The sequence below is a fragment of the Vanacampus margaritifer genome, chromosome 19 (genome assembly GCF_051991255.1).
Source record: "Vanacampus margaritifer isolate UIUO_Vmar chromosome 19, RoL_Vmar_1.0, whole genome shotgun sequence".
NCBI lineage: Eukaryota > Metazoa > Chordata > Actinopteri > Syngnathiformes > Syngnathidae > Vanacampus > Vanacampus margaritifer.
Window position 1 is genome coordinate 4,826,785 of NC_135450.1, and position 144,179 is coordinate 4,970,963.

At 37.6% G+C, this 144,179-nt stretch overlaps 6 protein-coding genes and 1 long non-coding RNA gene across 8 annotated transcripts; 3 read left to right on the plus strand and 4 right to left on the minus strand.

Moving 5' to 3' along the window:
• Positions 1-12,082: 12,082 nt before the first annotated feature.
• On the plus strand, positions 12,083-42,440 carry pnocb (prepronociceptin b). The gene is made up of 3 exons (XM_077553235.1): positions 12,083-12,177; positions 31,673-31,919; positions 39,570-42,440. Exons 2-3 carry the CDS (start codon positions 31,779-31,781, stop codon positions 40,203-40,205), a joined length of 777 nt encoding a protein of 258 aa, XP_077409361.1. The 5' UTR covers positions 12,083-12,177; positions 31,673-31,778; the 3' UTR covers positions 40,206-42,440.
• Positions 42,441-42,478: 38 nt separating this feature from the next.
• On the minus strand, positions 42,479-58,395 carry znf395b (zinc finger protein 395b). 2 transcript variants are annotated; one of them, XM_077553233.1, is made up of 10 exons: positions 58,205-58,395; positions 53,046-53,224; positions 50,636-50,814; positions 50,443-50,555; positions 48,127-48,326; positions 47,895-47,995; positions 47,310-47,595; positions 46,326-46,421; positions 44,179-44,285; positions 42,479-43,499 (listed from the first exon to the last, which is right to left on the minus strand). In XM_077553233.1, exons 2-10 carry the CDS (start codon positions 53,166-53,168, stop codon positions 43,388-43,390), a joined length of 1,317 nt encoding a protein of 438 aa, XP_077409359.1. In that variant the 5' UTR covers positions 53,169-53,224; positions 58,205-58,395; the 3' UTR covers positions 42,479-43,387. The 2 variants fall into 2 exon arrangements, with proteins under 2 accessions (XP_077409359.1, XP_077409358.1); XM_077553232.1 differs by having other exon boundaries at positions 47,310-47,598; positions 58,205-58,393.
• A 9,238-nt stretch (positions 58,396-67,633) lies between these two features.
• Positions 67,634-74,067, minus strand: LOC144039832 (uncharacterized). Its single transcript, XR_013289543.1, has 5 exons — positions 73,918-74,067; positions 73,687-73,823; positions 72,119-72,161; positions 69,625-69,637; positions 67,634-69,533 (listed from the first exon to the last, which is right to left on the minus strand). It is a non-coding gene; the product is annotated as an uncharacterized LOC144039832 (long non-coding RNA).
• A 3,271-nt stretch (positions 74,068-77,338) lies between these two features.
• Positions 77,339-79,417, minus strand: paqr8 (progestin and adipoQ receptor family member VIII). Its single transcript, XM_077552754.1, has 2 exons — positions 79,234-79,417; positions 77,339-78,518 (listed from the first exon to the last, which is right to left on the minus strand). Exons 1-2 carry the CDS (start codon positions 79,359-79,361, stop codon positions 77,417-77,419), a joined length of 1,230 nt encoding a protein of 409 aa, XP_077408880.1. The 5' UTR covers positions 79,362-79,417; the 3' UTR covers positions 77,339-77,416.
• A 762-nt stretch (positions 79,418-80,179) lies between these two features.
• Positions 80,180-97,775, plus strand: mcm3 (minichromosome maintenance complex component 3). The gene is made up of 17 exons (XM_077552705.1): positions 80,180-80,360; positions 80,788-80,900; positions 82,084-82,292; positions 83,229-83,359; positions 83,424-83,662; positions 86,121-86,229; positions 86,393-86,546; positions 89,087-89,218; positions 89,291-89,499; positions 91,016-91,190; positions 91,267-91,393; positions 93,183-93,333; positions 94,511-94,651; positions 94,713-94,819; positions 94,893-94,966; positions 97,100-97,199; positions 97,282-97,775. The coding sequence occupies exons 1-17, from the start codon at positions 80,286-80,288 to the stop codon at positions 97,478-97,480; spliced, it is 2,445 nt and encodes an 814-aa protein (XP_077408831.1). The 5' UTR covers positions 80,180-80,285; the 3' UTR covers positions 97,481-97,775.
• A 3,687-nt stretch (positions 97,776-101,462) lies between these two features.
• il17a/f3 (interleukin 17a/f3) lies at positions 101,463-103,819 on the plus strand. Its single transcript, XM_077553410.1, has 4 exons — positions 101,463-101,590; positions 101,701-101,912; positions 102,621-102,764; positions 103,501-103,819. Exons 1-4 carry the CDS (start codon positions 101,582-101,584, stop codon positions 103,610-103,612), a joined length of 477 nt encoding a protein of 158 aa, XP_077409536.1. The 5' UTR covers positions 101,463-101,581; the 3' UTR covers positions 103,613-103,819.
• A 1,149-nt stretch (positions 103,820-104,968) lies between these two features.
• stmn4 (stathmin-like 4) lies at positions 104,969-115,106 on the minus strand. Its single transcript, XM_077553409.1, has 6 exons — positions 114,987-115,106; positions 111,991-112,053; positions 111,451-111,546; positions 111,170-111,375; positions 107,531-107,722; positions 104,969-106,218 (listed from the first exon to the last, which is right to left on the minus strand). Exons 2-6 carry the CDS (start codon positions 112,001-112,003, stop codon positions 106,159-106,161), a joined length of 567 nt encoding a protein of 188 aa, XP_077409535.1. The 5' UTR covers positions 112,004-112,053; positions 114,987-115,106; the 3' UTR covers positions 104,969-106,158.
• Positions 115,107-144,179: the final 29,073 nt, after the last annotated feature.

Here is a 144,179-nt window from a genome sequence, read left to right on the forward strand (position 1 = left end):
TATATATATATATATATATATAGTAATTGGGCTTTTATACATAAAAAAAAAAATCCCGATAGACTGATTTGGTTTTACAATCCAGATTGTTCCACAAACTGACACCTTGAATTCATCGTTATTTTTGTTTTCTGTGTTTAGGTTTGTAAAAAAAAACAACTTAATTTATACTCACTTTCCCTTTTATTAAATCTGATTTGCATGTTATTTGGTAAAATTTCATCAATTGATTCATTGATTCTCCCTATTACATTCCTGGTGTGTTTAGTGTAAAACTGCTGCAATGCATTCCCAGTTTGAATATTTCCTTTAGCAAGAAATGCTTTCCTGAATGTCTACACTTTATTAAGGTTTTTTTTTGGTGGTTGTTGCAGTGCATTTACATGAGAAAGGTGTATGTTTCCACTATAAAGTAAACGCCATTGTCTTTATAGGCATTAGACACTGCAGTGATGCTCCCGAGTCACAGACCAATGGGTCTAATTGTGGAACTGGCCACTAAATCACCTCAGACAAGAAGGAGAGCACACAAAGCCCTCACCTTGAAATGACAGAAGATGTCCACTGGTCAGTATTAACTTTGACTTTTTCGGAAGTGTGGTTGTTTTTTCCCCCCATTCTCAAATAACATTCTAATCCAGCTCCAACAATGAAAACAGAAACATACAGTACACCGCGGATGAAGCCAAGTAATCAGAAAAGTACACAGAAAAGAAATACTTCTATCCATCCAATCTGTTTTCTTTACTGCTTATCCTGTTCATGGCCACAGGGAAGCTGAGTGGTGGTGTATACACTGGCCTGATCGTTAGGAGTAACACATGGAAACAGACATTTACACTCTTAGTCAGATATGCAATTTGTAACAATAAAGAACTGTATTAGCCCACGCTTTGAATGGCATATAAGATTCATGAATGGCCAACCAACCACGAGTTAATCAGGAATGTTAAATGAATCAATTGATTCTAAAAATAGATCTGCCATGATATACAGACAGCAAAACAGCAACACTGTACATACAGTATTAACTTTCAATCAGTCATACAAAGACAAGCAATTGTAAAATCTTAACCAGTGTATTTGAATTCAGAGAGAGCATTCCAAGTGTCTCTGAGTCGATGGTTAAAGGATGATGACGTTAATTTAGATGATATCATGATTATTATTATTTTTATTCAAATGTAGGGACCTATTTTCGTGCCCAGCTCAAGTCTAGTGCACCTGGGCCACTTAGACCTGGTTTTACCCGGTCTAAAATCTAGACTACTTTTTTTCAAAATTGCCAGATGTGGCGGCGGGGTGGCACGGCAACCCCAATAAGACGTAGCACATCTATCAAATTTATAAACACGCTAAACTAGATTCAATTTTGAGTGCATAATGTTTTCAAATCATTATGTTGCCAGTTATTACCAATGAATGATTTCAGACTGATTTTTGTGGGATTTCATGCAAAAAGTTATGTAACATAATTTGTAGGAAAAAAGCAATAGAAGTCACTCTTAACTTGAATAATGAATGGCAATCATATGAATGCAAGATGTGGAATTTATTTAACATTCTTTATTGTAACTCTAGCGTAAAAAGATCTTAAACACAAGTAAGAGTAAAACATGAAAACAATATAAAAAAATATTTTAACTTTTATAACAATGACGTATATGCTGGAGTATTTCTATTACTCTTCTCATGTTTTTCTCTCAACATACCTTGTGACTGTTTGGCATATGTCTCGCAAAAAGCCGAAGAAAAATCAAATTGTGCATGGTTAATATTCCCTGAACTGAGGTCACATGAATTAGTCTGAGATGTTATATATACTGTATATATCTGAAGTTTTGAGTAACTTTAGATGTGTATTTTTTTAAAATTTAATCCCGAGTTTTACAACAAAGATGTACATTCCTTTTATGATGTAAGTAGTCTTAACTTTTCATATGCTTTCTTACTAAATTTACCGTTTTTTAATTAGCAAATGCACAAACTCCTAATAATAACCCGTGAACACATCATCGTATCATTTACTGTGCTACTTTCTGGAGGTTTAATGTGGTAACATGCCAGCCTGCAAAGCAATTACACATTTCGATTCAAGGCTATTTGTGTTTCTAATCCGTGTATATAATTACCATATCATGACAGCTCTGGTTTGTATGCAACATGTTTGGAACTGCTTGGGATGCCTGCCCAAATAAACATATTTTTTAATCATTATGATGTCTAAAAGAAATCGTATTAGTTGTCATTGTGTCAAACCCTCAACAGCAATAACAAAACAGTAGTGTTATGAAACCTGCAGATTTATGAGTTGAAACTATTTTTGTTTTTTTACAAGATCTTATTGCCGTCATGCTTGTGACGCGGCCAAGAGGCTAGACTGAGACGGTCTTAGTGTGGCACAGTGCCAAGCTCCACTTCACCCTTACCGTTGTCAAGCTAATCACTGTCTTGTCCAAAAAGAGGAAGCGTCGAGGAGCCGGGCCGTGGACACCGGCGATATCAATGACAGGCAGACCTATAAACGGCCGCTTGCTCCTCTTTGGTCCTTATCTGAGCAGCAGTGGGGGCTCTTGTCTATAAGCGATTCAGCCATCACTATCAACCACCAACAGGTACACAAGAAGCATTCACACTTTTACTGGGCGCTAACGTCAGCTCAAGTTAAAAAGGGAGTTGACGTGTGGTGTTTTGGTAACACAACTGAAGTCTGAATTGTTGATTCTGCCGGCGGTATTGATGATGAGGAGGATGATTACCGTATTCCCTTTCATTTACTTTACTCCAAATCGTACCACACATTTATGTAAAGCAGTGTTTTTCAACCTTTTTTGGGCCAAGGAACACTATTTTCTTCGAAAAAATCTCAAGGCACACCACCAGCTGACAATGTTAAAAATTAAAACTCTGTTGCCTATATTAACAATATAAAGCCATTCTTGTCAAAGTTACCTCAATATGAATCAAATAAACAAAAAGAAAAAAGTGTTTTGTCATCTTTTTTATGTTTACTCACTCAGTGTGAAACCTGGGCCTGTTTGGATGAACACAGAGAAGATATTCTGGCAGGAATCGACGAGAGGCACACACGAAGCTCTTCCTCAACAGCTCTCAGTCTCTCTCTGTTCTTTGTTTTTATGGCAGTCAGACTTGAAAAGCTCACCTCGCACAGATATGTCGTGGAAAATGGGAGCAATGTCAAAATAGCTTTGTTTGCCAGAATGGGGTATTCCTTGGCAGTAGCCAACCAAAAACTGTCCAAAGGCAGATCAGCAAAGCTTAGCTTTAAACCACGATTTTGTCTCAGTTCAGTTAGTTGCTCATGCTCCTGTAAAGTCATGTCCTTTCCAACTGATACTGAACTGTATGGGTCCCTGACCCAGTCAAGGCTTTCAGTTGAGGTTGAAGAGAAATAAAATGACATCTTTTCCTCAAGCATTTTCAAATGTTTAACTATTATCTCACACGATGCAGCAGTGTTAAAATCTTGCAGTTTCTTGGTAAGTGGGAACATGTCGAGGTTGCCACGTTCCACATATTGTTGCCAGAGGTGCAACTTTGAACGAAATCCATTTATTTTATCTTTACTTGTAAGGAAGTTTTCATTTCGACCTTGCATTCGTGTGTTCAGATCATTCAGATGATGAAAAATATCTGCCAGGTATGCCAGCTTTGCACACCACTCATCACTTGCAAGCAGCTTTGCGTAATCGGACTTCTCATTTGTCAGAAACAGCCCACATCCTTGTTTTGGAGAGAAGGGTGTTTCGTTTGGAGATGGCGTTTAAGCTTACTTGGCACCATAGCACTGTTTGATAGCCTTTCACCACACACCAGGCACAACGGTATCGGTTTCGTCTCATCCCCGGTAAAGGTAAATCCAAGTGAAAGATAGCTTTCGTTGTACTGTCGCGCGCTAGAGGCCTTGGTCGAGCTCGCCGTCTTTGCTGTCTTTTGACCACCACTCATACAAGGGCCTTCATCTGGGTCCGAATTCTGTCCAGGGTCCGGTTCGGAGTTAGCATTTTTCCTTTTCAAAAACTTTTGCATCACTGTCACCGTTTTGTTTTGCTAGGCACCTGCCGCCATCCATGCATCACTAATCCTTGTTTCAAAGTAGAGGGCAATCAACAACTAGCGACGTGCTGCCACCTACAGGCGAAGATTTATGATTACTGCCACTCTTCCGCCACACTGCTCTCACAGCCGACAACAACACGTTATTGGCAGATAATAATTAATTTGTTTCTAAAAAATGTTTTTAGACCAATTAAGTGAAATTGGATAATTTCCCATGGCACACCTGACTATATCTCACGGAACACTAGTGTGCCGCGGCACAGTGGTTGAAAAACACTGATGTAAAGGACCGACAGTAAATTTCATGGTTGTAGTCAGTCGTCAGTCCGTCAACGTTAATTTCCGTCATGCTAAATTACATTTTGTCGCAACTATTTTCCGCTTGACATTGTCTATGTTACTATCCTTTTCCTCACTAATGTCGCCATATATAGTACGTGAACAAGGTCAAAATTGAAGGAAATACTGTAGCGTATGGCCAAGACACCCCCTGGTTAGGACCCCTTTAGCTTGCCTGATGCAAAATGGTGCACTGAAGGACTACTTAGCGGTCTAAACAACGTGCCTGATGTCAAATAAACAAACCGAGAAAAAAGTTGCAAATTTGCGACTTTAGAAAGTTGTAGATTTGCGAGAAAAAAACCTCAGAAACTTATGACAAATACATGTAGTGTAGCTATAGTCTAATGTGAGGATTCGTTGGTGGTTAATGGGACACTTTACTCGTCATACTTGGCAGCTAGAGCGACAACACTTCTTGATCCCCTATCAGCTGATTAACACTAACCAATCAGAAGCTAGCATACTTTTTTCCCCAATTTTATTTCAAACATATATATAAAGAAAAAACAAACTGATTATTAAAGTGCATGTGTAAAGACAAAATATAAAAATCATATGAACAAAACAACAAACACAACATTCAAGCAACAAAAGCAACATAAGAAAGTTTCACAGTGTTTCACCCAGCCATGAGCTACACATTTACACATACATGTTTGAAAAGGAGTAAGAAGAAGCATAAACTTATCAGGTCCTACCCGTTTTGACATACGTTTCACAATAAATAGTAGGTTTGTATAGTAAACAAAAAAAACTGCTAGTATACAGCTAATATATCTTGATTATTAATAACAAAGGTTATTATAGTAATTATTAATAGTGAACACATTCAACAGTGTACCTTATGCATACAGTATATTGTCATACTTTTACATATACATATATATGTTTTCCTTTTCAATAGCAACAATACTAATAATAATACAATAATAATAATAACATCAACCAATGTTATTTTTCATTGAAAAGCACTTCGCTATACTTTTAAAAAATGTTGATTTGAGGTACTTTATAAAGTCGCAAATTTGCGAGTTGCAAGTTTTTGTCTTGGAATATTGCCCCCACCCACTAAAAAAATATATATTTATACATGGCCCTATCACACCGTCGTACAATTCAGATTTTCATCACATTTTTATTGATTATTCTTTTGTGTTTTTCAAGTTGTTTCTGTGATCTTCAAAGATCTTCAATGTGTGTAAATGGACTGCTTGGGGCTATGGTAAAGGTAATTACAGCCTGTGAAACACCTGTTTTTTCCCCTAAGGAGGAAATGAATGAGTTTATTTGGGGGGGAGATATTTATTTGGTCCAGTCATACTTGCCAAGTCTCCTGTTTTCCTAAGAGACTCCTTTATTTTAATGCCCTCTACCAGTGTCCTCCCGACATCACATTTCTCCCTTTTTTCGCCCATATTTGGGATTTGCTTCTTGTTTGGATTAAAAGTGTAATTGTGGGTGTTTTGTTTTCACCTGTGAAGTTGCACCAGTTGACAGTTGCGCCAGATTTGTCACAAGATCCAGAAAGAAAAAAGCACTCTGATTTTGACCGTCAGATGAGAAAAAACGAGGGTGTAGAAGCGAAAGCAAGGGGCGGGCATGTCTATATTGCAAGATTTGCTCTGGCGACTTCTCTGTTGAGCATTGGGGGGGCATACTAATGTCATGTAGCGAGCGCAAAGTGGAGATGAGAAACAAGCTGATGTAGTGGACATGCTTTCAGAAGGAACATCAAGTGCTGTTTTATGTTCTGAAACGAAGAGCAAAACAATTTGCATTCTGTGATGTAGTAAATTAGTCTGTAAACAACATATGAATCATAAACTACATCATTGATCAGTGGCGTAATGTCACGGAACATAAAATTATTTTTTTAACTTAAATTTCCTGTGTTATTGTGAACAATTTTGAAAGTAATTAGTGATATTTGAAGTTGTATAACATGTTCTGTTTGTGTAAAAATAATAGGGCTTGGTATCGATTTGAATTTCCTCAATTGATTCGATTTCAATTCACAATAGTTCAGTTCGATTCTATTTGCGAGTCGATTCACTTCAATTCAATCTGATTTTGATTAATTATGAACATCAATTCTTCTTAAATGTCAAGGACATATTTAAAAACTCCACAAACATTAAATTCCAACTTAAATTTTGCGGAGGCAGTAACTGCTTAAATGATTTAGTTTATTAATGAAAGTAACACTTAATTGTTAATATAAATTAAAAAGATTCTGAATTGTCTTAAAGTGCTATAAAACAGGTCTTTCATAAATGTAAGAAAGTACTTTTAAATAAAAATTTTAAAAAAACAGTAAAATCCCCCCAAAATGGCCTTTCAAATTAAATTTTCTTATGAATTTATGGCAAAAAGGGATATTAAAATAATCAATTCATGGTTTTATGACTCGATATCAGGCTCGAAAAGGAAAATCAATACGATATCAATTATTAATTTTTTTAAAACCCACCCCTAAAAAATAATAAGAAAAGATTATTGCTAAATATTAGCCTTTGAAAAACTGACACACCGATGAAAGTGGATTTTTATCCGTCATCAGAATCATCATTAACTGGGTTAATACAGATAGACCTTGAGAGTCCATCACTGATGGACTTCTGTTTCTCTGATGACTAATACTATGTTCAGTCTGAACATGAAATATCGTGTGTGTTTGTTCAGAGGAGTGACAAAGGGGGGCATGGCTCAGTGGTAGAGTGGTTGTCTCCCAACCCAGTGGTTGTGGGTTTGATCCCCAACCATTGTGACAATGTGGAAGTGTCCTTGAAGAAGATACTAAACCCCCGGGTGTGCTTGTGCTGCCCCATCAGTAGGTGAAGCGCTTTGAGTGTCTTAACAGGTGAAAAAGCACTTTCCAAGTGAAAGACCATTTACCATTTACACTGTGATTGCTTTGAGTGGAGAAGAGGAGGGGCTCCTCCACCTCTGACAGAAAAAAAAGCTTCAATATCGCTAGCCAATGTGGTAGCAGGTGGTTGTGTTATGACTTTGGATGCTAAATGCTATCTTGGTTGAAAGTTCAGCAGCTGAACAAGTCACTGCACTCACCAGTTACCCCAACTTGCTCAGACCCAGACTGGTGTGTTTCAGTGATTTGTTTGCGCTGCATTTAATCATTACCTGTACGAACAGGTTACAATAATATTTTTTTTCATTTTGCGTGTGTGTTTTTTGTGTGCTTTTGTGTTCTTTCTTGCATAATTGTCCCAGTTACGATATAAAGGATTTCTTTATTGAAACATGTGACAGTGAAATTGAACTTTGTTTGACAAACGTTATGCTTTAGACAACGAACAAGAGAGCGGCAGTTACTTTTCACATAAGGGCAGATTTTGTATTTACTTAAATAAAATTTGAATTAAGGAATACACCTTGTATTTATACCTGGTTTGTCATAGTGAGATTATGAGATATTAAAAATAGCCTAATCTGAAACATCTAATTACGACGGTGTATTAGGGCCACGTATAATTGAAAAAAAAAAGTGGCAAATTTGCGAGTTTATAAAGTGGCGGATTTGCGAGAAAAAAACTCCTACAAGAAATACACGTAGCGTAGCTCGGTGGTTAATGGGACACTGTTTATAAAATGAAAAGGCAGGACGGAGACAGATTCATTCTTAAATATAAACTTTACTCGTCATTCACAGCAGCTAGAGCGACAACACTTCCTGATCCCCTATCAGCTGACTAACATTAACCAATCAGATGCTAGCATACTTTAGGTAAATGCTAGTGAATGACGGAGTGCACCAGATTTTATACATCAACTTAGATACTTGTACAAAAAAAATGTATGAACATGTAAATAATAATTCTGGAATCATACATTTTAACAAATTAACTTAAATGCTTGATCGTCCAGATGTGGACCTTCGCAAAGCGAGGCGTCTTTTGTCGCTGGCAGTACCCAACACTTCAAATATCTTATGGTTAATCTCTGCTAAAGCAATTACTATCTCCTTATTTGGAAACCCGACCAATAAGTATCGGCACAAACAGTCAAGTAGTACGCTACATGCAGTTCTCAAGTTTTTTTCTGGCAAATTTGCGACTTAGTTTTTTTCTCTGAATATTTCCCCTGCCCTCTATAAAAAATATATTTATACGTGGCTCTTATACGCCGTCGTATCTAACTGTGATGAATATGCGAAAAGAAAAAAAAATAGGCGCATACTCTTTCGCACCTCAGCATATTAATTTTGCATTTTATCAGAGTGGGGGTAATATTTCAGGTATCAGGTTATGCCGTCTCACTATGCCGAGTCTTAAGCATTTGTCTCCAAACCACGTATGCTACTGTATATTGCACCAGATTTCAGTTTTGTTTTTTTTCGTGATGGCAAAATGGAAAAATGTGATGTAGACTATAGCAGTGTTTCTCAACACTGGTCCTCGGGGCACACTATCCATTCTATTTTCCATGTCTCCCAATTGCAACGCAGGTGAGGATCATTATCGAGCTTCTCCAGAGCTTGCTGATGAGCTGTCATTGGAATCACCTGCGCTGGGAATTGGGAGACATGGAAAACTGGATAGTGTACCCCGAGAACCAGAGTTGAGAAACACTTGACTATAGCACTAGAATAGATTGGTACAACACAGTACAACAGTACAGTACAACACAAAGTCTGCTGTTTGGTAACTCACTCGGTAAAAGATCAACATAATCCTACTTTTACATGTTTACCACTGCACCACTCAATTTACCAAGCAGCAAGTTACAGTCAATTTGTTTTACTTATTTACTTTTGGTCTTTATATGATGAATGTCTTGCTCACATTTTCAAGAATGACTTGATTTTGGATTATGCACTCCAGAGACCCAACTATTTGTATACAATAATTTTCTATAATAGATTCCCTTTGGAGTAAAAAGAAAACAATATCAGTCATTTATTGTCACCTCCCATTATGTTTGAGCTAAACCAGGAAGCGTCTGCCTTTCCTAACATTATACACAACTCTAATTAATGTCATGGCTAAATATATCCGTCCTACAATCACACCCATCGCCATTGGTTGGTCATAGGGGTCCGTGCCCCGCCCACCAAGATAACTGTGCATTTGAGGCATGAATCTCTAAAAATAAACTTTTTATTATTATATTTTTCATAGTAGCTAATTTTGAGTTTTAAAATACTAATGTTGAGTTAATCACTAAGATATTAAAAATATGAAGAAAAAGTGGTGTGATTTTGTTTGACTGATGGACCGTCTTATCCGCAACTGAAGATAATGTTAGGTACGCTGGTTTATACGTGACGAGTACGTCAATGTTGGCAGGCAAGGGTCATGTACATTTTTCGAAGTGAAGCTGCAAGTTTTTTTGTTTGATATTGGGTACTGCGGCAACATGTACGTATATTGTAAATAAAGAGTTCCGAGGACTCTGGCGCTGCACACACGACGAGCGTACGGCAAGCGAGAAAGGACATGATAAACTAAAGAAACTAAACTAATGAACTAAAGAGCCACTTGAAGTAAGAAACCACGGTAGCCACATATTGTTTGTACAACGGCGTATTAGGGCCATATATAAATATGTATTTTTTAGAGGGCGGGGGCAATATTCAGAGAAAAAAAAACTCTCAAATTTGCCACTTTATAAAATATTTAGAAAATCTCGTAAATTTGCGAATTTATAAAGTGGCAAGTTTGAGACTTTATAAAGTGGCAGATTTGCGAGAGAAAAAAACTCTGAAACATACGAGAAATACATGTAGCGTACTACTCGGATGCTTGTGCCAATACTTTTCAAATAAGGAGATAGTAATGGCTTTAACCATATCATGTTCAGCATTTGCACTTTGAAGCGTTGGGTACTGCTAGCGACAAAGACGCCTCGTTTTGCGAAGGTCCGCTATTTAAATAAAAATGCATTGACTTGACATCCTGAGGATCAAAGCATTTAAGTTAATTTGTTCAAATAAATATTTACCTGTATATTTGTTTCCAGAATTATTATTTGCACATTCATACATTTTGGTATTTTTTTGTACAATAGCTAAGTTGATGTGTCAAATCTGCTGCTCTCCGTCATTCGCTTGCATTTACCTAAAGTATGCTAGCTTCTACTTGGTTAGTGTTATTCAGCTGATCAAGGGATCAGGAAGTGTTGTCGTTCTAGCTGCCGTGTATGATGAGTGCAGTTTAAATTAAAAATGAATCCGTCTCCATCCTGCCTTTTCATTTTACAAACCGTGTCCCATTAATTACCAACGAATCCTCACATTAGACGATAGCTATGCTACGTGTATTTCTCGTAAGTTTTTTCTTGAAAATTTGCCACTTTAGAAAATGTCAAATTTATAAAGTGGCAAATATGCAAGGTCTTTTCTCAGAATATTGCCCCCGTCCACTAAAAATATATATATTTATACGTGCATCTAATACGCCGTCGTACGTTTGAGCATCTAAAATGCGGTTGGATTTTGCTTTCCTTTTTTCTTTATAATTCGTGGCCCGTTCGAAGCGATATGTCAGCGCATCCGCCATATTGGATGTGGCAATTGTATTTGCCATTAAATCGGCAAATAATTATTAAGATTGAGTTAGAATGGGATAATATAAATTAAAGGTAATGCTTTCTTATTAATCTAATGAGTTGTGGTTTGATGATACATCTCCAAGGAGAAAGTGAACGAAGCATCGTTTCAAATACAAATTGTCAAATATGTCTACTGTGTGTATGTACTGTAAATGCTCTCTACGATAATACTTGTCAGCGGGCGCCATTCAATGGATGGATGCACGGCAGTTGAATTTATCCAAATATATGGGGTAAGTTAATGTTGTCTATAGGATATTCATAATAATTGGGCACCCCCATGCATTTCATGTGCCCCCCCTTAAGCCTGGGCTCTGACGATGGGTTCACCATTTTGTTATGTTAAAATGGCTGCTATGAAAAAGCTTATGAAAGGAAGCGGTGGCCTAATAGTTTTTCACATTGTTGTGTCACAGCACAACCAAATGAGCAACATTGAGGGGAAAAGAGCACGACAGAGCTCATATAACATTATGTACCAGGGGTAACTAATATAATATGATTCTTAATAGCCTCCATTCAAAGTTCTCGTGGCAGTGCACTTGGTTTCCTAAATGTCCTTCATGAGTCACCTGCCATCTTCAGATCTGGGCTGGCTGCTTATGCGCTACCCATTGACTCTGCTCCATTAACTGCCATTCATAAAACCCACAATTGCCATATGTAGTGTGCCATTAGCACCAACAAATTGGCTTCCATGCTTTGTCCAATCTCTTTATATTTTACATCTGTTTTTGTTGTAATGATGTGACTGTGAAGTAGCATTGTTTCCCTCAACTTTGTTGCCGGGCTGGTGTCTGTCTACATTGCGGGTTTTATAGACACCTTGGCATATTTTTAGAGTTCCATTAGTTGCTCAATGAAGACGAAAACCGATGGCGTAGGCACTGCTGACTACGTCAGCACGGGCCATGCCGGGTGTGAGTTTATGTGTGTGTGTGTGTGTCTACCCGGTTCGTACGTAACAGATTGGGGGAATCACCCCACTCTCACTATGATGATGTTTGAGGGGGAGGAGGTTTGATGCTGAGCCAGGAGGGAAGGGGTGTGCCTTTATAAGAAGCCTCAGAGGAGGTATGTGTTCAGTTGTTGAAACCCTTAGCCTAAGGATACAAGCTGAGATTACAAACTCCCTTGTAGCCACTGAAGAAGCACGCTGAGAATATCGCGACGCCACAGATAAAGGTAGGGAAGTTTTTTTCCCCCCATTTGTTGTAAGACTTTATATATTGTAGACCTAAAGATGGTGCTTGTCCCCCTCCCACCCAAAAAAAAAAACTTTTTACAGCTTGATGTCTCCTGCTTGTAATTGTGGATAATCGATCTCAGGGGAATGTTGTTGCCAACAGATAATCATCTTTAATGTGTTTTTTTCTGCTTCTTTGGTATAAAGCTTTTTTGGATTTTGTCCTCAGAGGTGATTTTTTTAAATAACCATCTGCACCTGAGTATCATTCCATTTCGGGGAGTGTTGTTTTTCTCCACTACTTCATTTGTCTCCCTGTTGCGCTTATGGTGCCGTCTTCACCCCCAGCAGCACCCACACCACAACTGATTACTACGTAATTAACAAGATAGTCCCACGCTGTGCTGAAATGGCACTTAGCAGCACTTTGTACTGGGCTCAGGCGTAGATGACTTGGATCCAACTGTAGTAACTGTTACACAAAGAAAGTGAAGGAGGTAGTGACTACATTTGCTTGATCAGTTATAGGAAATATTAACATATCTTATATATATAGACACATATTTTAAAGAAATCATTATATTTAGGATTGTATCAAAGGAAAGTGTTTTTCTATTTAGAAACTGAGACCGGCTCAACAGCGCCTCTGCTGGTTACAGCAAATAGTGCACTCTATTTTGCCTCTGCTTGAATACGAGATTAATCAACAATCAGTTCAACAACAGAATTCTTAATGAGCAATTAATCTGCACATTGATTATTTTGCTCAAGGAGTATGTATGATAGAAACAGAAATGAATTATGATGGGCTAATTATGGTAATATAAAACTACACTTTGGAAACATTTTATCAACAAGCACTTTTTGCAATAATGAAATCCTGCTAGAGTCCTGTGTTTGCAATATGTTAACAGTCATAGGGATTCATGAAGAATTGCCAATTATTATGATATAAAAACACATTTCAGAAAATCCACAGAGCGTATATATGCAATATCTAACACAGGGATTATTGCAGAATTACCAGTTATAGTCATATTGCACTATATTTTGGCAACATTCCTCTAGTAAGTAGTGTGTAGTGACACACAGAAAGTAATAAAGAAATTCCAATTATGATAATACAAAATTACATTTTGGAAACATTTCTCCGATATGCAGTTTTTACAATTTAAGATACATTTTCGGTAAGCGGCTTTGCTCTTTTGACTGATGCTTAAGTATTACGTGGAATACTTAACAACATAAGACAAAGGAAACCTTCCAACATATAGGAAGGAAGCTCAAGAAGGGAATCACTCAAATGCTGTTATTATGCTAAGCGCATGGCAATGATGATTTTAATGATAATGGTAATGAATGTGCATAATCTTGGGCCATTATCAGCGAAGACGTTAGTCGCACAGACGAGGGAGAAAATGGGTGGTTAATGTGGCATTCACAGATAAATGACTCTGCAGCGAGGAATTGTTTCATGAGGGATCAAGCGTGTTTACAGGACGTAGTGGATATGAAGCAGCCTTTTGGACATATGCAAGATGTATCTGTGTTGTCAAGCTTGTGCTGTGAAAATAACTATGCTCTGGGATCTTAAATGGGAAGTCAACCCCAAAAAGATTTCTTGACAATAATATGTTCTATGCAGCCCCACTAGTCTAAAGATTGTATTCTGGTTAATATTGCAATAGTGGAATATGAGTTAGGCAGCAAAATCCAGCCGTTTTTTTTATCCATCTCAGGGGGTGGCCATTTTGCCGCTTGCTGTCGACCTAAGATGACATCAGGCAACGACCAATCACTGCTCACCTGTTTTCTCAAGCTGCGCTGTAATTGGCTGTTAGCAACATTGATGTCATCTTGAGCAACATTCATGTCTTCTTGGGTCGACAGCAAGTGGCAAAATGGCCTCCTCCCCTGAGATGGATAAAAATAAATGGATTTTGCTTAATAACTAATATTTCACAAATGTAATATTAATCAGAATGTCATGTTTAGACTAGTGAGGTCACATATAACATATTATTGTCAAGAAATGTTTAAGGTTGACTTTCACTTGAAGCAGCAGTTTTTATTAGGCGTCCATTTTGCCACTTGCTGTCGCGTGAAAATGACATCACAGTTGCGCAGGGCTCAGATAACAACCAATCACAAATCAGCTTCAGAAAACAGGTGAACTGTGATTGGTCATTGCCTGAGCCCTGAGCAACTGTGATGTCATCTTCACACGACAGCAAGTGGCAAAATGGCCGCCCCCCTGAGATGAATAAAAGATGAGTTAGAGTTAGATTTTAATGCTAATTGAAACAAAAATTGACATGCTAATTTCAAAATTGCAGTCATTTTTTTCTTGCACATCAAGTTTTTATACCCTTAGATAAGAAAAGATTTCACTGATTAAATGTAGTAAGACGAGCTGATTATACAATTTGGGTCATCTACAGCTACGTGGCCACTTGTTTGTGCTAAATGTGTTTCTGTGTTAAATAAACATTGCAGTCATGCCTGTTTCTGTCATATTTCATTGTATGACAATATTTGAACATAGAACAAGCACATATACTGTAGGTCAAATACAGTATTTGTCATATTTTCTAAGAAAACAGGGATCTATAGTTCAAAAACTTGACGTGATAGAGAAAAACTGAGATCTTTTTTGGACTCCGCAGCCACAAATTAGTTCAAAGGAGCGGTCAGATCTTACTCTCCAAAAATATGTTCCCCTGTGTAATCTTTTTACCGTAATTTGCCACATCTACTGTAATTGTCAGAAATGACATTCTGATTAATATTACATTTGTGGAATATGAGTTATGAAGCAAAATCCAGCCGTTTTTTATCCATCTTAGGAGGTGGCCAACTTGCCACTTGCTGTCGACTGAAGATGACATCGTAGTTGCTCACCTGTTTTCTGAAGCTGAGCTGTAATGAGTGTTACCTGAGACCTGAGCAACTGTGATGTCATTTTTAGCAAGTGGCTAAATGGCCGCCTTCTGATATTGATAAAAACTGCTGGATTTTACTGCTTAACTCATATTCCACTAACGCAATATTAATCAGATGACCATATTTAGACAAATTTTTTAGGTTGACTTTCATCTTTAGGAAATCTGATGTATTGGACTCCGAGATCTGCAGACAAATCAATATTATAAGTGAAAATCTGTTCTCAATTGCTTACCTGGTTAAAGGAAAATAAAATAAAATAAATGTGAAAAATACTAGGAATGAGCGAGGGTATCGGGCCGATACCCGGCTTTCTTTCAAGTATCAGTACATGGTATGGCGCCCTCTTGTGACCGTTTTACAACCAGGAACTTAAGTCACTCACATCTGTCAGATGGCCATTATCAATTAATTAATTTGTTTATTTAAATTAATTTTATTGTGAGTTCTACACAAAAAATGTATTCTATAAAGAAATGGAAAAAAAGCTGAGAGTACATTTCATTTCATTTCATGCAAAATGCTATATTGGGATGTTTAGGTCTTTCTTTAAAAATTATCCTTGTTTTTTGGGGAAATTTTATGCATCAAAATTCAAAAGTATTAGAGCTATCGTACTTAATATAGGTATCGCTGACTACTCAAGAGGTGAGTACTTGTACTGGTATCGTTCTGAAAAGAGTTACATAAAAGTCTCTGTCTTGGCTGCTCGGTACAGTACGACTCAGTCGATAAAAAGTCGAGATAACCTCCTTAAGCACAAAGCAAATGAAGTTGTTTTTGTTTTTTACATGTTTGTAACAATGACCTATATTTATTTACAGGAATATTGAATTATTGAATTGAATATTGAATTCACATTACCAGCACACTTGGCTTATACAGTTGATAATGGATTCATGATAGAGACAGGTTGACTCAAGCAAAACTGATTATTTAAATGTCTTTAATGTTTTCCTAGGGGAAAACATCAAATTTCAAACAAATTAGAGGTCGATTAACCTCATGGAAAGTGGAAAAAATGGGTGATTTGCTGACGATTTCTAAAAATTTCATTACAGTATACACTCCTTGCCCGCTACCTGTTTGCTGAAGCATTTGGCAGTCCATCTTTTTCAGCCTGATTCCTCACCATTGTTAAAGTCCAAAGTGGTCGATTGCTTTCCTGTGGCTGCATGTCCAATGGATTCGTGCAAGTGTCAACGCAGCTTAACAGCAAACGAATCAATGGTGAAACCGTGTCAGCTGCCTAACGCTCTGCAGGATTTCTGCAATACGCTGTGCCGGAAAATCACACTGCGGACATTGGAGTATTGTCACTGGCACATTGTCACGTATTTGCAAACCTGCTTGCCTTGTCATAGCTTAATGTTTTGCACTTGACAGAAGTCGGACATGAAATCCAACTCACATCCCCCACACACGTCTAAGACAACTCAATGCGACGTCAATGCATTTTGTTCCCTCCTGGTCATAGCAGCATATTATTTTGAGGCCATTAGCACGGCGTCATGGGGGGCTAAACGAGACAAGTGTTATTAGTGTGTGACTTCCTGTGTGTCCCCAACTATGAAGGACATATGTACTGCTGGGAATTAGATATCAACCAGTTATTCAGCAAGGTGAAGCTAGACTCTCATTTGGGACAATTGAGTACAATACTAATGATATGCTCAATTGATCTAATGGGAGCGCCAAACACAAAACAAGTCGGAATATACTATCTCCGCTTTAATTTAGTGCCGTTGAGTGTTCGTGTGTTATCGCCTATTTATCTAAAGCTGTCGTTTATTGTATTTCAGCTCAATTTGTTTCTTCTGTGATTAGCACAGGAGATAAGATGTTGCGGCGGCCAGTACTGTGATCCTTCCTGCTGATATGGAGTCACATAAATTAAAATACGACAAAGGGAATTTAGAAGATGGTGTCTCTAGTATAGAGGACCAAGACTGCCAAAATTAAAAATAAATAAATTACTAAATAAATAAACGAATGAATAAATGTGAAAATGAAAACGTATGTAGAAAATATAATTAAAAATTTTGATAAATAAAATAAAATATAATAATAAAAATGCTCTGATATTTAAAATAAATATATAAATATAATTAAATATTAATCAATCAATAAAAATTCTCGGATATTTAATTAAATTTATATATTTATTTTTGTATTTATTTCAAAATTTTGGTAAATTTTTATTTTTATTTTTTGAATCTCGTTTTTTAATGTACTTTTATTGAGTTATTTAGGGATATATATATAATTTTGTTGTTTTTATTTCCATTTATATTTAATTTGTGAATTATATTTTATATACCATTTTTATTTTCACTTTTATTCACTTATTTATTTATTTATTTAGTCATTTATTTATTTTTAATCTTGGCAATTTTGGGCCTCGATACTATACTGTATATCTAAAGCTGTGGTTTATTGTATTTCAGCTCAATTTTTTTCATCTGTGATTGGCACAGGAGATAAGATGTTGCGGCGGCCAGTACTGTGATCCTTCCTGCGGATCTGGAGTCACATAAATTAAAATACGACAAAGGGAATTTTGTAAAATGGTGTCTCTATTGCATAACATTGCACTTTATCACACATTTCTTAATGGGTGGCTATTAATAGTTTGCTCATGACGCCAGCTCTTTCTTTCCCCTTTCCTGTCATGGTCTTCATAATTAGTTCTGCATCTGAGTGACAAAAAGATGATGTGAGCGCTGCAACAGGCCAGGTAAGTACAAATAATTGTGTGGCGCACACATCTAAATTGGCTTAAGAGCATTCTTTCAGATTAAGCATTTCAGCATCCTTCCTGAGAGGAAGGTCAATTATAAGTGCACGTTTTCCGCTGTCGCACACTGTTTATCTTTGGCTGCACAGGCTGGATTACGGTGCTATGTGAGGTCATCCTGTAGTTTGATGGCTACGTGTGTGTCTTTTTGATCAGTTTGTACAGGGCCACACTGTTTATACTGCATGATAGTTGCTTTAACAGAATAATTTTAATGAGAAATATGTCATTGGCAAAATTGTCCTTTTCTGCTCTGGCACTGTCAACACCGTTATCACTGTTCACAGGTGAATCATGGATTATTCTTCAAGTGCTTTGAGTACTTTGAAGGTCAAAAAGTAACATAGCCATTATTGCATTATTGCAATGTTGACCAAAAAAAGAAAGTGGTCAGACGAATGTGAGCAGTATGTTTGATGGAACGTATGGTGTTCCACAGGGTTCAATTCTGGGGTCTCTGCTGTTTTCGTTGTATCTGCTGGCCCTGGGTTTCATCTTAAGAAAAAATAAAACAGCGGTTGTTGTTGTTTTAAAGTGCTTTATAAATATAGATGAGTGATGGGAGTCAGTGTTCTAACTGCATGATTTGCAACGCAAAGTTGAGTAAATCCACTCCAGCACAACTATCTATCTAGCAAAACTAAAAGAACACTACTTTAAGCTACATGGAGATGAATTCATGGTGAAGAGAGCCAAATTCAAGGAAAAGGCCTCCCTGTTCATTTTGTTCTCCAGTAAACCCTAAACCTATGTCTTGAATTTGAAAAACATCCGATATTATTTTTCAATAAACAAGGGTTCGGTGAATGCGCGTAGGAAACTGGTGGGGTTCAGTACCTCCAACAAGGTTAAGAATTCTACTCTAAGTTATACTGTTAGTTATAGGCTGGCAAGAATGCTCAATTATGCCAAAATAATGCTTTTTAATCTTATAAAAATAGGATTTTTTCCCCAGCCTGATACAAGTACTGTACTCAATGCTTGGCTATTCAACGATACCAAGCACCGATACTACTAATTAGTACTTTTAAACCATAACATTTCTAAACAAACAAACAATGACAAATGATTAAAAAAAAAGACCTATATACTCTATCCCAATTTAGCATTTTTCCTTAAAATGGCATGAAATTAATGTATATTTTCTTGTTAAAGTTTTTGTACTTCTATACATACACTTACAGAAATGGCATCTTAATGAGCATCTGTCAGACATGTATGCCTTTAGTTCCTGATTGTAAAATGGCCACAAGAGGGTGGCAGCTGTAGCAAGTACCGATACCTTGACATAAGACCGGGTATCAGCCCGATACTGATGCCTGTATCGCTACTTGTCCATCTCTATACAAAAACACAATTTTCTATACGGGGTCAATACATTTTTATCATGATAAGTGCATGCTACTTTTTATGCATTTATTTTTTGCTGATAGACTAGATTAGTTAGGTCCAGATTGCAGACTAGGGGTCTCGAGCCACACGTGGCTCTTTCAACCATCTGTCGTGACTTTAGAAAATATTTCATTTTAAATGACTTTGTTCATTTTTCAAATGTAATTCCAAAATTGTAGAATGCTTTTTTTGCATTGCTCAAATAAAAAGCTAATCGGGCCCTGGTAGGCAAACCATAAATAAATCCCAGAAGAAACGTTACTGAAGAAAATAGTTTCATGCTAGTCTACGCGCGACCTGAACTATATTTAAAACAAACACCGTTCACGTCTTACAGATGACAGCTTAAAATAGTATGTGAAAATAATGACGATATCTAAATTAATGATGGAGCATAAATAAAATGTTGTGTTCCCTGTAGCAGTTTTTTTGATTTCCTAAATACAACACTGTTTTTTAATACATACAGGTTACAAAAAAATATACATATACTATGTACAATTTTATCCTCACGGCCATTGTTGTTGTTTTATTTTATTTATTGATTTATTTTATGATAGATGGCCAGTTGCTGACCCCTGGTCTAGAAGTATTTTGACAATGACTGAGTTTCCATGATTTCCCTCTTTATACACTACCATAAGATATAGAAAATACAACAATGAAGATTAAATTGAAATGTAGATTTTAAGATGTAATCCAGAGGTTTTACAAAAATATATGGTATTACTTAACCTAGTGGGAGTAGTGCATTCAGGACCGAAATTTTAAATTGAAGTCTTTTCAAGCAAGCAATAATTGAGTTGTGATTGAAAGAGAGCATGTGTCAGGACCGATGAATCATCACAGTGCAAGCTCATAACAAACACTTCAAGTAGAAAGATTAGCAGTACAGCAAAGAAGGTGAAGTATTGCAACGCCCCAAAATTTCAGAATAGATATTGGCCATTTGCCAGGGTTTGGCATGGTTTTGATAAACTGTCAAAACTTTGAATGAGACGTCCATCCATCCATCCATCCACTTTCTATACCACTTATCTTCACTGGCATCTAATCACACCTGACTTTCGACATACACTCTGGACCTGGATGGAGTAAAATGAAAATAAGAGAGATTCAAAAAGAAAAGACAGCATGAAACTGGACCCTAACTCAGCCCAAGGTTAACGGTCACCATAATGGAAAAGGATGAAACAACAAGTCACCAACATGGCTTTCCATGATGGCCCTGTAATGAGCACCAGAATCACATCGAACTTGTGTGTCAAAACTGTCTCGAGGTGTTTTACAGAGAATGTTGCAGCTGCTCGAATAGATATGGTGTGATCAGATGGCAAACTGGTGAGAACTATTTTTCCTTTGAGGACAATACGTTTTATATCCCACAGAGATAATAGAGCGATTTGGCACTGTGGGACATCTCTCATGCAGTTTTCCAACAAATTTAAATTAGTTTTTTCTATTATTATTTTTTTATATACAACTTGTCGTCATTGGGTTGAGGGGTGAGCTAGACCCGCTGACTTTGGGTGAAAGGCGGACCTGGAAACACATGGCACATTTAGACTATTCGCTCTCACTTATTCATCTTTGGATAATTCAGTCTTCAATGAGGCTAACATGTATTTTTTTTTTTTTAACTCATTCACTCCCAGTCATTTTCACTGAAGCAACCCCCTTCGCTCCCGGCTGTTTTACTGGATGTTGACTGATTTTGCAAGGCCCACAGAATATTGTGTTCTATTGCTATAAAAACATGGAACCAAAAGAAAGATTAGAGTCTCTTCTTTCGTTGGGAAAAAGAAGTATGTTTGTATCTGTTTCTGTTTTGCAGCAATTGGCATTAGCATATAGCTATGTTTTTAATCATTATTCACAAACCTGTTGAAAACACTGGCAAAAAGAGCTTGTTGCAACCTGACCCTGGTTGATCTCTTATACTCTGCTGTCACCCGCTGGCCATTTTTGTAATTACTACCATTGCTTTAAGCGACCCCTTCAGGTCAGAAGCATTTAAGCCTTCTGCATGCTCTAGTATAAATATGCTTTTGGGAGTGAGGGACAAAGTATTAAAAAACATATTCATACGTTTTTGGGTTTGAATTAGTTAAATATGGGAGGAAGTCAATATACTTGGAGAAAAATCTAGAGGTAGGCAAAGTAGCCAGAATTTTAACTCAAGCATATTGTTACTTGAGAATATTATGACTCAAGTACAAATAAAAAGTAGTCCTCTAAATAATTGCCTGAGTCAGAGAATGTATTCAATAAAAAAATACTCAAGTACTGAGTAACTGGTGAATAAATTGTGATTTGTTTTTCACAGACTGCATGAATGTCAAATTGACAAAAATATTGCTCAACAGTTTCACTGTAAAACATTTATAAAAAATAAAGCATCATAAACAAAGGCAAATTCAGCTTGGTTAGTTTTTGTAGGCTGACATTTTTAGCTAGACACAAATTAGCGCATGACAAAGCTGTTTTTTCTTTTTGTAGTCCTACCATCTATTTTAATAGAGCTTATCCTCACTTGGGTCACAGGTAAGCAAAATTTTACCAAGGAAGCCACTTCTGTGTGGGGTCATGTGGAAATTGCGCATTCATGTGACAGACTGGTTTCGTTTGATTGGTCGAACTGAGTCAACTGTCACTAGATTTAGATTACTTTATTTGTCCCTAAAAGAGCAATCCCCCCAAGCAACAACCGTCCATGAAACATGAAAACAACAATGACCAAGAGGGGGAGAAATAATGGGAAGCCTGGTGGGTTGCCTTTCAGCGCACAGAATTTCGAAGGTGTAAAAAAATAAAAAATAAAAAAAATTAATAAAAACATTAGGAAGGAGGAGGAAAAACAAGGCTCAAGTGCTGTCCCTATAAAGGGGGGCACAGTGTGAACCTGGAAAAATCCTCATGAGAACAAATTTATTAAATTATGAGGAGAAAAAAAGTAATTTAATAAAATGAACACGTTTTAGAAATTAAGTTGTAATTATAGATTTCTTCAGGTGGGTCTGAACCAGAGTGGAGAAAAACTAAAAAAAGAAGGAAAAAAAGGGGAGGAAAAAAGAGTCATGAATCAGTATTATGATTGCAGTCTTTGTCTTTCTCTTGTCTCCTTTCACACATTAAACCAATCTTCACCCAGCGTATTATCTCAGATCAACGCATTTTGATCAAGCGGCTACAGAATGTACGGCGATAAAACACTAATGAATCTCCTCGGGTTATAAGGAATTAATCAAGTAACGTTTATGACCCGTGGGATGTAATAAGCAGAACGGGAATTCTACTAAAAAAGTAACCACATCTTCTAGAAATGGCAGAGAACCTTCGCAATATGTCAATAGAGATGAGCGATCCCGGCCATTAAATCATAGGTGCAGGAATGGAGAAGAGAAAAGTAGTTTTCAGGTAGAAGTGGTGCAACATGAGCTTCTAAGTAGATGCAAACTAGTGAGCAAGAAGGAAACAAAGAAAGAGACACGAAGAGACCTCTAGCTTATCTGTGCATTAGCAGACTTCTTTGTGCCTTTCAGTTGCATGCTGGCGACTAATGGACGAGATAGAGTGAGTCACAGCCCCAAGCTTTTTCTTCTCCTGTCCCCTTTCTCCCATTCATGTCACCTTGCACACCCTCCACCCATTCTCACCCTTCATCACAGCTGCTGATGCTAATTTCAATCACTATTAGCTTTATTAATAACTTGTACAGCCCTGCTCAGACCCGACTCTTGAAAAGTTCCACATGCAAACAGATCCCATTATGCTCCCTTTTAAACAAGTGCTTGGAACATAATTTGTAAGATACTTGTGTATTTTTAGTCTTAGACAAGGGGTGTACTCAGAAAAAGCAAAGTAAAAGCACCACACCGGTGGTCCTTGTATGAATGCTCTGATTGATTTTTGTTTTCAAAGGTAAAACAACAATTTCAGGGTCTTCGTTAACACTAATGGAGGCGCAAAACAAGCATGGATGTTGTTGTGTGCTGTTTTGAGTCGGGGTAAAAGCATTAAGGTGATGGAAGGACTATTTTGGAGAGCAGAAGGACATCCGCTTATTTGCTGTGGTCCATTTTCATTTTTTTTTTCCTGTGCCTTTCATTTAGAAGGAAAAGCTTGCCTTATTAGTGAGTGTTGATCTTTTTTCTTTTTCCTTTTTACTTCCCTAATGCATCTATGCCCGTAATGAGCTCCTCGGCTCTTGGCAAGCAAGACACAGTACTTGGTCTTGGAGCCTTTAGAGAAAATTATTGTCTAGTGCAGTGGTCCCCAACCACCGGGCCGCAGCCCGGTACCGGGCCGTGGGTCATTTGGTACCAAAAGGAAAAAAAATGCATTATTTTTATTTTTTTCGAAAATGATTTTTTATTTTGAAAAGTGGCCGGAAAACCAAATTATGGAGCAGACTGGACCTAAGTAGCACACTTCGGGTATCATTGTCTCCCATAACCCCAAGATGGGACCGTCTCGTTGCAGCAAAACAAGCTCAGGGCTCCCACTGATTCACTGCTGCTGTGATTAGCGAGTATTTTCATGCACTTTGTTTTTGTGTTGTGTCTTATTTTGAAAGTATGTTTAAACGCTACCATAGCGACCAGAGTGTGTTGCATTGTTTTGGAGCAGAAACGATGTTGCTCATGTGATGTTCTGTTGTTGGTGCGACGTTACCGACACCGTTAATAAAGTTGCACATGGTTACACAGTAGGTTTACGTTCATTATTATTATAGAGAAAATACCACAGTTTTTTTCTTGTCATTTTATTTTGTTTTTATCAGCTAAACCTTTAGATTGGGCCGTGAAAATATTGTCAGACATTAAACCGGTCCGTGGTACAGAAAAGGTTGGGGACCACTGGTCTAGTGGACAATGAGGGGGTGTCTCAATTTGAAGTACAGTGCAGCTACAGGAAATGTTACAAGTTATGGAACAGCTGTCACAGTTTCACAAAAAGTGAAGAGTTTGCTGATAAACACCAAGACAAAAGCTTGGGGGGGGGGGGGGGGGGGCTCAATTTGAAGTACAGTGCAGCTATAGGAAATATTACAAGTTATGGAACAGCTGTCACAGTTTCACAAAAAGTGAAGAGTTTGCTGATAAACACCAAGACTAAAGCTTGCGTCTAAAGAATTGCTGTTTTGCTGTCATTTCTGCTGCAAAGAGGCTTTTTGTCATAACAACTATTTATGATATGTTGCTATTCATTTAATGGGCTTGTCCAAAGTTATGCATGAGCTCTGAAGAATTGCATAGCAAGCATCTTGTAAATGACACGCCATGACTAATTTGGATGGGAGGAAACTGTCTTGTGATGTGACAAATTTCTAACCCCACCTGGGAAAATAATCATATTTGGTAACCTAAGTGGGTGTTCAAATTGGATCCTCCACAGTACACAATACTGTAGATAAAAATAATGACACTGTCAACACATACTTAAAAAAAAAACACATCTTATACAATTTTGAAATGAATATTAATAATTATTATTAATAAAACACACTATGACACAAATTGTCTCAGTCAGATGATAAATTCAAAATTGATAGATTGATGATGGATATCATATTACTGTAGTTGTTTTTTTATGACATTGAACATAAAAAAGTATTAAACCAGACAAGGGTTCGGGTTAGTCGTGGTTCCAAGTCTCATGTCAATGTACTACAATAGCACATGTCAAATGGTTCACTGACTGACCGAGTTATAAACAGTTATACAGTGACTTCCTCCTCATGTAAACTGCTCAAGTGGCACCATGCAGCTCACTTGCAAACCTTATAAAGACGTGCCAAGCAATGATGGAGGTAAGATGTTCTTTTATTTATTTCCCGCAGTAGTTAGAAATTCTGCATTTACTCCAGGGGAAGGTCATTTACTTCGTCAAGGATGCTATTGATTGACTCCTTAATGGACTTCCTCTTTACAAGAATGCTGTAAAATTAAAACAGGGGTCCTTTCTTCTCTTAGAGACTTTATTTCTTGGTTATAACAGAGTAGATGGTGGTTTAATGTACAATAAGATGTAAGTGTTTGTTACTGACGTGTGATTTTTCAGGCAGGCTTCAGGCTTTTTATTAGATTTTTTTGGGCTTGCTGTATTTTGATGTTCTGAAATTTGGGATTAATGAGCAAGATCTATTTTTTTATTAGACATTAGAGATTTTTTTTCACAGATGGGACACAGTTGAATGAATTATTATAAAATCATTTAAAAAAATTGTTAAATGATTAGTCTTGATTTATTATAAAGGACTTATCACTACAATAATATCACATTGGTTTGTTACATTTAAGGCCCCGTCCACACAAAAGCCCGATTCAATGTATTCGCACAAATTTCTTACTGTTTGGGTAATTCGTCTACTATGCGGCGCCGTTTCGGAACTTGAAACCGATCACTTTTGGAACTAAGCATCAGAATGGAAAGATTAGCCCGGTACGTTCCAATTTGGACACCAAATGCGGGCTACTCCTCCAGTTTGATGACATATGCTCCAATTCTCGCGTGACTGCGCGCGAACCGCCAGTCTGTCAACAATGGCGGATAGCCGCTTTGTAGTCGCAACCTCCTTAGCTTTTACAGCAAAATATTTTGTGTGATGTTGTACTGGAATCATCCGCCACTGTCACTTCTCACTGGCCATCTTACATACATATATATATATATACTGTAAATGTATAGGATTGTCGTACGTTTCTTGGGAGGAGTAAAAAGTCTTGGCCTATTGGCTATTCAGATCAGTGATTTGTCTTCTTTGCCGATTCTTCTTCTGCGCATTGCGTTAACTCCCTTTGGCTGCGCTACAGCGCCTCTCCAGATTTGGAATATACATTACAGCTATTAACCGTCCTCAGCATCTTCTTTTGGACACACGTATGTCTCGAAACGTTTCTGTGTGTGCAAGATTCTTTTGAGCCGGCTTTGCTTCCGTGTGAACAGGGCCTTAGGCTGCGTTCACACTGCAGCTCAATTCCGAGTATCAGATTTTTTCATGCAGTGTGAACGGTACAATTCCGAATTTTTCACACCCGACCCAGGCCTCTTTCCTTTTTTATTTTTATTTTATTTTTTTATTTTATTTTTTTTCTCTTTTATCAGGAAAGCTCAGTAATGTTCATTCGATTTGACATCATCATTGCTCTCCTTTTTTTTTTTTTTATTAAAAAAAAAATTATAATAAAAAAAAAATATTTTTTTTTTATATATATTATATATATATATATATATATATATATATATATATATATATATATACCCAGGCCTCTTTCCTATGTGGATATAAATCTGATATGTATGCAATGCGTCTGCATTGTGAACACTCATCCGCACGCGCACGCATCCTATTCATACGTCATCAAAAGCCTGGTATGTGCTCTGCGCGGGCGGGAGAGAGTGCTTGGAAAGGCGACTACTGAAACGTCTGTGAATATATACAAAGCTGTTTTGAATAACAGCATTACATTTGGATTTGTGTTTAATTTAATCACACTTGAAACATGAAGCATAAAGTTGATATGTGTGGCGATAGTAGAAATTCAGCCCTGCAGACGGTTAATCACGAACGGCGATGACCCAATGACATCTCAATGAAATGACGAGGTTTAGGAGTGTCGTCTCGTTTCCCCTAAATTACCTCTTTCAACCTCGTTACTCTGGCGACAAGAGATGAAAAAAATAAGTCAAAACTGACGCACGAGGAAGCCGAGAATAGCAGCCAACCGGGAGCAAGCGTGAAAACAGTCCACCAACCAGGAGCGCGGGCGTTCGCACAGCTGAATTTGCATAATGTATGCAGACAAGACATATGAATTGAACTCTTAACACGTCCGCGAAACGAGTCCACCAGTCCACAGCGTGCGTTGACACAGCTAAAGCATATGATTCTGATAAAAGTCGCTTGCCGCAGTGACTTGGCTGGCGGTAAAACGTTGCGAGTCAAGACAATAGTTACTTCCGTGAACACCGTTACGTGACGTCGTTGTTTTGGGTGTACGTCACTCGACGTGTACTCTTTGCGCATGCGAGTCGCATCACGGGCGTGTTACATTACTGTAGATGTAACATTTGTTTTTGTAATGTGAACGGTACATAAAAAGATCGGATTTAACAAAAAATCCGAATTGGGCATCACGCCCTGCAGTGTGAACGTAGCCTTAGTTGTGTTTTCCATGTGTGGGCTTTTGTCAATCTCTGTGTCGTTAAGTTTTAATTGTGTCCACCTGTGCTTGATAACCTGGTCCCTTGTGTCATCCAATCAGCTCTCTCAGCCATGTGTGTCTTGTCCAGGTGGCTCTCGTTTGTTTGTGTTTAGTTCTTTGCTTTCTTTCAGTCCTGTGTTTCACTGTTCTTGTCACATCTTGTAGCTGTTGCTGTTTCTTTAGTGTCTTTTATCTTGTTTTGGTACTTGTTATTTTGGGTTTTTATTTAGTTTTTTTTTTTTCAATAACTGTAGTATTTTGTTTGTGTTTTTGTTCTTGTTAAATTAAATTACCTTTTTCGAGATCACACTTGCCTTGCAGCCTTGTTTTCCTGCATTTGGGCCCACATCCATACAGACTTGTGACAGGCACGTCCTTTCAAATATCTGGGTATCTAGTATTCGCTATATTTAATTTCAATGGAAGGATTAACCATTCCAGTTTACTAATACAGCTCTGTATTCATTTACTGTGAGGGGAAATCTCAGCACACAGACAGACCACCATTAAATCTCATATTCATAGTTATTGATTTACAGTCTTCATTCAATTTACCCAATATGTATGTTTTTGAAGTGTAACAGGAAAGCTTGCACAAAACCAACATACTGTAAGCGGAGAAGGGAAAACTACAAACTCCACACGGAGATTGAAATCTAGAATCTTTCATTGTGAGGCAGACCAAACTAAAACCCATAAAGAAAAAGTCCTCCGCCCCAGTTGATAAAATAAGCAACCCACTCTTAACTTTCTATTACATTCGAGCACAACCCTAATTAACTGAAATACAAATAATAAATAAATAAGTACACAGTACAGTAAAAACAACAACAATGAAGACAGTGCACGGCTTTGTTTATTGATAATGTGGACGAGTATATAAAAGCTGTCTTTGTATTGCGAAACGCATTCAAGCTCGGCACCAGCATGAATACCGAGCCGGCCGGGTCACCGATTTGCTCATTAACTCGATCAGAGAGGACCACTTAAGGGATAACGCGGCAATATAAAATGGACTTAGTCAGCAGGCAGGTAACGAACATTCCAAATATTTCAGTAGGCCAAACAGACATCTCCCTGACGATTTCCCATAAAGCCTTGCATGTGTATTTCTAAATGGACCACAGCCTCTTTCACATACTATTGACGACATGTAATGTGACTACATGAAAACGGTCACAGTGAGCTATTCGCTATTCTTTTCTTTTCTTTTTTGAATATGTGCCCCAGTGAATCCATCAATATTCCGCCCACTCAGTTGCTTGTCAAAGATTTTCTCTCGCTCTCGATATGATGTACTGAGTGCAATATTATTGAGCCATTCCATCTCACTTCTCTGTCTTCACAGGAGTTTTTAAGACATTTGCAAGTGGCAATTTAACTACTACTCATTTTTCTTCTTAGTAAACTACTAATAATCGGCATGCACTCATATTAGATTTTGACAGTATGATAACTGCAAACCGCAGTAAAATTTAATTAAATTTGGGTAAATAAAAACAGCACTTTCCCCCATCGAACACAATCTATTTTATTTTAAAACAAAATATTAAACCATTACAAAAGAAACTAATATCAATGGTGAGCTACTTTTACAACAGACCCATAGGCTACTCATGTTGTCCTTGGGGCAAACTAGTGCCTGTTGGCACTTTAAAAAACAAAGAAGACAAAGAGAATGCACACAGCAAAAAGCATCTGTTTGCAGTGTCTCGTATTGCGGCCTCACTCCTCCTCCGTTATGCGTTGAGAAGATGGGGGGGGGGGAGTCAAACGAAGGTGTTTAAATTCAAAGAGGTGGCTCGTTTACTCAACTCCAGCCATCATATTGTTCTGCTTAGGCATCCCCTCAAATAAGAAAATAAGAGCTCATTACAGGTGAGAGCCAGTATTTGCTATTATTGAAACTTTGACTTTTTAAAACCAGAGTAAACTGTCAAGCTGGTTATCAACCCGTGCCTAATTTATAAATGAATGAATGAATGTGTGCCCTGGAGGAGAATATTCTTTGTGGAAATTAGTTTTAAGGGAATTAATTAAATGTTCTAAATTAATAGTTGATTACAACAAGAGAAATAATGCTCAAAGTTACAAAAATCGAAGCGTTAAAATTTTGGTGTTAATTTTTTCAGACTTGATTGCAACCCCCAAAGTGTATTTTTAACACTGTCTGATTTAAATGGAGGTCAGTGTTGGAGTTATTTGACAGAGTTGATTTAAGTTAACTTTCAGATGAGGCGGTACAACATCCAGTCATATTCATATTTTTGTTGTCATTTGTTAAAATCAAAAGATATTGAAGCTAATTTATTTAATGGGTGTGGGTGTCCTTGCAATTGATAAAAACAAGTATAACTAATTGAATTATAATTTTAACACTCCTGGGGGTGAAACTAACACTAACCAGGTTGTTAAATATATCTCAGCATTGTTGCCTCTCTACTCCCATGGTGTTGTTAAGTAACTCTAGCACAGTCTAGTCTAAAATGGTTAACTATTTAAAAAAAAAAAAAAGTTAATTCAATAAAGGGGAGTGTGGGAGTCATCCTGGTATACCAGGATCCTTCATGAAAATGCTAAAGATTATGTTTCATCAAAAGATTAATGGTATTAATAATTTTCAAAATTGAAGTGGTTCTGATAATGGATGGAGGGAAAAAATTGAATTGTAACATTATTATTATTATTATTTTAATAAAAACCTGCAACCTGTCTTCTGTGCACACAAGTGTGTGGGGGATGCAGCAGACATAAATTCAATATATCCTAATGTAAGTGCATGGCTGTGCATACTGTAAGTGGCATTTCACAAAACTGGAAGGAACAGAAAATGAAAATATTCGAAAAACCAAACGTATTGAAGCACTATACAGTTAAATATGTCACTTCCCTCAGGACTGGTTAACAATGGTTGAGCATTTAGCATCTGTTTGATTAAAACACGCTCATAGGCATAATAAAATGAAAAAACTACTGTGCTTACAGACAAAAGCACCCAAAGCTCAACATTTGCTGAGCATAGCAGGCGCATGTGGTTTATCTTGTTTGTGATCCATAAACCAACAAGCCAGGCAGCTGTGTATGAGCAAAAGCAATTTAGAATGATCTGAGTGGCTTTTTTCCCCCCTGTAACCTGTTATATTAGAAGGTATGGGGGCCACCCATATGATAGATGGGGTCTGAGGCCAGTGTTACCATTCTTTCATATACTGTATATATATATATATATACAGTATATATATATATATATATATATATATATATATATAGTGTTGTCAAAGTTAAAGCGATAACTGATTAATTAATCACAAAAAATTACCACATTAATCATAAATTAACGTAGATTAATCACACTATTAATTTTGACCATAGATTATCTTTTAGCGTGACAGCGGATGGCTACGTTTAAGGTAACGCAGGTTGTGTTTGAGCGATAAATATGACTACATTCATTAAAGTAAAGCATTTAATCAATGTTTGCGTATCACATTTAGAATATTTGTTCATGTCAAAAATATTGGGGTCATTTTTTTTCCATTTTAAATTATGCAAGTAATTAACTGATTAGAAAAAGAGGCGGATGAGCGTGTGCAGTGGATCAAAAAATGTTGAAGATGTCCTCATAACATTGAATGTCAAAAGAATTAACACGTAAACGGTGCTCTTCAAATTTGGCCGGACAAAAATGTTGATAAAAAAAGCCTTTTTTATTAAGCGATTAATTGTGACTAATCAGAATTCCAAGATGTGATTAATCTAATTAAAAATATTATATATATATATATATATATATATATATATATATATATATATATATATATATATATATATATATATATATATATATATATATAACCCATCTTATAGTTTGTGAAGTTACTAGTTTTTTGACCAATTTTTGCTGCACAAATCCACTTATAGAAATGTATGACTTCCATTCAAGCATGTTGGTTCATGTGCGCTTAAAAAAAAAAAAAAAATTCATTGCCTCGGGTTGCTCTCTCTGTTTATCATCCCAACACTATCCAATTCCTGGTGTTGGCTGGACATTCTCCCACCACCAACGCTTGGACATAACAAAAAAAAAAAATAATGCTAATAATCCCTTGAACCAGGAACTGATGCAATCCTGTGTAACTGCTTTATTTTTCATAGGCTGGACTTCCTTCCCCGACCCTATCGAGCGGTTCTTGGCCCCTCTTCTTGACTCCCCTGCCTGTCGGGCTCCTGTTTGTTCCTTCCTATTTGGGTGTGCAGAGCCATGAAGATCTCTCTGTGGTGCCTGCTCGTTCTGCTTTCATGTTTCTCCACCCCTGGACACAGTGACTGCCAGGGGGAGTGTGTGGCCTGTGGTCTGCTCCTGCAGCAACAGCAGCAACTGCATCAAGCCTTCGATACTATGGTATGTACGTGTTCTGCGTGTGTATGCGTGAAAGTTATTTGAGTTCACAAAAACATTTTGAGAAGAAGAAATTCTAATGAACATGCTTTCAAAAAATGAATATAACTGAAACGACATTAAAAGTTTACAAAACTAACATCAACTATGATTAAGTGAAAATGTCCTCTGTTTTCATCCTTAGTAATTAAATTTAATACATGAGATTTTACGGTTGATTTTAAAAATATTTATTTCGGTTTTACAGCAGGTTATTAGCCGGAAGAAGGAAGGCCAAACAGTCATTTTATACTGTGTAGTACACTGTCCAGCCGGGTTTAAAACTGTTCAACAGGAATTTGAGCCACAAATCCACTTCAGAAGTTTGCAAATTTGCAAACAAGGAAATGAAAGCGAGACTATCCTCATGGTGATGTTTTTTTTTATATCTTGCACACAAAAATTACAAAAATAAAAAAAATAATTTAAATGAAGTCATTGTGAAAAAACTAAAACTAATAAAAACCAGGGCTGTTGTACTCAAAGTCCTGACACTTTTTTTTTTGGTCCCAGACACGATTCGATTCAGAATCGATTTTCGATTAAGAACGATTTCCATCCATCCATCCATCCATCCATCCATTTTCTTGACTGCTTTTCCTCACAAGGGTCGCGGGGGTGCTGGAGCCTATCCCAGCTGGCTTCGGGCAGTAGGCAGGGTACACCCTGAACTGGTTGCCAGCCAATCACAGGGCACACAGAGACAAACAACCATACTCACAATCACACCTATGGACAATTTGGAGTGTTCGATTAACCTGCCATGCATGTCTTTGGAATGTGGGAGGAAACCGGAGTACCCGGTGAAAACCCACGCAAGCACGGGGAGAACATGCAAACTACACCCAGGAAGGCCGAAGCCCGGACTCGATCTCACGTCCTCAGCACTGGGAGGCGGACGTGCTAACCAGTCAGCCACCGTGCTGCCCTTAAGAACGATTTTTGCTTCAAAATTATTTGATTGACAATGATTTTTGCTTCAATCTATAGATGTGCAAGGAATTCTAATAATCTACTCCAGTCTGACTCGCTAATGCTAGTTAGCGCGCTACACATGCCACTTTTATCACTCAAAAGAACGGCTCCACGCTGGAAAAAAAAACTTTTATTGGAATAACTTGATCGTGACTTTTTCCTTCTACTCTCTAATGTGGCTACAACTTAACAGTGTATTAGACCGCGTGGAACCACACTGCCCCTCAGTGGCCAAACCGGGTACAACATGAACAGCGCTCCAAATAAAGGCACACACCGACAAAGGCCAGACAGTATAAAATAATTAAAATAAAATCGATTTTGGGACAGTTAAAATCGATTCTGAATCGTACTAAATGAGAATCGTAATTGAAAAAAAAAAGGGTCATTTTGTATAAAACAACCCAGAAAGATGAGTCAAATTGACTCATGAAATGGATCAGTCCATTTTTGATCCATAATTGAGTTACTTTTGACCCAACTGTTTTTAGAGTATTGAATACTGAAGCAATACTTATTTGATGCGGAAACCGTCGATTCTACACCAACGTGAGCAGACCACAGTAGGGTCGTAGGTAGTGTAAAGTGGGCAATTAGTTACTCGAGCATACCGGTATGCTCATTTCTCATATCAATGCGTCTGTGTTGGTTTTTGTGGCCCACGAATGTGTGTTTCCTGATATCACAAAACTCCCGCCGGCCTCACTCATGTCTGGAGTGAGGAACAATGAATAGCTCAGGGGATTCCATCTTTGGCTCGACGTGAAGGCGACTAACACAATGAGGAGCTGATAAAATGTGTCAGTCAGCGGTTGCAAGCCCGGCCCGATGAGACTAAGCAGCAGTCAATTACATAGTTCTATTACATCTTCCATAAAGGTCCCAGCTGTCTTCCTCAGCATCATTATTGGCTAAATTAGCCAATCCAACCACAATTCAAGGTTGCCCACCGGCTGTTTTTGCTCAGTGGCATTTCTCTCTGGCTGTTCGGAAATTAGATTGTGTACACGGCTAGTTTTGGTGGAGTTGAGGGTGGAATTACACAGCTGCGGCAAAATACACTCTCAGCGTGACGCTGGACTCGTTATAGGATTTTGTTATAATGCAACTAAATTGCTTTGCTATTAAAAGTCAGTACTATTAACATGCATTAGGTATCACAGCAGTTTTTTTGTACCATTGTGAATTTCCTCCCCCTGTAGTGAAAAGTAATGTATTTTTATTCCTTTATTGTGATAGGAACCATATTTGGTGCCCTCGGTAGACGTTGAAAATGCACCCAGCGCGTCTCACTGTGAGGCTGTAGTGATTTGATCCACTCAATCAGAAACGCACAATAATGATAATAATGAAACATAATGATGTTATAATGGTACATTATTGGAAACTTAAAGCCTTTAAGGGTCTGTAACACTCACTATGTAGTGCTTTATTTTTTTCATGTCGAGCATGATCTTTCCACAGGCACCGTTTGTAGCTGTACTTTGCCACCACCTGTACAGTCAGGGACAAATCGTTTTTGACCAAAAAGCTGAAGATATCTATGGATATATGTTTATGAGGTGTAGACAACTCATGTGTGCCTCTTTTAATTCAGCTGCCACATCCACACTGAAGGAGTGAGGCAGAATATGCCTCACCTTCCCTTTTATCTGCAGTTTTATCAGCATAACATTAACTCTTTGACTGCCAGACGTTTTCAGAAAAGGGATGCCGCCAGTGCCAGCCGATTTAAGCATTTTGTCTGATCTTTCAAGGTCCACAGAAAATGTTGTGTTGGACTATGGAAACACAAATACTACCAAATGAAAGATTGAACTCTCATCTTTCATCAGATGTTTCTACCTTATTCCGTTTTTCAGTAATCAACAATAGAAAATGGTTAGTTTCACCGAAATGCTCTAATTTGAAACAAAAAACGGAGAAAACAAGCTTTTTGTGAAACGATGTTATTTCATGCACTCTAGTGAATTGTACACTTCTTTTTGTCCATGAATGATGCCACAAACACCTAAATAGTGCTTTACTTCTGTAAAACGCTATCACCAACAATGAAAAAGTGTTTTTTAGTTGCAAAATACGTTTATTTCCATTCAACAGTGTAACAATTTGACAAAACAATTTCGCAAACTATTTACAAATGTGTGCAACTGTGGTACTATTTACAATTATGTGGATGTTTCAAATACAGTTTTTCTTTTTGTAACGCTCCCATGCATGCAAGGAGACGCAGCAGGATTTGCACAACAGATTAGTTTCACTTCGATTGTCCGTTTCGCGTGCAGACATTACACTTTCTTGACGGCCTTTTTTTCCGGGGAATAGCAAGTAGCAGACTGTACCCACTCCTCCGATGAATATGCATTGGACTCGGGTACTCTTCGTCGTCCGATTGAACGTCCGCCTGAGCGTGCTCGGTTGTGCTCCGCGTTTTCCGGTGTTAGCATCGCTAGCCGGTGAGGCTTTATGACGTGGTCATAGCCGCCGCGTCAACGCTTCCAACTTCGGCGTCAACGCTTCCAACTTCGGCGTCCACCTCGGAGCCACCATCATCATCATCGTCGTCATCACTGTGCTCTTTAGCATTGGTCGATGAGCTGCTTGCAACCGGTCGCCATTGTTCGCTTCCTCAGCCATCTAGCTCCGCCTCACGTCTTCTACTGCCGCGTCAACGCTTCCAACCTCGGAGTCACCATCATCATCATCGATGATGATGATCATCGTCGTCATCAATGTGCTCTTTAGCACTGGTCGATGCTTTTCGTCTTTGAAAAAAATGCTCAAGCGTGAGCTGCTTGCAACCGGTCGCCATTTTCGCTTCCCATCCCCAGCCATTGTCCCCTCTAGCTCCGCCTCACGTCTTCTACTGACGCCTACCCAATCTTGTCAAAAGAGAGTCATCGCTGCCATCTAGGGGCCAAAAATAGTCATTAGGCTAACTAGATCTGCTTGAAACTTTTACCACAGCTGGCCAAGGCTTTCCTCCACCCGTTTCCCCCCAAAAAAATAAAAAAATTGGAGAACGTCTTTTAACGTCCTTGGCGGCCCTCCGTAGGTTTTTACTAAACGTCATTTAACGTTCTCGGCAGTAAAAGAGTTAATGTTAAATGCATTAGGCTGACTAAAGAAAATCAGAATGCATCACATGTGTGTGAAAACTTTGTATTGGGGATGTGAAGCAAGACAGAAGAGGCACTTGCCTACAGCCTCCTCTGTAGCTCTCATTTTGGCAGTTGATGGTGCGAGCATGGATGCCAATATGGAGTAAACATTTTTTGACTGGCAAACGAGTTTGGCTGTATTTGCAAATTTGTTAGAACGTATTTAAATACAGTACATTCGAAGGTATTTGCAAATACATTCAAACATACTTGTAGATTAAATGCTAAAAACATAGCATTTTCCCCATAATGAAATGTGGCATTGACTTGGACATGCGCAAGTAAAAAAAAAAACCCTCCAAAAACATTTTTTTTTCAGCACCAATACTTCCTAAGCTTCAGAAAGTAAACATTGTTTATTAGTCAGTTTTATTGTTTTATAATTATGTCTGCAGTGCATGATTTCTGTGCATGCACTTGCGCAAGTCAATTCCCCGTGGCTTTATGTTTTTACAAGTACGTTTGAAAGTATTTGCAAATACATTCAAAATGTACTTGAAAATACGCTCAAATGTACTGCCCGTTCAAACATATTTGCAAATACGTTTGAATACATTCGAACGAGGTTGCCAGTCAAAAATGTTTTTTTTTCCCAAATTGGTTAGTTCCATGCTTCAGTATGTTGCTCTGTGCTGCTTAGCGAGTTATTGCGCAATCTGAAGTGAGGCTGATGGCTCACTGCTGTAATCTCTGCCTCGCCATGGCCTTTTAATAGGAAAGACGCTGACTCAGCAATTTTGACAGTCAATAAGTGGATATTATTGAATACAAAAAGAAAATCAATATAAAGCACCCACCAGATAACTAAAATGGAAAAGAATATAACGTAATTATTTGGTGGGAGGAGGGGGTTGGGGTATTGTCATATACTGGTGAGGCTCTGCCTCGCCTGCCTCCCCTGACTCCACATCTCCACCCCATAGACACATTGGGCCACTTTGAGTGTCCAGATTGGCAATGAGTTTTACTGGACAAACAAATTAGCATTAGCTAACAGCGTTAGCTTCTGATAAGGCTTACATACTTGATTGCACAGTGAAGTTGTCGACATGATGGGAGTATCTGTGATTGGTAAAAACAACTGGGAATGGGAATGTAATACTAGAAGGTATTAATCAGAAGCATCTTTATTTGCCAAGTGTCTTATAAACATACAAGGAAGTTGTCTGTTTTTTTAGCCACTCTAGTATAACAGCAACAAGCAGCTACGAAAAAATGAACAATTAAAACTTAACACATACATATAGAGTTATAGATATATATTTTAAAAAAATAACACTTTTCAAATCAAATAGTGAAGGATGTCCTCAACCTTTTGTTGTTTTTTTCTATCCTCTGGTCCTCACAAGATGATGAAAATATGACCCATACACACGTTGCATCTCAGTCATAAACTCCTTTAGATTGTTTCATTGATCTGACGTGGAGAATCCCCCAGTGTGCTCATTTCATTTAGGACGGATAATTAATTCCCGTTGATAGATTCACAGCGGAACTCCCTCCGCGCTCATCTCCTTTCATGTCTGCAGGCGTCCAATAGCAATTCACCTCATTTAAGATTTGATAAGTAAATGAACTTTGCTTCTCACTGCATTTTCAAGTCAAGGGGCTGTGGGATGGAAGTTGTCGTGCACAAATTTCAGGAAGATATAAGTGGCTGTCTTTAGATTTTGACCATGAACTTCCCATCCATGTCTCATAATTCACCTGTGAGATATTAGGCATGTTACCAAGGACACTGTATAAAGGTCACTAAAATTAAAATGACACAGAGAAAGTTCTCTCTATCTAAAAATTGTATTCATTCCTCAAATATTTTCTCAAGTTCAAGAGCCTGTCTAAAAAATGACATCAAAATGATTTGTATTTTCTGTTAATTTACTTCTGTCAATCATCGTGCTCACGTAGATGTCGCATTTATCACATGATGGACGCCTTCTATTAGTTCATGACTTTTCTAATGCTGTGAACGCGGCGTGAGAGAGAGCCCCATTAACTTCCTGACAAGTCAGCCACCCAGATCAAGTCCTTCTCAACTTGCTGAAGTTTTACATGAATGATGAATCACTTTCTATTAATGGCACTGAATTTCCATATACACATTTTACCTTCTTATTGACAATAAATAAATGTGCTGTAAAACCAATCTTTATCGCCAGGCCAGTAATGTTAGCTTCATGTGCAATTATTCCATATTGTTGGCATATCGTCCAAATAGCTGTAATTACTTATAATGAAGAATTATTGATTTGAATCCCATTTACCCTAATAGAGCGCATGGTCTCTTTCAGACCATGATTTAACATTTTTGTTTGATGTGTATAAGATGCTTCAATAGGACGTGCCAAAAAGCGCAAATTTGGATCAACCTGTATTAAATTTTGCACTCTGTACTACATAATATGGCAAAAATCGGGAATTTTGTAAATATAAATTTTACATTGCTGTGTGTGCAACCCCAAAAAGTAATAATAACAAAAATAATAAATTGTATTTGTAAAACACTATAAATAAGATAAAACAATCAAAAAGGTCACAATTGAGTCATGCCTTTTCTGCAAACCCTCTTAAGAAAAGTGTCCAATTTTTGGCTTTTTGCTTTTTATTAATATTTATAAATTTATTAGTATTAATATCAAATATAAAGCACATAAAAAAAATCACAGCGTGAGCTAAAATTGCACCCAATTGTCCAAAACATGTTCATGTTCAAGTTCAAAATGGCACCATCAAAAATTTCTAAATTATTATTGTCATTATCATATGTGGGAAACAAATTTTTATAGTACACGTGAGATGTCCAAATTTTGGCCCATTGACTCCCATTAGAAATCATAATTTTTTGATGCACTGTACACCTGGTGTATTATAGTGCATTTTCCGCGATTACCCAAATTATCCCTTCACTGGGGCATCAACTAAACGTAGATTTTAAATTTTTTTTTACTTTAGAGTCATAAAAGCCACAATACATCAGATGCCGCTAGAGAGCTAATTATCATTTTTGGTTGAGCCAAATGTGCTTCCTATGTCCCCATTCTTATACCAAAACAAGAAAGCACAGTTGGTATCGAGAGCTGTGTACCTGTGTGGACGCAGTAACAGTGACGTGCACACGCGTATGGGTGATGTGCGTGCGTGAATATTCCAATTTTAATGTGTTTAAAAAATATATACAGTATATATATATATATATATATATATATATATATATATATATATATATATATATATATATATACAGATGATAGAGAGCATCAAAAACAAAACAAAAAATAAAAACTATATATGTATGGATAGGTCTGATGCCACTGAACATTTTGAGTGGTCGCAAGTAAAAAAAATATTCAGAAATGACTTCTCTTTTCTGATAATCACACTTCAAATAGTGAGCCAAATTTTGGCTCATTTTACTTATGTGTCATAAAAAAAATTACCTTACGAGGGTTTTTAATACGCCGCTTCCTTCTATCTACAGGTGTGCTTGCTAGAGTGCAAGGGTCAGGTCTCCTCCTCGCTCACCTGGGAGTTGTGTCAGGGCGCCCTGAAGCTCGCCATCTATCCTCCATTTGCCGAGGAAGGCGCCCTGCTCAAAAGCACGGCGGGAGAGCTTCAGATGACCTCTCTGGATCTGACCTCCGATAGTGGACTGCAATCAGCGGCCGCGCAACCTTTCCAAGAGGATGATGAGGACCTGAATGGGGCCCCCTTTGAGCAGCGCAGTGTCCATTATGACTCATCACTGCGAGAATCCTCAGAGGCGGGGGAGGACGTGCAGAGTCTGGCTCTCCATCTGGATGACGGAGACGGCGAGCAGAGGGAAGGTGGGAATGTCAGCGAGCAGGATGAAAGCTCAGAGGCCATTAGCTTATCCAAACGCTTTGGCGGCTTTCAGCGGGGCCGCCACGGTTACAGGAAGTTGATTGGCTCCCCCGCGAGACACCTTCAAAAGCGCTACGGAGGCTTCATAGGCGTCCGCAAATCTGCCCGAAAGTGGAACAGTCAGAAACGGGTCAACCAGCTGCTCAGGCAGTACCTCGGTATGAGGAGCAGCCGTAGCGGCCGCTTCAACTTCTCCCCGGTGACAAGAGTCTGGAGGCAAAACAAACTGTAAACACGTTGCCCAAAATCCTGCTCCGCATACCTCAACCAATCATCTTTTCAACAGTCTGAACTGTGACTTCCTCCATCGTCGTCGGCTCTTTGTGTCCAACAAGTAAAACAAGGAATGCTTTGACCATGATCAATATTTAACATGCCGTCCTGTGAAATAAAAGAATTTAGAGAAGTGCAATTGAATATATTTTTGTGTGTCGGTGCAACCAGCGATACAGGCCAAATGAGATTGGAAAAACAAGGTGTGACTTTTGACTGCACTTTCATGAATGGTACTTAAAAGTCATTTGCACTTTAGTTTGGGAACCCTGACAGCCCAGCCAGCTCTCATTAGTTGTGTTGAAACAATTGAAATGTCTAGACTTGGAAGTTTAAAATTCTGGTGTTTCTCTTGAATCAGACTTAATGCTATCCCCAAACTCAGACGAGTGGAGTCAATCAGTAATTCAGGAGTGTTCAACTTGTTTTTACCAAGGGCAACGTCGTACTTAAAGTTGCCCTCAGTGCGTCGGTTCCGATTATAACTATGAAACCACATTAATATATTATTGCTAGGGATTACGCTAAAAAACATGTTTCAGTCCGATCAGTACCTTGATTTTAAGTTCATGGTTCGGGTCACATTTGGTACAGTAATGAAAAAGCAAAACAAGTTGCATTGATGCACACAAGTGCAACCATAACAGTTTGAACATCATGACCGAAAAAAACCCAAAAGGCATTTGCAATTGCTTTTAAATTGCGTTTGTACAGTAAAACATGTGGCTAACAATGATAGCTGTGTCTAAATGCCCACCCTCACCCCTCGTTTACTATGGACAATTCCAAACATCCGGAAATTTCCGCAATGCAACGCAACTTACACGGTAAAAACAAACGGCGTATTGTATTGCTTTTGCCTGTGACTAGCATACAAACTTTTTTGTTACAGTAAACAATTAATTACATTTTGAAATTAAAATAATACTCACAAATCAAATGAGAACTATTAAAAGAAAAGGAAGAAGAAAAAGAGCCCCCAAAAATGTATAAAGTGATCATTTAAAAACAAAAACAAAAAAAACACTAACTGGTCCTTGCCGCATATCACGTGACGCGCCGGCGCATTAAAATCTCCGACTATTTATTGTGGATAAAAAAAACAATTAAAAATATATTTATTTTTAACTTCATTTCATTTCTTGTACATATTTCATATTTTTTAGTTAAATAAAACGAACAATTTCTTTCCGTGGTGTGTAGTTACTGTATCGCTTTGATGTTCGCGTCATAGAAGACCGGCTGGCTTGCGCCATTTTGTTTTCCTGCTCGCCATTGAGCTCACTACTTTTTCTAGTGCGGTATGGGTAGTTTTGAAAATAAAAAGCTGCTTTATGGTACCGGGGAGTTGAAGCTGAAGTAATACTGCCCTCTAGTGTCTAAGAAAGATGCATGCTATCAACAACATGCAATAAACTGGATTTATTTTCTTTTCGTTTTTTACTGCAATCACGATGAAATTAGAAAAACAAACCATTGGCTCGAAACTCTCTTATCTGTGTAATTAGACCTAATTACACAGTTATCCCCTGGAACTTTGTTTTCCCCCTCAGAAATTATTAAGACATGTTCTACCAAAATGACCTTCTAATGTTTGCAGCTATTGAATTCCCTCAGAGAAAAACAACAAAGTTAGTAAATTTGGCCTGACTGCTAGTAATTGCAAAACTCTCACTGTGATGTTACAGAAATGAAGTCACAGGTCCAACATACTGTTGTGTGGAACGCCCAAGAAAGGAGAGACTCATTTGTACGGAGGTCAATGGAGCTGGAAATGGCCTGGGCCTGTCATTGGGTGTGTGGCACACCGTGGAAAGCAAAGGAGTTTTAAATGACACCATCTTAATGTATCGTTTAAAAGCAGAGGGGAGGAATTAACAGTGCATGGTCATTATTGTATGAAAAAAAAAGTGCGGTGTGGGGGGTTATTTTCCTTTTCTCGCAGCTACACTCATTGTTTTACATCTTAATAGTGTATTTTGAGATGTAATGATGTCTGTACAGTGTATGTGTGTGCCTGTATGTGTGCAGAGCGTGCTTGAGAAACAGTGCACCTGCATGTGTGCATGTTTCTCTGCACCCGCATCACATAATGACATTTGTGGATACAATGTAAATCTCAACAATTTTTAACATTAAATCATTGTTGTAAGACTTGTGTATAGAAAATCAAGAATAAAATAGTTTGCTATTTCTTTTTGTGGATTGTCATGCAGAAAAGAAAATGTCTCATTCTCAGTGTGTTTATTTTTTTATTTGTGTGACAATATACTGCATTTCCTTTTTTGTTGGTGCCGTTATTGCTTTTACAAACTCTTATCGCCGTGAACACTCCAAACAACCATCAACATTGGTTGTTTGCTAACATATAGGCAGGAAGAGAATCCATTTTTATGGAATCTGATTAAATGAAACCAAATGTACTGTAGCTTATTCCTGTGATTTTTATGTCATCAAAGTGCCATAAACATGGGGGTGGGGAAAAAAAAACGCAAAACATTTAGGCTTAACGAGACTTAAAAAAGGTACAAAATACTCGTACATAGCTCAAAGCACACAATATAACACACATCATAAACCACTGGAAGAGGACTGGATTAAACAAACAAGCAATCTAAGAAGTCTAATACTGTATAGAAGGGTCACAAGGACTGTAATTACTGTATATGAACTTTGGATAAAGTAGTAGAGTATGGTACTTCACATGATCAACATCAGTCAACAGTTAGCACCATGAGAGACCGACAGGTAGAAACATACACAAACTTTCATTAGCCAAGGGAATGATAAACATAATAAAAATGGCCGGAGAAATCTGAATCCTTAAACTCGACCAAGAAGAGATTCAAACTTTAATTTTTCTTCGTTTATTACGTTACTTGCCCTTTCCTAAGCAACTTCTAGTCTGTCTTTCCCATGTAGATTTGTGGAATTCAACAGTCATATAACAAATTATCGGGTGTCATGTCATGAAAGAGGCTGTATGTACAACAAAAAAAAGACACAAAGGTAAAGTAACAAACATTTTCTCAATGGCTGGTATATACACTATGTCCTCTTTTTTGATAAAATTATATTTTATCATCCATCCATCCATCCATCCATCCATCCAGGCATCCATCCATCCGTCCGTTGTGCTCTTCAGTCGGGGAAACGCTGGCAGGCTTTTTTCCAGCGGCAGGCCGTGCACCACTGATCCTTTCGTTCCACTCCGTAGACCTTGCGACATTTCTTGGCCTCACCGCGACCTTTCCTGTAAATGAAACAATACATGAAAACATAGATAATTACTGGGTTGAAAAAGAAAATCAATGTAAAGTGTGGAATTTTTGGGGTCATTTTTCTGCCGCGAGATGGCATAAATGCATTTGTAAGACACTGGTGACAGCTAAGTGCATTTTTCTTTTCATATTAAGAACTCGTTTACCTGCTCTTTATCGTCAACATCAGGGGCTAAAGCCAAAATGTGGCAGGGTTTTTACTTTCATGTGCTAGCTAGCAAGCTCCTTAGCTAGCTCCTATTGTGCTCGTTTACCTGCTAGGGAGCTAGTTAGCATAAGGGGCTAAAGCCAAACTGTGGCAGGGTTTTTACTTTCTGAACCTGGATTTGCCACCTCGGGGCCTTTTTTGAATCCGATTATATCAGTTCTGCCATTTGTTGACTGCTAACACTTTTTTAAACATCACAATGACTCTTAATACAAATGTATACAACCTTGCAGTTTGAACAACACATTTCAAATTTGATACACATCGATCCCCCTCGAGCGCAATGGCCATCTCATAAACTGACAAAGCTAAATATATACCTTGTGGCTACCGAAAAGTAAATGGGTATTGACTTTTTTGAAGCGTCTATATGGTGTATGTTGTCAGTTGCCATTTAAATCTTAATGGCAAGCGGCTGCAAACGGAGAAATGTGGCGTCTCACCTGAAGGAGCAGTGAGTGCGCGAGGGTGACGCGCTCATTGTCTGGAGCCTGTTCTGTTGCAGCCATTGCTCCCCAACGCTGACAGACCGACAGCGAGGTTTCACCATCTGGACGGAGAATGAAGATGATGATGATGATGAGGCAAGACCCCAGACTCACACTTTTCAGCGGCAAAGAAAAACAAACAACTATACAGATTATGGACTGTCACAGTTGAACTGTGGACCGGCTACACACCACAAAAACAACATTATTCTTTCATGGTCTTGAGAAATTCGAACATTCTTCTGATTTCTCTTCCAAATGCTATTTAGTAAATAACAGAGACAAATAGACTAGTTTATCAATGACTTAAGATAATGGAGCTGGGCTGAACTTAAAAGGCAACATTCTAACATTATAGTAAATTTAGTTTGAAAACATTTCTAGGCGATAAATGAAGAGCAAAAAAACTCCGCTTTTCTGCCGCTGTGCAAGCTAGCTCCTTGCGCACCGTGCTTAACCTCAAAATGCCGCACGTATGGAGTGTAAACAACTCTTCCCCATAATTGTGGTTCATTGTAATGTTCACACCATGTTGATTTTCAATTTTTTTAACAGGTTTTTACAGTGTTAAAGCAAGTCTGAATATAGAATTAATTATCATAACATTGCAATTAGCTGTCAGCATTAGGCTAGCGGACTTTAGTTAGATGAAATGGCATGGTTTGGTTGCACATTCTGGTGTTTAAATATACAATGTAGGGCTGTGCAATTAATTGAAATTCAATTACAATTTCAATGATTACACTCCACAATTACAAAATCAGCATAATCGTAAAAAAAAGGGATTATTATTACAAATTTTTTAGTTGTTTGAATTTATACATTTGCACCTTTAAAAAAAAGTTTAAAAAAAAAACAATTGAAAAAAAATGTTTCATTCAAAAGGAACTTGCATAATCAGTGTTAAAAAAAAAAGTTGTCTTAATATTTTTTATATTTAAACATTTTCTTGTTTTGTACCAAAAATAAATTAGCGTCCTACTGCAGTGCACATGCTGCACTCCAACTTCAAGTCCAACATAAATAAATAAATATTATTATAAATATATATTATTATAAATTCAGTTTGGTCCAAATGGAATTTACATAATTATAGTGTTTCTATTTTTTTTTATTGGTCTTAATATTTTTTAAATGCTTAAAAATTATTATTATATTGATAATTGTTTGAATAATCGTGATTTCGATTGCTACCAAAAACAATCTTGATTATTATTTTTTCCATAATCAAGCAGCCCTAATACAATGTTTGATTCTCTCGTCAGTTTCACAGTAAACTGGACTGGGAGTGACCAATAAACAGGTTGATGTGTGTGTTTTAATGAGTTTTAACTGAGCTCAACACAACTTCAGTGTTCTGGAATGTATTCCCGTATGAATATTTAGACTGAGCAAAGTAGATCAACACAATCTGAGAATCTAAAAGGGGAGGTCAATCTCTACAATAATATGTTCCCCCAACTAGTCTAAACACAGTATTCTGATTAATATTACGTTTTGTGGAATAGCAGCAAAATGGAACATGGGTGTTTTTTATCAATCTCAGGGTGGGGAGGGGGCAGTCATTTTGTCACTTGCTGTCACCTGAAAATGACATCACAGTTGCTCAGGGCTCAGATGGTAACAAGCTCACCTGTTTTCTGAGTTTGGTCATGTGACATTTCCAAGCTGAGCAGTTCTTGATTGTTACCTATGCCCTGAGCAACTGTGATGTCATTTTCAGGCGACAGCAAGTAAAACCACCCATTTGCCATTTTGCTACTTAACTCATATTCCACAAATGCAATATTACTTAGAATGCCGTGTTTAGACGAGTTTAGAAGAGTTTTGGGTTGACTTCCGTTTTAATCATGGCCATGTCCCATATCTGCCACTTGTTGCAAGGCAGAATTTGTGGAGCACATACGTTTGTGATCCTGGTCTAAACTTTTGAATGGCAAAGTACTCGTTAGCTGGATTAAATACAACATGACGTGTTGAATGATGTCATGTTAAATTATTAAAAACACGCACAGGCCACACACATAAAAATATGTTGTTTTCAGCTCGATGACAGAATGAGAAAAACGACAGACGGACAGATTCAAGCTGCCAAGACCCACCTGAGTGTTATTGTGGGCAGAGGCCGTGGTGGGCGTGGTCAAAGTGTGGCAACCTGGACTTCTTGGGGCCACAGGTGCCTGGGCGGGGCTACAGGCCTATAGAGAAGACACCACCACAAGCACCACCCATTATTTACTGTAAGTCATTTAGGTGGAATGTACTACATGGCTGCATCTTGGTTGTAGCCACAAAAAAGGCAACAATTTTACAGACTGTCAGAGTGGAATGAACTATAAACCAAGCTGCCTTCATCCTTAAATTATGTAGGACCACATGCCTGAAACCTCTTTTTTTTTCACAAAATGAATGACCAAATTTGAATAGCTTACATTTGTTTAATTTTGAGGAACAGATTTTTCATATATCTAATATCATGCTTTGATTTGGAAAAAAAAGTGCTGTCCACATTGCTATTATGAATAATACATATTTGCTAGAATTAAGATGTCGTTTTTTGTTTGTTTGTTTTTTATTGTGTTAAAAAAAAAGTTTTTTTATTTTTTCATTTAGTTTTACTTATTTTGTTGAATATAATAACCAGCCGGAATAGTCCCCTGCTCGCTTGTATTGTCGTGTATAGTATATAGTGTATATATATATATATATATATATATATATATATATATATATATATATATAGTATAAGGACGGAAACTGCCAAAATTAATAATGAATAAATAATATTTAAAAAATATGAGAGCAGAGCATTTTTATTATTATTGACATTTAATTCTATTTATAATATAAATAGAATTAAACGGTGGTGACTGGTTAGCACGTTCGCCTCCCAGTGCTATATATATATATATATAGTTTTTATTTCCATTTATATGTATTTTTTGTGTGTATTGTTTTAATATTTGTTATTATTTTCACATTTATTTATTAATTCATTAATTTATCTATTTTTAATTTTGGCAATTTTGTGTCCTCCGCATAGACTATGCATGGGTGAATGTCTAACATTGCTTCTCCAAACTGACCTGATAGAGATGCTCCGAGTGGATCTGCCAGAAGCTGCTGGGGGCTGACTGACTGAGCGGACTGGGCCTGCTTGTGCCCAGGCCGGAGCTGGAGTTGGACCTTGGCCTGTGCGCGGGCGGGATCTGAACAGCCAAACCAGTTGGTGAGCTGCACGAGGCCCAGCTGAGAGGCGATGCTTGGCCCAGAGCCTGCTGTGCAGGAAGTAGTGCAGCGCTGGTGTCCACCGCCTCACAGGATATCTTCATGTAGTAGAAGTCCTCTTCTCTCTGCGACTGATCTGACCCACTGCTGAAAGCAAAAAATAAAAAAATCACCATTGTGGCCCAGATACAAAATCTCAGGGTTGGATCACCTATTAAAATTTTTATTCCCTCCTGTTTTTTTAATGTGGCTTTCTCGCTCAGAAATAATCTTAAGCGCTCGACTGTCTGCATCGGCCTACAATTGTGAGGTTGCCACAGAAAGAAGACTTAAAGAATAATGAAATTATTTTGACAAATCAATCCTATAGCAACCTTGAAATAACTTGAGTGGAGTCCAGACACAATTTCATACAATGTATAGTAAAGACTTGGCAAACTCACCCCAAATGCAGCACTCGGATGTGTCTTTTAATTCCGACGGAAGATGTGAGCACCTTGCCACAATTGGGCCAAAGACACTTGTACAAGCCTTTGAAAGAGCTCTGTGACAGAGAACATGGAAAATGGTAAGTAAAGGTATAAGGCACAAACGTGATTATGAGATGTGATTGGTTGTCTGTCTCAATATGCTCGCTCAGGAAAACTGACGCGCCAGTGCTGCGCAGGTGTGTACCTTTAGCTTTTTGGCATTAAACTCCTCCCCCTGATCCAGCTCCATGTTCAGGCCTTCATCTGGACTGCTATCCATCTCCGGGACGGACGGCGAGGGGGCGGGGCTCACATTGCCGTGATCCCAGCTCCAGTAGCCGCTGCTGCCGCTGTCGGAGAGCTCGCCGCCGCCGCACTCCATGTCAGCTGCCGATGAGGAACCAACTAGAAGTGGAAAGATTCTCTCATGATTATCTCATGGTGTTTGTTTACATTCCTTGGGTATATCATAGATTTTTAGACAATTGTTTTTGTTTTTATGGGTTAATAAATTACAATATACAGGCAAGTCCAAATTTGTCTTGAGTCTTGAAAACATTGTGGAAGGTGACTAAATCCAGAAGAAACTATAAAAATGAGTGGTTATTAAAATTCCATGTTAAATTTAGACAACGTGCTTGTGGAAATGCTCTCTGCTGCTTTCAACTGTGCCCATCCCTATAGCGAACAGCAGGTGTCCCACTTGGGTGCCAAGGTTTTGATGTTCTTCTCTTTATCCAAACAGATTTATCATCACATTTTTCTCCCTTTGTTCCCACTCTGTTCCCTGATTATTTATATTTTGTTTACCATGTAGCCAACATCTATTTTTACTATGCTTTAATAATATTTAAATGGTGAAGATAAACCCACACTAAAGCGATTGTATTCAAATAGGGCAATAATTCTCCGTGAAGTGAGTTAGTTAAACTCTTGAACTAGCAGGAAGTAGGTGACTTTACATAGTCTGTAAAACTATTCAATTTAGATATTGTTCCGCTACAGATTTTTTAAATGTAAAATATTGAATGCGATGCCATGAAGTTTTCCAGTGTGCGTGATTTCCAAGCTTGCGTAGTTTCCCTCCAAGTACGCCAAAACATGCAGTTAGTTAAATGATGACGAAATAACTTGAAATGAAGATTCAAATGAAGAACCTGTCCATACGTGTGAACTAGGGCTGTGCACGAATCGGTGGGGACTTGAATCGACCATTAAACCAATGTTGAATCAGAATTTTGGGATTTGAATGAAAATGAATCATAGCATTCAGTCATATGCATTAGTGTCACAGGAATGATTGAATGGCAACCGACTTGACACCAAGAAATGTTTGCCTGTGTATGTGAATGTTTAGCTGGCTAATGTTAACATTTTACTATTTCATTTTATATTTTACCTCTTTTAAATTTAGTTATAGTTGTGAAGATGTAGATATAACTATGTTAACTCAATATAGCTTGATGAGTAATGCTTTTGTCCTCTTTGTTATCTGTTCTGATATGAACACAAATGAGAGAGTTAATAAGTTTCTATTATTTATCTAAGAAGTCTAGTTTCTGTTAGTTAGAAATCCGTTTTTTGAAAGTTCAAGGGCGAGCTAGTATACTGGGAGAAAGTAATCTGATTTTGTACTTGGGAGGAGGGGAGAGGTGTTTTCTAAAAAAGTCCCGTGTCTGAAAGAGATGACACACATTTGGAGAGAAACATGGCTTGGTGAAATTCCTTTGTGTCATCAGAAGCTTCTGATCAAAAAACCTTGCAAGGACCCTCTTCACGAGATCTCAACTCTGATTTATTTGAACACGCAAAATATTACAAAAACAGGTAATCTAACACTAATAAGCATTATACTAAACTGTTCAAACTCGACAAAGCCCATCTGGTCTACCAACGCCTTTGTTATTGCTTCGCTGTTGGACTATGATGTCATCTTTAGCACAAAGGGAGTTTTTTGGAGAAACGAACGCTGAAAGGGGTTAGCTTAGTTCTAGCTAGCTTAGTGCTAGCTAGCTAACGCTACAGCAGACACAACACAAATAGATAAACATTATCAAAAGTGAAAAAACACCCTGGGTTCTGCCATTGGCCAGCGTACAGGATACTGGAGGTTAAAGAAATGCTTTTTACGTTTGCGTAGGTTGACGCAGCTGCGTTAGCAAGTCTGCCGCATACAGCCTTGGTACACTCGACTCGTGGTCCGCTGGACAACATATGGTGTTGATGAAGCGCTATCTACATATGTTCACTCCATTTACCCCTTACTATTAGGATCAAATTGGATTTTGTTTTTTTTTTGGGGGGGGGGGGACAGTACAATTACGGTTGTGACCCATTTGAATGGATTTGGTGGCTAAATGAGTACGTGAACACGCATTTGTTTACATGTACCCTGCCATTGACTGTTGACAAGTCCAGGGTTTCCTCCACCTGTCATCAGGGATCGGCTTCAGCTCACACATGAGAACAAGCGCTATAGAAAATGAACGGATGGCAACCTTCAAAACCAAATGGCACGGACCTGTTCCAATGTCTGTCTGCGGAGGACTCTGGACCACAGGGTTACAAGACAGACTGGTCAGGACCATGGCGGCCATGATCTCATCCATCTCCACTGACTCTGGGCTACGGAAACTGGAGACGACAGAGTTTAGGTTGCAGTCGGACTGTTAAGCCCACTCTCACTAATTCTTACCGTGTAAAATATCTCTCACCTCCTGTATGCAGGCTCTCTAGCTGATACCACGCATGGGTCCATTGCAGGGGCCCTTGTTTGCAGGGGAGCGGGCATGATGCTCCAACCTCGCTCCAGTTCACTCTGCAGGTGGACTGTCTTGTTCTTGTAAACATTCCTCTCGACAAATGGATCTTGGATGCTGTTCTGTGAGTATATCTTCATAGGAGGGTCAAAGGTTAGATTCCAAATGAGTTGATTCACTTCAAACACTACACTTACATGCCAGCATGAAGCAAATCATTCAATTCTTCTATGAGCCGAGGCGTACACCGTTTATTTCGGTTAAGCTGATTACATAAACTGCAGAACTGGAGTTTTGCTAAGGCCACGAATAAAGCTGTTGAGAAAATATTTCCTGTCCATCTGTGGTGTCCTGCCTGCAGACAATATGGCTTACAATGGAGGGAGTATGAAAAGGTAGCGAGTGCCAACCTCTGACTAGGCAGTAACAGAGGAGCAAGAAAGGATGATCCCTTTTGTGTGGGATCATTTCCGTTCTCTAAAAGAGGATTTATGACTGCCAACATACTGCCATGAAGGCAATAAAAAGAGAATATTATGTAGCCTACACGGCATCATTCGGACAACAGTGTGTTATTGTGAAGTCAATGCATTGTTATGTGCTGGAATTGTGAAATGCATTTTTCACTAACACCAAATGTGGTGCCTTTTTTTCTAATAGAAAGATTTGGGAGTTTAAATTGACACTGCAGTATTTTTTGGCTCTCTACATGAGTTAAATTTTTAATTAATATTATCATATACTGTATCATTTCTAGTGTTAATGAAAGCATCTGGTTTTGAGTGTTACAAAGTACAAGACTAGATGGTGTAGTACTGTAGTGTAAAGTTAACACTGAACAGTGTTAAATTTCATCAATTTCAGTGTTGTTTTAAGTCACACAGTCAAACTTAACGAACACTTTCGTACGACGGCGTATTAGGGCCACGTATAAATGTATATTATTTTAGTGGGGTGATATCCTGAGAAAAAATACACATTTCTGAGAAAAAACTTGTTTATTTGCGACATTACAAAGTAGCAAATTTGTGAGAAAAAAACCTCACAAATTTACGACATAAAACTCACAAATTTACGACATTATAAAGTGGCAAATTTGCGAGAAAAAACCTTGTAAATTTATGAGAAATAAACATAATCGTGAGGGGAAAAAAACAGAAACTTGCAAGAAATAGACGTAGCGTACTCAGATGTTTGTGCCAATACTTTTCAGTGGGGTTTTTAAATAAGGAGCTAGGAATTGCTTTATCAGAGATTAACCATATCATATTAAGTATTCACACTTTGAAGTGTTGGGTACAAGTCGCTAAATTGATGTGTTGAATTTGCTGTTCATTCACTTGCATTTACCTAAAGTCTGCTAGCTTCTGATTGGTTAGTGTTAGTCAGCTGATAGGGGGTCAGGAAGTCTTGTCGCTGTAGCTTGCCGTGTGTAACGATTACAGTTTAGAAATCAGTCTCCATCCTGCCTTTTCATTTTATAAAGATTGTTCCATTAACCACCAACGAATCTCCATGTTATATAGCTCTTCGCCCAGACTATAGCTACCCTACGTCTTGCAAATTTTTTTCCTTGCAAATCTACGAGTTTTTCTCGTAAATTTGTGAATTTTTTCCTCGCAAATTTGCCACATTATGTCACAAACAAACCTTTGAGTTTTTTCTCGTAAATTTGTGAGGTGTTTTTCTTGCAAATTTGCCACTTTGTAATGTCACAAATTTGCGAATTAATTTCTTGTAAATTTGTGAGTTTTTTTCTAGCAAATTTGACGCTTTATAATGTCACAAAGCTGTGAGTGTTTTCTCGTAAATTTGTGAGGTTTTTTTTCCTGCAAATTTACCACTTTATAATGTTGAGTTAATTTCTCATAAATGTATTAGTTTTTTCTTGCAAATTTGCCACTTTATAATGTCACAAATCTGTGAGTTTTTCTCATAAATTGGTGAGTCTTCCCCCGCAAATTTGCCACTTTATAATGTGGCAAATATACGATTTTTTTCGCATAAATTTGTTAGTTTTTTCCCACTCGGAATATTACAACCCCTCTAAAATATACGTGGCCCTAATACGCCGTCGTATTTCGAAAGTGTTGTTTAAACTATATTTAGAGCGACCAATATAGATACTTTTGTGTATTGTTAAATTTTAAATTTTACTTTGTAGGTGTTGAATTAACACTGCTGGATTTTGTGCAGTCTAATTAAATACAATAACTTTTATTTTTTACATTTTGCTTCTCCTAAGTGCATTTAAACACTCCCAAAAACTATTTGCATACAAGCAATAAAAAAAAAGTGTCTATAATATGTTCTGAAACATTCTTTATCATTAGAACAAGAAAGTAATCTGAATCTGTCTTCTCACCACAGTGTTCTGCTGCATGTCAGGTCTGTCGATGGCATGCATGTTGGAGACACAGGCCCGCAGTCCTGCTGCCAGTCCGCCTGGGTCGGATTCAGCTCTGTCCTTGGATCTCATAGCTGCCATGGTGCTGCTGCTTTGCAGTGTGGGGACTCAGCAGTCAAGCACGGTGTCAAACCTCCCTGTGGGTGACACACCAGAGAAATCACGAGTTATGAAGCAACCAAAATATTTATAAGTGAGCGTATCATTCTGTAGTGAGTTGCCTGTGTTCAAATTTACTCAAATTTATCCTTCTTTGTGGGTCAATTTCACCGCAGCAATTTAACCCTCCGGAAAATGACGAGATATATTTACAGTATATACAGTATTTACAGAAGTAATGACGGTAGTAATGACGGTAGTTACAACGGCGCGATACTCTCCTTCCTAATTCCACTGTGGTTCGTAGCACTGTATGTTTTGCTTTGCTGTCACTGGCACTGTTGTCTTTCTTTGGGCCCAAAATTAAAATGCTCTCGCGAATATGGAGCACCTCCGGGAGTATTCACGATCTGACTGGAAATGAGCAGTGCATAGTCTCAACTGCCGCAACGTGAGAATTCGGCATTGCTCGACTTCGCTCGGCTACCCGTTTTCAACGTACGTTCGGCTTAGCTTGCTTTGCTTGGGTGTTCGAACTCCAAAAATGAGTTCAAACTCCGAGGCATTTTTCACTCAGATTTTTGGGTTGAAGTCCGATTTGTATGAGTTCCGAGACGTTCAAACTCCAAGGTTCCACTGTACTGGCACGAGCAGCTGTTCAACAACGTGCCTGACGTTAAACAACGCACGCAAGGACCGCTTGGTAGTCTAACAATACGCCTGATGTAAAATACACAAACTCAGCACTGAACTAAACCAATCCTTAATATAGCATTTATCATCCACTGATGCCATCACACCACAACAAAAAAGTTAAGGTATTTTTTATTGTTTAAATACTGTACAGGGTGTAAATGTAAAAAACATAAATAGAAATTAAAATATGGATTTCCTGTTTTTGGAGCTTGGGAACGGATTAATTGCATTTACATTATTTACTCCTATGGGGAAATTTTTTTTCGGAGGTTGAACAATTCGGACTTTGAACACTTCGCAGGAACGAATTATGTTCAAACTCCGAGGTACCACTGTGCATATGTAAATATATATATATATATATATACACATACATACATATATATATAAAAAAATTAACCGTAGTTCATGTGTCAGTTTGTTCACGTTTATATCTCATGATTAAATCCATTACGAACCATTTTAATACTGCATTACCTTTCACAGATCATGGTTTGATGAAAATAATTCAAAAAAATGTATCATTTAAAAGATGCATGTTGAAAAAGTTTTAATGTGACCATAACAAATGGGGTCACACATTATTATTATGAGTAGCAACATTTTTTGAAATAATTAATAGTTGAAATTAGGGGTGTCAGGGCAATTAAATGTTTTTAATTGTAATTAATCGCATGACTTCAATAATTAACTCTTGATTCATCACAAATCGTACATATGTTCTAAATGTATAATAAAATATTTTTTATAAGTTTTCATATTCTTAACATAAAAGTGGAAAAATGTTAAACTAATAGAAATATGGCTGCATGTTTTAGTCATTGATAGTTATTTCATAATAATTCATAAAATTAAGTTAAAATTAAAAAGATGTACTGTAAAAACGAGTGTGATATTGATTTGTGCTGTGGTCATTTTTCTGCCACTAGATGGCATAATTCCATTGTAAGACATTGGTGACATCTCAGTGCATTTTTCTTTTCATATTAAGAGCTGCTATCCAATCTTTAACATAAAGTAATTTGTGAAATTCTGTACATTTTTAAAATTGTAAAATACAACTTGACCCAAGTCTCCACAAATATATGCATTATTGTTAAATTTATTACTACTAAATTTTGACATGGACGTGTCTGCTGCATTGTGGCCTGAATGTCCCCAGTACAGGCTTTTCAAGTAAGTGGCGGTCATTAATCGTGCGTTGAACAAATTAGTGGTGATAAATGAATTTTAAATTAACTCAAAATTAACTTACTAATTTTGACAGCCCTAGTTGAAATGTATTATACTAGCATGCATATGCCATAAAGCCAATAAACTTGAATTAAGGGACTAAAAATGTCTACAACAATGAGTGTTTTTTTTTTTTTTGCCCCTTATCTAAATGAACTCTGCGGTTAATCCTTTAGTATATGATTCTCTTTCTAGGTTGATAAATACAATACTGAGCTTATTGTTCTGATGCAACAACAAGTTCACATCAATATTAAAAGAACGGAATGTTCACCACAAAGTTAGATGAGTGTAATCATTAAGCAGAGCGACTTGCATGCCCCACACCCTTCACGTTAAACTTGTACAGTTTTTGTTTTTATGACTTATTACCAAGAGTGGTTAACTTTTTTATTATTATTATTATTTGTGTAACTGTGAAGAATACTAAAATGTTCCTTGAAACATTGCCTGCACAGTATATGTTTTGTTTTCCCCCCAGTTGTATTTTTACTTCGCAAAAATGGTTTTATTTTCATCCTCCACCTTAAATTTATCTTTGGTTGCGAATGACATGTTTGTGATTAAGTTCTCAAGTTAACTCTTGGACAAATCTGATGACAGGAATATGACATCTCAGTTTGTCCGCCTCCAGCAAAAAAAGGCAGTAATGTGACAAATAATGAGAAATTCATGTGTAAAATTTATGGTGGGCTCCTTTTAACTGTACGAGTTTATATAACATTCTGTAATAGAACATTTGTGGAAATACAGGCCTCCTGCTCCGAAATATTATCTGCAATGAATACGTTTTTATTGGAATGATGTATTAAGTTTGGTCTGCTTAAGTTTATTGACCTAAATAATTGGCTGATTTAGGCCTTGCTGGATTGCCCAAAGCATGCATTAATGTCAACATCACAATTTTAACTTTATTAGATGAATCTGAAGAAAAACACAATTCAGATCTCATGGCCAATTGTAATAGCTTTGGGTAATTCTCTCTAAATACGTGACAGACAACACGTAGAGTAGTTGTCATCCGATGATTCACTATGATCTGTCAGTGTAAGGGTGAAATGGGGCTAATGCTGCATTGACTGAAATAGGAATAATCCAAGACAAAATGAGAGAACTTTAAAAACGGTGACTATTTTTTCTGGTTTGGCATAGACTGTCACAATTCCTCCAAACAATTTGGATGCTCAAATGCTCAATCTCTTAAGAAAATGCTGATACTCAACAATTGTTTTGTAAATTAAACCAACCCAAGGCTCAAAATACTGTAAGCAGTTTTGCATCACAGTTGGTTTTGTTTTTGTTTGTTTGTTGTTGTTTTTTTTTTTGGGGGGGGGGGGTACATTTCAATGGCCGTCTATTAAACATGGATTTTCACCTAGTCACAATTTTTATTTTTTTTAGAAATCTTAATCATTTTGTTCTCGACAGAATAAGGTATATTAATTTATTTAGTTTATTGTAGCATCTCTCTAATTGAATGGCTGGTTGCTGTCAGCCCTAAACAAAACATGCCATAAAAACATAAAATTACTTTCCCGCTCAAAAAATTAAAAAAAAAATCCTCAGCTCCGTGGTGAAAGGCTGTTTTGTTCGTAGGCGAAAGTCATCCAAATTATGGTACGTCTTTATTCAACCATAAATTTAATGTTTTTTTTGTTTTTTCATAGAACATGCTGTATCCCTACACAGACTCGCTGTTGTGGAATCATGCTCCTTAACAAAAAGTGATAAAGAATTATTAATTTAAATTCATTTCTGACCAATTTAAAATTATTTAGTAGTTGTCAAAGGGGAAGTCAACCCAAGAATGTTCTTTACAATAATATATTTATTATGTTGTATGTGCCCCCACTCGTCTTAACACGGCTTAGGTTCAGAAAACAGGTAAGCCATGATTGGTCGTTACCTGAGCAGCAGCTGTGATGTAATTTTTTGTCAACAGCAAGTGACAAAATGGCCAACCCTGGAGTTGGATTAAAGACAGGCGGATATTGCTGTTTAACTCATATTCCACAAATGCAATATTAATCTGAGTACCATGTTTAGACTAGTGGGGGGACATAAAGAAAAGTTTGGGGTTGAGTTCCTTCTTTAAGTTCTCAAGAGTACTCAACATGATGCACCATTTTATTCATCAACTATTAGTCTCAAAAAAATTATGAGAAACTGTTTAATTTTGTCACTACTAACACATTATGATGATGATGATAATGTGTGAGTGTAATACTAAATTTGGATTCGAACTCTATTGAATAGCATGCAGGAGAGGCTACGTCTGTCGTTTTAGCTCGGTATTTCGGTCAAATTTCCCACCTCCTTGTGTATCCCTGAATGCAGCGTTAAGACCGAGACTGCCAAGGCGCTCCACCAATCAGATTCGAGTATGCGTTGTAAACAAGCGCTATAAAAGTGGGCGGGCGCCTCCACCGATTGGCTGGCCACTCATACCTCGGCACACACCCCCTTACTGACAACGTGTTCCGACACGAGTTTCGCCGGGAGGCGCTGTGCTGGACGACGGGATAGTGCCGAAAATAACCGTGTTTTCACGCTAAAATGCATATTAAAAAGGGATAAAACGCTTAAGAAAACCAACGTGACAAATCACACATCGATGAAAATGGCAAAGCAAACGAGTGTGTGCCAATATTGTGACTAGAACGAGGTGGTGAAAAAATAACGTCATCAGCCAAAACCACGTTAGGCTGCTCAAATGCGACTACAATTATAAATACATGAGAAGAAATGCGTGCAAATGGGATGCACAAACATTCTTATTTATCATACACCTTGCATGTATGTTTACAATCTGCAGCACATTCGAGATCTTACTGTCGAATACAAGTTCAAATATATGCAAGCCCCTTGTTTACATCGCTTGTTTACACAAGTCGTCGCCTAATTAACGACTAAACACAATATTTAGCATTTAGCTAAGCAAAGTTGCACTACATCACTGATCTCCACCCGGCAACGCAACCCCCACCCCCTCCCGCTTCAAGCAGGCAGCTTAAGCAAAACAATATTTGCATGCGCTGTGTTTAACCAATCTCTTATGCCGTGGAATAAACAAACATTCTCATACTTACTCGCTCGATGTAGACGGTCGAACCGTCCCTTTGTTGCTGTAGCGGCGGTAGTCGCCTGTCCCGCCGTTTGCCGGCCGACCGTCAAAGTGCCAGGGGAAGGAAGGGAAGAAGGGGGTTGGTCTGTTGTACGTGCGTCTACGTGTGTCTGTTTGCTGGAGCAATGCCGGGCTGACAGCTGGCCACGCAGTCCTGATAGCAACAGACGAAGTACGGCCGTGGGGGCTAAGGTAGGCATCATTACATATCCGACATGGTTCGGATTCAGGACCCGGCTACAAATCAGTCTAATTCACATTATTATAATTATTGTTATTTTTATTATTATTATTATTAAGAAGTAGTAGTAGTAGTAGTACAGAAATGTATTGCATTCACTTGAAAAAAAAGTCCTGTTTTACTGACTAATTTTTTGGGGAGCTTTGTTTTTTTGTGTATTTTTTTTCAGTTTCATTGAATATTTTTTTCTCTGTTTTTTGAGTATTTTTTTTTGTTTAAAAAATATATAGTTTCCTCTGTTTTTCAGATTCCCCCCCCCCTGTTTTTCTGAGTATTTTTTCCCTGTTTTATAAAATAATTATTTTTCTGTTTTTCTAAAAAAATAAAAATAATAAGTTTTTCTGAATATTTTTTAAAGGGGGTTTCCCTCAGAGATTAGAGAACAAACCACAATACAGTATACACATTCATTCCTTTATTGAGAGCCAGTAAGTAAACATGACCATCTTATTGCATATGAAGGTATGCGGGAAAGTGTCCGCTCTCGCTTTTTCGCGAGTCTGCAACAAGTCACTTGAAGTTCAGAGGTAAGAAATAAAAAAAAATGCTCAGAAAAACAGAACACCAGCTCTGTTTTTCGGAATATTTTTTTTCTGTTTTTTTGAATAATTTTTTTTGCTGTTTTTTTTTTTAAATAAATTTGTTCTGTTTTTTAAAATATTTTTTTCCGTTTTTCTCTCAATTTTTTTTACAGCCTGTTTTTCGGGAAAAAAATTGACAGAAAAACTTTATTCAGTAAAACAAAAAATATATATTCAGAAAAACAGAAAATACAAATAAAAAAATACTCAAAAAAGACAAAGCTCCCCCAAAAATTTGTCAGAAAAACAGGAGTTTCTTTTTTTTTTTTCAAGTGAATGCAATACGCTTCTGTACTAATGAAAATTGATAGAGTTAACAAATAATCATGGTTGGGGAATCCAAGTCCGGAAAGCAAAAACCCTGAAACAGTTTGGTTTTAGACACAGGTGTTTACTCAACAGGTGGAGACAACATTGTTTAACTGCCAGTTGAGTGGAAGCACCTGTGGCTAAAGCCAATCTGTGTTTTTTCTGGACTTGGATTCCCCAACCCGGCGAAATAACCACTTGTTTCTAAAACTGACTTTATTACTATGGTGGTATTATCTTGCAAAAATGACATTGCAATCACAGTCTCAATACACTTTATGAACTTAAAGGGGAAGTCAAGTAAAAAAAAAAAAGAAGAATGTCACGTAACCAAACAAACCCAGAAAACAGGTGTTGTCATTTTTAGCCGACATCAAGTAGGCCTACAAGTCAAAATGGCTGCCCGCACACAGTATCTAATGAATAAATATCTATGTAATAAAGCAAAAGTAAAGTGAGTTACAAACCTGGATTGCAATGGAAGGCACTTATTTTTTTTTTATGTTAGAAAAATCTTATGGTACACCAAACAAAAATGCCACAGAGCATACAATATATGGAATAGTGATCACAAATGTACTTGATGCTGCATTTAAGGAATGTAGAAAGCCCGATTTATCCTACACGGTTTGTCCCATTTCGACTTCACAGCGTTCGAGACGAACGTAAACAACAAAGATGGCTGATTTTGATAGACAGGATTGTTTATTGTTCTGGTTAACACAGCCAGTCCAAATCACTTTTTGTTACTAGAAGTTACTTTGGAATAACCAAATTAGTGTTATAATAAATAAAGAGATTAATATGTTTATAATCGTTCTATGATTTGCAAATCATGGCTTGCATTTGTCGAGTGACGTCAGATTAAGTCCAGTCGGTGATGTTGGGTGCATTTTTTTTAATTTCGCAACTCGGATCTCCGAATTCAAAGGGGCTCTCCCGTCCACACTTCCTGGTATGAACTCTGAAAAATCTGACTTCCCATCTTCCTTGAATGCAGCATTGGTCTAAATTCTGGGCCTGTTTCGTTGAACTCAACAGGTGGCTACACAAGATTTGAGGTGTGCTTTCTGCCATCTAGTGGAAGAGTATTTCAATGTTCTTCCTGTCACTACACTTTAGCAGGGGTGCTCAAGTTCGGTCCTCAAGAGCCCCTATCTAGCCTGTTTTCCATGTTTCTCTCCACTAACACACCTGATTCATGATCAGGATCGTTATCAGGCTTCTGCAAAGCTTGCTGACGAGCTGATCATTAGATTCAGCTGTGCTGCAGGAGGGAAACATGGAAAACAGGCTGGATAGGGGCTCTCGAAGACCAAACCTGAGCACCCCTGCTCTAAAGAGAATTGTTGAACCAATTTAAGATTACAAATTGAATTGCTGACCAATTAAAAAAAAAAATGCTTCAAGTGGTAACACAAAGTGAATATATTAAGTTTAAGTGATTATGAGTTCATTAAACTTAATACTTCTGATTTGAGTAATTTTGCATTACCTTAATTCAGTTTATTCACTTTGGACTAATTTAATTCAATTGTGTGTTACCACTTGCAGCGATTTTTGGTCAATAATTCAATTTATAATCTTAAATTGGTTCAACAATTCTCTTTTTAGACTGTATATATAAGTGGAAGAGATAGATGGACAAATATACATTATTTGTAGTAAATACATGTATTTTTTTGGTGACTAATTAAGTGAAATCGGATCATTTTTCATGGCACAATCGCTCAAATGTAGTACGGAGGTGGGCAGTGAATGAATTACTCAATGTAGCATGTCAGCAACTATGGATGTCTTTAAAATCAGTGCAAATCAACAAACATTTCCTATTCAATATAATGCCTATTATTCCGCATAAAGAGTTGTACACTTTATATCCCCACAACCACCTATAATTTGACCAAATACGTAGATAAAATTACGTACAGTGCTATATGAGCATACAATATTTTTTGTCTGCCCCTTGATTGACCCCGCAACAAATGACGCGTTGCATACATGGAGATCAAATGCGACTGACCTGACTGTATAAGTGCACAGAGAGAGAGAGAGAGAGAGAGAGAAAGAGAGAGAGAGCAGATTAGTGTCGACTGTCTGCACCCTCTCCGCCAGACATGTAGTCAGCAGGGATTTTCTAGTCTGAGCACTGCGCTGCATTTACAAAAGGAGAGGAAACCAATCCTAGTCCCAATCTCATCTCTAAACCAGACACAATTCCTTTTATTCCGTGACACCATCATGGCATCCACTAACACTAGACTTGTTTGAGAGTGATGCTATAATGAGCCATTTCAACAGCAGCATAATAGAAGTCAAGGGTGCCATTATCTTTGGAATTTCCATATACATAGAGTGAGGACATAAACATGCATACTTGTTTTATTAGATACAATAAAGACTAATGAACTAATTGTAATTTGATCCCAGTGGCAGTTTTTATTGCCTTTGTTTCGTGCAATCTTTCTCATTTCAACCAGTTCATATTCAGCTAGTTGGTAGTTATGGTAGTTATTACAAAAAACGACCAGCAGGTGGCAGCGGAGTATAAGAGATTGACCAGGGCGATGATGCAACAAGCCCTTTTCCCCAGTGTTTTGAACATGTTTGTGAATAATGATAAAACTGAGCTATATTCCAATGCTAATTGCTGCAAAACGGAAACAGATACAAATATGTTTTTTTTCCTGATGAAAGAGGAGACTCTAATCTTTATTTTGGTAGGTTCCATGTTTTTATTGCAATAGAACGCAATATTCTGTGGGCCTTGCAAAATCAGTCAACATCCAGTAAAACAGCCGGGAGCAAAGAGGGTTGCTTCAATGAAAATGACTGGGAGTGAATGAGTTAACAGGTCTTCTAGGTCTCCGTTGAAAGTGTAGAGCTGGCCCACTGTTCCGTAGCCAGGAGGACAACCACCTTGCTCCTCCTGAATCTGAGGTACATCAGACCTTCTTCTTCAGAACGTGCTAGAGCATCTATCTATCTATCTATCTATCTATCTATCTATCTATCTATCTATCTATCTATCTATCTATCTATCTATCTATCTATCTATCTATCTATCTATCTATCTATCCATCTATCTGTCTATCTATCTATCTATCTATCTATCTATTTAGTCCTATTACTACCTGGGATGAAGACGTTCCTGTGTTTGTGATGATGCTGACTAAAATCCTGTGACCAAGACAGACTATACCTGCCACTCTCTTGAATCACTTGTAATAACTGTAGCGAGTGCTCCTGGTCTGTAGTCATTCAAACAGATGGACAACAGTGATCAAAAACACAGCAATTCCAATTGTTGGTAGTAGGGATGGGATTAGCACCAAAATCTCCACATCTGGTTTGCAGTTCTTATGAACAGTTTGTACGTCTGCACTAGGCACTTTTGATAAAAATACACATGTAAACACACACACACACACACATATACACACACACACAGAGGTTTGTTTTACTATCTTTGTGGGGCCATCTCATTGACATAATGCATTTCCTAGCCCCTCCCCCTAATCCCAACCATCAAAAATGATTGCCTACCCCCATCAGTTACCCTAACCTCAACCATAACCCAATTCAAACCTAAACTGTAAAACCAAGTCTTGACCCTCAAAAAGTGGTTTAAACTTGTGGGGCCCAGCAAAATAGCCCCACAACTCTGTGAAATCCCGAAATGTTGGCCCCACTATGTAACAAAAACAAGACCACACACACGTTCCCACATTCGCTTACAGAAGGTTGCAGTCCGTTCTCCTCGGTGTACAGAGTGAGTACAAAGGAAACAGGACACTGTGGGTTTTGTCTGAGAGCCAGGTTTCAGTGAAAATAAGAGCAACACTATTTAATTACCTGCTGTACAGTGTTATAATACAGATCTCAACGTGTCAATTTGTTCTTCAGTGATCGCACATTGCCCGAGCCCTAGCCTTTGGCCTGGTAATGAGCTCGTTTACATACCAGTTGAGTAGAAGCACCTGCGGCTAAAGCCAAATTGCATGGTTTTCACTTTCTAGACAAGGGGTGGCCGAGTTCGGTCCTCGAGAACCACTATCCAGCCTGTTTTCAATGTCTCCCTCCTTCAGCGCAGCTGACTCTAATGATCAGCTCGTCAGCAAGCTTTGCAAAAGCCTGATAACGATCTTGATCATGAATCAGGTGTGTTAGTGAGTAGAGCGAAACAGGCTGCATAGTGGCTCTCGAGAACCAAACTTGGCCACCCCTGTTCTGGACCTCACTAAAAACAATTGGGTCAAAAGTAACCGAATTATGGCTCAAAAATGGACTGATCCACTTTATCTGTCAATTTGACCTAACTTTCTGGGTTGTTTCATACAAAATGACCCAATTTTTTCATCCAAGTAAAGGATCTGACCAATGTTTTTGAGTTGTTTTACACCAAAAGACAAATTTCTTGACTCAAAGTAGAGGATCGGTCCATTTTTGACCCATAGTTGGGTTATTTTTGACCCAACTGTTTTTAGAGTGTTGATTCTCCACCTCTGCTTTCTCTCCATGGAGCAATCTCCGAGGCACTTTCTTGGGTTCGGTTTCTTCTTTCGAGCTTGATGTGTCAAAGCTGCGAGGTGGAGTGACAGTAAAGCGCGCGGGAGCAAACAATGTGCTAGAAGTAGGATAGAACCTGTGAGTTCCGCTAATGGTGTTAGCGATATCCAGCAGCATCTGTTTGTCGTATGTTTGCAGTGCAGAAAATGTGACAAAGGTTTTGTGTGCTAGCAAACAAGCAAACATGAGAAAACTCCACCCTTGTGCACGGTGAGACTGCGAAAAAAATAGGGCCCATACTATTGAAATATATGTTTGTTGTTATTATTTTAAATGTGTTTAAAATCTTCTCAATCTTCTGTGGCCTGCCTCATAAACTCCCATTTTGCCCCATCTCCAATCCTTCCAATTTAATGTGTAGGCTGTTAAAATAATGGGGACACACCCACACAATGGCAACGGCCATGCGTGTGTTTATTTTCTTGTGGCTTACTCAACATTAGCCGTTAGCTTGGAAACCAGCCCTTACCAAAAATAAGTATATTTAAGTATGCTTGACATATACTCAAAATTAGGAGCGCATACTTCCAGTTGACTTTTCTTGTACTTTTTGGAAGTATACTGTAACAAGTTAATGTTAAGTGTACTAGTAAATATACTAAAACATGTACTAAAAGTTTACTTTACTATATACTTAGAACGTACTTATACTTTTTGAAGTATACTCAAAATTAGGAGAATATACATCCAGTTTGCTTTTCTTGTACTTATTGGAAGAATACTGCACCAAGTGTACTTGTAAGTATACTAAAACCTATACTAAAAGTTTATATACTGTAGTTAGTATATACTTAGAATTATAGGTTCGATTTATTCATAAAGCCCTAATGTTTGTGAGGCCGGATAGCCAAGAAGTTAAGGTCGCTACCTTTAGTACCGATGTTTGCTGTAAACTAAACTGTGGGCATAAGTGTTCCACAAAGTATACTTTCAAGTATCCTTAATAGTGTACTTAAATATACTATAAATTATACTTGAAAATTGAAAGTTTAATATACTAAAATGTTCCAATTTAGTCCCAAGGAGTTTACTTAAAGTTTAATTTTAGTACAAGAATAAGTACCCTCGAAAAATATACTTAAGTATACACTATATTATGTACTTAAAGTATACTACTTTTGGGTAAGGGAGATGCCGATGAAAGTATATCCCATTGGTATATTCTTTCTTTCGCAGCAAATGAATCACTCAAGGCAGGCTCATTTCATGCATGACATGTCATTTCTCTGCACCATAATAATCACTCAGTGCAGAATCAGTGGGTGTGTTCATTCACTGACTAATACAGTATGTCATCATTTCGCAATAAACAATTCAAGAGTCACGTTGAGTAAAGTCTCTCCCTCGCCCGCACACTGGCTGTGTCATTGGTTATTCGCCAAACATTCATGAGTGAAAGGCGCCAGCACGAGTGCCTTTAATTTAAAGGACTCCATAAAAGGTGGGCACTTTGACCAGCTGCAAACAATAGCATGGACCTGTCCTCCCACCTGAAGACACAAGGAGGCCATCTTCTAATGTCTACCAGGGTGAACCCCAATGCACAGGTACTGAGTCAGGCGATAAGTATGCCCACCCCTGCTATCCGCCTCTCACCTTGGGTAACGCAAAAGTGGTCATAGTTTGCTGTCTTCATTGCTGTGATAGGAAAAATACACAGGACACATTTCATGACATAAGCACGTGTTCCTAACAATAAAGATGATTCTTTATCTTATTCTCCAAAAAATTGTCAAAATCTGCATTATCATCGTGCACAGAGATTGTCCAAAATAGGTAACGGAAGGTGCAACATTTGTTTACATACAGAACCCAGAAAAGCTGGATATTGTTTTGGTCTCAATAATTGGATATGCGTATATGTCAGAGGCAGAGTAGTGTAGAAAATATTTGTTGGACCATGACAATTGCTATAAACACAACAGGGCGGGAGGTCTTTCTCAAGTATCAAAACTCACACCCATGTCCCGCCTTTCCGGCATTCCCTACGCACAGACGGCGCCCCGCCTTTGTTACGGCTCGGATACAACCCAACCCAAGCAGTTCATACCAACCTCTTCTGCTTATGTAAATAGCAATTTAGAGGCGACATTGTGCAACCCACCCCCCTCCCCCCCAACACACACACACACGCAATTTAAAACAGTTTCAAGGTGTCTTAACAATTCAAAAAAATTATTTAATTCTTTAAAAAAAAAAAAAAGTGAAAGAAAGAAGTCAAATTTATAATATCTGCCCTCGATCAACACAAAAAAAATGTCAGCAAGCAGTCAAGACGCTTTCAATGTAACAATTAACCAAAAATAATTAAACAGCATGACCATGTGCTATACAGGTATATATATATTTCCAGTAATTGTGCTTTTATATATATTTTTTTAAATACAAATAGCTTGAGATGATTTAGTTTTATAATCCAGATTGTTTCACAAACTGACACCTTGAGTTGAAATACATTGGTCTTTTTGTTTTGTTCTGTATTTAGGTTTGGAAAAAAATATCTGTTCCTCTTAATTTGTACTCACTTTTCCTTTTTTTTTAAATTTGATTTGCATGTTAATTGGTAAAATTTCATGATGGGCTTTCTACATTAAACTCCATCAGTCCATCCATTCCCTCTGCACTGGGAGGCGGACGTGCTAATCAGTCAGCCACTGTGCCATCAATTCATTAAATGTTAAAGTTTTTAGTTGTTTAAATATTGGATTAGTGTGATCACTGTATCCACATCTGAAAACGACACGAATAGCGGTTTTCTGTAAGAGAAAGATGGGTTCGGTGTTGCTTATGACACAGTGACTGCGGGTACTGGGAATTCCAGATTAGGATGTATAAGCACCACAGGTTGCAGATTTAGAGTCCCATATAGAACAAACTGGATCAGCTACTTTTTATTTTCCCCTAGAGAAATACTTTGTATAATTGCTAAATTTGCACAATGACACAAACAGCTATACTGGAATTAGCATTAGCTTGTCTGTCTGTGTTTGTATCTGTCAACTACTGTATGTGTGGTCTGTAAGGTGTTCCTTTTCTTAAATCGCCTTGATTGTTTTTCCTGTACCCTCTCTGCAAGAGAAGTTTCTCTTTTGGACAGTAAAGTAGGCTACAGTATACGTATTGCCAAACTGCAGCTCTACCTGCCCAGCCTAGCTAGGCGGTTTAGACAGACACGTTTTTGGAAATAGCCATCTCATAAAACATTTTCAAGCACCCAAGAGACAACCACTTTGTGTAAAAACAATCAGAAGCCAATTCCACAAAATGAATACCTTTTAAGAATGAACATTTCTACAAAATGTCGTTCATTCAATTCCTTTTTGGCCATGTTGGAGTGCAGACTATTTGTCATGCTTGTTTCTGCTGCCCCCTAACGGCCAAAACCAGTACTGCATGAGCCAGCATTGTTCAAACGCATAGCGATGGCCTCAGGATTGTCACTTGGGTGTGTTGTATTTCGACACTAGAGCACAGTAGTATGTCTACCACACATGGTATGAAAACTGGCATTGCAAGAATAACAACCCCGCCCTCACTTTGAATTCTCATCAAGTCACCACTCCCAAGTTTGTTTGTTTTTTTACATTTAAAATGAGGCCATCAACTACTTGTTCAAGATTGTTTGTCTTCTCAGATTCTGGAAAGACATACAGTACATACAAATTAACACAATATAACTTCATCAAGAGACACATAAGAATATCAAAGTAGAATTTATTATAATATTAGATAAATGATAACAAAAGAATACAATTGCAAACTGTATCCTTTTAAAAGAAAGCAAACTTAAACCAATGGTTAAACTACCCCTCCAAAGACAATTGAACACATGCATAACATATCCAAAAACAAATTATTTTATGGTTAGCAGAGCAATAACAAGCACTCACATTAGAACTAAAAAAAAAGTAAAATAAAATAAAAAACGGACAAACTGTATTTTTTTTAAATTAAATGTTAGACCAAATCCCCTATAGCACAAGTATTCTTTATTTATCAAATTTGAGGCTTCACTTTACAAATGGTTGATGATTTGTTTCCTCACAGCACAAGTAATTGTTTCAAAATCAATAGCATATATACTTAACATAGATGAATCACAGCATCTGCATTCATTTTGCCAATCTTATCTTTTTTGTGCTTATGCAGATTGGAACTCATTCTTAAATGAACTGTGATATTTAAAGAAAGAAAGAAAGAACATCAGAGAGATAAAGCTCTGCAGTATGCACCTTAAAATCTCATTCAACATTGTGGGAAAAAACACTGAATTATTGCATGGCTATTGGCTGATGTTTTTCCACCCCCAAAAAAATGAAGCAAAACAATAACAACAACAACAAAAGTTTACATGGCCATGAATTAATCTTTGTGGTTTCCTGGGAGTGTACGCAGACATTTAACCACTACTAACGCTTATCAAAAATATTTGTTTTGATTGTCTGTTTGGTCACTATTTCACCCTCAAGAGCAAGCAGGTAGATGATTTAATGATTTAACGTCTTTACTGCCACTAACCCAGTTGAAAAATATTTAACAACTTCCTCTTCGTCAAACTGATTTAAAAAATTGACATTAAGTCACCACACTTATCACTAATATCTGCTCTTTTGTAATGTTTTTTATTTTATTTTCCCAATTCCCAATGTGGCACAAATCCATTAGTGTTCTTTCAACATGAGCTTGGTTTTGTTAGCTGAATAGACAAAAACAACATGGATCTTTAACTACTTTGGGCCACGTTATGGCTCGTTTTACTGCAGTTTGACGATCTAAGTCTGTCAATAATGTGTTTTGATGCAACATATTATTTGACGTGACATTAGATTTGAAAGTGTTTTCTGCTATTAAGTGAAAGGCCTGAAATGGTGTATGAAGTCAGTGCAGAAAGCTGAAGCTGACATAGCCAACACTGGAAAACTGGATTTAAAAAATATATATTTTGGTAAAGGAATGTTCAGTGTTAATTTGTCCTCATTAACTCATTCATGGCCATTGAATTGCTATAGACGTCGAAAATTCATTTTAACAGTTTCTATTGGTTTAACATTTTTCTACTTTTGTTAACAAGAGTATGAAAACCTAGAAAAAAATGTATTGTACATTTAAAACAGATATAAAATTTGATCGTGAGTTAACTAGAGAAGTCATACGAAAAAACTTTTTTTTTTAAAGAAAAAAATATTAAAATTAACAAATAAAATACTAATTATTTTATTTTTTTAAGGAAAAGATTATTAAAAATTAGGGACGATTAAAATGTTTAATCATAAGTAATCGCATGACTTCACTAGTTAACTCACGATTAATCACAAATTTTATCTGTTCTAAATGTACAATCATTTTTTTCTAGGTTTTCATACTATTGTTAACAAAAGTGAAGAAGAAAAAAGTTAAACTAGTAGAAATTGTTCAAATGAAATTTTGACGTCTATAGCCGTCAATGGCAGTGAATGGGTTAATGTCCACTTCAAACAACATTAGGGGATAGTGTAAAGGAGCATTGTAAACAGGGGCTTATTGAGCGTTGGCCGATCTTTCCAGAGTACTTTTAGGCATGCTTTTATGGTCCCTCCACGAAGTATAGTTTGTGTCTGTAAATTGGCAAGATAATGTAATCAAGTTAAAAAAACATATAGTTTACCTGATGGTGAAGAAAAACTTGGATTTCATGCGATAACTTACCTGTGACATCAACCTGTCATAAAGATAAAGAAGATCAATAAATGCACAATGAAAGTATTATGTGAGACCTTCCTTGTCCTAACTAGTGTCAGCTCTGTTTGTCTATTTTCAAATAGTTGAACCTTAAATGTCAAAGTTGTACCATCTGGGTTAAGACCAAAATCTACCTATTCACAAATACGGCTCAAAAGTTTAACAAAAGGTCAGAGTTCAAACTTCTGTCATGGTATTGTATTGATGATCACATGATGTACCATAATATCATTTAAAATGCTAGTATGTGTAGATATATCATTTTAATGACTGTTTAAATTGTTGCTATGTATAGTTTGATTTCATAATTAAACCATCATATACAAGTAGCAACTTATTAAATCAAAACAATTTAAATAAATGAATATGGGATACAATTACGTGAGGTTTGCTGCTAGCTAGCATGTAGGCCTGACCCTTGATTAGCTTTCCAGGTTCTCACATGGCCCCTTTAAAATATGATTTGCCCAGTCATGGTAACGAGTGTACCCTTTGGGACAGGTGTGGACTACTACTGGTTTGGATTTAAGCAGGTAAACGCTCGTAAACAATGGTGGCTCCTAAAAATAGTTTCTGCCAAAGTATCACTACTTTGCTAGTGTGTGTTGAAAAGTTGTTCCAATTTCAGCTTGTTCCGCTTTACTGGTTCACCCTCCCTTACCTTCAAAACTATTTCTGTCAATTCTTCTTTTTGAACCAAACTCCTATTTGAAACTAACTGGCTTGTCTGGTAGTGATCTGATCTAACACACACACTACTTCAAATGGAATGCACATCAGAGTGAAGTCTATCAGATGCCCTTTCTGAAACTAATCAGAAACAATGAATGTAGCCATGTGTGTTCTTTTTTTCTTTTCTTTTCAACATGGAAACTTGCTTTGCATGCAACACTGAGCAGAAATCGTGTGTAGCCTGGGCCTGAAGTATTTCCTGTTTGCACCTGTTTACTATTATCAGTGCTGCTGAAACAAGTTACACAGTTTTGATTGCATTTTGAAGAAAGCCACCTAAACCTGACTGGGTACCAATGACTATAAGTGTATTGGGTGTTGCCTGGCAAAGCTTGGAAAATGACAAAGCAAAACTTTTGGCACAAGCAGGAAGTTAAATTTAGTTGCTCTTGTAAATGTTGTGGTTTATAGGCAATTTCAAAATTAATGATTTGTTTCCTATACATATTATGTGTTTCAATCACTTCCATATTTTTGTACAGTATTTCACAGTTAATTGTAAATTGCTGCCATCTTCAGTATTAAATGGTTCCAGTAACATATTAACCTTATTTTCTTAAGATGGGTGCAAATTCTTCAAAGGCATTTTAGACAAGTATGAATGGATGGATATGCACAATGATTATTATTCCTATTCATAAACTCCGAAGGAGAAGGAGCCAGATGGACAGTGCAACTAACATTTGCTATATACGGGGTCTGAATGTGGAATATCAACCTTTGAGAATATTTAATAACATACGGTACATATGAAAGTATCCCATTCCATTTCAATCTCTTGAATAATGATTTGATTTTTCACCTCTTTTACCTCATTAGCTGGTGACAAATGTTTAAAGGCTAGGCAGAGGTTGATTCTCTCGTGAATCTGTTTTTACATACATTGGTCCATTCAGATATGAGCAATCACATAACTTTGCTTTAAAGGCTGCCAGCTTCATGCAGACAAATAATGGGAAAGGCCAAAAACATGGAACAGATTAACAGCATTTCCATTTATTTCTATGGTGAAAGATGATTTGAGATACAAATTTTGCGTTAGGAGTACTATTCACTCAACAAATGAAGCCCCCATTAAAACCCGACGTATATGATCTGACGCATGCATTGCACGGATAATCCATTAGAGGGCAGTATCACCCAGCTGATGGCTTTTCCAGCGACCTTGCATGATTACCCCAATTAAGACACCTATACTTACTAATAGTGGGAAATGTTCTTTTTGATTTTTGGAAATAGTAAAATGTTTGATATATCTGTTTATCATAATATTTTTGACAGTTATAAATGTATTAATTTAAAGAATTGTGACCGGATGTATCAAATATTACACAAATAAAGAGTCACATGTGGAAGTTGATTTTCAAATTATAATTTTTTTTTTCTCAAAGGGACCAATAAATACTTCATTTACAAAGAATCTGAATTTTCTCTAATATCTCAATGCCACCACTGTATTTTGTGTGTGTTTAAATGATGAGTACACTATGCCGGCTAACATTTTAGGATGTCTCCGACAATTCATCTACTTTGTATTATTTTAAAATTTCTACCAATGTAATTCAAATTAAGACTTACTAATCCTGCTTTCTAGTATAACATTTCATGCTCATGCCGATCAAACTAGACCAGTTGCGATTCCAGAGTGACAAGTTGCTCTTTTAAATGGCACAACTTCATGAATGGAATTCAGAGTGACACGTGAGAGGAAGAACGAGTCAGTTCATACCGTCGTGGCTCCTCTGTTCACATCGTACGCGTTGCCGGAGCCCCTGAGGATGGCAACAAACTAAAGTTAAGACTTGTTCCGTGAGTGTGACAGCTTTATGTGCGTGTGTGTCCGGGGAAAACGGTGCAATACAGTCCTTTATTTACATTGTAGAGGCTCATTCTGATTGTGTGAATACTGCTGTTTAAATAGACAACATGGATCATTTTGTCATTCCAATATGGAACAAAACAGAAAAGTCTTAACTTAAAACACTTTTATCATTATTATAAATGATGATGAAGGATTAACAAATGTTCATAAAGGTAAGAAAAGATGATTCAATGTACAGTAATATAGACATTTTCTGGTGCTCTCATTTTTATCAGGCTTAAAAGGGAAGTCAACCATAAACGTTTCTTGACAATGATATGTTATATGTGACCACACTAGTCTAATCATGACATTTTGATTATTATTACATTTATGGAATATGAGTAACGAAGTAAAATCCAGCCGTTTTTATCCACCTCAGGGGGCGGCCATTGTGCCACTTGCTGTCGACTGCAGATGACATCACAGTTGCTCAGGCAATTACCAATCACAGTTCACATGTTTTCTGAAGCGTAGCTGTGATTGGTTGTCCCTGAGACCTGAGCTATTGCGATGTCATTTTCACTCGACAGCAAGTGGAAAAATGTCCGTCTTCGGATATTTATAAAAACTGCTGGATTTTGCTGCTTAACTCATATTCCACTAACGCAATAATAACCAGAATACCGTATTTAGACAAGTGGGGCTGCATAGAACATATTATTGTCAAGAATTTTGGGGGGAGTTGACTTCCCCTTTAAATGTATATGAGATCACCAAAAATACTTTTAGCCACTGCATGAATACCAAACTTATTTTGCAAAAAAATGTAAAATAAATAAAAATAACAAATAACAAAAATAACAATAATTATATTAATCATTTAGAAATAAAAGAAAATAAAAATAAATAAAAACTTAATTTATCACAATGACTCTTCGTTAGTGGTAAACAAATCCAATCTGTTACCTCGCAGTCATTTTCCCTAATGCATTATATAACAACTGAAATAATTCCCATCTATCACTACCGGACAATTTAAGTTTCATTCTTTTGTATGACAAACAACTCCAGGAATGCACTAAGCAGTAGATAAGAGCGCATTTTCATTGCCTGAGTCCGACAGGGCTTCTGTCACTGGTATGTTTGGCAGCGGTGGGTGTGGAAACACATTGATGCATAGATAGGTGTGTTTCAAAATGTGTGCATACAATTGTCGTCATTTGACGCATTTAATACAACCTTTTAAACCCCTAATCATACCTTCTTCCTCCTTTATGAACAGGCAACACCTTTCTACAAAATTCACCTATCAAGTCTGACAAGTCTCAGTTTTGTGTCGTTGGAAGTTGAATTGCAGGCCTCACATTTTAGAATAATAAAAAAAAAAAGAATCAGATGACATGTATAGTTTCTATTTGTTGGTTAAGATTATTCATACAACCTTCCAATATGCGGCGGTGTATGAGGGGATCACCATTCATGATTGGACTTACTTCTGACAGTCATTGCAGAGGGCGACCAGACTAATGCTGACGATGAGGAAGATAATGAGGGAGATGATGCCCACCTCAGCGGACGAAAAAGAAGACAACATCTCGAACGTTGCAATCGGAGCCATTGTGGAGGTGCTCTGTGATGGAGTCAAACAGAAATCATCTATCACCAACTGACATGACAATTGACATGTCGCATGAATTAAGCATCATATGTACAATATTACTTACCAGTGTGTGCTGCTTGACTCACTGCTGTGTGTCACCAACTGCCGCCAGTCGTTCAACTTATGACACAATATGCGCCGTGGCAGGCAGGTACTTGAAGGAGGGATATCTTTTCATTGGTGTCCTGCCTGTCTTGAAGGAGGTGCTCACACGACACGAGCTGATAACCAGCCCATTGTGCTCATGCTCAACCCAAGAGCAACACCTCTGCACCTGCAACACACCTGCCTGCAGCATGCGCATTCCAAGCACTCGTTACACACAGGTATTTAAAGTGGTGAAACTTGTGTCATTCATATCATTAAATATAAACTGTTTATGTGCTGTATTATAGTAGCTCACATTTATTCCACACAAAATTCCAATCAAGTTTACAGTAACACAGGAACTTGTTGGTTGATTGCAGGCAGCATAATTATCACTCTCAGCTATGTCATAATATTTGTGCATATTCTTGAGCTGTGCAGCAATGTTGACCTAAAAACTCTGCATTCATAAACTGGAACGGCACAAAGTAGAGTGCAGACCTCCGCCAAGGCAAAACAAAAATACATTTGGTTGATTGTAACTTTTATGAGGTGATATCTTGTAGGTGGAGCGACATCTGCTGGCTCTCGTTGGTTATTACCATACTCAGCTCTAATGTCTACGGTGAAGTGAACATTGCACAGCTAATTAAATATATCTCACCACTGATGGTTACAACAAATTCATAACAGTTAGTTAGGATTAAAAAAAATATATTAATTAGGATAAGATGAAACAGCTGCTGGTACCGATATGACGTCACAAGTCAAAATGGCGGTCACTTCGGTGAAAGAAATCTCTCAACTCATTGAAAAGCATTAGACTTTGGGTCGTTGTAATTTTATTTGTGAGGATTGTTTTGATTTTAAAGTGTGATGAGATGTCGTTTGACTACTATAAAAATCGGTGTGGTTTGTATGATAATCACAGGCAAAGGAAATGCAATCCACCGTATAAAGCAGGCATATCAAATATACGGATCAGGCCCTCAAGGCGGTTTAACCCAGCCCGCGAGATGATTTTTTTATGCAAATAAAAGACAGTAATCTGAACAATTAATCAAACGGCCACAATAAAAATGTATTCATTTGGAGTTTCCGGGTAATCCTTACATGAGTAACGCAACTTGAACATTAAATTGTCCTGGATGTCATTATTTTACACACCACCTTAAGTTACGGTTTGTTTAAAAAATTAAATAAAATCACAGACCGACATAAACGTGTTAAATACGACACAAATTTATTTACTGGTAACATAAACACATATGACAAGGATTAATGTCCTTATAACTTCATGAACTGCGTCACACAATGCATTCTGGGATATATGCAAAACAGGTGGCTACAACTCTTACAGGCAAAGTGTTGCTACGTTCCATTTCCATTTGTGTTATTTTTTGGAAGAATATAATTACAGTTGAGCCCCGTAATGGAGGGCTAGCCCACAAATAGCGAAATTCTGTGTATAATTGACGGCAATTGTTTTTAAGTTATATACCATGATTTTACCGATCTGGCCCGCTTGGTAATATATTTTCCTCTATGTGGCCTTTGAGCTAATATGAGTTTGACACCCCTGGTATAGAGGAAGCATTTGCATTGCGTTGCATTGGGGCAGTATCAAAAATGCCCGGATGTTCGGAATTGTCAATTATGAGGGGAAAAAACGTAACAAAATTACAGTAAATAAAAGCACATTCTTACCTGACACCATCACTAGTGGCTAACTCTTAAGCCAGCTAAAGGAGAAGTCAACCTATTTTTTTCTGAACAATAACATGTGTCCAGTGTCCACATTATACACAACATTCAGATTATTATTGCATTTGTGGAATATGAGTTAAGCAGCAACATTCCCCATTTTTATCCATTTCAGGGGGCAGCCATTTTGTCATCAACTGAAAATGACATCACAGCTGCTCAGGGCCACATTCTCATTCACTCACTTCCATGTCACTCAACAAGCCTTTGAAAGGCACACACATTCAACATCACAGATAATACTGCTCTGTAGAAGTCTGCACCTCACATGCACATACAGTTCTAGTCTGTATGTTAGAATTAGAGTATATGCATGATGCTTGTAAAATATATATATGAAATAAGAATAGATGCTCAGTCGCTACTTTGGTTATTTAATTGCAGGGGTGGTCTGGAATGTAACCATCAATCAAATTACCAAATCAGTTTTTTTGACCGATGAAGTTGCAGCTACACTGACTTTGCTTCAGTAATGAAAAGTTGGCAAAACCTTGATTAAAAAAAAAAAAGCTAAATAATTCAGTGACTGAAAGTGATATGATATTGGTTGGCTCAAAGGACCTCAAAACCAGTGAAATATTACATTTAAAAAAACTTTTTTTCGTGTTCCAATCAAAACAGCCAAAGAATACTGTACTTACTGTACATCATTAATGTGCACATTCCTTTAGTGAAGTATGTTCTCTACTAACAAGAATCTTCAGCATGTTAAGATAATGAGCCTCTTCTTGGTAAAGACACACCCTTGTATGTTTTAGGTGTGCCAAGATGAAGTCAACAATACATGCAATAGATCCTCCATTCATGTTGGTTATGATGTTCGCAAATCTGACTCAGATTGAGACAGTTTACTAACAAAGTGCCAAAACAGTATTACACGTTGTTGACATTTCAGTATTGAGTTTGAGACCTTGCTCATCCCATTAGGCAAAATGGGAAATTAATAAGCGCACTGTGGCCACCAGGGGGCGCCACAAACTCACAAAAGAAAATAATATACTTTCATTAAAGTTATAAACTACCGGAAGTTCTGTTGCCTCGTAGAAAGGCAAAACAATTGTATAGCAGTGTTGTTCTCTGGTATCCCTCTCTCTAAATGACTCCGATAAGGACAGAAAGTCAGCTTGTCTGCACCACTTAATTGAGACACATCATTACGGCTCACGTGCCACATTCGGTCTGTCCAGTCTCTGTACCTCAGGCCTATGAAACAGACGTGCTAACCACCATTTCATTGTGGCATTATGACTGTTTTTGTTTGTAAATTTTATTTCCAAGTTGTTACATAAATTATGTCTACACAAGTAGCAAAACATAAAATGTCATCTAAAACTCGAAAAACACACCATTTTTTGTATGTGATCAACAAAAATAGTTTAAAACACGCTAAGCTGATGATTTGCTTTAATTTTCAAAAACGTATGGCATTTAGTTTTATAGGTCAACCAACTCACTGATTTGTTACTTGTAACTTGCTCAGCTCAGCTCAGATTCCTTCAAACAACAGCAATAGCAATGATTCATTGAGGAAAACTTTAGTGAGTGTTCCGCAACTGCGGAGTGCAACATGCCAAATATTTCTCCCTTGAATCAGCTGTGAAATATTTTGGATATTTGAAATTAACCTCGACACATCTGCTGTAATAATTTATTTTGCATACTTAACATTTATTTTACATTACAGTTTTTTTTTGACTCGATACACACATTTCTTAATGGTCTCTCTCTTTTTGACCCTGTAGTTGTTTCTGTTTGTGCCTCATTGTTACAAGTGCTGTCAAAATGCAAAACAGGAACAGGGCGGGGAAGGACATACAGGCACACCACAGCTGGCTCTCCCCGAACGTCTCCACCAATGTATCCTTCCGCCTGACATAGTCCCAGAAGAGAGCCTCCAGTTGAAAAAGTGTGCACAGGGATAAAAACAGGTGAAAAATCTGGTGACCTTGGCCCAGAAAATCACAGCGGCCTGGGAAGAAGCGCTCAGGTATAGGGCAGGAGAAGAAGACAGCGCTCAAAAGGAAAGAAGCGACCTGGAGGGCGTGGAAGGGCAGTGAGGGCTCCTCCACCCAGGCTGCAGTCAAAAGCCGGTGAATCACAGGACTGATGTCCAGCAGATACGCTAGGGTGGAAGGGATCAGCTGACAGATTTTACGACCCACGGGATACGGACGCCGATATCTGGATTTGGCGAAACAGCTGCTTGCACAGGAAAGCCAGCCCAAGAAAGCAGCGCCGGGCAGGAACAGAGAGCCAAAGCAGCTGTCTCTCCATGCTGGCTCAGATGCATAAAAATAATGTCCAAGGGAACATCCATACTGATAAATAGCCACACCCACATAATCCATGAAGAAGAAGAAATAGTGTGCATGCTCAGAGTGAGACTGAAAAAGATGGGCTGCTGCACTAAAGAACAAATACGTAAGCGAAGACACAAAGAAGAGGCATAAAGGCAAAGAGGCTGCCGTAAAGGTGTACCCCATGGCTCCTATTTTAGCCCACCAGCAACGTAGGAGCACAAGAGCCGCCAACAAGTGAGTCCACACATTGAGGGATTCGTTGTGTCTCTGGAAGAGGCTGAAGAGGTAACAGCGCCACTTCTGATGGACAGGACGATATCCTGACAAGATGTAGGGTTCCCGAAACAAGCTGGGGACTTGAGAGGAAATGACAGTGGGGCTGGGCAGCGGCAGGGAAGAGGATGCCAGGTCGGAAAGTCGGGGGAGTTGGCCGATGTGCTTTGCGCTCGCGATGAAGGTGCTGAGTCGCTGTAGAAAGTCTCCGGACATCGCTGGGTCTTGTGTATGGATGACCCTGAAAAAAGATATATATAAAATAGACGTCATGCACCATTTCCACTGTATGATACCTAATCAACCCAGCATAACTAACTATTGGTGATTTTCTAGAAGATGTAACCAAGATAAGTGTTCTAGAAAATGGATGGCAAAATAATTCTATAATCATAAGGCTGAAATCACTTACACTTGCTTTCACTTAAGCCCAAAACAATATTAACTAGGATCCATTTTTTGTTTCACAAAGAACTTATTCATGTGATTAAATGGCAAAAGAAATGTTGGCCAGCGCTCAGTCCACAGCACGTGACATTCCTAGACAAACAAAAACTTTTTTTTTTTCTTATTCCAACAATTACCTAAGGGAGGCACACTCAAGGTGAGCGCAATTGAAGTTAAATCCCTTCACATTTCTCTACTGGAAAGAAGATAAGCAGTTAAACTTGTGCATATCACGTATTGGAAATGTCGGTAGGGCCTGTGCCGAGGAATGGTCAAAACAAACCTACACCCATGTCGGGGAACAACTGCAATTCCCCCTTTAATTGTTGGCCATTCAAACATTTTACATGGATTAACTTAAACTCTTTATATTTGAATTGAGTGTCATAGTAACAAAAGTTGAGCGACTGAAAAAGTTAACTATGCAACAAGAAGTGAATAAATAATATGAAGGTATTCAAAACAAGTTGAAACACTTGATTTTTGCTAAAGAGATGAGCTGAGCGCACCAGTGTGTGTCGATGGAACCCGTTGTCCTCCTGGAAGCAGCACGTCCCTGCAATGAAAGGCACAAGCATAAACTATACTTGCTCGCCTCCCACAGAAGCTCCACAGCCTGAGAAGAACATGACGACATGTAGGTTTTATTCGGATAACGACACACTAGCGGACCTGGAAGTTTGTGGGCGGTGTTAAATAGAAACGCCCCAAAGTCATACTACATCCTCTGACGAAACATTATTAGTCTCCGTTCATGTTTTAGTCAAATCCATACCAGTGTTTGTGTCAAATGTATTCTTAATTCTAGTATGGTGACATCTAATGTACTTTTCCGTACAAAACATGAAGATGCCTTTACAGAAACATTAATGCGCAGTTTTGAACACTGCCAGAGAGCTATTCATATTATGCTATTAATGTTCGTCAGTTAAGTTCTACACAACTGCACTCAAAAGACGCAATTATAAACAAATATGTTAGATGATGTGACTGCAAAAAATAAACAAATAATTACAAATAAGGGCGGAAGTGCCCCCCAACCGTTCATTTAAAAAAGCCATATAAAGAAGGAACATTTAATTAAGTAAAAATTTCTCTCACTGCTTTGGAATGGAGATTAATAGTGATATATCTGAAAAGTGTGTGCATTATTATCTTCGCAAACCTCGTACAGTGACAAGACTTTAATATAACAAACTTGATATGTAGCACCACTTCTCTCACAAAGTATGAAAATGGGCAAAATATGTTGGTCGCCATCTCCCGGACAACAGTAAAATTATCTCGTGGAGAGTCTCCTCCCGCTTTCTTTTCGCGGGAGTTCATTTAGGGTTTGGGTCATGTGCACATACAAAGCGCTGTCATTGGACAGCTGTAATGATCACGTGAAAAACGCGGAACTGTATTGGCCAATCGCGTGTTACGTTTTTCTTGCGCAAGGACGCCGTGGCGCGAAAAGTCTTCATTGTGCGGACAGACTACACAAGCCTGCACATCCGTCTGAACTGTGGAACATTGATATTCGTTTTTTTTTTGGGCCCTAAATACAAACTCTTGCATTATGGCTACCGATGTTGTAGATGACCGTTTGATGAGGGAGGCGCAGAGGGATTATTTGGATTTCCTCGATGACGATGTAAGTACTTTCATTATAACGACAAGTTATCGTGTGCCCTAATGAACACATGCGGTGCCGACCCAAATAAATTACTTTTTGCCGTATTAATGCATCCCTGACACTACCGCACTACACTTATTTCGGTACAGTCTAAAGCGCTTAACGTAAGTGTGAAAAAGGCTTAACGTTGCTTAATGTAAAAACACAAACAAAACAAAAAAAATTATGGGGACGGCTCTAAAATATAATATCAATATCAAAACGATCGCTGCAATATCTTGGTTTCTGTGGACGTTAAGCATTGTCCACATCACCGTTTTTAGACATTAAACAATGTTAAGCTGTTTTATAGTAAGTATTTAAGACTGTCCTTATATTTCCATATTTAAACTGTCTATTTATAATTTGTGATGAAATTGAAATATGCATATTCTTTGTATTCCAGCAAGACCGGGGCATCTACCAGAGCAAAGTCCGTGACATGATCAGCGAGAATAAGTCTCGTCTCATTGTCAACATTAACGACCTGAGGAGACACAACGATGCACGGGCTGCAAAGTGAGCAAAAAATGTATAGGAACATGACAAACAACAGCATCACAAAATGTGGCATCACTAAAGCTGTCAGTTGTCGTGTTTGTGTTTCTGACTGATTTATAGGTTGACGTGTGTCACTTACAAACCAGTTGGGACATTATCTTTTCATGTTAGACCCCAGGGGTCTGCAACATTTACTGTCAAAACAGCCATTTTACACCAAATAATTAACAAAAACATTTGACCATTTTGATTAACAAAACCGTGTGTTATTGTTAGTTTAATGTAGTGAAGGCCTAAGAGCTGCTGAAAGCTGCACCAGAACAGAACAATATGCAGCATCCAATAAGTACACATTCATTTTCTTCTACCTTTCCTCTTCCCTTTTTGGATTTGTTTTTGTAATTTTTCAGATTTTGTTTTTCATACTATTTTAGACTTTTCTGCCTTTCTTTAAAATTTCTAACATTTTTGGACATATTATGGTTATTTTCTGCCGCTCTTACTTTTTTTTTTTTGACATTGTACATTGCCCCCCCCCCCCCTTTTTTTAAAACTATTTTCTTTCTTTTGTGGACATTTTATGGTAATTTTTGAGATTTCTTCTTTTAGACATTTAAAAAAAAACAAAAACTTTTTGAACATTTTCTTTCTAGCCTTTTCTTAAATCAAATTTCTGACCTTTGCCGTTTTTGTGGACTTTTTATGGTAATTTTCAGATTTTCATCTTCCTTTTTGGACATTTTATCACCACTTCTAGGACATTTTTAAGTCATTTTAAAAACCTTTTCTTATCCACCTTTTGTCTCTTTCTGATAACTAAAAAAAATGGACTCTGACATTTTTTTTAAAATATTTAATTATTGCTTTAAAAAATCAAAATTGTTAATTCATTAAACTAAAAAAATAAAAATGTATATTCGTTTCTACTCATGTTTTTTTTTTTGGGGGGGGGGGAGATCCACAGGAGCCAAAGGATAGGGACCAAAGAGCCAAATGTGGCTCCAGAGCCGCAGGTTGCAGACCCATGTTTAGACCATGACGTTGTTCAATGCGCAATGCCCTGTCAGATGGGATTTAGTCTAGATGCTTCATCTTAGTTCGCATTTATTAAAATGAAATGAATTTACCTCAGATGTAATTAAAGCGTCTCAATATTTTTGCTCGGATGGCAGCTTGCTGAGTGTTTCCCACTGCCTTCCAGGTTGATGAACAACGCTTTTGAAGAGCTGATTGCCTTCCAGCTGGCCCTGAAGGACCTGGTGGCCTCAGTGGATGCCACCTATGCCAAACAGTACGAGGAGTTCAACATCGGCCTGGAGGGAAGCTTTGGCTCCAAGCACGTCACCCCCAGGACACTCACATCGAGGCTGTTGGGCAGTATGGTCTGTGTGGAAGGCATCATCACCAAGTGTGGGTTTCTTTGTGATATCTTGTTAGCATTAGGGCCCGACCGATTAATCGGCCGATTATTGGCCTTCAAACATTGGCCAAAACAATCCGCCAATTGGGCCTAATGGCCGATTATTTTCCCCTTAAAACGTTATCGAAGAAAACAGAAGTTTACGACGCTGTGAAAGTACCCTGAATGCACCGTTTTTCTTGCATGGCATTATCAACTAGCAAGTGTGTAGCGTATGTTATTCTGGTTATTCTGTCGTCCCTAAGCGTCCATTAAGCTGTTCAATGACACCTTAGTTGGATTTAACTGTAAAATTAAACAAAAAACGTTAAGAATTACATCCATTGTATATTTAAATACAAAACATGCTTAGTTTTTAAAACATCGCTAGCTTAGCACTAATGCTAAAAGCGAAGGAAGGCTCCTATTCAAATTCAAATAGGAAGTTAGCATCGACTTAGGGAGTGTTTTTCCTTCAAATAACAAATATCCACACACAAATGCTGTGGGAACACATACCCACAGTTGAGATAACACTACACAAAGGCACAAATTCTTCCCAATGTGTGTTAAAAAAAAGAAGTTATTTTTTTAATAGAACTCAATCGCAACTTTCTTCTGTACTCACTTTAAGTGTGTACATCATGGATGCATGGCACCACACTGCCCCCAAGAGGCCAAAACGCACAGGAACAGTCAGTATTTGTTCTTAATTTTTCAGTTGCAATTATTTTAGTTTATTCTATTCTTATTTCACGTTTTTATTGTTTTATTTTGTCACTGTCCTTTCAAGTTATATATAAAGTTTATATTTCAAAGATTCAAATACTTTATTTTCTCAAAATTCAAGGATGCAAACATCCCAAAAAATTATATTGGTCGGGCCCTAGTTAGCATACCACGCAAATAGTTTTTTCTTAGGTTAATGCTGCCTTGCTTTGCCGTAGGTTCTCTTGTGCGCCCCAAAGTGGTTCGCAGCGTCCACTACTGCCCTGCCACCAACAAGACCATGGAGCGCAAGTACACAGATATGACCTCTTTGGATGCGTTCCCTTCTAATGCCGTCTACCCCACCAAGGTATCTAAACACATACTAGCTTTAGCGGGACATGCACATACCAATCATCAACCCTTCCTAACAGGACGAGGAGAACAATCCTCTGGAAACAGAGTTCGGTCTGTCCGTCTACAAGGACCACCAGACCATCACGGTGCAGGAGATGCCGGAGAATGCCCCCGCGGGCCAGTTGCCTCGCTCTGTGGACATCATTCTGGACAATGACCTCGTGGACGTGGTCAAACCGGGAGACAGAGTGCAGGTCATCGGAACGTACCGCTGCCTGCCTGGAAAGAAGGGAGGCTTCACTTCAGGAACGTTCAGGTGAAATCTGGCTTCATATTCTTTGCTGTGGACGCATTTCTTATTTGAAAACATTTACATGGACAAAGACGTTGAATTTACACAAATATTGGTTTCTAGGGGTGTCAAAATTAGTGCATTAATATTGAGTTAATTTCAAGTTTCTTTAATGCCACAATTTTTTTAACGCTCGATTAAAGTAGCACTAAGTAACTTTTCAACCTTCATAAAATATTTTCATAACTCTTCTGATGAAACATTGACTTCAATCTGGTTGAATGGTACTTTTGCCATGGCCTGAGGGGGTCTGTATCATTTTTACCGGCACAAAGCAACTTTGAGGAGGATGGTAGAAACACTGCCACACAAAAAACTGCAAATGTGCTGACTGCTTTATGGCATACGTCAAAAGCTACCCCAGATGAAAGGAGAGTCAAGGCTCAACATTGGCCCGGATTTCATTCGCTGGCGTGAGCTAAAGAAACGACGCAATGTGCTTGTCCTTATTGGAAATGTGGTTTTCCTTCAGACATAACAATACAATTTTTGTCTATTTGGCGTAGCCATAATCAACGTAAACTGAAAGTTCATCAGTGTCTTTTTAACTTTAAATGACTTTATGAAATTACTTAATCAATTAACCAAACGATACAACCATGTTTGTATTAGGTTAACATGTTTTTCCACTTTTATATTAACAAGAATATAAAAAACTAAAACATTTAGAACCGATATAAAATGTGCAATTAATTTGTGATTAATCATGAGTTAATTATTGAAGTCATGTGATTAACTCATTCACTCCCAGCCATTTTCACTTAAGCAACCCCATTTGCTTTTTGACTGATTTTAAAAGGTCCACAGAATATTGTGTTCTATTGCTATAAAATAAAGATTAGAGGCTCTTCTTTCATCAGGAAAAAAGTATATTTGTATCTGTTTTAGGGTGACCAACTGCTAATAAGCCCGAGGGGGGACAAGGGGTATGTTGCTGAGGGACAATGTGGGACACTCCACAGCGATGCGGCGACCCCTCCCCGTGGGCAGACTCTCTGGTGGTTTACCCATTTCTAGCACATATATCAGGGCTAGTGACTAAAAAATTTTCTTAGGAGCGCAATAGCCCCTAACTCAAAAATTTAGGAGCACAGGAAGAAAATTTAGGGGTGCACACATAAATTGACTTGCAAAGTAAATATTCCCATTTTACAGCATTTTCATTATATTACTGATAAATACTACAATGTTTTTGATTCATATTTTTTGTAGTGTGTCCACACATCATACACCATAAATATACATTTACATCTTACTAAAAATGTCAAGTTAATGTTTAGATCAGAAGTGCAAGTATTATCAAAAAAAAATTCACAAGCTGCACATGTTTGTAGGTATCAACAAAATAATTTGCAGTGTTGATTTCACAATAAGCATTTTTATACTGTACAACTGATATGGCTATGATTATACTAAAATCATTAAAACAAACTCATTAAAGTTGAAGACATTAATATTAATGATTTAAAGGATATCAGAAGTATTACAATATTACTGACAATTATGCAATGCACTAGCTCAATTTAGAGTGTTTTGTTTACTTAATGCCGTCCCCAAACTGTGCCACTGATCGTGTGACGACACAGTTTACAAGATTAAAAATATATCACTTACCACTTGAACGTGACTTGGGTTGCCACATCCCCGTTGTCATCAGACCAGCTACGACTCATCTTTAGCACGCAGTTGTTGCCCGTGTATTATTGGACGGGCTAGCTAAAGATAGCAACTTGAGGCTAACAAACATTCCCTTGTGATGCTTGCGGTTTTTTTTTTGCGTCATCACATGTCAACGTCCTAGTTATGCCGGCGTAGCTTCAATGAGAAAACTCTTTTGCTTCTAAGTGTTGTGGGTCAACAATGAAAAAGCCACTATGGTGGTTCTGTGATTTACAACAGTCCGGAGGCTGTGAAGGCAACGGGGGACTTTGTGAGCGACGTCCGTGGCTATGCCTTGTCGTTGTCATGGCGGACAGTATCACGCCAAACTCTCACTACATTATTATTATTATTATTATTATTGTTATTATTAATAATAATAAATATGCGTGATGGTTGGTCACCCTACTGTTTCCGTTTTGCAGCAATTAGCATTAGAATATAGCTTAAGTTTGATTATTATTCACAAACCTGTTGAAACCACTGGCAAAAAAAGCTTGTTGCAACATGGCCCTGGCTGATCTTATACACCTGCTGGCCGTTTTTTGTAATAACTACCATTGCTTTAAGTGATCTCTTCATGTCAGAAGCTGTAGCAAATCCTTCTAAATGCTCTAGCATAAAAATTGTATAAATACGTTTTTGACAGTGCACGACAAAGTGTTAAAAACATTTTGATACATTTTTGGGTTTGAATGAGGTAATTACGATTTAAAAAAAATTACTAACACCCTAAGTGTTTTCTCAATTATTTTCGTCCCAGGACCATCATGATCGCCTGTCATGTCAAACAGATGAGCAAGGAAGCATCCGCGCTCTTCACAGCCGATGACATCAGCAAAATTAGAAACTTCTCCCGCAGTCGCTCTATCGTAAGTCTGTCGCTGTCAGGTCTGTCCTGCAGTTCATAATTACTTGATTTTTATTAAGTTTTATAACGTGGTGAAGATTTTTCAACAAGCAAAACCATTTCCAATCTTGTGTTGAGATACTCTTGATAGTGGTCCAATCTTGTTTGTTTCTGCCTTCATCTAGAACGCTTTTGATCAGCTGTCTCGCTCACTGGCCCCCAGCATCCACGGCCATGAGTACATCAAGAAGGCAATTCTCTGCATGTTGCTTGGTGGTGTGGAGAAGGTGCTGGAAAACGGCTCGCGGCTCAGAGGAGACATCAACATCCTGCTCATTGGTACGAGAACTAACCTTGCTTAACTGGAGTAAACGCATACCTTTTTTTGTGGGCGGGTCTGGTTTGATTGTTAAATCTCACTACTATGGCCAGCAGATGGCGGCATTTCTTGGATGAGCTCAATGTGTGTCACGTGAATGTTTAAGCTCTTAAAACATGATAGACCCCCTTTGAAATATGACTGTTTCTAGCTGCTTGAACAAAGTGTTTGTCACATTAAGTCTGATACATTTAAATTTAGAAGTAGATGCGATGGTGTAATGAACTTACATACACATGCGTGGTACGCAAGCGTACACTACTAAATACAACTGCTACTATGAATAGCCTGCAGATAGTTTCTAAAGTTTGTCAAATGTAAAACTCTTACACTCGTGATTCATTATAAATACACTATTATGCCAACAAAAGCAGATTTTCGAAACAAACACTTCCTTCGTTTGGTACTTTCTGTGTTGCTATATTCATAAAACACAATATTCTGGGAGCCTTGAAAGATCAGTCAGAATGCTCTAAATTGGCTGGCACTCAAGGTTCACTTTTTTTTTTTTTCAATAGGCACTGAAAGAGTTAATTGTAGTTGAGCCTTTTTGGGGGGGTGGGGGGTCAGATACGAGATTAGAAAAGGCCACAAACAATACATATTGTGTGATTAAAACTTTCACTATACAGTGTGTCTGTAAAGTCTGGGTACATGGTAAAAATAAAAATAAAAAGAATAAATTGAACAAAACTGTTATGTCTTTTAAATCTGCCGATTTTTGCCTATAGTTTTTTTTTTTTTTTTTTAAAGCGCATGAACACATTCTATCATGAAACAAAGATAATTACATACAAACCCCATCCAGACAAAAACTGGTACATTTTTGCCCATTTTTGACTTTTTCTAAAAGTTAAACAAATACTTAAGTGCTAAGTATTGTAAAACCGTCTTATGTTGTTCCTGTAATTCATATCTTTATTTTGTTAATGATACAAAAAGATATTTTATTTTAATTTATTGGACAATTAAATGGTTATGCAAATTTTATTACGTCAATAATCCACATTGTTTAGATGCTAATAATGACAGTAAACAAACAATGCTGTTTCATAGTTTTTTTTTTAGGCTTTCGTTATCATTTTTTAACAATGTTTTTTTTCTCAAATTTTGTTTATATTATTTTATTAATTATTGTTAACGATAATAACCCTAGTGTGTGCCCCGCTTTAGTTGTAGAATTTGCTTAGTTTTAAGAAGCTCAAAGGAGAACTCAAGTCAAAAATGGAACAAGACTGTACGGGAAGATCAGACATGAAGGAGCAAGAGAATACTGTGTTTAGGCTATTGAATATATTATTAGGTTTGTTTCACCCCTTAGTGCGTCTTTAACTCTTTAAAACCCCAAAACGTATAAATTAGTTTTAAGAAGTTTTCCCAAAATTTTTTGGGTTATGCTAGTGCAGAGGTGGGCAATCTCGGTCCTCGAGGGCCGGAGTCCTGCAGGTTTTGTAGGTTTCTCACTTCCAACACAAGCTGATTCCAATCAACAGGATCGTTATCAGGCTTATGCAGAGCTTGCTGATGAGCTGATCATATATCAGCTGTGTTGGAGAAGGGCAACACGCAAAACCTGCAGGACTGCGGCCCTCGATGCCCACCTCTGTGCTAGTGCATACAGAAGGCTTTGGGTGCAGCTTCTGACCTGAAGACGTCACTTAAAGCAACAACAAACAAACAAAACGGCCAGCAGGTGGCAGCAGAGTATCTCATTCACAGCCATTGACAGCTATAGATGTAAAAAAATCATTTGAACTATTTCTATTAGTTTAGTTTTTTCTATTTTTGTTAACAAGAGTATGAAAACCTAGATTTTTTTTTTGTACATTTAGAACAGATATAACATTTCTGATTAATCGCGAGTTAACCAGTGAAGTCATGCGAATAATTACGATTACAAATTTTAATCTTTTAATAATCTTTTCTATTTCTTTTGGTTTTTAAATGTTTAATCTTTTTATTTTTTATTTTTTAGAAGATTATTAAAAATTAGGGGTGTCAGGCGAGTACTATTTTTAATCGTAATTAATCGCATGACTTCACTAGTTAACTCACGATTAATCACTAATTTTATATCTGTTCTAATACAATATATAAAAACCCCACTAGGTTTTCATACTCTTGTTGACAAAAGTGGGAAAAAATGTTAAAATAATTGAAATAGTTAGAATGAATTTTTGACGTCTATAGCCGTCAATGGCAGTGAATGAGGTATAAGAGATCAGCCAGATCTGTTTTTCCCCAGTGTTTTCAACAGCTTTGTGAATAATAATGAAACTTAGCTATATTCTAATGCTAATTGCTGCGCAAAATGTAAACTGATAAAAATGTACTTTTTCTTTGCTGATGAAAAATAGAACACAATATTCTATGGGCCTTGCAAAATCAGTCAAAATCCAGTAAAACAGCCAGGAGCGAAGGGGGTTGCTTCAGTAAAAATGACTGGGAGTGAATGAGTTAAGTAGAAGTAAAATTATTGTTGTGTATTGACCTCTTTCAGGTGACCCTTCGGTTGCTAAGTCTCAGCTTCTGCGTTACGTTCTCCACACCGCACCCAGAGCCATCCCCACCACCGGACGGGGCTCCTCTGGGGTGGGCTTGACCGCCGCCGTCACCACTGACCAGGAAACCGGTAGGAAATGATACATCAGCTGATTTCCTTCTCATCCAATCGGATTGATTAATCTTTCCAATCCGCCTCAAGGGGAGCGGCGTCTGGAGGCCGGCGCAATGGTGCTGGCTGACCGCGGCGTGGTGTGCATCGATGAGTTTGACAAAATGTCCGACATGGACCGCACCGCCATCCACGAGGTGATGGAGCAGGGTCGAGTCACCATCGCCAAAGCCGGCATCCACGCTCGCCTGAACGCCCGCTGTTCGGTTCTGGCGGCTGCCAACCCCGTCTACGGAAGGGTGAGTTTCATAGGTGTGAAACGCGCGTTTTGGGAATTGTGCTAACACATCAAAAAAAGTATTTCAAAATAATGGAAAGAAAATACATTTAAAACACAAAGAATACGACTTTTTCAAAAGTTTTTTACGGGAAAAAAAATCTTTAAAAATAAGTTTATTTCAAACAAAAACTAGAAAGGAATACATTTATTAAGCAAAAAAAACAACTTTTTAATGATTTTTTTCACTAGAACTAGTCAAAGTGCAATTTCTGCAGAAATTGCATGGGAATGCTGAAAAGCTGAATGCTATTTGCTGAATGCTAAGATTTGAATGCATGTGCTTATGAAGTAAATGAAACGATAAATTACTAAAGTACTCAAATGTAAGGTTTGAACCCAGGTACTCCATGGTGGAAGGTAATTGCTCTAACCACTTGAGCCAATGTGACTTGTTTGAAATCATGGCTAATGGTGTCATCTGATGCTGAACGCAAGCATGCATTTATTCATTCCAGTGAAATTATAATGCATTTCGTGATATGGTAGTCAGTTGGTATACATGTATATCACTTAGCATAATGGCTATGGATATATTTGCAATGTACAGTCGAAGGTGGGATTCGAACCCGCGACCTGCTGGTTACTGGACAATGCACTTTACCAGCTGCTCCACTGAGCAGTATCAGACAGGTGGTAATGGTGATCAGTTGTATGTATGGGAGTGGGCGTTGCAAAGTTTAGATTTAACGTTAAATTGTGCAAATACTGTAAGTAATGTGGAATCAGACGATAAATACCCCAGGAGGTGTGAATTTTTGAAGGAAGTTGAAATTTGAACGGTGTAAATCTGAAGTATTATGTGGGAGATGTTACACGGCAAAAAAGTTTGAAACTTTGAAATTAAAATTGAAGGAAAATATATATTTTTTAATATTACATTTTACTTATTTTCTGTCTTTTTAAAGTGAACAAAAACACCACATTTATTTATTTAAAAATATATATTATTTAAATATATTATTGTTATTTAAAACTATTTGCACCCCAAAAAGATTTTTAGGTATGTTGTTTCCCTTCATTACAATTTTGTCATGTTAAGATAAACTTTTAAGGCCGTATAAAAAATTTTTTACAAGGAGAGTTTTGAGTAACTGTTTATTTTCACACAAAAATAAATAAATAATTAAAGCTACGCAAGGGTTGAGGAACAAACAACCTTGAAGTTGGGAGACAGCCACTCTACCACCTGAGCCATGCAGCTCCTGCAGTGTGCCAGTTTATAAATGGGTTTTTAGGCAGAATGCTCGTACCTCCAAGAGACCAGTTTTTGGTCTCATTTTGGACACACTGGCAATGCAGTGTAGTGGCAAACAGCAAGAATGGCATCAGGTGGTTGAGTGGCTGGCTCTCAGGTTGAAGGTTATGAGTTTGTTTCTCAATGCTTCAGTTCCATTTTGATTGTTTGTTGTTTTTTTTAATTTTAAATTTATCTCTCGTCGCCGCCTGATCTCACTGTGCCTCTTTTGTGGCGGTAGTACGACCAGTACAAAACCCCCATGGAGAACATCGGGCTGCAGGACTCATTGCTGTCACGTTTCGACCTCCTCTTCATCGTGCTGGATCAGATGGACCCAGAGCAGGATCGGGAGATCTCGGACCACGTCCTCAGGATGCACCGCTACCGCGACCCCCGCGAGCAGGAGGGCGCAGGTACTGCGGTTCGCTTTGATGCAGAAGCATCTTCATTTGAGATGTCGCTTATTTATTTCTGTCCATTTTTTTTTAGCAATGGCTCTAGGTGGCTCCGTAGACGTCCTGGCCACAGACGACCCGGATGTTGTGGCGCAGGAGCACGAAGAGCTGCAGGTCTACGAGAAACACAACAACCTGCTGCATGGAAACAAGAAAAAGAGGTAGACTCATTTGCCGTCATATTGATAAAAACAAATAAAGCATTACGGGACTCTTAAGAGCAGTTTTAGTAAGTGGAGTATTTGTCACATGGCCGCGTAGCACAAGAAGGCACATTAGGTTACATACATAATGTTTTTCATTTTGTTGTTTTGGCATTTGTGGCCTACAAGTGTTTTTGTTTTATACTAATATGTGCTGTAATTATGACTTGACTACAGCATTACCCCATTTTTGGGCCATATGCAGTACTCGAGTGGCCCATTCATTTATTAAAAAAAAGTAATTAAAAAAAAAAATGGATGTATGTATTTATTTATGTTTGTTATTTTTAGAAACCTGGATAATTCTTTTAAAAATTCACTGATAAACATTCAATATACTTTATAAAGTGAGGAAAAAATCCCGGTTAACTGGGACAAATAAAAAAAAATAAAAATTAAATGTGGAAACATATTAACTCATTCACTGCCATTGACGGCTATAGACGTAAAAAAATCATTTAAACTATTTCTGTTAGTTAAACATTTTTTCCCACTTTTGTTAACAAGAGTATGAAAACCTAGTGTTTTTTTTAATTTTGTATTAGAACAGAAATAAAATTTGTGATTAATCGTGAGTTAACTAGTGAAATCATGCGATTAAAAATAGTACTTTCTTTATTTTTTTAATCTTTTTAAAAAATTTTAAAGAAAAGATTATTAAAAAATTAAGGGCATCAGGTGGTTAAAATTTGTAAACGTAATTATTCGCATGACTTCACTAGTTAACTCACGATTAATCACAAATTTTATATCTGTTCTAAATTTACAAAAAAAAATCTAGGTTTTCATACTCTTGTTAACAAAATTGGAAAAAAATTAACTAATAGAAATAGTTAAAATGAATTTTTGACGTCTGTAACTGTCAATGGCTGTGAATAAGTTAATATGCGAATCCGCGGGTGCCAAACTGCAAATATGCAACTTTCGTTTTAAGTTGTGATATCACCATTCACCACTAGATGGCAGGCATGTCTTAGTTACCCCTCACACCAGGTCTCCAACATGAGTAGGCCTAATGTTTTTTGGGGGACAAATTTGGAAAAATATGCAAAAAATAGCACGTCAATAATATTACAATTTTGAGTGAGTTCATTTTTGTAGGTAAAATGCACAAAATGAGTTCTTGCACTTAATGTTGGATTCTTGTTCAGCAGTTTTGTGCCATCCTTGAATGATATTTTTTTTTTACGAAAGATTCCTTTGCACTGGAAAAATAAAACCACTATGTAGTTATTTTGTTGTTTGCTTCAAACACTTTCTTGTTGGGTTAGCATTAAAAAAAAATATAACAAAATGAAGTACCGGTATATTGGTGCACATTTTGCACGTATTTTGGTAAATGGTATTGTTTTGTTATACATCTGGTTAGGAAGTGGGTGGTCCTATGTGGCTCCATAGTAGCACTGATGAAAAATTGTTGCCCATCCCTGCTCTATCACTTCATTATAAAAATTTTTTTTTTCTTGTGGAACCCAAGTGTGTTGAACAACATTTACAAAACAGCACTGAGGTATTAAATCACAAGAAATGGACTAATCAATGAAGTTGCTCTAAAATAATACCTAAATTGCTCACAGCCCTGCCACCAGGTGACCTAAGCCCCAACCATATAAGAGCCCGCCACAGATTTTGATTCCTTATTGTTAAAACAAAACAAAACAGATGTAACCTTTTTTTTGGCATTATTATTGACATTTGCATCTCAAGTCCTTGCATGGCTTTATATGACCGATTGTGAATGTTTCAGGGAGAAGATCGTGAGCAAGGAATTCATGAGGAAGTACATCCACATCGCCAAGGGGGTGACGCCGGTGCTGACGGAGGAGGCGGCCAATCACATCGCAGAAGAGTACTCGAGGCTGAGGAGCCAGGAGCAGCTCGGCACAGATATTGCCAGGGTGAGCAATTAATTTCAACATTACAATGTGTTAAGCTCCACAATAGTTCATGGACGAGTATTTAGTTTTAGGTTGTGCCCCAAAAAAATTTATTCTAATAAAAATCGCTATTCTCATTTAGTACGATTCAGAATCGATTTTAAATGTCCCAAAATCGATTTTATCTAAATTATTTTATACTGTCGTGCCTTTGTGTGTGCCTTTATTGGAGCACTGTTCATGTTGTACATGATTTGGTCACTTAGGGGCAGTGTGGTTCCGCGTGTTCTAATGCACTGTTAAGTTGTAGCCACATTAGAGAGTAGAAGAAAAAAGTCACGATCAAATTATGCCAATAAAAGTTGCTGTTTTTGCAGCGTAGAAAGAGCATATGTCTGTGAGTAACGTTAAGATACTTCTCTGTATACATTCCTGAAGCGTTGGCTATGAATAGCCGTTCTTTTGAGTGATAAGTGCTGCGAGTAGCGCGCTAATTAGCATTAGTGAGTCAACGGCACTTTCCATTGTGCATTAGCCTTGAGCTAGCTACATTTGTCACAGCTTTAATCGCCCACTCTGAATGGTCATTAAGAATGGAACAGGGTGAAACGGATACCAGCATTGGACTCTTTTTGAGGGAGTGTTCGCTGTCTGCTAAACTGTAATCAGTCTGCTCAGGGAGGGCAGAATATACTGTAAAAGTGGTAACATTTGTAGCTAGCTAAACAGAGTAGCAGTTGTGGTCCACACACTGTTTTTGTGGAAAAAAGCACTTTCCTTACAATTCGAAACTTAACTAGACAAAGTGCAATTTCTGCAGAAATTGCGTGGGAATGCTAATAGCTGAATGCTTATGAAGTAAATTGAAAGATAAATTATGTGAAATTTACAAAGTGTTAATTGTAGTTGAAAGATAAATGAATAAAACAACACTTGCGTACAGTACAGCATCCTCCCAATAAATGTAAAAAAGAAGAAGAAAAAAAAGACAGTTTATTGTTTTGCAAACCAGACTGGAGTAGATCATGATGATTCTTTGCACATCTATAAATTAAAGCAGAAATCATTGTCAAGCAAATAGTTTTGATTCGAAAATCGATTCTGAATCGAATCACAGACCCAAAAACCGGAATTGAATCGTGAGACAGTGAAAGATTCCCACCCCTAATGTTAACTGTCCCGTCTCCGTCCGTCCCAGACATCCCCAGTGACGGCCCGAACGCTGGAGACTCTGATCCGTCTGTCCACGGCTCACGCCAAGGCCCGCATGAGCAAAGTGGTGGAGATGGAAGACTCGGAGGTTGCGGTTGAGCTCGTCCAGTTCGCCTACTTTAAGAAGGTGAGCGCGGAGAGCAAGTTTGAATGTCTGAGCAGCAGGTGACAAACGTGATCTCATGAAGGTTCTTGAGAAAGAAAAGAAGCGTTCCAAAAAGGGACATGCGTCTGGCTCGGATGTGGAGGAAGAGGAGGCATCCACTCAGCAGACACCGAGATCTCAGAGAAAGAGGTGGACGTCAATTCCAGTGTTTTCGCCACACAATCTGTTTGTAGCCCCTAACAATACCGTATGTGTCCTGTAGGGTGCGCCGTGGGTCTCAGGGCAGTGAGCCCTACAGTCCATACGACTTCAGTGAAGAGCAGGATGTTCCTGAGAGTAAGAACTTGATCACAATTGAATGCTTTTGATTCATTAAGTATATTTTCAGTGGTTACTTTATTTTGCTTCTTGTGTGTCTATAACCTTTGCTTCAGAGGACCAAAATATTAGAAACTTATCTTGGTGTGTTACAGCACAACTTCAAAATCACAACAAATTACATAAACAATTGTCAGGGTTTTAATAGGTTTGGATTTGTCATTATAGTTTTTACTGTTTTTTTTGTATAAATTAAGTTGGTTTTAATTAGTATATAGAGCGGAAGAAAGGCTTTATTTTTGTTTTGATGTTTTTAACAGGTGCAAATCCACCCTGCCACACTTTGGCCTAGCTCCCTAGCTAGCTCCCTAGCTAGCTCCCTAGCTAGCTCCCTAGCTAGCTCCCTAGCTAGCTCCCTAGCTAGCTCCCTAGCTAGCTCCCTAGCTAGCTCCCTAGCTAGCTCCCATGGTGCTTTTTTATATTTTAGGGAGCTAAAGCCAAATTGTGGCAGGGTTTTCTGGACCTGGATTTACCACCTCAGTTTTTTAATATTAGTTTGTTTATATATATGTGTATAAGTATTTGTGTATATTAGGGATGTTCGGGATGTTACCTATACCAAATTCTGATGCTACTTCTACTTTTGTTAGGTAACATTTCTCAAAAAATGATGACAGATAATTTTATATATTCCAAAATAAACAGTAAATTTTGTAGAGTACATTTTACTATAGAAAGAGTCTATTTGGTCCCACTCTAAACAGAGTAAAATTTACACTTGGAAGAGAGTAAAATAGTTTGTATACTAGAGAATGTATTTTTAATAAACTAATAAAATGTACTCAAAAAATTTCCTTCTAAAATTGACTTAAAATTTCTGAGTGGAAAAACTTTACTAAGTTTTTGTCATGGGATAGGCCAATGCTCTTGTACACAGTAAAAATACTTTGAGTAAAATTTACTCTGAATATTTTACTCTCTCCCAAGTGTAAATTTTACTCTGTGTAGGGTGGGACTAAACAGACTATTTTAGAGTAGAATGTACTCAACAAAATTTACTGTGATTTGTATATATCCCTATATAGCATTTTTCTTTAAATCCGCATTGGCCTTGAAGTAAGGCCAGATATGATACTTTGGTAATAGAGTAAATTAAGTTATTGACTCACAGCCATTTTCACTGAAGCAACCCCCTTTGCTCCCGGCTTGTTTTACTGGATTTTGACAGATTTTGCAGGGCCCACAGAATATTCTGTTCTATTGCTATAAAAACATGGACTACCTACCAAAAGAAAAATTAGTCTCTTCTTTGATCAGGAAGAAAAAGTATATTTCTATCTGTTTCCGTTTTGCAGCAATTAGCATTAGAATGCAATTAATTCTGTTTTTGCTGAATTAGTCTCTTGTATCTGCATATCAACATTACAAAACCGACAACATAAACTCAACGCCAGTGGCGACATTTTCATCCTTTGCCGTGATTGGTCGAAACAAAAGTTAGGTAGATGATTCTGCTTCGTCCAATCAGCTCGAAGTGCTGTACACCATGCCCCGCCTTTTCCAAGCAAATCAATGTGGAGCAGTCCCAGACTGATAATGTGGAGAAGCACAAATCAATCTGGCTATTGCCAGGCTACATGTCAGAAACTTCATCAAAGCCTTCTTGCACTTGCATTAAAAAAAAAAAACTAAAAAAACTTATAAAGACGTTTTGGGAGTGAAGGACAAAGTATTAAAAACATATTTACATGTTTTTGGGTTTAAATTATTTAAACGGCACATCACAAATGACATTGCCAACTTTCTTCTTCGAACATTAATACCAAAATTAATACATGAAATAAACCGTAAAAGCTCATGTATGAAATTGACAAAGATGACGACAAAGGACGTTCTCTATAATTAACGTTAGTTTCATAAATGTAAAATGTAGTAATTTTCTTTTTTAAACATCCTCTTGTTTTTATTTCATTTATGAAAATAGTTTTCAGTTGTAATTCAAGTTACTTCATTAGTTGAAAATCATTTAAGACCTCTGACGGTGTCAAACCTGAGCTTTTATTATCTCTGATTTATTTGTTAACATACATTTTTATTTAACTACACAATTTTCTTTCCTTGTAAATCGCTCACTGTCATTGTGCTCTTCAGTTCAGGCCACCTCTGTGAAAAAAACAAAAGCCAAGCAAGTGGAGGAGGAACAAATGGATGCCACCTCACAGGCTGACGCCTCTGAGCTCTCTACTGAAAGGTTAATGCCTTCCACATGTGGAAAATAACATTTCACTTCAAAAGAATGGGTCATTAAATAACTTTAGCTTTTCTCCCGCTAGGCTGAAGGAGTTCAAATCCTCGCTATTCGCCGTGTTCCAGTCCGCTCACGCTCAGTCGGTGAATATGCAGGCGCTGTTAGACGGCGTCAACAAAGAGCGTCAGGTGCGCTTCACCGAGTCGGAGGTCCGCACCGCTTTGACTCGCATGCAGGACGACAACCAGGTCATGGTGGCGGATGACATCATCTTCCTCATCTGAGAGCAGCCGAATCTGTCAATTCTGTTCTATGGACTTCAAAGAATATACGTTTATGGGCTTTCCCCACCTTTTCCTTTCATACTTTCCATTGTAACAAATGGTTGCAATTGTGAAAATCTATGTAATGCATCTAGTAAACTGTTTGGTTAATATTGGTTAGAGTAAACTTTGTCATACATTATATGCAGTCAAACATACTATTAATCCCCCTTTGATTTCTGTAAATAGTGGAAGCAATTTGAAGACGTGGGGGGGAAAAAATGTGAAAAGAATAAAATACTTTAGTACAGCATAATTGTTTTGTTTGAAATGCCATTCCACTTGTATTTATTGTTCTTCATAAATTTTTGAATATCAATCAAGTTTTTAAACTGCTTAATCATCATTAGGGCTGCGAGCTGAAGGCTATCCCAGCCGTCTTCAGGCAAGAGGGGTGTTCCTGCAGCCTTTACACAGATCCTCGGTCTTTAAAAGCATTCAATTCATGATTCTGTAAAAGTAGGGACGAGCAAGTACCGATACCAAATATCATATCTGGCCAATACTTCAAGGTAGCGGTACACACGATAGTAACTGATGCCCAGAGATGGGAAATAGCAAAGTACAAACACTTCATTACTGTACTTTAGTAGTTTTTTCCAGCACTTTGTAATTCAGAGTGTTTATTTTTTACTATACTTTTTACTTTTATCTGTTACATTTTAAAAACAGTATCTGTACTTTTTACTCTGTACATTTTCAAAACAGAGGGCCGTTACTCGTAACTTTTGTTTTACGTGCACCACAACGATTAAAAAGCGCAAAAATATTTTTTTATTAATTATAATTTTTTTAAATTATCCAGCCCACCAGATGATCTTGTAATGCAAAAAAATAAAGAGTAACGTCAACCCAATTAAACAGATGGCCAAAATCAAAACATATTTTTTTATTTTATTTCAAGTAAACCTCAGATGAGCAATGCGACTTGTACATGGAACTCACCGGGATGTCATTCTTTTACACACAACCTAAAGTTATGGTTTGTTGAAAAAAACAAAAAACATCAGACGTAAATAAATCAAACATGCTGAATAGGGCACACATGCTACTGGTAACACAAACACATATGACATGGATTAATGTCCTATAATTTAAACCGATAACACAATGCGTTCTGGGAAAAATTTATATGCAAAACAGGTAGATATAACATGCCTGTAACTCATACGGGGGAAGTGTTTCTGCGTTCCATTTACAATTGTGTTATTTTCTGGAACCCTATATTTACCTGGAACCCCCCTATTTAGGGCAACATGCAAACAGCGAAAATCCATGTATAACTGACGACAATTGTTTTTAAGTTATATACCATGATTTTACCAGTCCGGTCCACGTGGTAATATATTTTTCTCCATGTTGCCACTGAGCTAATACGTATGAGTTTGACACCCCTGAAAGTCTGAACCATGAAATATATGAGAGAGGGGGGTGGTCTGGAGCCTATCCCTGCTGGCTTCGGTACACCCTGAACTGGTTGCCAGCCACACAGAGACAAACAACCATCCACACTCAAAATCTCACCTATGGACAATTTGGAGTGTTCAATTAACCTGCCATGCATGTCTTAGGAAAAAAATATATTAATTTATTTAATATGATACGTTTGGCGTTATAGGGTTTTAAGTGGGGAATAAAATAAAAATAAATTAACTCAAGATAAATTAATACATATAAGTTGGTAAGTAAATAAGTTTATTTAAAAAAAAAAATCAATAAATTAACACAAAATACAGCAGCCACCATAAAACACTAAAACAACAAACTCTTATTTTGAGTCAAAAGCTAAAAGTTGTTTTAAAAGTGGATATTTAAAACAATGGAAAGGTTTTCATTTATTATTTTATATAATTTATTTCCTATAATTTTACCCTCTCAAGATTAAAAAAAAAAATTCAAACAAGTACTGTATACTGTGCTCTCCCGTTTTCAGTGATTGCTATTCTGATATCAACATGCATGGTATATTCATCAAATATCATGTGTTCATTCCTGCGCTTCAGTATTTATTTTTTAATAGCGTCCAAAAGAGTGTTTGCATGTTGACCTTCCTTGACACAACACCTACAAAGTTAGAGCTCGGTTACAGCTTATCTGTGGCCCTGATCAATCTGCAAAAGAGAATGTACTTGTTGTTCTCGAGTTTAGAAAGCCACAGATGACTCATATAGTGCAAAAAAAAGAACTTTGCGTGTCAATTTTAGATGACGTTTTTACTTTCATCTAAAGTTGAGCAACAACATCAGATAAAAACACACCAGTTTCTTATTTTCTACAACATGCATTTGGGAATGCTGGGAATAATTCATTTACTTATATATTACCGATACATCTCGGTTATTACTCAGGTGTGGTCAATTGTTTAATATTAGTGGGGCACTTAAAGTTTTTGAGAATCTTGTGATTCATAAATAAAATTTACTTCACATTTTCTAGCTTTGCTGAATTTAGCCTGTTTTTATGGGATGGGATGGGATGGGATGGTACTGTCTCATGCATATTAGCTAAAGCTCCACCCCATGATACATTAATTAGAAATAGGCAGCTAGTAAAATATGTACCGTTTAATTTCTTTCTTTCTTTTTTCTTTCTTTCTTTCTTTCTTTCTAACATCTAATCAAGGGTCATCTTACGAATGTCACATGACCAAACTCATATGACATGTGAGTCGTGATTGGTCGTTACCTGAGCCCTGAGTAACTGTGATGTCATTTTCAGTTGACAGCAAATGACAAAATGGCCGCCCCCTCAGTTAGATAAAAACAGGTGGATTTTGCTGCTTAACTCATTCGCTGCCATTGACGGCTATAGACGTCAAAAATTAATTTGAACTATTTCTATTTAACATTTTTTCCCATTTTTGTTAACAAGAATATGAAGACCTATTTAAAAAAAATGGGGGGGGGGTACATTTAGAACAGAAAATGTTTGATTAATCGTGAGTTAACTAAGAAGTCATGCGATTAATTCCGATTAAAATTTTAATCGCCTGATGCTCCTAATTTAGGATTTTTTTTTTAAATAATCTTTTTTTTTTTTTTAAGAATTTTTATTTATTTTTTTATTGTAGATTGGCATTAATTGCATGACTTCACTAGTTAACTCACGATTAATCCCAATTTGTATATCTGTTCTAATACAATAAAAAAATTCTAGGTTTTCAAACTCTTGTTAACAAAAGTGGGAAAAAAATGTTTTACTATAAAAATAATTAAAATTAATTTTTGACGTCTATAGCCGTCAATGGCAGTGAATGAGTTAATTCATATTTCACAAACACGATATTAATCAGAATGCCATGCTTAGACCACATAGAGCATCCTATTACAATTAGATTTGTGGTTGAATTCCCCTTTAAAGATATTTAATATTTTTCTGTCCTCCACTTTGCATGAGGTTTTTCTGGCCATGCAAGGTCCTTGAGCCATCCTTACAACAATGCTGTATAAACAAGTGATCTTGAACTTATTAAGTCAAACAGTACTTTGGGAAATGAAGGCCATAAAGAATCATTCTCTGGACTCTGTGAACAGCTGCACTTGTAATAAATGGGAACAGAAGAGCAAGGATGAGGCGTTCTGCGCCATACTGGTACTCTAGTGAAACAGAAACACTGGCCAACAAAAATCTGGTTAAAGGTCACACTTTTTATTTTTTTTTTGATGACAGATTTATCATTATGTGAACAACGCTTGATCCAAAATCTCGCTTCCCTGCATCTGTTACATTTAACATTTTAATAGTTTTTGACTCAGCACCTCGATAAAAAGCCTTGCCGCTTGTCAAGGATGCAGCCTCACCTTACGGTGCAGTGTTCCATTTTACAGCTTCCTCTGTCTGGAGATGCACACTGATAATATGTCACTTTTTTTTGTTTTGTTATTTGAACTAGATTTGCTGATTCATGACCACAACCACAACAGTGATGTGATGGAGGAGGAACAAACAAACAAAGTTTATCGAGTGGCTTTAAAAAGAAAAAAGAAACAAGCCAATCAGATCAGAACATTATTGTAGAAGAAACAACAAGAGAGCTTTGCTGTGAAGTTGGATGTCACCATCATGTTTGCGGTGAGTTGAGCTTTTTTGTTTTCTGTTATCTCCTAATATTTTTATCAGTATTGTTATGATGCCTCAACTGAGAAATAAGAGAGTTTATTTATCTCATTTTTTTTTTTAAGTTGAGAGTTGTCTTGTTGCTGGGCCTGGTTACTGCGTTGCACTCCACCAGCGGCAGCCCCATGGACAAAGTCCGGGTGCGCCGTAGAGGTGGACTTAAGAGAAAGACAGTGAGGCTGGTGGTGGAGAATTGGATGCATGGATCTGGCGATCTGATGGTCAGCAGTTCTGTCCCAAATATTGCCAACATGTCTCTGTCACCCTGGACTTACAAGTGAGCAAGACACATTTACTCAATGTAAATAATGAATAAAATGGAAAAGTATGCGAGTGTCATCTGTACTCAGACAATGTTATGTACATATTTGAAAATAAGTGGAAAATACTGTAACCTAAATAGGTTTTTTTTTAAATAATGAAATAAAAATATATTATTTTAAACTAAAGCATTTCATCCTTCCTCTTAATTTCTATTATCAGTATTACTTTGTATATCACTAGCATGTGATGTAACACTGAAAACTTCTAGACAATAACAATTTATATAACTAATTACAATTTTTTCAAAATGTGAACTGTGAAAGATGTCTATGACTATATAAGTAGTATAATAGAAAATTACAAACATCTTTAATCTAATCACAATTGTCCGTCTGTCTATCTATCTATCTATCTTGCTAACTAGCTAGCTACTGTAGCTAGCAAGCTAAATCTCTCTCTCTCTCTCTCTCTCTCTCTCTCTCTCTCTCTCTCTCTCTCTCTCTCTATCTATCTATCTATCTATCTATCTACTAGCCAGCTAGCTAGCAGCTATACTAGCATCCCTACCATGATCTAGCTAGCTCGTGAACTTGAAATGAAAAGGGTGAGGAGCTTCATCTACTGTTATCTGTCAGTATATTGTAATGTAATGTAAATGTAATTTATCCAGTTTACCAGTTGTGCATCATGGTTATCGAACTGACCACAACCTTTTCTCCAGGGAGTCCAGTGTGTCATCTCGTCTCCCTCGGGTCCTCTCCAGTGCACACTGTCTGACTTCTGCTTGTCTCAGCCACGAGAGTGATCAGGTGGATGCGACCTTGGAGGTCAAACCTATCAAGTACCAGGTCCTGGTTCTGCGCAGGTGGGTAATGGGTGCGTTACGGGAGATATTGGCAATTCCAAGGCAGCTTACGTCTCAAGTCAAAATGACGGTCAACTCGGTGAAAAGAAGCTCTCCGCTTTTTGAGAATCACTGAACTTTGGATCATTGTAATTTGATTTGTGAGAGTTATTTTGTTTTCAAAATGTGATGACATGTCATATGACTACTACAACAATCTGCCTGGTTTAGCAATACAATGCTTTTCAACGAGCGCAGAGCTTCCTTTGACCGAGTTCCTTTGACTTGTGGCGTAAGCTCAGAATCTAGCAATTAGGATGACTTAATTAAAAGTTTTTCCTCATTGTCCCTTAGTGAAAATGCTACTTGTCAGAAGTATCTTTTTCACCACCATGATACTGACTCTGTAACATGTTTAAGCCACATTAGTAGCCAGCCAAAGCTCGTTGCTAGCTAGCTGGTGTGACGTAAATGTTTTGGATGTTTCCCTCCTCCAACACACCTGATTCAAACGATCAGGATCTTTATCAGGCTTCTGCTGAGCTTTGCTGATAAGCTGATAATATGAATCTGGGAATTTGAGGACCAGAGTTGGTGACCCCTGAGTTGGGTCTTCAATTCTCAGTTTTGCTATTCAATGTGTTTTGATGAGGCGCAAAGTGCTCATTTGGACTTGCAAAGTGCTATGTGAAACTGCTTATTTGGAGTCTTGCCATACAAAGTAATATTGATTGCTTTTGGCTCTATCCCACTGTAGAGTCACAAACCAAAAGCCAAATAGCAACTTGAGGAAGAAGAATAAGAAGAGGTTCAGACTGGAAACAGAGACAATCACAGTGGGCTGTACATGCATAAGGCGGACTGTTTGACTTCTCATACAGTAATGCTTGTCACTTTTATTGTTACCGTAGTCATTTTTCTGCGCTTGCTACTTCATGCATTAGTTGTTTTGTGCACTCTTCTTATGCCAAGCCTTTATAATCTTTAGTAATGTTAGAAAATATTACATTTGACCTCTTAAATAGTAAGAAATTACTTTCACCTGGTGCTGTCTATTAAAATATTATGAAATGTAATTCCATTGTATGTGTCTATTGTTTCCCCTACAGTTGTACAGTACCAGTAATCGTCATCAAAACGGGCATTTGTCGGTACTTGACTCATTTAAGTGACGATTACTGTGACGGATGAAAACACACTTCCGTCAATACTTAGTCCGTCATTTTTTTTTGTTCATAAAAAAAAGGGAAACTTAACTGAAATACCCATTTTCAGCAATAAAAAGTTAATTATTTTGTCTAGAATTAATTTGATAACATCATTATGTTTTCAGTGTACAATTCATACCTTTAAAAACATTTTGCCACTTGCTGTCAACTGAAAATGACATCACAGGTGCTCAGAGTTCAGGTAACGATCAATCACGGCTCACCTGTTTTCGGCAAACTGAGCCACGATTGCTTGTGACTGCAAAAGCACTTAACTGGTCACATTAAAAGGTATTGGTACTACTTGACGGAGGCCAATATCAGTATTAGCTGCCCTCTTGTGGCTGTATTACAATTAGGAACTAGAAATTAGATGAATGGAAGATTGCCATTAATTTAATGCAATTTCACGTAAAAAATACTATTTTGGCATATACTGTACAAGTCTTTCTTTAAAATGATCTGTCATTTTTTGGGGGGGAAATTTTATGCATCAAAAGTAGTAGTGGTATCGGTACTTTGTATCTGTGACTACTTAAGAGTAGAGTACTTGTACTGGTATCGGTCTAAACAAAAATACTTGTAATATTACTTTTTTTTCTTCAAGCAAATACAACTTTCTTCATGTATCAGTTGAATATTTTTTCTGGTGTAAATCCAATTTTATTTTTGTAACATATTTTTCTCATAAAATTATGGCTTTATTCTTAACATTTTTATTAATCCAAAAATATGACAAAATTCTTGTATTTATCTATTTTAGTTTTTTTTTTAAAATAAAAACGTTATTCTTGGAATATATTTTCCCCTCATAAAAATGCACTGATATTGTTTTAAGGTTAATTTTTTACTCTTGTGCAAATATGACTTTATTCTTATAACATTATTATTAGTATTTTTTTTTGTAAAAAAAGAAAAGAAAGACCAACATTTTATTTCTTTTAAAAATAGGACTTGTAAGCATGTTCATCAATATTGTACATAAAAGGAAATAATGACACCCAAACCACATGAGCATTCAGTCGAGCTGTTTTTTTTATACTGACCATGCCAAATGGATACACTCAAATCAATACATTTTTCCAAATTACTGTGCAAACATTTTCAGCGTTTCAAGAAAAGCCGCACGACTCAACAACTCAAGCAAATGACATCAATCTTTTCTATTCTTTTTTTTTTTGTATCGTTCACGATCCAACAGAGCACAGTGACACATGCCAAAGATGAAATCCAGCACAAATCTGTCCTTCAAACACAAACTCTTTTCCGACAAATCATCATATACGTACGTTTCTTTTGCCTGCCATGTATGTATGTGTGCTTCGGAGTTGTGCTTGATAAAATAAGAGTGCAATTCGTGCTGTGAATATAAGAGACTAATTAACAACTACACTACATTGAATGAGCTAAAAGACCCTGAAAATGGCAAAATACAGCAGTTTAAAGTCCCCCGACACAACTTCTGCTCCAGATGTCCCTAAAGAGTGTGATATATCCCAAATGGAGTCATTTTCACATTTCAATCCCTGGTAAGAATGCTTTTAATGTATATACAGAAGGCCCAAAAGCTGAATGTGTGTGCTCGCTAATTTTATTTACCCTGCTATGCACTAAATAGGCAGTTAGCCTCAAGCATGGCTAATTATTGGAGTTTGCTGTACGAAAAAACGAAATTAAGCGCAGCAGTTATAAAAAGCAAGAACGATTTTAGTAATACTTACTTGTAACTCTTATTCAGTTTTTTTTAAGTATATTTATTTTTCATAATTTTAAGAAAAGAAAGACCCGTAAGAGGGCCTTCTCTGGGTCTACTGTAATGTTAGAAAAAAATGCTTTAATGCCAAAAAACAAAAACAAAAAACAAAACTTGTGTATCATATTTGATTTCTTAAAAAAAATGCAAACACAGTTAGTAAAAGTATGAATGTCGCTTCCGTCCTCTATTCAGTGCATGAAATGCCCCATCTAACATTGCCTTGGGAAAAAAAAATCATTTGTTCAACATCGAGTTACTGAAGCTTTTTGTACAGCTCGTTCTGACCTACATCAATATGAAAGTCTTCTCTCCTTTTTTGAGTCGCTTTATGAGTTCTCCCCCCCCCACCTGGATCGCTTTGCACTCCTGATTTTAAAAATCAAACACAAACCATCTCTATCTGCTCTTTACGGGCGTCTCCCTCCTCTCGACGCTCTCTCTTTCCAGTCGTCTATCGGCAGGCCTCCTCCTTCAGCTCCTTGTTCTTCCTCACCTCCTCCGCATGTTTGTCCTGCCGAGCAAACGGAATTAACATTGGCGGCATTATAGAACCATTTGTATTTATTTAACCTAAGAAACGTATCTTAACGTAAATTATATTAATTCATTTCCAACTGTCTATTATCTTCATTTCATAGCATGTCTACAGTAGCTAGGCAGCGTCCAGATTATTATTATTTTTTTATGGGGCAATTATATTTCAGTTTATATGACATGTAAGTGGACATGAAATCTGCCCAGAGCATTCATACAAAATAAAAACAGCCGTTTTTTTTTTTTTTTTTTTAACCAATTAGATTTCAGAGCCTTAAGCCCTTTTCACACTGCATTTAGCAGGAAGCAGGATGCCCTTCGTGAAACCCATTCATTGTGTATGTGGTCGGGGCAGAGAACATGGAATGTTGCAGAAGGACTTTTTCTCAAATTGGAAAATGTTCTATTCAAGAGTGGCGGCATTTTATTTAAGTAACGGCGTGATTAAACAATTCAAGTCCCCACCGATTATTTTTTCTCTGCTGCTGGTGTCCTCCTTCTTCTTCTTAAAGTGGACGTCAACCTTAAATATTCCTTTACAATAATATGTTATATGTGACCTGACTAGTGTAAACATGACATTCTATTTAATATTACATTTGTGGAAAATAAGTAATGGAGCAAATTCTAGCCGTTGTTATCCATCTCAGGGGGCGGCCATTTTGTCACTTGCTGTCGACCGAAGATGACATCACAGTTGCTCAGGGCTCAGGCAACAACCAATCACAGCGCACCTGTTTTCTGAAGCTGCGCTGTGACTGGTTGTCACCTGACCTCAACAAAATGTCACCTGGCAAAATGTCCGCCCCCTGAAATGGATAAAAACGGCTGGATTTTGCTATTTAACTCATAATCCACTAACACAATATTAACCAGAATACCATATTAAGACTAGTGGCGCTGAAGAGAATATATTGTCAAAAATATTTTTTGGGGGGGTTGACTTTCTTTTGCAACAATCAAAGCTACACTTGTCCAGGTGTGGTCTAACCAGTTTTTACTTCCTGGTTCCTGGCTCCTACTTCAGCATTTCCAAATAAGAGTGGCACTGGCAATCGATCATTTCACATTGCTGCACGACTCTTTGTCACTGAGTGCAGTGTGAAAAGGGCTTGAGAATGATGTGTTGGTATATTCTGTCTTTTGACTGGTTGAGCAAAAAACACTTTTATAGAGAAGGAGGAATGTCGGACATGATCTCCCTGGGCACATTTTTAAAATGTGCGTACTATTAAGGTAAATGTTCTTTACACAAATGTTAAATGTTCAACCAGTGGTGTCATCAGTACCTTCTCCTGCAGCCTCTCCAGCATGGCGGCCAACAAAGCATCCCTGTTCTCTTTGTTTGCCTCCATCTTCTGCTCCAGTTTCTCCTTGGCGTTCTTGATGAAGTTGTTGTTCTCCTCAAAGGCCTTCTGGATCACCTCGCGCTCGTGCTCCCTCTTCTCTGCCAGGTGCTTCAGCAGCTCCGCCTCCTGGCCCTGCAGCCACATACACAACTATTGAGATGCAGTCAACAGGCCATGTCACAAAAAGATTTTTGTCCTGATTAGGCTATAGCCCAGCTGACTTTGGGACGAGAGCCAAGGGCAGCGGACATAACTGTATAAAGTGCACTAAAAACAATTCCCACTACATTTTGGGTGACATTCATGAGGATCATAACACTACCACCAGTGATTGTCACACTTTTTAAACCAAGTACCACATCCCAAATATATATATATATATATATATATATTTTTTTTTTTTAAAAGCTTAAAATTTCTGCTAGGGATGGGCCAGTACCAAACCGGTATCGGGTTCTTGTGATGCCGGCCGATACTAGTATGAAGTGAATGAAGCTGTACAACCACATATTTGATCGGGATTTTTTTTGAATTATTTTTTTCATTGTAATTAATTTTATTGTGTGTTATATACAAAATATGTATTTCATGAACACATTAGGGAAAGTAATAGAAACTGCCATTAGTTTCAGGCAATTTTTAGGAAAAATTGTTTTTTTTGTAGTTGTGGTATTGGTACTTGGTATCAGTAAGCACTCAAGAGTTGTGTACTCGAATTGGAATTAGTCTGGAAAAAAGAGCTATCGAAGATCCCTAATTTCAACAATGACACTGCACTTAAATATAGGAATATAAAATCTACTTAAGTAATTATTGGATTACAATCTGCTGCAAATAAAAGTACATTAAAATATTTGTAGTTTATTTTAGAGCTGTCAAAATTAATTGATGAATCGACAAGTCAACGATTATCAAATTAATCGACAACTATTTTAATAATCGAGTAATAGTTTGTAGCCATTTTTTTAACTGTCCAAAACCTCTGATTTCAGCATTTCAACAGTAATTGTTCAATGATTTCTGTAGTCTTTTTTGGAAGAAAACTGATTATCTTGTGTGTTTAATCAAAATAAGACATTTGCAAACATCTGTTTTACTTTGGAAAACAATGACCAAATTGGTAACATAGTACAACATCAATCCACCTTTTTTTTTTTTTAAATCACTATACGAAGTACGAAATAACCACCAATCACTGGTTAATAAATAGTAATCAGGGCAAAAACGCTTTTGTAATACACTTGAATTCAAAATTTAAATGAATCAGATTAGTCGATTAATCCATTGAGTAATTGATAGATTAATCGATTCTAAAAATATCCGATCGTGACAGCACTGGTTTATTTTCAGTCATTCAGAACATTTGTTTCTATTATATAAGGAGGTGGCTGTTGTCATTAATGGGTTGGGGCAGGTACTTGATTTATGGAACTCGTTCCAGTTGATCAAATTTTAGTGTGAGGCTTCTTGATTTAAGTTTGTAATTTTGTGCTCAAGCTTTCAGGATTCTGTTTCACGTCTCTTTCTTTTTTGTTTTGTTTAATACCCTACTGTGTCAAGCAGTGACCCCGTTCCTTTGTGTTTTGCACAGTAGTCTCTTTGGAAATTAATCATCTGTGATATTGTTACTTGGCCTTTTTGATTAATGTGGGGGGGGGGGGGGTTGTAAGATTATTTATTTTAATGCTGTTGGTGGCTGGTAGGTACACTTTGCCTGAGACCAGCTGCATGCTTAGCAAAACAGTACTAAGCAGAAATGAATGTCCGTCCTGCCGCATAAAAAAATAAATAAATGGGACAGACTGTAATTTATCACACCTCATCTTCCCCTCCCCTTTCCTCCAGGTTCAATTTGCTCATTGAATTGAGCCACCATGTGCACCTGTGTGTGATTGTGTGACTGCCCTTTTTTATGTGTCTTTTCATCATTCCTTTCTCCGCTTTCCTCCCTTTCTTCCCATCCGCCTGAGCAGACCCTCCCTATTTCCTCTTATCTGTTTCCAACCGTTTCCCTTTATAAATCCATCAACACACAAAGGCTGGTTCAATGCCAAGGTTACACTGTTTGGGTTTGTCCATCTGGCTTTGTTGAAGAGGTCGTCACAGACAAGTCTGTTGTCATATAGCTGTAGACTTCTTTTCGCTATTAAGTCATTGGGATTTACTATATTTTTCAAATTATAAAGTGATCTTAAATCGACAGTGCGACCATAAATCTGGTGTGTCTTTTGCAGGGTTGGGGAATCCAGGTCCGGAAACATTTGTATTTAATTTTTGAACTAGATTTATAATATCTGTTTTTGTTTTCACTTTTAGTCATTTATTAATTAATTAATTAATTTAAGTCATTTATTTATTTAGAATTTTGGCAGTTTTGGTCCTCCACAGAAACAAGCCTTTTAACCTGCCAGTTAAGTAGAAGCACCTGTTCCTCCATCCTGGTTTTATGTATTACCAGTATGTAATTCTAGTTGCGCTTACTGATCTTTAACTGATTTTATGTGGTACACAGTGCTCAAAATTCTCTCAAAATCATTTACATAATATGTATTAAATCTACACAGGGCGAAGACAGAATGCCAACTTTTCGGTTAAATTCAAATTCCTTCCTATTCATTTGTCATTTTACCGCATTTATTTGTTAGCATCCCTATGTTTTTTTCATACAGGAATTATGCTGCATTCGAGGAAAGTGGGAAGTTGGTCTTTTCCTTTTTTTCTTGGTCTTTTCCGACTTCAAACCAGGAAGTGTGTACGGGAACACCGACTTAAAATCGGAAATCCCACTTGCAAAGTCGGTCAAAAAAAGGACCTCGACCTCGACCTCTACAATGGTGACCGCTTTGGAAACACAGACCGTGAATGGTAAAACACAATTTACTCGCGTATAAAACTAGATAGCTATCTTCATTCATAAGTATTTGACTTAACTTCACGTAACGCAACGTACGTGACAGGATGCCGCCATTTGAGGACCAAAACAAAATACAATTTATCACTATGCGCCATTTTACTTTCGCCGTGAACGATTTCAGGTCGGAACTGGGAAAAGCCAAATTATTCAGATTCCCGACCTTCCTCGAATGCAGCATTAGATCTACTTCCTGTTTCTATGAATCATGGGAAAAGTAGTCCTACTAGCGCAAACTTGAGCTTTGCGTTTCTGGCGGCGCGTTTCCACTGTTACAAAGCAGGACAATATCACTGTCATCTGTGGAACCGAGAGGCAAACGACACAGGCAGATTCTAATAGCTGCCGGGCACGGGACCGTGCAAAAAAATGCTTGGACAATAGTAAGTGCTTGTTTACAACTGTTGAACTGTCAATCAAGCTAGCGTTTAGCATTAGCCGATGTAAAAACACAATCACCGACCGGTCAGACTGACTAACGATTACATTTACTCAACAATAATCTGAAGAGCCTGGATTGGTCAAATGGCCATCACCAAAATATGTTTGCCGTCATTAATTTTAAGAACCAATATATCAAATCAGAATTAAAAAACCTAGCGGTAGAAATGATAAAAGAAACGAGTGAAAAGCAACCTGAGCTCAGGCCTCCAATTTTCCTTCCCCACCTTTCGTCTGTCCTCGGCGGCCTCTAGCTTCTTCTGGATCTCCTCTAGGGATGGGTCTCTACGTTGCGGCATGGATCCATTGAGGTCCGGTAACCCATCAAACGATGGCGGCTTCAGGATGACCTCGAAGGCCTGACCCGATGCCCTCTTGTTTAGCTCTTTGACCTCCACGTCCTTGATGGCACTCCATCCCAGATCCACTGCGTCTGAGACGTAGAGATAAATAACGGTTACTTTATGGCATATTTAATTTGAGATGATGTCAAAGAGATTTGTTTTACCTTCTGCCTTATACGTAGCCTTTTCCAAATTCTGTGGCCTAAAGCAGGCGCAAAACAGAGACACCAGGGGGAGCTCTTTCACTTTTTCTTTGTAGGCTGGATAGACAGAAACAAGCGCTGTTTAAAATTACAATGAGTCCTCGAGTTACGTCATACGCCACCTACGTCGTTTCCACTTTACGGCGCCCGTGCCTCGTCCGTAGCACCTTCTTCTTGTTAATTTCCCACAGTAACGCCATTTTAAAGTTATTTATTTATTTGTGTTGTTGTTGTTACCTCCAGCAACGGACGTCTATCAGCATGTCGGTTCAGCTCTGCCGTCTGTCAGCAATTAATGTCCGTGCTTATAAATTAAATATTTGTTCCGGGTCGAGCAAATATGTTTTTATTTTTTTAATTACCGTATGAAGTATTTTGATGTAAATATCGACTTTAAATGGGGAAATCCAACTTAAGTTGAAATTTGGGTTACATCGCCAGCGTAGGAATTTGCGGACGCAGGATGGATGGTAAGCATGATAAAATTACACTCTTATTTACCTGCGAGAGTCATCTTCCCAATGCTTATGTTGCTCTCCAAGGATGTCGCAGATCCTTTTCAGTCTGCAGAAAAATATATTATGACATTACTAACTAGAGATTTTTTTTTTTAAAGAACAAAAAGGAGAGGAATGTTGCAAGTGCCTCATGTCCCATTAACGGCTTCATCTGAGCAATAAGAGAAAGTGAAAGACAAAGGACAATTGCAGGGAGAAAAGGGAGATTCTTCAGACGGTTTAATTAAAGACAGAGAGAAGGCAACCGAAGAAGTGACACTGAATAATGAATTGCAAATACACGCACACGCGCAGGCACGCAGACCTCTAATTATTGCCTGGCTAGAAAGAGCGACCCCCCCCCCCCACCCCTTTCAGGGAATTGTTGAATAATCAGCATCTGGGTACTTCCCAGTGAATGACGAGAATTTAGATATTTCTATCCTGGCAGTGATACAAATGATGAACATCTCACAGAAATAAATTATACTTTTGACCTTTTGTATGTAACACATAACAAAATTTAGCAACTAACTACATGCTAAAAAGTATTTTAAACTTTCTGCAATCAGCACTGGTTTAAAAAATGTTGTAGTTGCTATTTCCTTGAAATACAGTAAATGATACACATACAAGTGTGAAAACAAGTGATCGCAAGTGTCGTAAAAAAAAGAAAATTTTAATTTATCTAATAGTGTTGACAATAAGGTGGCACGTTAGTCAAGCATTCTGTCGCACAGTTCTGAGTCATTTCATGGTGAAATATGCTTTTTTTTGCCTAAGTGATGATGTGTATTAATATTTTCAATTCGTACAGTACCGTTGATTTAATTACATTGCACTGGACAATCATACACATTCGTACCATCTGCTGCTCTGCTACAACCTTCTGTGGTGAGCTCCCTTTTTTGTTCTTTGCCATCATTGGCACACTTTTGTGATGCATCACAAAAAAACAACATAAAAAGCCAAAGAAAAAGCAAGACCGAGCTGAGTAATAATACACAACATATTCTTTATGACATACATGATGTCTTAAGTAACATAATTCTGAAGTTATAACTCATTATTATTATTACTGGTATTATTAATTATTATGCAGAAGGGTAACTGTTTGTGAGTTTTGTCATGTGACGTTCGCAGGGTGAGGTGTGATTGGTCCTGACCTGAAACCTGAAAAACTGTGATGTTATTTTTAGTCGACAAGTGGCAAATGGCCACCTACTGAGATGGATAAAATGGGTGGAGTTTGCTCCCTAATTAATATTCCACATGCACCATATTTATTAGGATTGGTATTTCTATTAAAAAAAAGTATATTAAAAATGTATATATTAAAAAAAATTATGTGATTTATTTTTATTTTTACGTATATCGTGGGCAAAAGGCAGGCTACACCCTGGACAATCTAATTGAATACATGTAAAAGGCGAGTTTTGTTTATTTTATTTTATACAACAGTTGGATCCTCTAATAAAATAGACACATCATGTTCTCATATCTTGAGTTAATCATAATATTGTAATGAGGGATTTTCATGCATGGCAAGCAATAACAACTGGAAAAAATAATATTTGTTATGTATTTCAACATTCACAGTCTTAGAGAGTGGTGTCCAAAATATGGCCCAAGGGCCATTTACGGCACCACCATCCAGTTTTAGCGGCCCGCGGCATTTGCTAAAAAAATACTTTTGGTATGACCCGCAATGCTATTCTTAATAAATGGTAGTACTACTAGTAAACTATTCTATAATGCATATATACAAATACATTTACAGCCAATAAAATAGAGGTGTCCAAAACATGGCCCGAGGGCCATCCATTTTTACTGGCCCGCGGCATACGCTAAAAAATTACTTTTGATATGACCTGCAGTGCTATTTCTTTTAATGGTAGTACTACTATTAAACTATTGTATAATGCAAATATACAAATCCATATACAGCCAATAAGACAGGGATGTCCAAAATATGGCCGGGGGCCATTTACAGCTCCTGCCATACATTTTTACCGGCCCGCGACATATGCTAAAAAATAACTTTTGATATGGCCCGCAATGCTATATATACTGTATATATATATATATAAAAAAAATGGTAGTACTACTATTAAACTATTCTATAATGCAAATACACAAATCCATTTACAGATGCTAAAACATAACTTTTGATATGGCTCGCAATGCTATTTAAAAAAAAAATGGCAGTACTACTACTACACTATTGTATGATGCAAATATACAAATACATTTACAGCCAAAATAGTAACAGAAGTTCTCTTCATCACACTATGGAAAATAAAGATAATTTAGTTTCAGAAACAAAAATTTCCTCCACTTTTCCCTAAGTGGCAGGGTCTGATTTGTGAGCAACATATCACAATAATATGATCCTCATTTCTGGTCAGTTTACTACAGATTGCTCTTGTTTCCGTTCTGAATGTGGGGATGGGATTCATCTACTAGCTAAAGATTCTGTTTAATAGGGAACAGTAATTCAATATCGATAAGTTCTCAAGTGCACATAGCCCAATGATGTTAAACCTTTATGAAACTACTGTCCATAACACTCATGGGACAATTTATAGCCAGTGCACCCTTTTTTTTTTTAAATGACATAATTCATCCTTTGCTGTTTAAATATACACCCACCACTGATGATTACATTATTTAAAAGCAAGGTAAAATCAGATGAATATATAAGTTTGAACAACCTTTCCCATAGAAACACCCTTTTTGCTGCATACACATTCATCACATAACTCTTTAACCCCCCAAATCAGAAACAAAGCCGCATTCTAACATATGGATTATCAATAATAAATGACACACATTGTGGGCACACGCTCATTAGAAGGAACAAGAATTCTCCACACCCACACTCCGACTCAATCGCTCTGATAAAATCACACATTTCACTCATTATATCAAAGCTCTTCAATAAACGACCTTAAAGGAAATGGAGATGTAATCATTTATGATGTAAGATGTGAGACTCACCCCCCCACTGGTCGACTCTTCTTGCTGATGCTGGAGTAGCGACTTTGGTTAACCCCGTCTGGCAGCACAGATTCAGGCACCGGGCAACAGCATCAGCAACAGCATCACTGCTGCCACCATGACATCACCTTAGAGAAGTCTCATTGGCCAGACACTCTGCCAGCATCCAGGGCACCCGGCCAATAGAAGCCGAGAATAAGGATGCAGGGGGGAGGGCCCTCGGCTCTTTGTGTCGTCATGCATGGTGGGTGGCACAATCAGTGTTTTACCGTCTAGCGCAGGGGTGTGTGCATTTTTTTTTTTAGGGCTGCATGGATGCAGGAGTCGGAAAATGTCGAGGCATGGATGCGTGTTTGTGCGCGTGTCAGTGAGGAGTCCACGAAAGACACACACAGGATGCTCAATTATTTAACTCGTAACTGTAAACACAGAGGTGAGTTGATGGCGTTTGCAGGGGGAAACACATACTTACTGCTGTATTAAAACAACACAACAAAAGGACAGTGTATTTAAGTTGGGCAGCAATAAAAGTCTAGCTAGTGCAAAAAGAAAAAAAAAACATACTGTAAACACTGAAATTTTGCAGGTTGCAGAAATATTTCACAGTGTAAACATTCAAGTGAACAGCATTACAAAAGAAAAATATTGCAAATGTGGTTGTGGTGCGCTACTCGCGGCACTTTTATCATTCAAAACAACAGCTATTCATACAAAACGCTTCAGGAATGCATACAGAGAAGCATCTTAACATTACTCACCGGCATATGCTCTTCCTACGCTGAAAACAACTTTTATTGGCATAACTGGACTGTGACTTTTTCCTTCAACTATCTAATGTGGCTACAATTTAACAGTGTATCAGAGTGTGCTGAACCACACTGCCCCTAAGTGGCCAAATTGAGTACAACATGAACAGCACTCCCAGTAAAGGCACACACAAACAAGGGCAAGACAGTATAAAATAATTTAAATAAAATCGATTTTGGGACATTTAAAATCGATTCTGAATGGTACTAAATGATTCTAATGAGAATCGATTTTTTACGCACACCCCTCTAATATAATAATAATAATAATAATAACAACAGTAATAATATAAAATATAATGATAATCATAATAATAATAATAATAATGTTTTTCCTGGCTCAAATTGAGGCAGAGGTGGTATCATCCTAACTATGAAGGGTGACTACCGATACCAGGTATTGGTGCCAATACCAGTCTTATTTTAAGTATCGACACTCACAGCGGTGACTGTATCATTATCGGCCGCCCTCCTGCAGCCGTTTTACGATCAGGGACAAGAAATTAGAAATTATATCAATACAAAGTTTCCTTTAACTTCATGCAATTTTAAGAAAAAAATTTTTGGGGGATAAATGGGTCTTTCTTTAAAATCATCTGTCAAAAAAAAAAAAGAGCAATGATGATGACATGCTGAATCGGTAAGATTTCCAAATGAACAATACTGAGCTCTCTCGCTAAAAGAAAAGAAAAAGAAAAAAAAATCATTTGTTATTTATAGGTGGGGAATTTTATTTTGTAGTGGTATCGGTATTTGGTATGAGTAGCGGTGCCTACTCAAGAGTTGGTTGGGAAAAAAAATAGTATCGAACATCCCTAATCCTGACCATGCGTCATGTCATGCATGTATTCTGTAAATTCAACTGATTCACTTTCATTTTTTACAGGCAACATGTAATGATTCCATGTTTCAATAATAAGAATAATAGTTCCAATAAGAATATGACTATTATCATGTTAAAGCATTCATTCATGATCAGTCACTCGGGCTGGAGGTGGCGAGTAAATAAGGTGGAGGTGGCCGCCTCAGAATTTTGTACACAGGAAAAACACTGATCCATCTCACCTTTTACAGTAATGGTTTGCATTCATATAATAGCATATTTCTATATTTAAAGTAGTCAAATCATTTTAAAAATATTGGCTTATCCGATGACATAGCCTACACGTCGCCATGGAAGAAATGTAGCAAGTGGCTAACTTAAGACCTTTTAACACTGCACTTAGCAGGAAGCATTCATGAACAAGCTGAAAAATGTTCAACTCCAGAGAGAGTCACATGGAGCATCCAATATGACAGTGGCTGGTGGAGGGATTTCAGAGCGTTGACAGTAATAGACCAACCAGTAAGATAGCATCCATAGTCAGTTTTCCATCCAATTGTGTCAAAAAATTGTAAGCAAATTTACTGAAAATGCGACTTATGCCGTTTCCATTTGTTCTCCTTTTTCAAATATTGAGATGGGACTCCGTCGCTGTAGGTGGCGGTATACACCATAGAGATGTAATCCACCAATAATTTAAAAGAAGAAGAAGAAGACCAGGAAGCGACGGCACGGTCGTATGAGTTTGCTTTTGTAATTCTTGATAAACCGTAGCGTTTCTTTGCTGTTTTCCATCTAAAATAGTATTAATATTCGCTTCTTTAATTAATTCCAAACATACCCTACTTTATCGTCCGCCATTGCTTTGTGACTACAACCGTACCTGTGACGTAATATCCGGTCAAAACGTGCGACGTGTATCCGGTTTTGTCAGCGGTTATTCGCAAAACCTGTTTCCATAGCCAAAATTCACATTTCCTTTTTTCCATACGCTTCAAAATCCACCCTCTCCAAGCGTAAAAACCTTTTTGTGTGTGCAAATTTTGGACCCTTTTTCAAATATCTAGCGTTTTCATTCAATTTTATTTCCGCATTTCTTGAAAACTCGAATAAAAATGGGTGGATGGAAACCCCACTACTGTTGTTAATTTGTGCTAGGTTTGTTAGCTACTACTTTCAAATATGGGCTAGCTTACAATGGAGCGCTGTAGTCTATGTGCCCAGCCCTGCAGTGAACAGTATGAAAACTAAGTGCAGTGTGAATAGACAGAGAATACACCCTTTTACTCATTGTTTCTATCTATTGTTTGTTTTCCGTGTTGGAATTATCACATCTATATATTGAGGCAAGCTACATTTCTGTGCCTTTTAGTTATGTCCCTTGAAGAAGGACAAGAAAGAAGACATCAAAATGACAGATGTCCTCAATTTTTGTCGTCTATTCGAAGTGGGAAATCACTCTTCCTCGTTAAATTATTACGAGGTCATATTATTTATGTTTCTGATAAAGCTTTCCCAGTCGCCTACACACTCGACTTTTCTACTAATGATTCATTGAGATACTGCAATATTCATATTGACTCTTTCACTGCCAGACGTTTTCAGAAACGGGTTGTCCCCACTGCCAGCCGATTTAAGCATTTTGAGTGATCTTTCAAGGTCCACAGAAAATGTTGTGTTTGGACTATGGAAACACACATACTACCAAATGAAAGATTGGACTCTCAGCTTTCATCAGAAAAAAAAGTTTGTTTCTACCTTATTCCGTTCTTCAGTAATCAACAATAGAATATGGTTACTTTCACCGAAATTCTCTCTTTTGAAACAAAAAACGGAGAAAAAGAGCTTTTTGTGAAACGATGTTATTTCATGCACTCTAGTGAATTGTACACTTCTTTTTGTCCATGAATGATGCCACAAACACCTAAATAGTGCTTTACTTCTGTAAAACGCTTTCACCAACAATGAAAAAGTGTTTTTTGATTGCAAAATACGTTTATTTCCATTCAACAGTGTAACAATTTGACAAAACAATTTCGCAAACTATTTACAAATGTGTGCAACTGTGGTACTACTTACAATTATGTGGATGTTTCAAATACAGTTTTTCCTTTTGTAACGCTCTCCTGCGTGCAAGGAGACGCCAGGACTCGCACAACAGTTTACTTTCACTTTCACATTGGTCCGTTTTGCGTGCAAACGTTACACTTTCTTGACGGCCTTTTTTTCCGGGGAATAAAAAGCAAGTAGCAGACTGTACACACTCCTCCGATGACTATGCATTGGACTCGGGGCACTCTCCGTCGTCCGATCGAACGTCCGCCTGTGCGTGCTCGGTTGCGCTCCGCGTTACGACACCGTCATAGCCGCCGCGTTAGCGGTTCCAATTTCGCCGTCAAGCTCGGATTCACCTTCATCATCATCGAGGATGATCACCGTCTTCATCAATGTACTATTTTAGCGTTGGTCGATGCCTTTCGTCTTGTAAGTGTAGAGCTGCTTGCAAACGCTCGCCATTGCCCGTTCCCTCCTCCATCTAGCTCCATCTAACGTCTTCTACTGCCGCGTCAATGCTTTCCAACCACGGAGTCACCCTCATCTTCATCATCGATGATGATCATCGTCGTCAACAATGTGCTTTTTCAGCGATGCTTTTGGTCTTTGAAAAAAACGTCTCGGGTGTGAGCTCCTCGCGACCGGCCGCCATTTTTCCTTTGTCTTCCATTCTCATCTCCTGCTCGACGCTCTAGCTCCGCCTCTACTGACGCCCACCCGATCTTGTCAAAAGAGAGTCATCGCTGCCCTCTAGGGGCCAAAAATAGTCATTAGGCACAACAGACAGACTTGAAACTTTCACCAGACATGCGGAAGGGTTTCCTCTACCCGTTTCAAAAAAAAAAATCATTGGATGACGTCTTTTGACGTCATTGGCAGTGAAGCGTAGGTTTTTACTTGACGTCTTTAAACGTCAGTGGCAGTGAAAGAGTTAAATATAAATCAGCTATATGACATCAGGATAGTAATTGTAAAAATAAAAAAAAGAGCAAACAAAAAAATCGATAATGAAGATGTAGGGAAGGAAGCAAGGGGCAGTCACGCCCTTTGATGTTGTATTCAGCTCACAAGCGACATGATGTCACCACACCGTGCGCACACACACGCACACACACACACGCACACACACACACACACACACACACACACACACACACACACACACACACACACACACACACACACACACACACACACACACACACACACACACACACGATAAAAGAGGGCGAGAGAGAGAGAGAGAGAAAGAGAGAAGCACCAGGTCACATTAGGGTGTGTCCTTTCGTCGCCTCCCTTCTCCCCTCTCCCCCGCTTCCTTTCTTCTTCCCCCCGCGCCAGTCACCGCCACTGATGGGAAGTGCACGTGTGACATTGGCCACTGTGCATGTCCGGGAAATGAGCTCACCACCAATAAGAGAGTGAGAAGGGAGAGTCGGATGGAGGGAGGGAGGAAAGAAGATCAAAAGGATTGTCTCAGAGATCCGTGCTGAGCTGAGATGAGAGAGAAAGGAGGGAGGGAACACCCAGAAGACAAAAGATGCTCGGGGGAGAGGAAGCCCTCACAAGTAAAAAAAAAAAAAAAAAGCCCTGCAAGGAGATGAATTGTGAAATGATGAAGAAAAGAAGCTAAACTGAAGACTTGATGAGCAAATTGCTGAAAAATAAAAGTGAATATCTATCTACCCGCACACACTTCTGCTGGCTTTTAAATTTGGAAACACACTTACAATAGCGAAAGTCCTAATCTAAAGTCTGACATCATCTCAAGATGAGATCTCAGGATGAGATCATCCCAGTCAACTACACAAGCGTTATTTCATCTGCGCAGTTCAGTGTGTGCTTGTTTTTCTTGTGCTGTTTTTTTGTGTGAATCTGCTTTTGCCATATTTTAGCACAAGGTTCATGTTAAGGTTATGACAATATAAAACGTTTTAGTAAACGTGATGCACTTTCAAGTTTATACAAATGTTCATGCTAGCACTGCAGTCAAGTCAGATTATTGGTTAGATGCTGATGTGATCTAATTGAAACGGAAAAAAGCTTTTACCAGAATTGATTTGGGGAGTCAGGTTCTGGTGTCAAGGGGAGACAAGTTCACCAACTTCTACTCAAGTGAACTTTAATCCCTGTCCAACTTGAACTGGATAATGTACCACTTAGCAAAAGAAAAGAAAAGAAGGAGGGGCAAGTTTTTTACTTTCTGGACTTAAATTTGCCACCTCTTTTTTTTAATATATATATTTTTTTACAACAAATATATAAAATGAGCCAAAATTTGGCTCACTATTGGAAGTGTGATATCTAAGTCATTTCTGAATATATATATTTTTACTTGCGACCACTCAAAATGTTCAGTGACATCAGACCTATCCATACACATTTAGTTTTTATTTATTTATCTGTTTGTGCACATACACTCATTACACTCTCATACGTGTGCACGTCTCTGTTACTCCGTCCACACAAGCTTACAGGCCTGAGCTCTTGATCCCAACTGTGCTTTATTGTTATGGTATAAGAATAGGACATAGGAAGCACATAAGTCAGCTCAAAAAAAAATGATGCACCAGTGAATGGATTTGGGTAATCACGGGAAATGCACTATAACACATCAGGTGTACAGTGCATCAAAAAAACATTAAAAATTATGATTTATAATGGGAATCAAAGGCGCCTAAATATGGACATTTTTACTCATGTGTACTATAAACATTTGTTTCTCACATATAATAATGACAATAATAATTTTGAAATTTTGAACAGTGCCATTTTGAACTTCAACATGTTTTGGACAATTGGGTGCAATTTCAGCTCACTCAGTGATTTTTTTCACATGCTTTATATTTGATATTAACTCTTTGACTGCCAGACGTTTTCAGAAACGGGTTGTCGCCAGTGCCAGCCGATTTAAGCCTTTTGACTGGTCTTTCAAGGTCCACAGAAAATGTTGTGTTTGGACTATGGAAACACATAAAACATACTACCAAATGAAAGATTGGACTTTCATCTTTCATCAGAAAAAAAAAAGTTTGTTTCTGCCTTATTCCGTTCTTCAGTAATCAACAATAGAAAATGGTTACTTTCACCGAAATTCTCTGTTTTGAAACATAAAGCGGAGAAAAAGAGCTTTTTGTGAAACGATGTTATTTCATGCACTCTAGTGAATTGTACACATCTTTTTGTCCATGAATGATGCCACAAACACCTAAATAGTGCTTTACTTCTGTAAAACGCTTTCACCAACAATGAAAAAGTGTTTTTTGATTGCAAAATACGTTTATTTCCATTCAACAGTGTAACAATTTGACAAAACAATTTCGCAAACTATTTACAAATGTGTGCAACTGTGGTACTACTTACAATTATGTGGATGTTTCAAATACAGTTTTTCTTTTTTTAACGCTCTTCTGCGTGCAAGGAGAGGGACCAGGATTCGCACAACAGATTAGTTTCACTTTCGCTTTGTCCGTTTCGCGTGCAAACGTTACACTTTCTTGACGGCCTTTTTTTCCGGGGAATGAATAGCAAGTAGCAGACTGTACACACTCCTCCGATGAATATGCATTGGACTCGGGGCACTCTTCGTCGTCCGATTGAACGTCCGCCTGAGCGTTGTGCTTCGCGTTTTCCGGTGTCAGCATCGCTCGCCCGTGAACCTTTATAACGTCGTCATAGCCGCCGCGTCAGCGCTTCCAACTTCGGCGTCAACCTCGGAGTCACCATCATCATCATCGATGATGATGATCGTCGTCATCAATGTGCTCTTTATCGTTGGTCGATGTCTTTGAAAAAAACGGCTCGACCGTGAGCTGCTTGCAAGCGGCCGCCATTATGGCTTCTTCAGCCAATGTCCCCTCAACACTCTAGCCCCGCCTCACGTCTTCTACTGACGCCCACCCAATCTTGTCAAAAGAGAGTCATCGCTGCCCTCTAGGGGCCAAAAATAGTCATTAGGCACAACAGATTTGCTGGAAACTTTCACCACAGATGCGGAAGGGTTCCCTCTACCCGTTTCAAAAAAAAAATAAAAAAAATGGGTGGACGTCTTTTAACGTCTTTGGCACTCCTCCGTAGGTTTTTGCAGAACGTCATTTAACGTCTTTGGCAGTAAAAGAGTTAATATTAATAAAAAGGAAAAAAACAAACATTTTCCTTGTGAGGGTTTAAAATCTTTTTTCCCCCTTCTTAAATTGTCTAAAAATGCGAATGTAATTATGAATGTGTGTTGGTCTACATGTGCATATGACGATAACACTGCTTGGCTCAATACCCTTGAAAAGAAGACGTTGAGTGAGGTAAGTGTCCTTGAAGGGAGACAGAACGCTAAGTTAATTAAAAAACATTTGTGGTGGAAATTCAGACATAGTTTTAAGACCACGTTAGTCCCCTATTCTATACTTCTGTCTTCATTTCATAATGTGTCTTGGCTGCGTAGCTTCCAGTCATTTATGTTTTTTTTTGTCATCCAATCAGATTTGAGCTTCAATAATTTAATTCAGTATGAGTGGAACATTTATCTTACAGTAGACAGGCAGCATAAAAAAGGAGGTTTGTTGTATCTCCATCAGCGTCTCTGATCAGTATGATATATTTATTAAGTGTTAATATTGATTTTGAACTGGTATTTTATAGGCACGGAAAGGCAGCTTTATTTATATAGCACTTTTCTCTCAATGTGCTTCACATACAATATTCAAAGGAATATAAAAACAATAAAAAATAATAACAAAAAACACCTAAGAAAAAAAGAAGAAGAAGTGGTTTACTAAAATTAACAATGATTATACTGTAGAGGATTATAGATTATAGAAATGCTTTAAAATACCTTAATAATAGGTATGGGATAAAAGTACAGTTTTACAATCTATAAAATACAGTTTTTAATCTAGATTTAAAAACATTTACACTTGTACAATTTCAGTTCTCTTGGCATCATATTCCATTTACCTGCAGCATAACAGCTACATGCTGATTCACCACGTTTGCTTTCAATTGTGGGTGCCACTAATTGACCCGAGTCTGCTGACCTCAGAACTCTACTAGATTTATATACAATTAGCATTAAAAAAAAAAAAAAAGTATCGAGGACCTAAGCCATTCAGCGATCGATAAACCAGTAGACATTGTTATGTTCCGTTTCTGTGGGTTTGGGTTTTTGTTTGATTTGGGGTGTTCTTGTCCTTTGTCTGTGGTTAGTGTTTTTGTTATGTGTTCCTTGTCTCTCCCCTTGTCTCATCATGTGTAACCACCTCCACCTGTGCGTGTCTTCCCTTCTCCGTGTGTTGACCAATCAGTGCCCTCAGCCACTTGTGTCTCACCCAGGTGTGTCTTGTTGAGTCAATCAGTGTGGGTGTATTATGGCCCCGTCCAGACGGATGCAAAGCCGGCCTTTGTTCCTGAAACTAGTGATGGCAGAATGAAGCCTCATAAAGCAGCGAAGCCGTGCAGGCAGTACTTCACACACACGTCGGGGCTTCAAGATGATTCATTTCCTTGACTACGCCATCATGTGGACAGAAAAATGTATAACATGCTTGGTGCATGCAATAAAATGGTGGGGTGTAAATCATGCTCTGAATACAAAAAAATATATATTTGAAGAGTGTTTTAACATGAATTGTTCTGTGTTACTTTGTCTATGTTTGTGCTTATGCAACAAGTGAAAATGTGAAATAAGGAGGTAAAATAAAGTGCTTATTCATTTTTATTCAAAAACAATATTTTTTCCAAAGTTTTTGGACTCAGGCGGTTTCTTTTTTTGCAGAGAATTTCACCTGCTTTTGAAAAAACTCTTTCACATGGTACTGATGAAGCGTTTCTTTGCCGCTTTTATTTCAAACTACACTCAAACCTAGGGAATCATTTCCTGAATCAGTCACGTGGCACATCCGCTTCGCGGGGCTTCAAACGTCACCACGTACGTCATCAACAAGCGGATCGACTCGCCGTTCATGAACCACTCATCTACATTAGTCGGCACACGCTTCAGGGATTCAACCCGAGAAGCACATCACTACCTGAAACAAATCTCGTAAACACAGAAGCATTTCAAGACTTGCATGTGTCTAAAAGAAAACGCTGAGGACGTTTAACAGTTGTAATGTATATGCCAAGTCTGGAGTGGCGCTGTAGTGCAGCTACAGAGAGTTAACGGAACGCGTAGAAGAAGAACACTTTTTTTTCTAACTTTATTGCAATCTACAGAACAAACATGGCTTTGCGTGTGTCAAAACAACATGAAAAAGACAAACACAGGAGAAGTGACATTGGCGGGTGATTCAAGTACAACACCGCTTGTTGAACGTGGGACTAAAGAAGCAAAAATATTTTGCTGCAAAAGCATAAGCAAGCTATGGAAGCTGCGCAAAATGACGACGACACGGCTATCCGCCATTGTTGTTGACAGACTGACGGTCACGCTAGAATTGGACCATGCGTCATCAAACTACGACAATGCGTCGTCATCGAGCTGCGACCATTATGTCATCACTGGAGGAGTATCCTGCATATGGTGTCCAGACTCAAGCATGCGGGGCGCGTTTTGAAACTGGCTTTCGAGTGGATGGGGCCTTAGTCTGCTGTCTTTGTTCAGTCCGTGTGGGTTGTGTGTTTCGTCTCATGGCGAAGTCAAGCCAAAGTCAAGTCACAGCCACTTTCAGCCAAGGTCAAATCACAGCTACTTCACGCCACATAAAGTCAAGCCACTTCACGTTAAGTCCAGTCTCGTCTAGTCCGTCACGCCACGTTAAGCCAAGTCTGTTCCGGTCACGTCTCGTCCAGTCACTTCAAGTCAAGTACAAGTCAAGTCTAGTCAAATGTGAGTCCAGCCACGCCAAGTCAATTCAATTCAATTCACATCACATCCAGTCCGGTTCTGTCACGCCAAACTCTGTTTAGTCCAGTCCCATCCGTAAAGTCCAGTCCAGTCACGTCGTCTCACAGTTGCCAGCTCACCTCTTTGCGTTAATTCAATTAACTCACCACGTTTACACATTCCCTTTGCCTATTCACTGTGCCCTCCTTTCTTTACAACAAAATCGTGACAACTAACTGGGAGAAAGTGTAGAGCCTTTCGGACTGGAGTAATACTTACTGATTTTTTTGTTTTGGTCAAAACTCAAGTTGGAGCGTTCTGGCTGGAATTAATTTCTGTAGTGAACTGTACTTCTGCACTAATGCATTCAGTTGAGGAGTCCAAAGAAACTGATTGTACCTTTATAAAGACCAAACGGTATTTGTATGTTCATATGTTATTAAAGTCAAGTGTCAAGAGTACAACAGCAGTGCTTTTGAGGATGCTGCTGTACCACTTTTAATATACAATATTTCATCCTAAGGCAGTGCTTGCATCCCAAAAGCCAAGTTTTATGATGGATCATATAACTATGATTTATTTATTTTTTGGTGTGTGTATTTTGTAACTTTTCTACAGATTCTATTTAACGGCTTGAATCCTAATATTGTGCAGATGCCACCACACATATGTAAAAAGTGTGTGCAGCAGGTGTCGGAGGTCTTTTGCAGTTATGTGACGTTAGGACAGTTACGAGTCTCCGGTGCAAAGTAACAGGATGTACAGGTCAGCGAGGAGGAGGCATTTTTTAAAGACATATATACGGTTTCCTCCCAACATGACAAAGTCTTGCTTGAGACTCCCACTGGGGCCATAATTGATTGTCCTCAATGTGGTTATGTAGAGAGAGGGAGTAAATTTGAGTGTTGTGCTTATATACGAAATGAGGGGATATTTGCTATATTCTTGATTACACAAGCCAGTGTACCATTAATTTAAAACTTGAAGCAACTACTTCCCTATATTTGATGTCATCGGTCTGAAACTAGTCAAATTGTGCCACAGCTTTGTTGAATAAACTCACTGTTCTTTCTTCATCGCCCTCTGCTGCTTGGAATACGAATGTGCACTTTTTGGGCCCTTTCAACATCCTTGTGCAGTGTCAGCATCCACTGCCAACTAAGCTATGACTATCCAGCTTTGTTTCATCAACTCGTACTCTTAAGCCGCTAAACTGCACTTTGTTACATTCGCAGGAACGCAGTTCTTCTTCCAAGTGCAAAGTAGGAAATACAGAGAGATCAATTCATAACAGATGTCTGAGTCAACAGAAGACTTGAAAGGTGAAAGGTGACTACTTCACTATTCAGTTCCTGTTTTTGGCCATGAGTCAAGAATGTATTTGGCTTAATACAAAAAGTTCAGTTTGATTCAATTAAAAAAAAAATCAGATTGGATTCGATTCACTTAAAATCAATCCGATATTGATTACTAATAGCACGTCAATTCAACTTAATTAATTCACTCCCAGCCATTTTCACTGAAGCAACCCCCTTCGCTCCCGGCTGTTTTACTGGATTCTGACAGATTTTGCAAGGCCCACAGAATATTGTGTTCTATTGCTCTAAAAACATGGAACCTACTAAAAGAAAGATTAGAGTCTCTTCTTTCAGCTGGAAAAAAGTACATTTCTATTTGTTTCCGTTTTGCAGCAATTAGCATTAGAACATAGCAAATCATCATTATTCACAAATCTGTTTAAAACAGTGGGGAAAAGAGCTTGTTGCAACATAGTCCTAGTTGATCTCTTATACTCTGCTGCCACCTGTTGGCCGTGTTTTGTAATAACTAGCATTGCTTCAACCGTTCTGTGCATTTGAGAGGCTGCAATATAGCCTTCTGAGCATACAGAATAATATAGCATAAAAAAATAAAATAAAAAAAAGATAAATATGTTGGGACACTTAAAATGTTTAAAATAGAATGTATTTATATGTTTTTGAGAGCAAATGAGTTTTAAATGTCAAGGACATGATAACTCCCCAAATATTAAATTACCAAGTAAAGTTTGCGGAGGCAGTAATTGGTCAAATGATTTAGTTTATGAATGAAAGTAACGTGTTATAATCGCTATAGGTTAGACAAACATTGACATCACCAAGGATGAAAGAAAAAGATTTTAATAATCTAATTCAATAATTATAAATATAAAATAAAAACAAAATATCATATTTGGTATGATAAGAGGATAAAAGTGATAACATGATAGCGTGGCCCTGAAAATAATTTATTTATTTTTAATTTTATTTTCATTGTGTTTTTATGTTAATTAAGTTGCTGTTAATTGACAATAATTATTATGATTCGTATTAGGTTGGTGGGTGGGTTCACTAGACATTTAGGTTCATTTTAATGTTAAAACACAAAGTTTTGATGACATCATGTACTTTATTTTTGTTGCAAAACTTATTCTAAGATGACGCAAACAGCCAGATTGCAACTGATTCAATGCCCTGAGCAAAGATATATCGCAGATTGTACAAAATCCCTCACTAGAATAATAGTGATTTGTGAAAATCTACACATTACTCTTATTCCCATCATGATCACTTAAATAAAACATTCAATAGATATCATTTTTGAGGTTGGAACAGATTTAGAAATCCTATTAATAAGATTTTGAAAGACATGAAATGGTGCACGTGATTTTCTATGTGGGTGTAATTTCCTTCGCTTATTTGACACCAGTCTGGTATGGTGATTGCTTCCCGTCTTGTCCCACCGCTTTGTTGTGATACCTGATTCTCATTAACAGAAAAAACTACAAGTTGGAAATGACTACCACAACAACCACCTCCATTATTATTCCACTATTTTGTTGAGGATCTGAACTGGTTATTTAGGATCGATTAACCATCACAGGGCTCTCCGGTAAAATGCAAGTCTTCAGTTGGACTCAAAATGCAGCCTTATTAGCATGTGCAGATTTAGGGTATCTGAAGAAATAACAACAATAACATTTAAAGCAACTATCCAAGTGCTTCTATCATTCAAAAGCAAATTACACTTCACATGCAAATAAACTCAAATATATAAATGTTCACAGGCTGTTTTGGATGAAAATTTACTATATAGTTGGTCTACATTAATCAAGTTACTATCAGCCACACACTAGCACTAGCAGTTAGATATCAACTACTGATAACAAAGTGCAAACATCAGCCAAAAAACGAACATATAAGAGACATTAACACTCATAGTTTCTGACTAAGCACAGATAAGAACGTATCAGCATGAATTTGAATTGCAACGAATCAGAATCACTCCGTCATTTATTACTGCACGCTGACTGAATGACGAACGGAGGACTGAAAACAGGAAACGGAAATGCGGCGCGGCCTTTCAAATTAAAAGCATTCGTTTCAAAATAAGACATGAGTAAACGTCGCAAACAAAACAACTTCAACTTTTAAGAAGAATTCTTAAAATGTTTAATGTTTCAATGATTTCACTGAAGGTGTAACAGGTCCATTTGTTGAAAATCAACCCCATCAATTGTATTGATATTAGTGGCTGCTTTGACATAAAGAAGCAGACTGTAGGTCTTGGCAGAGATTGACGCTCCTTAAGTGCTCTTTTAGTTCACATGGTAACGTAAACAATCCAACCTCTGTTAAATAAACAGCACTCAGGTTAGTTTTAGTTCAACAAATTGTTAACCATGTTATTATTAGTCGTACCTCTGGATGGGGGGAAAGAAAAACAAAATACAAATTTTAAGTTTATGCAAAAAAAAAAAAAAAAAAGCAATGAAAATTGTCTCACACAAAAATGACTTTCTTTCCGCACACATTTTTGACAAATGGTGCTGTAACAAAGGCATATTTGAGGTTACTAGCCAGCATTAAAAACAGATCCAGGTGGTGACCCAATGAACAAACAGGAGCCGAGGTAGCACTGAACTGACTTTTGACCCCCGCGGCAGAAAAGGTGAACATTTTCTCCAGGGGATGGATGAGTGCTTCCTTTTTTTTCTAGATCAACATTTGTTTGGTGAAACCGTCATGATACATTTAACAAAATATATCTTCCTAAATTAACCTGGTAACCTCTGGTCTCGTTGTCTTTAAGTAATGATAGAATCAAACTATAACTCCAGAGTAAAGAAAATGCCAGATTTAGTGACAAATTAAGTTAAAGTGGCTTTTACAATGTAATTCTTGGCTTGAAAATGTCAATTTATGCCAATGGACAACATATTTGTTGGACTCACATTTTAACATTAGCTTTCAGTGTTAGCCTCTGATGACTGGCTCACACATCGCTTGGCAAAATGATGGACACACAGTGTAGTGTATAAAGTGATGTCGCCTCGAGTACAAATATATATATATTTTCATTTTATGGGCGCTCACTTTTTCACTTTTTTTGCCTCTCACTCTGGCCACAATAGTTGCTAGGTCAGGCTCCGCCCCCTGTCATCATGGTACAGTATTGAAAGCTGGACTGGAGCAACAGTTTTCAGGATACTGTTTCATACTTCAATAAGACCAAGTCAGCCACAAATAAATAAATACATAAATAAATAATACAATTCCAGCAAGAAAAGAAATAATGTTTGCAAAGTGCATTATAATTCTTGATACTTGGGGCATTTTGACATAAGCATGCATCTTATACCATGGAAAAGGTTTCAAATAGTGAAAAATCTGCTTAATAATATGTCTCCTTTTAAGGTAGATACATTTATTTTACCATTACAGATGAAAAAGATATCCTTGTTAACTAGTCAAAGTGCAATTTGTGCAGAAATTGCATGGGAATGCTGGAAGCTGAATGCTAATAGCTTAATGCTAAACTGAATGCTTATGAAAGAAATTGAAAGAAATTATGTGAAAATTACATTTTTATGATTTTAATTGCAGTTAAATGACAAATGAATAAAAATAACACTTGAACTGCAATCTGGCATTTAATCATTTCAGAGAAATTATAATCAATTTCCTGATATGATAGTCAGTTGGTATCGAACCATCAAATGTACTATGTGGTCCAAGCGGGGTTTGAACGCGGGTTCTCTGTGGGGGAGGCAATTGCTCTCAGGACTCAGCTAACTTGCCTTGTTCAAATTCATGGCTAATGGCGTATTTAATTTGAAAAGTGTCATCAGCAAAACAGCAGCAGAAAGCTGCGTATTTGGCCGATATTTGCTCTTTTAAAATCAGCAAAAAGCTGCTGATTTTCTTACTGCTTTTTAACACATTAACACAAAGACAAATATAATGATACTTAAATCTGCCCCAAAATAAATCATAAAAAAATAAAAATAAAAAATCCGCCGATTTTGAGTGTCTTAACATCCTTTAGTCACAAAACACATGCTTATATTTTAAAACGGACCCCTAAATAAATATCAAACAGAAGCGTTGCAAATTCATTTGAGCTTCGAAAATAAGAACATATTTCCTGTGCCAGGCACAAAGCCAGGTACATTTAACATTTTGGCGTAGTGGAAGTAATTATATACGTCACTGATAACGGTATTATTCCCAATACACCACATATATCAGGTGAAACATTTTGAGGAGAGTATTTTGCATTATTTTGGGCCATTAACAAACACAGATGTGGGCTTGCGGAAAATAGAATTCCACCATCGAATCCTGCCAATTGACCAACACACGCGCACACACACTTACCCGCAGACTCATAAAGTGAAACCAGACCTCCAGCACACCTTTGATCAGCGTACACCTTGAAAGAGTGCTTGCCATGAATCACCGCTTTAAAGAGGCGCTTACTGAACGCATGATGCGCAACATTCCTCACACGTGCCATATAAAATTGGGACACATGGATGGACATTTGTGATCATTATTTGCTTAAGATAATGTTCTACATGTTCAGGATCTGGCTCATACTGATGGTAATTGTTTTCTCATGGTGGCTACAATCGGCGCTGTGGTTGCAGCAGAGGAACAATTGCTAAGTCAAAGTTTCGATGTGCTATTGAGAAATTAACTCATTCACTGCCAAAAATTCATTTGAACTTTTTCTATTAGTTTAACGTTTTTTTTTCTACTTTTGTTAACAAGAGTAAGAAAACCTAGAATTTTTTAATTGTACATTTAGAATAGATTAATAAAATTTGTGATTAATCGTGAGTTAACTAGTGAAGTCATGTGTTTAATTACAATAAAAAAAAATGTAATCACCTGACGCCCCTAATTTTTAATCATCTTTTATTCTTAAAAAAAGATTAAAGAAAAGAAAGAAAGAAAGAAAAGATGATTAAAAATTAGGGGCCTAATTAATCGCATGACTTCGCTAGTTATCTGTTCGAAATGCACAATATTTTTTTCCTAGGTTTTCATACTCTTGTTAACAAAAGTAAAAAAAAAAAAAAAAACTAATAGAAATAGTTACAATTATTTTTTTTATGTCTATAGCCATCAATGGCAGTGAATGAGAGTAAATGTTAATAATTTGGACTAAATATTGAAAAGTAACAATGTTTACTTCAAATAATATCTTTGAAATACTGTCATTTGAATGATACATCGGCTTGTTTGGAGAATACAGGGTTAATATATTTGATACAAAGATATTACTCACCTGATATAAATTATTCCTTAATTAAAATAAAATACATTTATAAAATAGGAATTTTAATCTTCAGGGGAAATTTCATGGAGGTGCCCTGTGTTCAGTCACACACATTTTTTTTATTTCATTCATTTATTTAAGTAAGGGGTCAACAACGCCCAAAAAATAACAAAAAAATCTGTCTGGAGCCACAATACATTTGAAGATTGTGATGAAGGAAACAGTGTGTTTGGTGTTAGTCTAATGTACTGAGGGCCCAAGAGCTAATTATGGATACACAATAACACAAAAATATGCAGCATCCAATACTTTGACATTCATTTTCTTCTACCTTTCAGCTTCCGTGTTTTTTTTTTTTATGTAGAAAAAATAATAAATGTTTTTTTTCTTCATACTTTAGACTTCAGACTTTTCTGTATTTCTGGCAAATTTCAGAATTTTTTTTTGTAAATTCATGGCTATCATTTTATGCGTCTTTACTTCCTTTTTTTTGGGACATTTTGCGTTTATTTTTTGAACATTTTCTTTCCTGCCTTTTCTTAAATAAATGTTTTGCCTTTTTTTGTGGCAATTTTGTGTACATGTTATGGTAATTTTTGCTAATATATATATTTTTTTTTGGGGGGAGGTGGTCTATAGTCACTTTTAAAAGGTGTTCTTTTCTGCCCCTTTAAACCATAATTTCTGCTTTTTGGGAGGGGTCAATTTAGTGTAAATTTTATGGTAATTTTCGTGTTTTTTTTCTTTTCTTTTTTAAACATTTTATAGTTACTTTAAAACATTTTTTTCCGACTGCCTTTTTAAAATCTATTTTCTTTTTTTTGTGCAATTCCAAAGACATTTTATGGTAATTTTCTACCTTATATTCAACATTTTCTTTTCTGCTTTTTTATTCAATTCTCTTTTAGGCAATTTTATAGACATTTTACGGTACAGTTTTTCTTTTCCTCTTCCTTTTTGGGCATTTTAGGGTCACTTTTTTGGACATTTTCAGGTAATTTGAAAAACTTTTTTTCATCTACGTTTCGTCTCATTTTCTGACTACTTAAAAATGTGGACTCTGACATTTTAAATATTTGATTTTTCTTTTTAAAAAAATAAATCATTAATTACTAATAATAACATAATTATATTAATTATTAAAATAAATTTTCAGATTTTTTTTTCCCTACCTTATATTCAACGTTTTCTTTTCTACCCTTTTATTCAATTCTCTTTTAGGCAATTTTATGGACATTTGACGGTAGATTTAGGCTTTTCCTCTTCCTTTTTGGATATTTTATGGTCACTTTTTGGCCATTTTCAGGTAATTGTTAACACTTTTTTTCATCTCCGTTTCATCTCATTTTCTGGTTACTTAAAAATTTGGGCTCTGACAATATTTAATTATTCTTTAAAAAAAAATCATTAATTCATTTGAAGAATATTTTATCTAAAAAAACAACAACCTAAAAATAATTATGTTAAAAAAAAAAAAATAATTCATTGCACAGAAATCGGAAAGTTTTTATTTATACGTTATATATAATATAATATAATATAATATAATATAATATAATATAATATAATATAATATAATATAATATAATATAATATAATATAATATAATATATGTTACAAAGGCACTTATTCACAGTGCAGGAATGTGCTAGCCCAGCAATATTACAAATGTTTCACAGCTGCTATAAATGCTCATGTGAGACCAGTTGTGAATTTTATTGGACCAGCACAGTTTTTCATTTTTTTTATGTGCTGGTTTGACTTTTGCAACTGGACTTAAACCATCTCACCTTTTATGTTGACTTACATGAAGGTGAATGGTGAATATATTCACTTCAATAGCCACAAAAATACTTAACGCTATGTTTACCAACATGTTGCTAAATTTGTCCTTCTGCAATTTAAAGCTCAGCAGGTATTGTAGGCTTTTTATTGCTTTTAGTTAAAACCGCCGCCAACAGCAAACTCAGACAATGTTGTGGGCCCCTAAACCCAAACAATGGGTTTAAACACAATAAAATGCATCAGTGATCTTCAAATTGACCTATATTTTTTGTTCTCCGCTGTTGATATAAAAAGTTACTGCAATGCAGATTTAAAGATAAATTGTGAATAAATCAGAAGGGAAGAACCTTGACCATGAGCAGTAAAAAAAAATTCCCTTTGTATCATAGATTTTACCTTTCCAGGTCCCTGGTGTTTTCCCAGCGGTGCCATTTAAAAGGCAGGGATGACTGAGGCCTTCGTCTTGCCCTTGCCTCCTTCTCCTTCTCCTCTGGCTCTACATCACAGCAGCCAGATCTGCAGGGGGGCAGCGGGGGGGGGGGGGATGAAATATTGCATCAGTGACAGAGTTGCTCTGTGAAAACACACAGATAAATTGATTGATGCATGATGTGGAGACGTATAGCCTTTACCAAACGTCCACCCCCGCACTGGGGGGGTCAAAAGTGAGGTCTGCACACTTTCCAAATGTGTTCCATGAAATATATTTCCAGACGTATGAAGTCTGTCTGCTGTTATGTGGGCAAAAAGGTCACATCATGGATGATGTGACAACAAAGAGTTGTAATGGCACAACTACTTTCAGTCCGGTGAAAGCCGCAAAGATGTTTTACAAGACAGATTAATGGTAAGTTTAAAAAAAAAGGGGGGGGGGGGGGGTTGTGCTTAAAAAACAAAAAAAAAGAAAAATTGAAAAAAGGTGAATCTGTGGATGCTGAACTGCGAATACTCAGCCTCAGCCAAGTGAGAGGAATGGCCAAGTCCAAATTATTTCAGATTTGACCTCAGTTCCTTGGCCACCCGGTGTGCGATATTATTGAAAAACAACATTTGTCTTGCTGTGAGAAATAAGGTTTGCAGACCTTCTCCTGAAATCTGTCTGCAAGAGAGTGGTAACTTTTTATCCCTTTATGAAGAGCTGTTCTATATAAACACATAGCTTTTCAAAATCAATTGAAGTGAAAGGCAGACATTTCCCTCAGACACTGTGCTACTTTATCACCTCCATTAGAAAACCAAAGTTAACCATTTAAGGGCTCATACGTAAGTTTGGTTGGTACTGTTTCCAGTTACCGGGCACATACGACTTGGTATGTATTTTTTTTAACAGTTTAAAGCAGTTCTCAGGTGTCTTGCTTGTGAAATGTCCTTTATTAGAATAGCACAAAAATCAACAATTATACCACACTTTACACACTCTACTTTTGTCTTGCTGAAATTAGCCGATTATGAAGCCCAATCTCCTGCAAGTGAGATAGTCCTCACTCCATCCTTCACGCTGTAGAGTAGTCTGATCCAACTATACTTTTAAAAACAATGCTAATAACAGAGAAATAGAGCAACCTTGGCTATGAGCGCCAGGTAGTTAATAAATCTTAAAATGTTTTGCCTTGATTGTTGACTGTAAATTCTGGAAGATCAAACTGCACTTGGCAGACCACTATTGACCTTTTACCCTTTCAATGACGTACCCCCTGTGAAATATATTTTTTTAGCCAAGTACCCCCTAACCAGCGTAAAGCATTTCTGATTGGGGGTTGACATCATTGTCTGACTTTGCAACTCTTTTTATATTTATGTGGTCTCTTGAATTATTTGGAAATAAAAAGATATAACGTTAAGAAAAGAAAGATATAATTAATTTTTAAATAAAGATGTGTGCACATACAAATGATTATCAACATTAAGTGTCCTCCTTTGCGATCATATAAAGCTCTGTTCTCAAAAATAAATAATTAACAGAATTTTAAATAAAGTTTTCAAGTGATTGACATGTGATTCTAGGTGGCATAAGACAAGTTGGGTTGAACCATTCTGGTGTGGGGGAGATGAAAGGTTTTTAGGATACTGTAATTGAATAGCCTAGTGAACATAAAATGAATTTTATGAACTTAAATTACGTTGCACAACAAATTGATTGAACTTCTTGCTGTCATTTGAGGACATTGATAAATATAGCTCTGTGTCATCTGCATAGTATTTGACCCAAAGGCAACAACATATACTGACTGAACAAAAGGGGTCCAAGGACTGACCCTTGAGGGACCCCACATGTCATGTTAATTCAATCCGATTCAGTGTTTAGTCTTAAACCTGATTGAAATTGATCAAAAAGTCCGTTTGAGTTCAAGAATTTGCTGAGTTGATTAAAAAACACTTGCTCCACAATCTTGGTGATGAGATGGTCTATAATCTATTAACAAGGACTCATGCAGGGGTTTCTTTTTTTCTTAGAAGTGGTCTGAGGGCGGCTACTTTCAGGGGTTTAGGAAGGTCTACTCTACCCCCTAAATCATATGAATATTGACGGCTTTAATTCTTTTCCATGATCTCACGTTACACAGGGCACATGGTAGCAAAAAACATTGAGGTCGTAAAGTATATACTATGGACGATTACAGTTTGTTTTTTTTACTTCACAGAGCCCATAAATATTATGTGATTGTTTCTCAAAGTGTCATTTAGTGATTTAGTCATCAATATTTTATTTTCCATATGGAGAGGTCAAGGGTAGACAGTTTGAAATGTGTTAAAGAGTGTGTTGAGGTTTGAAGAGTGTATCAAAATGTGTATGTGTCTAATGTTTATTTCATGTTTGTATTCATTTCGAGTCAAGTATCCAGCTAAACATACATGACAACAACACAGTGTCGCTGCTGACCCTCTGCGGTGAAGAGGCTCTAAGCGCTCTGTCCCCAGATCAGCAGGGTCCCTCACTTGTGCACAGCAGGGGAAGCTGGCCAGGTCGCGGTCACAAAGTTTAATGGCCAGCGTGAAGAGGTCCTGCTCAGCTGTCGCTCCACATCCTCAAGTCAATTGTTAACTTGCCGAGTTTCACACTGTGATCTACGACTGCTGGTCACCCCGAGTAACACGAGCACAGAATTGTTCAGTCTTGTAAATAACCTCGACGACTTAAGTCAAGTCAGTCATTCTCACAAGTATGTGCTCAGAAATGCTATCTATTTCATTTGTAGAATATAAATTAAGCAGCAAAATAAACTTACAGGATCTACCAATATATTTATCTATCTTAGAAGGCGGCCATTTTGCCACTTGATGTCGACTGAAAATTACATCACTGCTGCTCACACCTCAGGTAATGACCAATCACGGCACACTGAGTTTGATCATGTGACGTTCGCAGGCCTAGCACTGTGATGTCATTTTCAGTCAACAGCAGGTGGAAAATGGCCGCCTGTTTGAGATGAATAAAAACGGGTGGATTTTGCTGCTTAAATCATCTTCCTTTGTTGAATTTGCAGCATTTCCTAAACATTTGTTAAACAGTCTTAATGGTTCTTTAAGATTCTCCAAACAGTCTTAATGGTTTTTATTGTCGCAAGAATTTTAAATTTAATTTTTTTTTTTTTTTACAAAAATAGACCATTAAGAGAACCATTAAGAGTTTCAACAACGTTTCGGAAACGCTGCAACCTTAAAAGGAACCCCGATTGTAATGACAAGTTTGCTCTATATTATTTATTTGGTTGTTACTAACATAACTATGAGATTCATTTCACAAAAATAATTTCCAGATTAATAAATTTTGTAGAAACTTTATTTGGACGTACGCCACCCTTATATTGACGTCACAACACATTCAGTTCAGTGATGTAGAATGGCGGCTGGCTCTCTCCATAGCGTAGATACATTCAAGAGTTTTGATTGTCCCTTTTGGAGCGCTGACATTAAATCAACATTTGTTTGCGTTACAAAGTTTCACTTTTCAGTGGAATATCGGCATTATGACGATAATATGAAAATGTGGTCCTCACTATGCAGTTGCTATGCGCCTATATGAGTTTGTCCAATCACTCTTATTTTAGTCTATAGGCCTTTATTCTGCCATATAAAATTGTATCTTGTCCTTTGTCAGTACGTCGAGGTCTCAAAATTAGTCAGATCAAGATTTAGTAGTCAAATAAAGGTTTATTAGTGAAGGGTTCTCCGTCAAGTGTTTTCTTTGAGACCGCCTGAATGCAGCCCTGCTCTTTGTGATGGAAGGTGAATGTTGTATTTGCAAATGTCACATTTTAAACTCTCATATGTGCTATCAGAGGGCACTGTATGCTGACATTTTCAACTGCTACCTGTTATTACACAGTGTCCAGTCAATTTACTTAAAAGTACGTATCCAAGTTCAGCTGGTGTAAGTGGTATGGAAAATGAATGAAATCTTCAAATGAAAGCACAAAGAGAAAAAAAACATGCCCAAATAACTTGGTTGTTGTTGAGACACCTAAAAACAAATGTTTGTATTGACTTCCAGTCAATTCAAGTGGCCCAAATTTATGAAACATTGTGCATTATATATTTAAATTGGGATAGAACCCTCAAGAAGCCTTCCCTCACTACGGAGTCTCTAAACAAGCAGTTTTTCTGAACATACCCAATTTAGGAGCAGTGGAATTTCATAAAGATAAAATTGGAGTCTGCAGTATTCAGAACAACAAAGAGCGAATAATCAAAGACAATCTGAAAAGAAGGACGCGAATGAAAGCAATACAGATTCTTAACAATGAGCCGTCCGAATCGGAAGATCTTCGTACAACTTCACACGGCTGCTGCATTTATTAGAAAGCAAGGGGAAGACATAACAGTGAGCGAGAAAAAAAAAAACAGCATGTGGTGATCCAAGTGATGTCTGGCTTGCCAGAGGTGCCTTCGTATCTTAACTTCAAATATTTCATTCAAAGCAAGAGAGGTCATGACCTTCATGAATAGACAGGCGTAACTGGAAATGTAAATCCATGATTGTGCACAACATTATAACCATTTGCACATTATAATGAGAAGCAATATAAGAGCTGCAACAAATATTTGGCCTGTACAATAAGCAGATAAAGAAATGATTGCTATAGAGTATATGCACACCATATGTACCACTTAAGCAATTGCAGGCATATTTTATAAATAGTGAACCCTCAGGTCATAGTAACCAATCTAAAATGTGAAAACAATAAAACTGTACCTCGGCATTGAAAATCAGTGATGACGCGTATGTTTGCTCTTTAATGCCTGGAATGTAGGTTTGCATACATTACATACATTTTTGTGTGTATACCTTTTCTCAGGTTCTTCCGATGAAATACGATAAAAGCCGTACAAAATAATTCTGACTTTTAAGTGAGAATTCTGACTTTAATCTCAGAATTTTGACCTTAAAGAGAGAATCCTCACTTTAAACTCTGAGATTTGAGTGAGAATTCTCTCTTTAAAGTGAGAATTTTGATTTAAAGTCAGAATTATGAGAATAAAGTCAGAATTCTCTCCAAAGTCAGAATTATGAAAATAAAGTCAGAATTATGACTTAAAGGTGAGAATTCTGAGAATAAAGTGAGAATCCTGCCCCCCCAAAAATCTCTCTTCACAGGCCCTAATCCTCTTCCATATTATTAATACTTCAAACATTAGCTTTGTTCTTTTTTAATCAATGACATCAGAGCTGAGTTATCATCCACCCACACTTGATCACACTTGTAGCAGGACCTACTCACAATAGAGCAGCTACAGCGTCAAATCGAATCTGTACTTTTAAATTATGTTTGACCTGTGAAAGGACGAGCTAATAAATTATATATTGTCATTATTTTTTTTTACAAAATCCGTGAAGCAGTAAGCTAAATAAAGATAAATGAATGATGTATGGAGTGACTTAAAAGGGGAAAGTCACATTTCATTTCAAGATTTTAAATGAAGCATTGATAAATTCACTCGCAGCAGGCAGATTTATTTGAGCTGGCGTTTGATGATTCAAACAGAGGCGATGATGTCATCGAATAAGCGCTGCTTGTGATAAGTCCGCCAGTTCTCAGGGATAAAAGAAAGTCCACCTACTGTATCTGAGTCTTGTTGCTCCAGTCAATGATGACTGCTCTTCCCACACAGTTGGCACCCATCGAGCTCACCACTCGCCAATGTTCCCGGCATGCTCACTCATGGAAAATCCCATCATCATGACTCAAGAAGTCTTATTTTGCCTGTGCGACCAACAGAAAGAGTGACAGTAGAGACTTTTAACGTTATTTGCTCCCATGAGCCCTCTAGAATTGCGTCATTTATTTTTTTTAAGCTAAATATGAAGCATGAAAGTATGTAAAAGTATTATCTAGTCCTACCCTGTGTTCCTTGTGTATTTTGAATATTTAATCTGTAAATAATACCTTTTATTACTTAAACTCTGAATGACTGATGCAGACAGTGATGTTCGTTCTTTTGAGAGGCCCCCGTTACTTCTTATAGAGATCCTGGTGTAAATCCCGCACTGATAATAATGTTTTTAATGAAAACCGCATTGAAGTTGTCAGTAAAAGTGGCAAAAGTAAAATATGTAAGTCTCTGTAAATACCGGACATCAGTGTGAAAGTTTCTTCTTATTCATCATCAGTTATTTGACTGTTAATCCGTTTGTAAAACACAGCACTGCCACCCGCAGGAGAAAAAAGGGAAGCGCAGTTTACAACAGATTACTATGTTTTAAAATCAGACAACTATTTTACCTTTTTATTATCTGCGTCTAGAATAATATGAGCAGGAACGCTGTGGAATTTGCACTGACTTAATGTATATACACGTTTGTCACTTGTATTATGTACTCATGGTGAGTACTGTATTGATCGTTTCGCTTCTTTGGACCCATTCAGGGGCTAAAATTACGAACACTGGCACGTTGTCTGCCTTTCAGATGCTAAAAAATGTCTAGGTGTGTTCGGAGCACTGTTCATTCAGGACTTATGTTTCCTTTCCATGAAATATCAGTCCTACGTCGCGCTCCGTCATGTTGGCTGCTGCTCTCTATGCAGTCAGGACCTGAGGATGAATGCTGGGCTTTGTGCGCTGGCATGTGTGGGACACCATCACCTCCAGTCTTACCGGTTGAAGAAAAGAACGTGCAGCAAAACACATGGAATTCCTAAAATTTCCATTTTAAGGTTTTGTCAAGCTCACATCCAAGAATCTGTTGGAAACTTCCTGTAATACAATACGCCGCCATGTATACAGTATCTGTTTGGATATTGAGGGGGCTTGCATCTTTTTCAGCACTCCTGAGCTAGCATTAAGCAAAGAGAGGAATGTATGCCCCGCCAGAACCATACGCATCTTCAGGACAAAAAGAGTCTTTTAGAAAACAAAAATTCCAAGTTCCAAAGGGAAACACAGGTAGCGTGGTAAGTTGGCTTTGGATGTTTCACTATTATGGTACGGCTGAGCTGACCCCATTACTACAAGTGCAGGGCGGCACCGGTGGCTGTTTACAGGACAGTCCGCTCCTCCCTGTTCAGCCCAGAACATTCAAATATACTTCTGTGTCTTTTCCTCCTCTTTTTTTTTTATTAGAAGCAGAACACACACACAAAGGAGGCCTTTCTTCCCAGTTGCTTTTTTAACTCTCATTAAAGCTGCTCCCTCCTGCCAGGATCGTACAGCAGAATGAGAAAAGCTAGTGATTGGCAAGGTTGAGCAGAATTCAGTCAAGCACAAGAAGACCCCAAATTTTCAAGACGGGGCAATTCCCTTCTAGGGTGTGGGAAGAAAAGACAGTAGTTTGGGATCGCTTATAAAAGTGGATTAACTTAATTTAGTGACAATCTTTTTTTTTTTACTTTCTTTGGCAGTGTTTGCCATAATAAAATCAGTAATCCAGTCCAGGCTACTGTTGTTGCTGCTGGAAACATGAAACATATGACTTCCTGTGGGGATTTTTGCAGAGATGGACCTACCTAACACTACATTTGGATACAACTGTGTCAATGTTTTTCCAAAATGGATATTGGTGGAAGCGCAGGTGTGTATTATCAGGCAGCAACACACGAGCAGGCTGCTGCCAACGTATTATTACAAAAATAAAAATGCAATATCTAGTATTGTATTTTCTAGCCAACCACCTTGCTTTGACCTCAGAAGGCCAAGGCAACAAGGTCATTTGTTTTTCACGAGCATTTGATGATGGCGTTAACACTTTTGCACTATAATTATGAGAAAATCCTAACATTAATCCAGAAACAAGACCCTCAATGTGAAGTTTTGTGCACCTGGGCAAGAGACTGCCCCACCAACACACTCCAGAAAAATTTCAGCTATGTGTGAAAAAAAAATGAAAAAAATATTTTGGCATATTGTGAGAGGGTAAAAAGCATTGGGATTAGTGCACACTATTTTCATAATCTTAAAATTCTTGATCTTGAAGATAGGCATATACTGAGCAAATGGAAAGCAACAAGGTAGCTGACTTTCAAAGCACTTTCAGAGCTGCTTGTCATTATCACAATAGATTTTTCCTGAATCTGTAGCCCATTTTCTTTTCTCTTGAAAAACTCTTCAGACTTTATTTTACGAGTGCTAGATGTTTCGAAGGCTTCATTGGGTTGCGTTAGTCTATACACTCCCCTTGGCTCTGCCTCGTTACCACTTTCACAAATCAGGTCAGGACTGCACTTGTGCAAATGGTTTAGCATCACTTTCAATTTTTCTTTTTAAATACGCGTGGCATCCATGGTTTTCACTTTTACGTTTCTTCTACTGTACTTCTATGTACAAGTAACTAACAATCTGACGGTTTATTGCCACCTAGTGGCCGGAAGCTAAATGAATTAATAAATTATTAGGATATGCTAAAAATGTGCATATCCTTGGCAAGAGCAACACCTCATTTGTATTTAATTGATAACATATGATTCCCGAGGTTGATATAACTTATAGCCCAGAGTGCATAATTTTAATTATTTTGGTTAAGAATCACTGTGCTAGAGGGTCTCCAGGATTGTACACACACCACATAAAAATACTGTTTTCTTTCAAAAACAAAATAAATGTCACACTTTAAACAGGCAAGTCTTATGAATACCAACCAAGTCAAAGTCAAGTTGAGTCTTTCATAAGCTGGCAAGTCTCAGTGTCAAAGGTGAACAAAGACTACTTAAATTTCAAGTTGCGGTCATCTTGTGTCGGAGAGAAATATATCGAGAGATAGAGATCAAACAAAAGTAGAAGTTTTCTTGTTTAGCACTAGATACTGTATTTCCTAATTCTACCTATTTAATCTGAAGTCACATCTATACAAAACTATGTTCATCATTTTCAGAATAGGCTGTCACTATACCAAAATGTTAAAATTATCTTATTTCCTGAGGAAATGTGTGCAAACCTACAAATAAAATTCCAAATGACATCGCGGGAAATTGACAAAAAGCAGAGATCATGATAAAGGCCATTTGGGTTTAAACATGCTTTCCCCTTGGGAGCGCACCAAAGTGGCAACGCAGCCGCTGCATGATGTGCGGGATTGCTGCAGACACCTGGTAAACATTAAGCTTCAGGTTGACATGAAGACATGAGCAAATCTTTTGTTTTGATTCACTGCAATAAATGACTTTTTAAATCACGCTCTAGTTTGGGTTCAAACCTAAACCCTGGCAAATGCAATGGACTCAGTCACCCTCTCAACTAATAGTCCCAGAGAATTCCTTACCTAGTGTGAGAAAATGTGTTTACTGCCAGTGGCATTTTTATTTGAAAAAAAAAAAAAGTGGTGGTGCACCAACCATAGGGAGGCGCCCCGCTTCTCGCCAAAAGTCAGGTCCAGCTCACTGTGACCATGAAAAGAATAATGACAATGTATGAATAATAATAATAATAATAATAATAATTATAATAATAATTCACATTATACCATCTGCGCCACAAGTTAGACCTGTTTTTTTGCAAGTCTAAAATTAGTCTTCTTTTTGTCACCAAATTGCCAGCAACGGCACGAAAGCTCCGTTCGCCGAATGCCAAGCGAGGCACAACACTGTCCCAAACATGGTAGACTAGTCTTGCCCCAGCATGAAAAATTACGATGGGTCCATTTTTACGCCTATGAAAATACAGCCCAAAGTGTTTTTGACTGTATTAGTGGTGCCTCTTGATTAGCATAGCTTTCCACTTTTACTGCACATTGGTGTATGGCAAAAGCTAGTGCATTTCCCCATAAACCTCCTGGTGCAAGTCCCGCGTGGTTTCTTTATGGGCGCAGTCTCTTCAAACAAAGCCCACACAAGAGGCGGGTTTCATCCCACTGGTAAGCTAAGTGCCACAAAGTCAAGAGGCTTCAGAAATAA

Coding starts and splice junctions, on each gene's coding strand:
- pnocb (XM_077553235.1), top strand. CDS start 31,779: ATGAAGATCTCTCTGTGGTGCCTGCTCGTTCTGCTTTCATGTTTCTCC. Junction 31,920..39,569: donor ATCAAGCCTTCGATACTATG/GTATGTACGTGT, acceptor TTCTATCTACAG/GTGTGCTTGCTAGAGTGCAA.
- znf395b (XM_077553232.1), bottom strand. CDS start 53,168: ATGGCAGCTATGAGATCCAAGGACAGAGCTGAATCCGACCCAGGCGGA. Junction 46,422..47,309: donor ACTCGGAGCATCTCTATCAG/GTCAGTTTGGAG, acceptor TCTTCTCTATAG/GCCTGTAGCCCCGCCCAGGC. Junction 43,500..44,178: donor CGCACTCACTGCTCCTTCAG/GTGAGACGCCAC, acceptor TTTCATTTACAG/GAAAGGTCGCGGTGAGGCCA.
- paqr8 (XM_077552754.1), bottom strand. CDS start 79,361: ATGTCGTCATGTTCTTCTCAGGCTGTGGAGCTTCTGTGGGAGGCGAGC. Junction 78,519..79,233: donor GGTTCCATCGACACACACTG/GTGCGCTCAGCT, acceptor ATCTTTTTTCAG/GGTCATCCATACACAAGACC.
- mcm3 (XM_077552705.1), top strand. CDS start 80,286: ATGGCTACCGATGTTGTAGATGACCGTTTGATGAGGGAGGCGCAGAGG. Junction 80,901..82,083: donor AACGATGCACGGGCTGCAAA/GTGAGCAAAAAA, acceptor ACTGCCTTCCAG/GTTGATGAACAACGCTTTTG. Junction 83,663..86,120: donor TTCACTTCAGGAACGTTCAG/GTGAAATCTGGC, acceptor TTTTCGTCCCAG/GACCATCATGATCGCCTGTC.
- il17a/f3 (XM_077553410.1), top strand. Junction 101,913..102,620: donor CTGTCACCCTGGACTTACAA/GTGAGCAAGACA, acceptor CCTTTTCTCCAG/GGAGTCCAGTGTGTCATCTC. Junction 102,765..103,500: donor CAGGTCCTGGTTCTGCGCAG/GTGGGTAATGGG, acceptor ATCCCACTGTAG/AGTCACAAACCAAAAGCCAA.
- stmn4 (XM_077553409.1), bottom strand. Junction 111,376..111,450: donor GGCTACGTATAAGGCAGAAG/GTAAAACAAATC, acceptor TCTACGTCTCAG/ACGCAGTGGATCTGGGATGG. Junction 106,219..107,530: donor TGGAGAGGCTGCAGGAGAAG/GTACTGATGACA, acceptor TTTGCTCGGCAG/GACAAACATGCGGAGGAGGT.